This window comes from Ursus arctos, unplaced genomic scaffold (assembly GCF_023065955.2).
Source record: "Ursus arctos isolate Adak ecotype North America unplaced genomic scaffold, UrsArc2.0 scaffold_31, whole genome shotgun sequence".
In the NCBI taxonomy this organism is placed as follows: Eukaryota; Metazoa; Chordata; class Mammalia; order Carnivora; family Ursidae; genus Ursus; species Ursus arctos.
In genome coordinates this window covers 15,775,228-15,919,406 of record NW_026622997.1, presented here as the reverse complement: position 1 = coordinate 15,919,406, position 144,179 = coordinate 15,775,228, and the positions used below count along the sequence as shown (strand labels likewise).

General features: G+C 42.8%; 1 protein-coding gene and 1 long non-coding RNA gene across 3 annotated transcripts; one reads left to right on the top strand and one right to left on the bottom strand.

Moving 5' to 3' along the window:
• Window positions 1-54,235: 54,235 nt before the first annotated feature.
• Window positions 54,236-67,319, bottom strand: LOC130542228 (uncharacterized). Of its 2 annotated transcripts, none has more exons than XR_008956632.1 (3): window positions 67,142-67,319; window positions 65,164-65,207; window positions 54,236-55,357 (listed from the first exon to the last, which is right to left on the bottom strand). It is a non-coding gene; the product is annotated as an uncharacterized LOC130542228 (long non-coding RNA). The 2 variants fall into 2 exon arrangements; XR_008956631.1 differs by lacking the exon at window positions 54,236-55,357 and adding an exon at window positions 59,752-60,075.
• Window positions 67,320-74,121: 6,802 nt separating this feature from the next.
• Window positions 74,122-139,916, top strand: ADTRP (androgen dependent TFPI regulating protein). The gene is made up of 6 exons (XM_044388746.3): window positions 74,122-74,566; window positions 84,121-84,255; window positions 85,811-85,912; window positions 115,740-115,855; window positions 129,117-129,268; window positions 136,924-139,916. Exons 1-6 carry the CDS (start codon window positions 74,327-74,329, stop codon window positions 136,956-136,958), a joined length of 780 nt encoding a protein of 259 aa, XP_044244681.2. The 5' UTR covers window positions 74,122-74,326; the 3' UTR covers window positions 136,959-139,916.
• The last annotated feature ends 4,263 nt before the right edge of the window (window positions 139,917-144,179 follow it).

Genomic DNA, 144,179 nt, shown 5'->3' with positions numbered 1-144,179 from the left:
CACCGGCTGCTGTGAGGACAAATTAGTTCATCCACGGAAAGTTCATACATTCCATGCTTGGAACCATGCCTGGATCTTAGTAAGCACTTGATAAATGCTAGCTCGTATTGTTGTCATTCCTGCTGTCATTAACATGATTGGCCCTAGGACAGAGGACGTGCTCTTACATTTAGAAACTTGATTTAGAAAATTTGAATTGGTTGTCCAAGGTGGAAGGAACATGAAAATCAGGTACAAAAAGAAAGGTGTTGCTTGAAGTCGGGAGAAGGTTGCAAGAGGCAAGAGATCTTGGTCGGTCGGCCGAGCGGGAATTGATCAGTGGTTAGACGCGCTGGGAGAGTCGTAAGGACAAAATCAAACATCTCGCGATATTACCTTGCGATATTCTGTACTCAAGGCAGTGAGCATCTCTGCTGTACTGTAAGGAGACCAGGAGCAGGAGAAAAGGTTTAATTCAGACCCGGGCTGAAGTCTAACCAGGCAGGGGCTCTCGATGCAGGGCACCAGGCTCACATCCCTCCGGTGTCCTTGCAGCTGGCCAGCTCAGGAATCAAGGAACACCACGCTGCAGTTAGATCAAGAATGGGTACAGCGACTTTCCTCCTCAAAGGGGCTTCTCTTACTGGCTCGCTCAGATCCAGTGCTCCGATCTGCCACCGACAACCCCCACTATCCCTTTTCACGACTGACACTGCTGTTTCAGTTCGTGGTGGTAGAGGTACTCAGGAATTAGCAAAGTCTTTTCAACAATAGCACATAATGGCTAAGAGACATTTTTGCTATGCTAAACAATTCATATTATTTTAAATTTACATATAGCTGTAGAGGAACCTGGGTGCTATCAATTATTTATGTTGGCCACTAGATGGATATTAAAAGCTACAATTATGAATAGTTTTTATAAAAACGTTTAATAAATTTAAAAGGTCAATTTAAAATAATTTTTATCTAACAATTTGATGTTGACTCATCATAATTTCTACTTAAATAATTGTATCATACATGTTGGTTTCATAAATCATAGCTTCTATTTTTCTTTTAATTTTGATAGTCAAAAATAATTTAGAAGAAAAATAACTTAAAAATGTATGAAAATAATTTTAATTTTTCAATTGAAGCATTTATTTCAATTTGCTTTTAGATAAAAATGTACTGATAGTTTGCACATATTGCACACAATTACATTTTTAACCCTTTGACTTAGTCCCGGGCATAAAATAAATTATATGAAATTTTTATTATAACAACATTATTAGTGTCTGGTGAAATGAAGGCAAGATAAAGAAAATACACAGAAAATGTGTATAATAATGCATCAAATATGTATGTCTTTATTGTTCATACAACCATTACCAACCTATCTATAGAACACCAAGACATTCATGAAAATCTGAATTTCATTTTCTTTGATATTTCTTTTGATATTTTAGGTAAAAATTTTTAGTCATCCAAAAACGATAGTTTTTCCCATCTTGTTTTACTTTGTCATTATGAATGTATATTTATTAAGGTATAAGGCTAGTACAGTCGATTCTTATTTTTTGGGATAGTTTTGTAAAGTTCACTGAATCATCAAGTGCTGAATTATTGCCCCTGGAGAAACAGAATGTTAGGTTCCTGCCATCCTCTGGTCACAACAGTTTTGTCAACCAAACAACATATAATCTTGTTTTACATGTGTTTCTGTTGAAGGACACCTTATTTAATGTATATTGTTGATTCATTAACATTGAACTATGGCCAACAGCACTATGACTCGTGCCTGAAAGAAGCTCATCTAACACGTTTTTAAGACACATCATAGCTTTCTTGCACTTAGTAGCACTCGACAGCACTTCAGCATTATGCTGAAGCCATTTTGAGCAGTGAAATCACCAACAAAGAGTACAAAAATGTGAAAAACATGGCTCTAAGAAGACCTCGAAAAAGGCACTTGTCCTTTGAGAGCTGAAATAAGATGGTGGAGAATTGCCTTGTTCAGTCTCATCTGGGAACATGCATGTCAGGCAACTCACATCTTTTGCCTCTCTGTGCATGTCCACAAATGGCTGTGAAAGCACCTCAAACATTGATTTGGGGCTACAAATAAATTTTAGGTGGTAGGCAAATGAGCAAATACAAAATGTGCAGATAAAGATGATTGGATGGTGGACACATTTTAGGTAGTAGCTTTCTTTCTTTTTTTTTTTTTTTTTAAAGATTTTATTTATTTATTCAACAGAGACAGCCAGCGAGAGAGGGAACCCAAGCAGGGGGAGTGGGAGAGGAAGAAGCAGGCTCATAGCAGAGGAGCCCGATGTGGGGCTCGATCCCATAACGCCGGGATCACGCCCTGAGCCGAAGACAGACGCTTAACCGCTGTGCCACCCAGGCGCCCCTGGTAGTAGCTTTCTAGCTTGATTTATACTTTTAAGTATTTAGTCATACTGTGTATAAGCTTCTGTTTGTAGTCTTTAGCCCTATTAATGTAAGGAGTGGGACTGAATTCACAGGAAGTTTCTGGGTAAGGGAGTTATAAAGAAAGAGAGGGGGGAAGAAAGTGCTCAGTGTGTCGGCACTGTACCTCCTGAGAAGATCCTGGTAGATCCCTTGATGGGCTACTCTACGTAATAACGAATGGCTAAACATCAAGATTCGGCAACTGGAACACAACATTCGTCGCTGAAGTTACCTATTTTGGTGTACTCGATAAATTTAGATAAATATCATAAAAGAGATAATTCATTTTGGAATAGAACTTTTAAAAAGAGATTAAATGCTAATGAAAATCTGCTGCAACCAATGCTCTAACGGAAAAAGTTTAAGAAGAACTAAAAATTCCCTTTGCTGTTTTTTGACTCCATCATAAATATTAATATTAAATGAATGTGTCTCTTGAAACCCATAAAATAAGAAAGGGTTTTGTACTCCAAGCAGAGTAATATATATTAGTTGTTGCAGGTCAAACAATTGTGAACAGTTTTGTGGCACTGGATGAGAGAAAATAATTCTGGATGCATGGAATGGACACAATAGCTTAAGCAAAGATAACAAGAACCAGGCAACTCTTTAAGAATGGTCTCCAGAGCTGACCCTTGAGAACCCCAATTTCTCAGATGATAGCAGTGAAGAAAGGGAGTTCTAAATCAGCTGGCTGTTTAGAAGCTAGAGAATGTCATCACCATGCTAACCACGGATGAGTGTGGGTGAGAGAGAAAGAGAGAGTAGATGGATAGAGAGACTGATAGATGGTTTGCACAGGTTGATGATGAGACAGACGTTGTTTAAAAAAAAAAAGTCATCTGTAGTCCCATTTGTCTATTTATGCTTTGTTGCTGGGCTTTCAGTTTCATATCCAAGAAATCTGCACATCGAAGGAAATAGTTAACAGAGTGAAAGACAATCTACAAAGTAGGAGAAAATATTTGCAAATCTTCAAATACCTGATAGTTAATATCCAGAACACATATGGAATTCCTGCAACTGAACAACATCAAAAAAATAACCTGATTAAAAATTGGGTCAAGAACTTGAATAGACATTTCTCCAAAGAAGATATTCAAATGATCCTCAAGCATATAAAAAGATGTTCAGCATCACTAATCATTAGAGAAATGCAAATGAAACCGCAATGATGTGCCACCTCACACCCATCAAGAAGATTTTATTTAAAAAAACCAAACAAAATCACAAGGGTGCGAGAGGTTATGGAGATATTAGAATCCTTGTGTACTGTTGGTGGGAATGCAAAATGGTGCAGTCATTGTGGAAAACAGTATGGAAGCTGTTCAAAAAAATGAAACATAGAATTACCATATAACCCAGCAATCTCATTTCTGGGTATATAATAAAGGAATTGAAAGTAGGATCTTGAAGAGAAATTTACACACCCATTTTTATTGCAGCATTATTTACAATATGCAAGAGGTGGAAATGATTTGAGTGTCCATTGATGGATAAATGGATAAGCAAAATGTGATATATACACACAATGGAATACTATTCAGCCTTAAAAAAGAAGGAAATCCTGTCATATACTACAACATGGATGAACCTTGAGGACGTGATGCTAAGTGAAATAATCCAGTTACAGAAAGACAAATACTGTCCTATTCCATTTAAATAAGGTATCTAAAAGAGTCAAATTCGTTGGAGCAGAAAGTAGAATGGTGGTTGCCAGGGTTGGGGAGTAGGGAAAAATGGAGCGTTATTCAATGGAGTGTCCATTTTGCCGGATGAAAAAGTTCTGGAGATCTTCCGTACAACAAGTTGAATATACTTAACACAGTGTACACTTACAAATGGTTATGATGACAAATTTTATTTTATTTGATGTTTACCACAAGTAAAAATAAAATAATTAAAAAGAAAAAGACACAAGTCATCTGTGAAAGACTGGATAGTATTAGTCTGCTTTTCATCCTAGTCTTTATGAAATGAAATTTTTCCACAGAGATCTTGACCCTTAGAAAAATTTTCCTTATGTGAAGGAAGAAATAGATTCACTAAATATAATGAAGAGCCGAGTTGTGATTTACTGGAGATAATCACACATAAACAGGCTAAAAAATCAGTCAGAAGGACTCTTGTAAGGGTGATGTAGTCATGGATGAATGAAATATATCTGGTTTTCAGGGTCAACACCATCATAATCTGTAATGGCTCTGACTTTTCTCTGCTTTTTTTTTTTCCTCCATTTTTTGGTCGTAATACAAATTACTCTAACACTAACTTATTTTTCATAATGACACCAAAGCAATGCTACTTTATTTAAAAGTAATTTAAAATTGCTATCTCAGTCTGCAATGGCTTACTACCAACACAATACTGTGTTCTTCAGAGAAAACCTCTAAGTACTTATTTAGGCCCTGTTCTCTGGAAAACAGTTAAACAATACCAGTAAGTAGAATTCTTGCCTTTACTTAAAATAGTGACATTAAGATAATCTAAAGTAGCTATCATATTTGCCATAAGTTTCATGGAGCTAATTTCAATGTGATAGGAAAATATAATCCTGATGACAGACTCGGGAGAATTTCATTTGACTGGTTATGTGTAGGAATCGAAATGCTCAAGTGGGTCAAGGTTAGTTCTCTTTAGCATTTGCCCTCCTCTGTGGCGGTGTCAGTAATCTATTGCTGCATATCAAATTACCACAAATTTAGTGATTTAGGAATAACATTTATTATCTCAGTTTTGGGGGCAGAAAGTCCTAGTCCATAGCTTAGGTGGGTCCTCTGCTTCAGGTTTCTTAGAAGGCTGCAATCAAGGGGTCATCTGGGACTGCGAGTCAAGGCTTGACTATGGGAAGATTTGCTTTCAAGGTCATTCACATGATTGTTGGAAGGATTCAGCTCCTTGCTGTCTTTTGGCTGGAGGTGTCCTCGGTTCTTGGCATGGGGGTCTCTCCATCAGAACCTCTCAAGTGGGCGCTGGATTCAGCAGAGCAAGCAGGAAGAATCGGAAAGAAAAAGTCAGCGAAACGGAAGTCACGTCACAGTTTTCGTAACCTAATCTCAGAAGTGTATCCCATCGCTCTTGCTGTATTCTGTTCATTGGATGCAAGTCACTAGGTCCAGCCCTTCAAATGGAGGAGATTACACAGAGCAGGAGGACCATTGGGAATCATTTTAAAGACTACCTACCACACCAACTTCTACACAGGTGTGTTTCATTTGATTCTTAAAGGAGAAAAAAGATATTTGTAAGAGGTAGGTGGAGAGGTGGGAATATAATCAAAAGTATATCCATAGAAATGGACTGCAGATAAAATGAATGCTGAGAAAGAAGAGCTTGTACTGTTGGTGGGAATGCAAAATGGTGCTGGAGTTACTGGAATTTTAGCTGCTGAAAAGGTATGCTTCCACAAAGGACCTTCAGGGCCTGGGAAAGAGACACTTTTTTGGGAGGGATATATTCATGGTTTTTAAATATCAGAAGTGATATCATACAGAAGAGGAATTGTATTTCTGTTTTCTGGTTCCAGAAAGTAAAAACAGGACCAATGGGTAGAATTAATGGGGACAAATTTCTGCTCAACATAAGGAAGTACTTTCTGGCCAGTGGAGATGTTGGCTAGTGGAATGGGTATCATAATTGTGGGGTGTCCTACTGTTGTTCAGGGTAGCTCTGGATAGGGATGCATACAGGTGAAATTTGGAACCCTGTTCCTACTGCCAGTCCCTCTGCCTTTCAGCTTCCCTGCCATGGGAGGTACCCACAAAAGAGAAGACAGCCAGATAATACAAAGGATTGATTTGTTAATGGCCAAGCAAGGACCCCATCATGCCCAAGGCAGGGTTTGCTCTGACAAGTAATCTTGGAGCATGAGGCATACATACAATGTTAGCTGTCCCCTGCCTCATCTTCCCCCCAGATAAATGGCTAAGACTGTAGGGCAGGCACAGTGCATTTTCATTAACCAACTCCATGAGGATCAGAGTTGAGAGCACAGATTCTCTGGAGGTCAGAACCTGTGAGTCTATAAATCAAAGAGAGGGAAATATAGATCTGCCTTATTCTTCACCATTGCTGTTTAATATTCTGGTGTGTGGATGCTTAATCAATCCACTATCGACAAAGGTGTCTTTAAAATATTGAAACAAAATAAAATAATATTGGCATATAGAAAAAAATCAAATTACAGAAGCGATCCAAGAAGAAACCCTGGGCCTTTCATAGAATGTGTTTATTGATCTTATCAGGTAATTAGGTAAGAGGTAGTTCAAATGGTATACTTTAAGTAGTGTCCCTCCTAGCCCTTCATCTTCTCCCCTATCCCCTGACTCTAAAGGGAGCTAGATCTCTTTACTGTGGTCAGTATTCCGAACATAAAATTTACCATTTTAACCATGGTAAACATACAGCTCAGTGACATTAAGTGCATTCAGGTTGTTGTAGAATCATCACTGCCATCTGTCTCTAGAACTTTCTCATCATCCCCAACTGAAAGCCTGTACCCATTAAATAATAACTTCCATTGTGCCCTCTCCCTCAGTCCTGGGAACCTCCATTCTGCTCTCTCCCTTTATGAATTTGATTACTCTAGGAACCTCGTATGAGTGGAATCATACTACACTTCTCCCTTTGTGTCTGGCTTACCTCACTTAGCATAGGGTCTCCATTTATCCATGTTGTAGCATGAATGTGTCAGAATTCCATTTATTTTTAAGACTGAGTAAGGTTCCATGATATGTATATCCTCACATCTTGTTTATACATATCTGTCAACGGACGTTTGGATTGTTTCCACCTCTTGGCTATTATGAATAATGCTGGTATTAACCTTTGTGTACAAACACCTGTTCGTGAGGTGCCTGGCTGGCTCAGTCAATGGAGCATGTGACTCTTGATCTCAGGGTCATGAGTTTGAGCCCCATATTGGGCATAGAGATTACTTAAAAAATAAGTTAAAAAAAGTCAAATACGTGTTCAAATTCTTGCTTTTAATTCTTTTAGATATATACCTAGAGGTGGAATTTCTAGATAATATTGTAATTTTATGTTTAATGTTGGAGGAATATACATAGCCACTTACATTATTTTCTTTATGTTTTTAATCATTCTTTATGTAGATAGAACAAAAACAAAAATGTGTACTCCTTTCCCCCTTTCTTATACAAAAGATAGAGTATTGGATTGATCCACTACTAATATTTTCTAAAGATATTTCTGTATCAGTACCCGGCGAACATCCTCATTCTTTTTTCTATATTTCTCTTTTACTGGCTCTATAATATTCCACTGAGTGGTTGTGCTATACTTTATTTAACCAGTGCTTCACCGAGTGACATTGTTTTACTCTTTTTATATAAAAGAAAAGTTGCAATAAAAAAACTGGTAAATATATAGTCATTTACATATGAGATGTATGTGTAGGGTAGATTCCTTGAACTTGATTACTGGATCAAAGAGTAAGTGTATTTTTAATTTTGGTAGATATTACCAAATCACTCCCCTGGGGGATGTGCCAATTTCCATTCCCCATGAGCACAGATTACATTTCTGCCATTTCATGTATTCACCATGGCTTTTGGATTTTTGCTAATCTGCTGGAAAAAACCTGGTAACACAGCACAGTTTTAAATTTCATTTCTCTTATTACTAGTGAGGCTAAGCAACTTTTCATGTTTAAAGGCTACCTGTTTGTGTTTTTCTGTGAACCTTGTTAATATCTTCTGCCCATTTTTCTACTTTTTACCTTCTGTTTTCCTGCTACCATCTAGGAACTCCTTATACACTTGGGGGATGAGCTGTTCCTCTGTGAAATGAGTTAGAAATATTTGTCCCAGTTTGTAATTTGTCCTGTGACTTTGCTTATGATGTTGTGCCCTGAAAAAGGACTGATTTCTGTATAGCCGAAATGATGTATCTTTTGTGTGTGTGTGTGTGTGTGTGTGTGTGTGTGTGTGCGCCTGGATTTTGAGTCATAGTTGGAAAGGGCTTGTTCCAGGGTTATAAAAAGTATTGTCTGTGTTTTCTTTTAGTACTTTAATTGCTACTTTTAATTTTTAATTTTTATTTTTTTAATTTTAATTTTAAAATTTTTTGTTAGTTTTATTTATTTTTTATTTCTTTATTTTTATTATGTTATGTTAGTTACCATACAGTACTTCATTAGTTTTTGATGTAGTGGGTTAGCCTGGTGATGGGTAGTAAGGAGGGCATGTATTGCAATGAGCACTGGGTGTTATACACGAGCAATGAAGCATGGAATACTTTTTATTTTTTTTAAAACAGTTTACTCCTAGGTCTTTTTGGAGTTATCTACAATGCAGTGACAGGTATGTATCCTTCTTTATCTCATTCAGATGGTTACTCAATTGTCCCTGAAACATCTGTTAAAAAGTCTTCCTCTTCTCCCAGGAGCACCTGGCTGGCTCAGCCGGTAAGACATATGACTCTTGATCTCAGGGTCATGGGTTCAAGCCGCATGTTAGAGTGGAGCCTACTCAAAAAACAAAACAAAAACAAAGAAAAGAAAGTCTTCCCTTACCCTGTTCTTTTGAGATACCATCTTGACTGTGTACTAATTTTAGGATATATTTTGAACTATGTATATGTTTCTGTTCTTTTCTTTTTGTCTGTCTGTATTCATGCCACACTACCACACTATTTTAATTTTTAAAGTTTTATAGTGTATTTCAATACTTAGCATGAATAACTGCTCATCTTTATCAAGTTTTCCTGGATAGTTGGTATTTTTATTTAGATCGTGTTATATTTGTGAACTAACATTGGTGGAATTCACATCTTCATGATATTGAGTCTTGGTAAGACATTAAGTCTTTCCATTTATTTGCTTTTACTTTTGTATCCATGAAGAATAATTTGGGAGTTTTCTCATAAACGTTATATATATTTCTCATTAAGTTTCTTCTTGGTAATTTATCTTCTGCAATTTTTGTAAATATTGCATTTTTACATTTTATTATGACTATTGGCTTGTGATACATTCTACTAATTATGGAACTAATTTATTGTTTGCAATCGTTTTTCGGAAGACTCTCCGGTGTTTTATAATTACATAAACATGACATCTACAAAGAGTGACAGTTTTTCTACCACCTTTCCAATCCTTACCTGTAATTTGTTTTATTAAATTGCATTGCTTAATGCCTCCAAATTTTAAGAGTAATAGGGCAATGGGGATCTGTATCAAGTTCTGTAGTTCTGTACTTCTTGAATTTTCTATCTTAGAAAGTAATGATTTCTATTACAAAAAAATGCAGACTTTTGCTAAAATATACTATATTGGTCACCTGCACTATTTCATGACTATCTTTTGATTAGTTATGTAATCTTTTCTTTTCCAAGTTTATAACATTTAAATTCAATTGAGGACTTGCATGCTTTGTTCCTAGATATTTATTCTAAAAGAGTATTTAACTATTATGATTATATAAATGTTATTCATAAAGGAATCCATGAAGGGGTAACGTGATCCTGGGCTACTAATCTTTAATGCTCCAAAGAGAATGTCCAAGTGATATCTATTTGAGGCTTTTCAATTTGTCTCCAGTCTTGTTCATCTCTTCTAAGTCAAACTTCATTGTTCTTCTTTCTTCTGTCTTGTGTTACTATATTTCGAAAATCCCTTTCTTTCTGGAGCAACCCTCAGATAGTATTTTCGTATAGGTTGTTGAGTAGTGTACTTCTTGCATCATTGCAAGTCAGGAAATGCTTTTATTTTACCCTGTGCTTTACTGATTATTTGGCTGGGTATAAAATTCAAGAACCAAAGTCCATTTCTATTAGAATAAAGACTTAGCTCACTAGAGTATACTGTTGCTAATGTAAAGTCTGAAACCAATTTGCTTTTAATCTCTTGGCCTATGGTCAGTTTTCCTCTTGGGAAGTTTTTAGAATTTCCTACTTATTCTTTGGAATTTTGGCATTTCATCAGTTTGGGTCCAGGACTGGTGGTTCTTTTCTTGTCTTTTTTTTCCCCGCCATCTATTTGCTTAACCCTCAGCAGATGTTTTCAATATGAAGACTTCTAACTTTTTTTTTTAACTAGCAACAACTCTGTAAAGTATGATTATTATTTCCAGTTTACAAATAAAGTTTAGAGAGAGAAAACAATCTGTCTCATGTCACTGCCTGGTTTCTCCACTCTCTTATGGTTGTAGTGACTTGAAATACACCTGACGATCTTAATTAAGATTACTCATGTTACAAAGTATAAAACACTTTGATTTTACACTTGGAAAGTTGAATCGTTGCTATCTTGAAATTTTGGTGTTTATGACAGTGGTGATTAACAGATAAGTTCATGTTTGCAAGTTCTGTCTACTATATATATATATATATATATATATATATATATAAAAGAAAGAAAGATTCATGAATATTTACATCCTTATAGGACCCCTTCCTGACTATACCTCAAGCAAATCACTTCTTTTGTGGTGCCCTAAATGTGAGAAGGATGTAAAGGTAGTGGAAATAAGATTTGCTGGAGGAAGCAATTGTAGGATTTAGGATTCATCCTCTAATAAAAGCCCTCTTGTTGGTGGAGAGAAAAGGTAGGCTAAATATATATGTTATATCTATCAAGGAATCATAGTGATTTAAAAAAATGAATTGGAATAATAAACTGATAGAGGCAAGACCATGTGCTCTCAACATGTGACAGAACTTCAAGAATTTATGAGTCACTATGTTTTAAAGCCAGGGAGTTCCCTAAGGTCATGTTGCAAATCAGTGGTAGCATAAATAATAAATATTTTTTTAAAAGATAACAAATTTCTTTCCCATCCTATCAAATTAAGAAATATTTTCTTGCCTCTTTTCTCCATAGGCAATCAGAAAAGTTGCCATGACTAATAAGGAAAGCACCAAATTCCCTTAAACATACTGAACTTTTTAAGCCATAAGTAGTAGCAGCTAAAGTCTCCCATTCCAACTGGTGTTAAGTGGTCTTAATGGGACCACTTTATTGTTTAGACACATAAAGAAGGGAGGCTGTGTAGAGTGGTCCCTCCTTTATCCACGGAGATGCTGGAAACTGCAGATAGTACGGAACCTTATGCATGCTATGTTTTTTTCCTGTACATGCAGACCTATGATGAAGTTTAATTTATCAGTTAGACGCAGTAAGAGATGAGCAACAATAACTCATAATAAAATAGAGCAATTATAACAATATATTGTAACAAAAGTTATACGAATGTGGTCTCTGTCTTTCTGACAAAATATCTTTTTTTAAAAAAGATTTTTTTTAGTTGTTTGTTAGAGAAAGAGAGAGAGAGCACAAGCAGGGGGAGCAGCAGTCAGAGGGAGAAGCAGGCTTCCTGCCCAGCAAGGACCTGATGTGGGACTGGATCCCAGGACCCCTGGGATCATGACCTGAGCCAAAGGCAGACACTTAATGACTGAGTCACCCAGGAGTCCCTCCGACAAAGTATCTTGTATTTGATACTGTACTCACCCTTCTTCTTGTGTCGACATGAGATGATAAAATGCTTCCCTGGTGAGCGGAAGTGAGGCGAATGACATGAACATTGTGATGTAGCCCTCGGCTACTACGGACTTGCTGCCAGTACTCAGCAGGATCACAAGCTTCTGGACCCTCGTTGACCACGGGTAACTGAGACTGCAGAAAGCAAAACCACGGATAAGGGGGACCACTGTACTAGGACAAAAGAATTCCACAGGCCACTCATAGATGTCCTGGTATATTATGAACACATGCAGCCTTGGCACTGTTGGCATTTGGGGCCAGATAAATTTTTGCTGTGAGGGCTGTCCTGGGCATTGTAGGGTGCTTTCCAACAACCCTGGTCTTTACATACTAGAAGACAGTAGTGAGAACCACAAATGTCTTTCAGGCATTGCCAAAAGCCCCCTGGGGTTAGGGGGGTGTCACCCTCCGCCACTGAAGACTACTGCTGTACACTGATCCAGTAGAAAAAGTTTCTAGTATATAACTCTGGAAAATACATAACAGATACATTCTACTTTTCCCACTGGAGTTTTTGAACATTATGTGTTAAAACATAAACATTTCAGGCTCTAGAAAAAAAGGCAAAGAATCTTTATATAAATATAGTGAAGCCTTGGGATCATCAGAAAGTAGTACTGAAATACACAAAAGAAAACTCTGTGTGGGCACAAGAAATAGTTTTCTGAGCAGGTTATTAATCTCAGCCTCGATTTACTAACAGCACAAACACAGCCATTTATCTCTCTGCGCATGCCTTTATGCTACATAATGTCTAAGCATGATTGAAAAAATACATTCTTACTTTGGAAATAGAACAACTATTTGTAAAGATGACTCAGTCAGCAGGATGCTGTAGTTGGCACTCCCTACATTCTATTTTTGCTGAAAGGAGCTGCTGCCGCCTTAAAAAAGAGACATTGAAACTTAGAATACGTTAGACCACTTTTGCTGCACATTTTGCCTGGATAAATTTGCTTAATGGTCATAACTTATGCCCTGACAGATCATCTCGGGCCAAATGCTTGGAAGGTGAATGAAGGAATTAGTCTAACTAGGAGACTGAAATAGAACAATTTCCAGAAAAGCATTTGCATTTTTTTGACTGTTGCCTAACACTATTTCCTACTTCTGTTTACTGTATGGACAGTGGAATGTTGCTTAAGTTGCCTATAAAAGGAGTTTTCTGTTACTTTAACATCGACTGAACTTATCTTTCCTGGAGGTGGTGGTGGTGGAGGGTAGGGGGGTGGGATGAGGATGGCAGGAGTGGGGCAGGGGATGGGAAGGGAGCAGTGATGAAGAGTGTTAAAATATGAAAAATTTCTAGAAAGAAAGGGAATATTTAAGTGAAAATAGCTTAGATATACATATATAAATAAGTGGGTGTATGTGCATATATACACATATACTATATATACATATGTAATACACACATATTATATATTATAATATAATTACATATATATTTGGTATATATATATGTATATGGTTTCTTTAACAACATCTAGTCCTGAAAAACCACCACTACTGGATGGATACTATTTAGTTTGTAGGGTGATGGGATTGTTCTCTTAGTGTTACAATAACACTTCCATAATGCCATCTGCTAAATCTACCAGTCAATCCATTCATCAGTTAGCCAGTTGTCTTCAAGGGCCTAGAGTTCTGCAGTAGGTACAGCTCCTGAGCTTCCGGAAGGACCACCTGTCCAAAACTTTAGTTGGAAGAAAACACATCAACCTAAGAACCATGATTAAATGTTCCTTCTTTGGCCATGTGTGACTATTTAGAGAAAGGATGAACAAGGGATATATATATATATATATATATATTACCCAAGAGAGTGAGCACCTTTTTAATAGCAGGACCAAGAAGATGAGAAGCAATGGAAAGAAGAAAGCCAGACACAAAATGAAAGGAGGGTGTGCCCAACAGAAGAAGTTCAAGGCTTTGATAAAATCCAAAGACCCCATTTTCAGGCATCTGCCCAGCCTAGTCTGTTAGAAAGAGAAAGGGCATTCTTTTCTTTCTCCTGGCTCAGAAAATACAAAATTCAAAAGGAAACTGGAAATGAAGAAGCAGCAAAGGTTACGTTGCTTCTTTCAATAAGAGACATAGGGGCTTTAAATGAGGCCCAGTGAAGGAAAAACGAGAAGTGTTCCTAAAAATAAAGAATGTTTCCTTGAGATGCTCTCTTGCACCAAGGAAAACAAATAGAGGAAATGGGGTGTTAGGTATTGTTCTTTCAAACGCCAGCAGTTTGAGAACCCTTTCCTTCCTGGCAGGGTGGTGTGGGGGTGGGATGGGGGGGGCTTTGCCTTCAGCTTTCAGCCTTGCTCCCTCCCCTCCACCCCCATTCCTCACTGCAGCAGGAAAATAGAAAGAACTGGGTTCTCTGTGCAAACCCCCACTCAAATACATCTGTTTTACATACCTTTAATATTTGGAGTGTGAAATATTGACTATAAATACATGATGGGAAGGATGTAAAATGTTTGTTAAGCCAAAATGGGCTATGCAATGTGGAGTTATTAATATCAGGAATAATAATAATACCACCTGAAGATCTGATAATCAGAAGTTGAAATCTGACTCTATAGTTAGTGGAAAACATTTTTGCAGGAAAGCAAAGGCGTAGCACATTTTCGTGTGCTCGTGTTTTTGGTGATTGTTTTCATTCATGCACTCATTTGCTGTGACCTAAACCCTCCCAAAGCTTAGTGGCGTAAAGCAACAAACATGTATCCATTAACAATTCTGAAACAAGGAATTTGGACTAGGCTTAGCAGAGCAGTTCTGCAGACATTGTCTGAACTCACTCATTCACCTGTGGTCAGTGGGCAGATAATCAGGGGCTGCTTGGTCTAGGATGGCCACACTACATATTTGCCTATTGGTGCTGATTGTCACCTAGCCTGAGAGAAACACACTGGCTCAAGTGTCTCCAACAAGGTAGCCTATGCTCATGGCAGCTTCAGGGTTTCTAGGGTCAGCAATAGAGAAAACTCTGACATCAAAGTCCTGGTCAAGTTTCTGCATTAGTCAAAGGAAGTCATATAGCCAAGCCCAGATTCAAGGCGTTAAGAAATAAACTCTTGATGGGAGATGCTACCAACTTACACTGCAAAGGAGTATGCATAAGGGAATGGAAGAAGTCTTTGGCCATTTTATTTTTTTAATTACCATAGGTGGCTACCAGTATATGTTTTAAATGGCGGTCAGAAGGCACATTAGAAGTTCATTCAAACCAATCTCCTATCAAAAGATTGAATCAACAACATATGGTAAGTGGATTTCCAATCATTGCTGTGATTATTATAAACTCCTTGTTTATAATGAAGTGTGAATGCGTCCATGTACTGGTCTCAGCTCTACGTGTAAGACCAGACACAGACCAAGCAAGATCTTGGTGTAATGTGTAAGATGGCTGCCGTGGCCCTTGGGCCATCTCTTCTATGGGCTGTTCATCCCAGATACTTTTCTGCTGTTTTTCACATGTGGTTACAACACCTTAAATATTCCACTTGCTCAGGGAAACAAAGGCAAACATGAACTATTGGGACTTCATCAAGATTAAAAGCTTCCGCACAGCAAAGGAAAGAGTTCACAAAACCAAAAGACAACCAACAGAATGGGAGAAGATATTTGCAAATGCCACATCAGATAAAGGGTTAGTATCCAAAATCTATAAAGAACTTCTCAAACTCAACACCCAAAGAACAAATAATGCAGTCAAGAAATGGGCAGAAGACACGAACAGACATTTCTCTAAAGAAGACATACATAGCCAATAGTCACATGAAAAAATGCTCAACATCGCTCGGCATCAGGGAAATGCAAATCAAAACCACAATGAACTACCACCTCACACCAGCCAGAATGCCTAAAACTAACAAGTCAGGAAACAACAGATGTTGGCGAGGATGCAGAGAAAGGGGAACCCTCTTACATTGCTGGTGGGAATGCAAGCCAGTACAGCTACTCCGGAAAACAGAATGGAGGTTCCTCAAGAAGTTAAAAATAGAGCTACCCTATGACCCAGAAATTGCACTATTAGATAATTACCCAAAGATATAAATGTAGTGATCCGAAGAGACACCTGTACTCCAATGTTTATAGCAGCAATGTCCAGAATAACCAAACTATGGAAAGAGCCCAGATGTCCATCAACAGATGAATGGCTAAAAAAGAGGTGGTATATATACACAATGGACTATTACTCAGCCACCAAAAAATGAAATCTTGCCATTTACAATGATGTGGATAGAACTAGAGGGTATTATACTAAGCGAAATAAGTCAATCAGAGAAAGACAATTATCATATGATTTCACTCACATGTGGAATTTAAGAAACAAAACAGAGGAACATATAGGAAGAGAGGGAAAAATAAAACAAGATGAAATCAGAGAGGAAAACAAACCATAACAGACTCCTAATCATATGAAACAAACTGAGGGTTGCTGAAGGGGAAAGGAGTAGGGGGATGGGGTAACTGGGTAACAGGCATTAAAGAGGGCACGTAATATAATGAGCACTGGCTGTTATATACAACTGATGAATCACTGAACTCTACCTCTGAAACTAATAATACACTATATGTTAACTAATTGAATTTAAATTAAATTAAGTTAAATTGAAAAAATATTCCACTTGCTCTCCTCCACTTCTATTCAACTTGAACATCTGATGTCAACCTGAGCTAAAAGCAATATTCTAGGTGTGATCTACCAGCATGCTGAAAAGGAGACTATCTTTTCCTTCATTCTATATTCTTTACTTCTTTTAAGGAAGTCTTAGATCAGTCCGTTAATTCAGATTATATGGGCAACCACAAGTTTCCCAAACTGATACACAGAAGGTATTGTGGAAGAAGATACAGATCCTTACATTCTTGTTAAATTTAATTTTACAATATCAATCCCATTTTTTCCTAATGCTGAGTCCTCTTAGAATCCTTATATTTGCTTATAAAATATTTTGACATTACAGAGGTCATCCATGAACTCAGCCAATGTGCCTTCTGGTTCTTCATTCAAGTCTTGGATAAACTATTGAATAGGATGGGGCTGAGGACAAAATTCTAAAGAAGGTCACTAGGAAGCTACTTTCATTTTAACTAACTGGCATCAAGATAACTGGTCTAATGGTACTGCCATCTTGCTTTTATGTGTCTACCTCACTTCAGGAAGGAGCAGTGGACACTGTGTCAAATTCATCACTAAAATCTAGTTACATGTTTCCTTATCTCATTCTCCTCATTCACCAAAGAAGTTAACCTGCCCAACAAGAAGTGAGATTAGTGCAGTTTCTGGTGAAAACCACTTCCTTTTACCAAATCTTCACAAGATACCCCAATTATAATTATTTCTGAAATTGACATTAGTCTAAGCAGTCAATATTAAAAACTACAATACTTATCTCCTCTGATATCCTTGTATTTTTTCTATGCTCCATCCCCAAAGAACCGTGGTGATGGGTTCCAATTACTCTTCCGTAAATTCTTTCTCCATCTCCTGGGACGTTATTCCCCTAGGCCAGTAGACCTGCTTATTGCTCATAAGACAGCTGTATGTGCTCTTTGCTTGGCTCAAATATTGAAACTCTCACACAAATCCATTCCTCCATTCAACATGTACCTATTAAACACCTACTATGCATTAGGCACTGGAACCTTTAGTGGAAGGCCATTTTGAATAAGCATGCTTAGTAATAAAGCCAAAGAATAATTTTTTTATGCCACGCTTTGGACTTTGAAATTCTTCTGTTCACAGTGGAGATCTGATGACTAGTTTCAAATAGGAAAGTGCTATAATTAAATTTGTGGGTTAAATAGATCTCTCTAGAAGGTGATTTGGTATGGTGTAAGCCTACAAGTGAGGAGACCCCTGTAGAAACCTAAGAGGCATGTAGTGAAAAGCTGAATTAAGACACTGGCAGTGGGGTAAAAGTGAGACACATTTAGCAATGGAATTCAGGAATGGGAAGATCTAGGCAATTGATTGAAGGGAATGGGAGTGAGAAACAAGATTCTAAGGTAACTGTCTTTACATAACTGTCCTCAACTAATTGGACAGATAGTTGGACATTTACCAAGAATGGGGATAAGTTATGGATTTTATGTTACTATTTCCAGGGTCACGCATATTTTATTAAATTAGAATTATTCTGGGAATAGCCTAGATAGTCACAATCATTTGCCGTTTCTCTCTTTCTTTTCTTAATACTTGGTGACTATTTGTGATTGCATGATCAGGGGGAAATACCCTACAATATCCTGAAACTGTTGAACTGTTAGCCCCCTTTAATATCTCATGTGATTGATATATCTTAATATGTTTCTTAGACATTTTAAAATTTGTCTTTCACTTGACCATATTTCACCTTCCTCACCATGATTACTAAGAATTCACTTTCTCTTAATGTTTCTATTGTGTTCATTTTGCTGGTAAATTTCCCTAAATCTAAAAAAGATCTGGATTCCCTCCCCCCTTACTTTCTGGGACATGAAGTGATTGACAGTCAGTCTAGAATTTCTCAGATGCTCTGCTTTTTTGCTGAATGAGATTTAGAGCTGATGTTTTGATGCTTAAAATTCATTATCACTTGCTTCTGCTGCTTGTTTTTGTGTCAATTTTATAATTTATTTCAAAAGTGTGGTATCCATTTCCTACATCTGGCCAAACGTCTGTAGTTATAATCCTACCACTTATTCATCTGGGGGAGACATTGGATCAGACTCGTAGAAGTTCATGCCTCAAAGAATTAGAGAGCCCACCTAATGCTCCCTTTACAGATAAGAAAATCTGCATCCAGAGAGGTTATGTAATTTGTGTAAGGTTGCACAACTGGTTATTTAGGGGCAGAGCCAGGGCTAGAACATATGTCTTCTGACGCTTAGCCAAAATTTGTATTATGTTTTTCCCTTGGCAGGAAGTCAGACACTAGTACTCAAAAAAAGAATTTAGGGTATTTTACTTTCAGCACTGCAGGAGCCCAATGACACACTAAGAATCTAACTTAAAAATGTATGATTCTGTGATGCTGTGAATATATCCTTATATAGTAATAGGTAGACCCTTGGGTACTGATGTGGCTTTAGCTACATGCTTCAGTCTAAGGAGTCCACAGCTCTGGCATCCTTGATCCCACAATTTCCTTACTTCTCAGGGGTTGTGCTGATCACTGCAGAGATCTCTGTGAAAACCCAAGGCAGCAGCAAGAGCTGTGTCCACTCCCTGCATCATTAATCATGTATGTTTCCTTTTGCATTGTTTTATCTGGTTCAGTAGTAAATCGAAAAGAAGGTGGCACATAACCAAGCCCAAGTTATTACTCTTGTCCATCTCTAAACCTGAACCGGCCCTTTGTGGTCAGGTCTATTTCAAAGAAATTCCAGAAAGTCCCCTTTAACTGCGGCTCCCTGGAAACAGGGTACCCATGATATCTAGCAAAGATAGATAGATGATAGATAGATGATAGATAGATAGATGATAGATAGATAGATAGATAGATAGATAGATAGATAGATAGATAACTCCAACAGGGAGAAGGGTGTGTTCCTCAGAGGGGTCACATAGAGCCAGTGCCTGGCAAGGTTCTCTGTAGAAGCCACTGAGCCCTGAGTAAAGGGGGGTGACTCATAAGATGAACCACGTGCCATGCTCTGGTAACTGTTCCTGGGGAGAAAAAAAAAACAAAAACATCTGGATGATACCAGCCCACCTGCTTGAAGGAGGTGCTGTCATTGACTCAGAAGTATGAGTCAGCCATGTTAATCAAGATCTTGGCCCCTGAAGGCCAAGAAATAATATGAGGATCCAGCATCAGAATGTGGTACTAGGAATCATACAGATTGCCCTCTGTTGAGTCTCCTTCCCTCTGGGACATTGGAGCGTTCTTGTGTGACTAGGGAACAGTAGACATGTGATCTTCTATAGCGAGCACTTGCCTATGATCCCTATAGAACAGAGAGCAGCCACTGAGTTTCCATTCTCTTAATTTAACTTTCATAGAGCAACTGAAATGAAACAACTTGGCTGTCTAATATGAAAAATTATCTGCACTTGGGGAGGGGAAAATGATGCCTCCATCATTTCTTTCCCCTTCACACCAATTAGTAACCTAGGATGTTCTTGCTCTGAGAGATTGGTATTAGAGGAAGTTATCTGAAAGTGAGAGGAGAAGTTGAAAGCTAGAATTCTCTAATCTTATTTCCTGCTCTGCTGTTGGCTGATTGCTTCATCAGAGGTTCTTTGACAAGGACAGTCATAGATCTGGGGACAGATGCCAGTCGCCTGCCCCATTGATAAAGGGTTGCAATACAATATTATTTCTTCTTGAAGTGAACACATCATTTTTTCATGTTGAAGAGGAGAGATGTTTATATTACTCACCCTTCTATCTCATAAACATTTTAGTTCTTTCAAAAGGCATAATATGACAACATCATACCCATTGCTAATTTATTTCTTCAAGTTTGCTTTCATCTCTAAGAGCTATGGACCAACTAATGTTTACCCATAGGCTGCCCCGGGTTTATACCCATTTAGCCTGAATTTGTGAAAGTATTGTATTCTTTCATTCTTTCTTAATAGAACTAGTCCTGCCAGTCAAATTCTTTGAGGCTGTGAGGACAATGTACCCATAGATCACAAAACAGTGTAACATGAAAATTTATTTAAAACATCCATAGAAATGGGGGGTAGAAGGATAATTTTCCATCGTGTTGTCAATTTGAGTTTTAGTTCTTCTCATCCTGGGCTCTGTGGCATATTTTAGATTCTACCAAGATAATATCTCATGGTTACTAGAAAATGAATTTGAGCTCAAGTTCTTTGTTCACCTTGAGCTTGAACTTTCCGCGCAAAATAATCTGATTATATTATCTCAGTGTCAAATACTTCTATTGGCTACTTGATGCCAACCACCTATTTATAAAGTGGCAGATATCTCTCAAGCCTAGTGACATAGCCAAGACACCTGTTCTCATCCAATTCCAATCAGCTGTGTCCAGAATAAACACAATAACTGATGTTACTCCCCAAGCCAAGCTTCCTGTGCGAGTCAGAACTACCAAGACAAGACAAAGGATTTAGGGCCATTTTTTTTTTCCTTAGGAGGGGGTTGTGTCATTGCAGGCACCTAAAATTTCATGAACTCCCCCATAGTGTATCCACTATCCCTGCACCCCACATGACCACCCCAACAACTCAAATCCAGTGACTATTTGGAATCACCTAAGCCCAGACTCCAGAAGTCATTTATATTACCGCAAAGTCTGCTGTCACTACACACTTTGAAAAGAAGGTCATCAAAGGACTTACCTGTTACGCACCCCTCTGAAGTTCATCAGAGAAAGTTTCAGATGGCCTTGTGATTTCCCAGATGAAAGGGGTGACAGAAGTGCAAATTATTGGCATTAAATAAGAAAGAAGAACATTGGAAGATCAAGTGTAGTTTGGGGGGAAATTAAAACTAAGAACAAAGGAAAGGAAATTAAATCCAGGGCCTGTTCCTTAAAAGGTTGGATTCTGATTTTTGATCTTGACAAAGAAGTTTTCAAGGAAAAGCTGTTTCCAACTCTGTCCATCTTCTAGGCTTTTCTGTCTTCCATCTATTGCATGATTTGGAGGGAAGGAGGGATTCGCTGGTGGTAAAGCGATCATTAGAGTTAATATTTAAAAATAACGACTTGTTTATATAAAATGATGGCAGTCTACAAACCTGTCACAAATATCTAGGTCAGTGCGAACAAAGAGGAGAAAGAAATGACTTGCAGAAGTATAATAAAACCGCACAACAAATTTGTCATGGCTGTTCTGTTACTCTTTTACTATTTATCTCCCTGGTAAAGATACAATGTTTCATTTCAGGTAGAAAATATCAAGTAAGGAGCATTCATAATTGAATTCTTTCAAGAATTAATATGTGGCTCTCCCTCTTTTCCTCTTCTTTTCAGCCTCTCTAGGGAATTCCAGAAGGCCTGTTGTCAGCCAGATTGACAGTTATCCATTAAAGTAGCAATGGTTTAGACTGCAAGATGTGTTTGCAAGATTGTCAATGCCCTCATTAAGAAAAATGAAGACCATTTCCCACACACTTTTGCCTAGAATAAGTAAAAATATTTTCAGAAATTCAACACTGGTCTTAACCAACAGGAGAAAACCGCGGTGGTGAGAGCACAGAGTTGCCAGGCTGGAGATCGCTTTCCCTGCCTCATTTTTTTCTGGACAGTCATAGAGACAAGGTCATCTGCCCTGGGTTTCTCAAAGGCATAAAGAGATTAAATAAGGCAAAAGATGTGATGATTCTCCGGAAAATTCTAATTGATATCCAGTGCAGAAATATACACAACCTGGGGCGCCTGGGTGGCACAGTCATTAAGCGTCTGCCTTCGGCTCAGGGTATGATCCCGGCGTTATGGGATCGAGCCCCACATCAGGCTCCTCCGCTATGAGCCTGCTTCTTCCTCTCCCACTCCCCCTGCTGGTGTTCCCTCTCTCGCTGGCTGTCTCTCTCTCTGTCAAATAAATAAATAAATAAATAAAATCTTAAAAAAAAAAAAGAAATATACACAACCTTAGTGCTTTTGTACCTGTATGATTATAATCCACAAGGAAGAAACCCATTCTGGATGGTGGAACGACAGACAAGCAAGCAACACCAGCCTTAGGCAAAGCGGGAATTACTGAGGCATTAGTTAGGTACCGCTTCCTGTAGGATTACTAGTGAGAACCACCTCCCTCCACTCTGCCCCACCAAACACAAATATGGCACAGCCCTCCACCTGTCTTCCACCCGACTCCCTTGTCCTTATCTCCCCTTAAAGCTCTCTTATCTCAAGACTCTTCAAAGCAATTTGAGATGCTGTGCAAATGATTTCGTATGTCATTATCACCCAGGGCTTTTTGCATTTGAACACGGAACAGCTCTTAAACCATAGGAATGACTTTAGTGGAACAGATCTTGGGTTCATCTTCATTCGTTCATCACTCAGTTCTTCAAGCTTTTGATCACTCATCCAACAAATATTTATGGAGTGTTGACTAAGTGCCAGGCAATGTGCAGAAACTGGAAGTGCAGCTGAAAACAAGAGGAACATGCGCTGGGCCCTCATTCAACTGACTTGGGAATAGACACCCGAATAGAGATGAGGGCTTTGATGGGGCAGCCTGGGGTGCTGTGGGAAGCTTCTAGATCTTGGGACAGGTTTCTTGGGAGACTCCGGAAGCAGTGCGTAGGTTCCGATGCCTACTACTTAGGAGAGTGATGTCATCATCTACAAATATGGCCAGTTCTGTCCAGAAGAAACTAGGTGGGAAAGGAGAAAAAAGTACTGGATTGGAAGTCAGATGCCCTAAATTAAGCCTCAGATCTGCTTAACCAAGTATGTTTTTCTGGAGAGTTCATTCAACTTTTCCGAGCTCCAACTTTTTCCTCTGCAAAACAAAACAAACGAAACAAAACAAAACAAAACAAAAACCCAAGGCAGGAAGGTGAGTTTTGTGGTCCTTATCCGTCTTACACTTTTACATCAAATCATTTTTTGAATATTTAAATTAATCTTTTCAAGTCTAAGTTCCAACAGATAGTTCTCCTTGAATATTTCCAAGCTTAAGTTTCATTGCCCACCCATTTTTTTTTTCAGGGAAACTTTTTCTTGGCCTCTGATCATTGCTGCATGTAAACCTTTCTTGGAAATCATAGAAGGGCCTTGCTCAAGTGAATCATAACCATGTATTCTCCGTTGTCATCCCACAGGCCCTGAGGAATGGGCCGATAACCTATCTGGGGTGCTCAACAAAGCCCAGCCCTCCCCATCAGATGTCTTATCATATCAGGATTGGAATGCCTAGGTCCATTGCACAGGGTAAACTTAATGAACCTCACCGAGTGGGGTAATGGGAAAGATGGAAGGAGATAATAATTCTGAAAGAGATAAGCACACTTCATCACGCAAGCCTTCCCTGTTATGCAGCTTTAAAAGACATAACCCTCCTACAGCCAAATCGAAATGACAACTTCTCATTATAAAAAATCATTATAAAAAATGAAAGGAACTTTAGAAGTCATTTGATCCCATGCCTATACTCCAGAATGAGGATATTGAGGCTCAGATAGGATAAAATATTTTGGCCAAGAATCCACAGCTGGCTGGAAGCAGCCCAAGACCAGAATTCAAATTTTCTGATTCCCAAGCTCTGGGATTCTCTCTTTCCTTCACCTTAGATATCATCCCCAGATTGTACCATTTGTCTGTAAGCTGTTCATACTCCAAAGTGACCCCAGGCTCTCTTATCGCCTGATCTGGTTCCTTGCCTCTGCAGAGGAAAGAGGATTTCCTTATTCATCCTTAAATTTACTACCACGTCTTTAGATCGCTCATCACTCACTTGTGGGTGCCTCCCTTACTGGAGAGCCTCTGCTCCCAGCCTCTGGAAATCCCATTTCCTTCACTCTGCCTTTCTCATGGTCGAGCAGTGTCCCTGATTCAACCAAATGCATCCAAATTCAACACAAAGCAAGAATGCCGAGGAACCAGTCAGGGAAGCTGTTTTCTTACCACACATTGTTATTTTTGTGTTTTTATGAACCTCTTGAGATTTGAATGGCGTCTCTGGGGAACAAATGCTAGAGTCTTCAGTGGAGCCACAGAGGCCAGAGACAGTGCCCTGAGCTGAGTCGATAAAGCCTTTGGTTGAACTGGAGCCTGGGGCAAACTCTTTCACTGTTGCTCTGCATTTAGGAGGGCATGCAGAAGACCTCGGGGGGAGGTGACCGGTCCAGCAGCCCTGAGCTCAAGCACCAGCTTTTGGCTCCAATAGTGAACGGTACAGCCAGAGGAGGGAACGTGAGTGCTGTGCCACTCTCCTTTCTCGTGTGCAAGGCACATAGATTTTAATTCAAATGATTTCTGGAAATTCATCCTTGTTTTCTCCGACAGAGAAGAAATGTGGGAACTTTTTCATTCTCTTAAGAAGCTGAGCAGCAGGGGCGCCTGGGTGGCACAGTCATTAAGCGTCTGCCTTCGGCTCAGGGCGTGATCCCGGCGTTCTGGGATCGAGCCCCGCATCGGGTTCCTCCGCTGGGAGCCTGCTTCTTCCTCTCCCACTCCCCCTGCTTGTGTTCCCTCTCTCGCTGGCTGTCTCTGTCAAATAAATAAATAAAATCTTAAAAAAAAAAAAAAGCTGAGCAGCAAATACTTGGCACACCCATTATAGGGAAAAAGTCAATAAGCGACGAGAACAAGATAAATAGATGATTATCTTGATGTATGTAGACCAATGACTGTTTCAAAACCGTAATCTCTGCACACATATACATACATACACACGTGCTTTCAAGAGCCGCTAACCAATCAGTAGGCTTTTATCAACTGTCTATGTGAACGGCACTGCACGAGCAGTTTCCTTTGACATCTGAATTCCAAAATTAAAGTAAATCGATAAGTAGAAAAATGTGGCCCTATCTAAGCAAGAAGAGAAAGCAAGCCCCAAAGTATCCTATAGATGCTTTGACACAATGTTTGCAAAGGCCAGGTCACCCACCTGTTGGTTATTTTAAGAAGGGGAATTCTGGCAGCAGCTGGGACTCGCCATAAATAACTTGCACGCCCGTGTTCTCACGTTGAGCACTTCTTGTCACATCTTTCCAAGGGACCTTGATTGGGGAGGTGTCTCAGAGGATCATTCTCTCCAGAGCCATGGAAAAATGGCAGCCACCATAACTTGCTTCTCCTTAGCTCTTTCCATTTGCAAGCTGCCAGTTGGCCTCCAGAGCCTTTCCACTGTTGGAGGGTCAGAAGGACAGCAAATGCACAAAAATAATCACTGTCACCCTCTGAGGCCATTTACATCAACTCCACTAAGTAAACCCACTCACATTACAAAATCATCCAATAGCTCCTCATTACCATCAATTTTAACCTCAAAAACCCCAATTGTAGTATTTGAAGGTCTGCCAAAGCTCCCAGCCTCCCCACGATTATACTCTCTGCCAACTACAGCTGCATTGGTTCCTCCCTGATTGCAACTGACTCTTTCCTTGATACACTGGTTGTTCTCCCAGAATGGTGGTGTTTCCATTGCTGAGAAGAGTTCACCATCCACTTTCTCCCCAAAGGTCTCCCTATTGTGCAAAGCCGAAGCAGCTTAACCTGGGATATCCGTCATAAACCCATGTGAGGTGTGTCTACACACACGTGTGCTTTCTATGCCATGGCCATTTGTAAGTAGGCTCACCTGCTCAGTGCTAAGGAAAATTCAAGTCATTCCAAACGGTGACATACACGCATTCACACTCAAGACTAGCATTAACACAAGACCAAAAAGCACTCGTAACCAAGTGCAAGTTTGAATTGCTGCCCTCGTGGGTCTTTGTCAGCTAAAAAGATTCAGAAGGTAGCTTAAATATCTTTTATTTTTGTTGCCTGTTTGTGAGATAATTAATGGATACTGTTATGTTAGTTTCGGGTAAGCAGTGCAATGATTTGATATGTGCATGTATTGCAAAATGATCACCACAATCAGTTTGGTTAGCATCTGTTACCATACAATCATGTGGTTTTTTTCTCATGATGAGAATTTTTGAGATCTACGTTCTTAGCAGTTTCCAAATATACAACATAAGTGTTATGAACTATCGTCTCCGTGCTGTGTATGACATCCCCATGACTTAATTATTTTAGAACTGGAAATGTAGCTTTCGACCACCTTCAATCATTTTGCTCACTTCCTACTGCCTGAAACCACCAATCACGTTTTTTTTTTAATCTGAGTTCATTTTTTTTTTCTTTTTTGGTTTTTAGATTTTACCTATAAGTGAGATTGTATGATATTTGTCTTTCTCTGGCTGACCTATTTCACTTAGCATAATGTCCTCTATTTTATTTATCTCTTGATTGGAGTTGGAAAATTTTTGTTGTTAAAGCCCTCCCCCCCTTTGTTTTAAAGTGTTAATGTCCAAAGTTTTGGGGGCTTTGATTAGCATTGTTTCTTCCAAGAGGGACATTTACAGATAAGAGGACCAAACTGTAGGCAGGTGCCTTGACATATAAGCTCAAACACTATTTATACCTCACTTCTGTGAACAAAGTCTAACCACTATGTCTCAAATCTTCATGAAGAATCTTATCATCTTGGAAGTATCCTAGTACAAGCTGTTGTCCCTAGAAGGTGCTCAATAAATGCTCGTTGAAGTAGTCATGGAGGATTGAGCTCACAAGAAATCAACACAGCTGACTTTAATGGTAACCCTTAACTTATGATTTGATTTCCCAACCAAAACTATAAATCCAGCCTCACCTTTGTTTTCTTCTACAGATTTTAAGAGCTTAACCACTTTGGAGTTTCGGGATCAGCCTTTTCTTAAATTGCTTCTCTTTTACGCTGAATATGCATTTATGGCTTTAATTGATACTAAACATATTCAAGCAATCGTTCTACTTGACATAATAAGAAGAGAGTTATGTTCAGGAAAGTATTTTTCCTACTAACAGGATGCCAGGGAGGATTTTTTTTTAAAGATTTTATTTATTTATGTGATAGAGAGACAGCCAGTGAGAGAGGGAACACAGCAGGGGAGTGGGAGAGGAAGAAGCAGGCTCCCAGCGGAGGAGCCCGATGTCGGACTCGATCCCAGAACGCCGGAATCACGCCCTGAGCCGAGGGCAGGCGCTTAACGACTGCGCCACCCAGGCACCCCATAGGGAGGATTTTCTGATAATTATCTGGTTAACTGAGGGTCAGGGCAATGGATTCACCGTGCCATCGATTTCACATCACAGAAACGCGTGTGCTTGTGAACTGGTGTCCCACTTCCTTTTTTCCTAGGAGTCAACTAATTTCCAAAACTGGTTTTAAGTCATATTATTTAAAAATTATGTTCCTTATTTTTAGGAAAAAATTTTTATGTTGTTTATTTTCCGATTAGTTTACATTAAGTGGATCTACTCCTTGAGCGGAAGATGAACATCCATGAGTCAATAAGAATGATTAGCATCAGTTTAGTTTGAGAATTTATAAAGTAATCAACCAAGAATCCCATGAAAATATGTGCCCTTGAGCACCATGTCCCCTGTTGTTGTTCTTCCATATGTCTCTTTCGGATGTGCACATGCATGTTAATGGGTTCGTATATGCCACTTGCAGAACGGGATGGCTCCCAAGGAGTGCTTGGCTTTGAGCAATTAGGGGAGGTGGAATGTAAAAACCATTTTCAGTTTGGCTGCATCCATGTAACCGTGCTGAGTAGCGGCTAGGTGCTTAATGCAGACGCCCCAGGGACAGAGGAGGTGTTGGGGACTGTGACCACATCCTTCTGTCACCTCCTGCCACATGCAGAATGCTGGGTAAGAGGGGACCCCCGAGACACTTCCCTCTTTGTGTCAGCCTCATCTGACCTTGGAGTAGAGACCCTGTCCTTGTGTCTGCCTGGATGACAGAGATCACCAATGGGACCAGGGCACGGAAAACTCAACTCAAGGCAATAAAAAGTCAGTTCACTGATGTATCCAGACCACCAGCTCACACTCCCACACCACTGATTCTATGGAACTACAAGACAGTGTCTTTCTTGTCCAGGACTGTATCCTTGGCACCCAGGACAATACCTATTGAAGAACAGGCATGCAGGAACCAGAGTTCAACTGGGGGAATTGCATGAGCTATTGGGGTAGGAGGAAGAAACTCCAGTATCTTATTTCCACAACTGCTAAAGTTCACAGCTGTTAGGCCCTTAAGCTCCAAGGTCAGCCATAGCAGGGCAGCTGGTGGAGGTTGCAGTATTCACCCTGGCTTATGCTTAATCTTTGGTCATTCCCTCTAAACCCGCTGCTGAAAGGAGCTCCTTCAGTATCTTCAGTGATACCAATGCAGTTAGAACTGCCCAGAGCTTTCTGCTAAAGCTAGTGTTCCTTTGCTAACGCTGGACCGTACCTTGGCTTGGGTCAATGTCTATGCGTACTGTGATAACATGCCTAAATGTGGGCTCACTTTTTTTTTTTTCATATTAGCAATACTTGGGACTCTCTTGGGAGTTACTATACTTGGGCGTATACTATACTCTTGGGAGTATGACTGATGAACGTAGTTGATTTTCCTCTCTCTTTTTCTACTGCATGTGTGGTGAATAGGAGATATTTGCTCATTCACATCACTCAAGCCAGCCTAAATACTCACTTTTGATAGTATGTGAAGTTATACTGTTAATACAAATCCTGAAAAAAAGTCAAAATGTGTTTTTAATATTATATAAAAGTCTATATGAGGAATTTATATGAGAAATACTATGGAAAGTCTACCTCATGGTGAAATCAGAAACTATTAAACATAGAAATCAGAGGACTATTCGTGATGTGTCTACATACTCAAATAGCCAGTTATCTTTGGCCAATCGACCAGCTCTTCTGTGACTTAGGTTTGTTGCCCGGGTGACTAATCATTCAATCCTCCTTCTGGGGAGTAGACTCCCTCTGCCCAGCTCAGACCTTTGCTCTGAAGAGATGCCATTGTTCTGGTCCCAAAAGGGCTCTAGGAAGACAAGGACACATCTGCCCGTTGATTAGCGGGCCCATGCACAATGCCTGGCCCAAATTGGAAGGAATATTTGTTGAATCGACTAATGAATGCTTGAGGTGTTCAATATACGTGACAAATCTTCCCATAACCTAGACAAGAGTTACAGAGTTCGTTCTTCTCAAACAAACGAGCTTGTTATGGATTCTGTGGGAAGAGAAAAAAAATGTCAGCCCAGCAGAGATTTTTTTCGCCCTTGTACGTAAGAAAGAAAAAAAAAATTGAAGTAGTATAAACAGGCACATATAGACACCAAATGCTACTAAACAAATTTCAATTGTTTTTAATTGAGTTCAATCAAATTATTTCTCCCTTTGAAGAGTGAATGCTTCTTACTCACCTGGCAGTTACTTTCAACACTCGAGAAGAAATGACTGGATTGACAGAAAGAATCTTAGAGAAACGCATATGGAAATTAAATAATTGAACACCGTCATATCAAAATGACTTAAAGCAGCGGAGTGTCTATTCCTTCACGCGCCGGGCTCATTTACTGTTCCCATTGACTGCAGTGTGGCATTCAGCAGATATCAAATAGCTGTATGTCACAGGCTTCGTTTTCCCCCACACTGACCTTGGATTACCCCCTCACCTTTCACTCTACAGCTAATTAAATCCAGCGACAGTTTAGTGAGACATTCTTTGCTGAGATGTTTAGTGAGGGTCTTAAATTCCTTCATATTTGTCCCAACTGCTATGCCTACCTCCCCAAAGTACATCTGCTTCAGTGTCACAATATTTTGTCAGAAACTACAGGACTGCCATGGCAACATCATAAACCCGTCCCTCGCCCAGCTCTTCAAGGAGTTTATAAAAATCCAGCTGTAAAAATTGGCCATAGACCGTATGAGCTGGTTGCTTTATGTGGGGTAGTTAACCTTTCTCCCCCTTTCTTTCTCCACCACTCCCACTCCAAAACCACTCATTTAAAAATATTTGCAAAGTAATTTAACATTTATTTAGCCCTCAAAGGGGAAATGGGAGTTGAGCTCAGGTTGACTTTCCAGACTACTATACCGCTTTCTAAGGTCAAAATTGTCCCTTTTTTTTTTCTTCCTTTTTGCCATCTGGGTGAGCTCAGCTCAAGTCAGGAGTTCGTTTTTCATCTCCCCTCATTTCCCCTTGCTTGGAGGTCTTCACTACCCTGAGTTCCTTTTGAATTGCAGGGGAGCCCCCTATATAGGAAAAATGCACAGGCATCCATGGGTGAGGGGCAGGCATGGTGGGGGCAGGTCCCTCTAAGGGCTAATCTCCATATTACTGGAACCCACTTAAGCGCACTTGAAAGTTATTCCTTTTATTTTTCTCTTCAAAGACAAGTTATATAAGGCTTCTTTCTCTCCATTAATCCTAGTGGTTAGAGGGGTTTTCTTTTTCTTTTCCTTTCACTGGTTTTGGGCACTTGTGCCAAAATCCCATTTATCCTTATCCTAAAGTTGTAGACAAGGTTGGGTGTGGTTAAATCAGTCATAGTGGATGGAGGTGACACGAGGGAGCTCTGATGTCCCCAAGGAAAGGGAGAATTTGAAGTTCTCTTTTTTAAAATTAATTAATTTTATTTATTTTTAGTTTTTTTTTAAGAGTTATTTATTTATATTGAGAGAGAGACAGAGAAAGCGGGTGAGCAGGGGGAGGGGCAGAGGGAAAGAATCTCAAGCAGACTTCCTGCCAAGCCAGGATCCTGATGGGGGGCTCGCTCTCATGACTCCATGGTCATGACCTGAGCCAAAATCAAGAGTTCAAGGCTCAACTGAGGAGCCACCCAGGCGCCCTTCTACTTTTTCTTTTTAAATAAAACTACCCTTGTTAGGCAAAAAGAGAAAAACAAAAACACCCTAGAAATAGCCAACCAATATCTACTGGAACTCTTTTGGGTTACAACCTCTGAGAGAATATAAATATTCAAGTACATATATGTTAATTATATGACATTTCCTAAGTTAGATGCCCTGGTGCAAAATTAGGTTGGAGGTTTAGACACTTTTATCAATGAGGCGAATTCACCTCAGGACAAACATGGACTGCCTGTGGTTCAATAGATTCTGGTTAATGGAGCTTAAATGGCCAGAGTTCCCTATCTTGGTCAAAAGTGGGGTTCGGCTGCCTCAGGGCAAACATGCCTGTGGGCTGTTCTGAGGTCGGCCAGCTAAAGGCAATGTGGCCAAGATGGTCAGAGTCATTTCGAGAGGAGCAAACAGGCAGACCCTGGGGAGATAATGACACTGGTGAGCTTGGGGGTGGGGGGCTTGTCTTTGGGATCTTCCCATCTTCCTTTATTCTTGCCTGTCTCCCTCACTTATTCGCATAACACTCGATACCTAGTACTCAATGCATGTGTTCTTTCTGAATGATTGGACTTTCTCTTTTCATTTCTAATTAGTAATAGTTATGTATTATCTCAGGAATGTAGAATCACATCTAAAATCTAGAGCACTGTAATATCTTGAAACTGTCCACCATAGCCCAACACATGAAATACCCCAGCTCAGACAAAAAAAAAAAAAAAATCCCCCTCTTCCACGCTGGCAGTGTGTGGTAACAGCAGCAGAGCCCTTAATCGTAAAATGACAGAGTCGCAGAATGTTTGCAATGGAGATGGTTATCAGTCAACTTTAAAAAATTATTTTCATGCGCCCTGCAGCTTGGAATTCCCCCCCTTACCCTGTCACCTTGATGTCAAGAGGAGCTATACATGTGGGTCCTCTGTAAAGGGTCACACAAGTTCATCTGAGATTACCCTGGAAATTCCCTCCTATGGGTGTTATGGTACAGTGGAATGAGAGGTGATTTTACACATTAAGTGTGTTTCTATACAACACCCGTTCTGAACAGGAAAAATGAAAAAAGCACTGTGCTTTTCTCAATGCCTGTTACACTCCAGGCAGGGGCAAATGCATGGGGAGACCAGTGCAACAGTACTGGTCTGCAGAAGAAACACCAAGTTTTCTGTGTATTAGTGTGATGGAGCCACGTGGAGAGATGAGCTCACAAAGAAAGTGAGTATAGAGTGAGAAGGGAAGGAGTTGAGGTCAAAGTCTTAAGGAACTCCAACATTTCATCATTAGGGAGTGAAAGATAAGTTTGAAAATGAGACTCTGAGACAAACCAGGGGACAAACCAGGGGTGGATAGGGGATGCAGAAAATCAGAGAAGAGAGGGTTTTTAGAAGGTAAGTATGGCCAATACTCTTGAATCCTCATCTTAGATCAAGTAAAGTAAGCAAAGGAGAAGAGTATTTAACATACAATGAACTGAGTTATATCCCCCCAAATTTGTATGGTGAAGCCCTAATCCTAACCTATGTAACTGTTTTTGGATATGAAACCTTCAAAGAAGTAATTAAGGTTAAGTGGAGGTCTTTGGGATGGGCCCTAATCCAGTATAACGGGTGTCCTAAGAAGAAGCGGAGACAATAAGGATCGACACACACAGAGGAAAGACCATTGAAGACACAGGGAGAAGGCAGCCATCTATGAGCTGAGAGAGAGAGAGGTCTCATGGGAAACCAACCCTGCCAGCACCGTGATCTTGGACATCTAGGCTTCAGAACTGGAAGAAAATAAATTTCTGTTGTTTAAGTCACTTAGTCTGTGGTATTTTGTGATGGCTGACCCAGCAACTAATATAAGCATGTGGGGTCAAAGATAACCTATGATAAAGTTATTTTAGGGAGTGATGACAGTAGAAAACCGGATTGGAATATGTTGAAGAATGAGCACGAAATAAGTCCACAGAGCGACAAGGAACATCACTGTTTCACAAAATTTGAATATGAAAAGAAAGAAAAAGAGTCATATGCTGGGAGAGATGTGGAGTTTCAGGATTAGAAGGATTAAAGTTGAAAATTAACAAATAATGAATGAGATCATCTATGCAAAAGCCACCTTAAAAAGACAAAATATCCCTCAGATTTAACAGCAGAATTCGAATTCGATCATAACATCAATAATAATACAAATGACAACAAATCAATATTATCATTTATTGACCAACTAATATAACCCAAGTTGCAAGCATCTTGCTTTATATATTTTATTTTATCTTTGTAGCACAGTGTCTGGGACTTACTCGGTAGTCAATACCTATTTACTGATTGAATACTGAATATTTATTGAATGAATGACCCTACAAAGTAGACATTATTATTATTCCCAACTTATTTCCAATTTATATATAAGGAAATTAAGACTCACTCATTTAAATAACTTACCCAAGGTTTAAATGCAGACACATTTAAGGAAAGAATGTGTTAACTAAAGGAAAATACCCTAAGCGAAAATAAAACATGAAAAGTTAGGAAGGCAAAACCAAGCGCACTTTTGTGTTGCTGTCCAGGGGAGGGGAGAGGAGGTCAGGGCACTGTTAGCCTCGGAGGGTCCAAGCAGCTCTTGGAAAAATGTATAGGAGGGTTTAGGTGTCTAGTGATTAAGGTCATTCCAACATTCACTCCCATCTGGAATGCGGGGACCAGACTGTGGGCCTTGTAGGTCTCAGTAAGAACCCCCAGGAGGATGGGAAGTTATTGGAAAGTTTGAAGCAGAGGAATTTTATCGCCTCATATATTGGTCTGCTGGGGCTGCCATAAGAAAACATCATAGACTGGGTGACTTAAAAGAAACGTATTTTCTCACAGTTCTGGAAGTCAGAAGTGTAAGATCAGAGTGTTGGTAGCGCTGATTTCTCTTGAGGCTTCTCTCCTTGTCTTGTAGATGGCTGTTTTCTCCCTGTGACTTCTCATGGTGTTCTCTCTGTACATGCCTATGTCCTAACCTCCTCTTCTTATAAGGACTCCAGCTGTATTGGATTAGGGCTCCATTCTAACTTATTTACCTCTTTAAAGATCCTATCTCCGAGTACAGCCACTTTCGGAGGTAGTTGGTGATAGGTCTTCAACGTAGGAATTTGGGGGTACAAATCAGTTCATAACACCTTGCTTAGATTTTTTTAAGGCTTTTATTTATTTGTCTATTTGTTAATTAATTAATTAATTAATTAATTAATTAGTGTGCACATGCATGGGGGCGGGGCACAGGGAGAGGGAAAGACAGAATCTCAAGCAGACTCCACTGAGTGCAGAGCCCAACTCGGGGTTCAATCCCATGACCCTGAGATCATGATCTGAGCCTACATCTTGAGTCAGTTCCTCAACAGACTGAGCCACCCACGTGCCCCACCTTGCTTAGATTTTTAACATGATCACAGGGCTGCTATGATGAGAACAGATTGCCGAACTCTAGGGATGCATGAGTGAACAAAGGGAGAAGAATTAGGAGGCTTTTGCAAAAATTTGGATGGCTCTATCCAAGGTGATAAGATGGTCAAGATGGTAATAAGAGTTTGCACTTGGGAAATATTTTAGAAGTTGAGCCAAAAGAAATTGCCTTTGAATTGAGTGTAGGCTATAATAGAGAAACGCAAGAATAACTACAGGGTTTTTGGGCTGAATAGCTGAAAGAGTGGAGTTGCCATCACCAGAGATGAAGAGATTATGGGGCAAGTATACTGGGGAGGGAGGATTAGGAATTCTGTTTAGGACATGTTAGGATTGAGATGCCTACCAGACATCTAAATATAGACATCTGGTGGGTACTTGAACCTGAGTCTGAAATTTGGGTAGAAGTGTGGGCTGTAGGTATAAATTTTGGGTCATTATGATATAGATGGTATTAAAAAATAAAAGAATGCATGAAATTGCTGAGTGGTGGGTGGGTATAGAGAGAAAAAAAAAATCCAAGGGTTGAACTCTGCAGATAAGGGGGTCAAATGCATAAGGGGTCAAATGCATAAGGAAGAACCAGCAAAGGAGAATAAGAATGAGTAGCCAAGAAGGTAAGAGTAAACCCAGGAAAGTATGATGCTTAGAAACCAGGTGATGATATTTCCAGATCAAAAAGCGTTTGCCAAATGCTAGTTCTGTAAGATGGGGACCATTAGATTCAGCAACATGGAGGTCACTGGTGACCTTAAATATAAATTTACTTAATATGAATCAGTTCTTAAGAACCTAATCAATTCTCAGGCACTGAAAAGTTGAGTTAGTGTATCAAATTGTAGAGGGAACAATCCCAAGAAAAACACGTCCTTCATGGTCTGCCTATGTGTCCAGCTGCCCTCTCTAGGTCATCGGCTGCCTCTTTGCCAATCAAATCACAATGACCTCTTTGTGTCTTAATGATAAGTCTGGAAATGAAGTCAAAATAACTTGGTCTTTAAGTATCTATAGACTTCAAGGTTTTGTTTCTGATGCCATTAAATGCTACCACAATACTTGGGACATTGTAGATAACCAATAATTATCAAATGAATGGATTAAAAATGAATGTTGTTGGATAAGTAGATATCAGGCAAGAAATGGTTTTCTTCCTCTATTCTGTGTTAGTCCGGTTCCTCCAAGAAAGAGACACCAAGATGAGATTAGCCATGAAAGAGATTTATTAGGGGATAGGCCTTTGTGAGAAAGATTGGGAGGGGGTTCATTCGACCTTAAAGAAGACACGTAAGGAAGGCAGGATGGTTGAGTGGAAGTATTTTACTCTGCAGCCCGGTGAAGAAAGTACTGGCAAAGCTGATGGGGAATCCTTAAGCCATGGAAGCCAGTCAGGGGAATCCTTGTCTTCCAGGAAAGAAGACAGTTATTGGCTGGAGGCATGTCCTTGACATCAATGTGGTGGTATTTGTCAGAGTGCAATAGTTGGGGCTCTTGGTCAATCATACCACCTATGGTCAAGATCTGAGAGGAACTTTTAACAGCCACCTTACCTCCCATGTAGTTGTTTATTCAATACTTTATGTAAATGATTGAGTATAAGTAAGAGTACCAAAGGAAATATGGAAAACTATTTTTCTCAGTCTCTAGTCAACTGCCTGAATACCCATAATATTACTTAGTTAAAAAAGCCAACAAATGGCAACAAAGCATAATTCAGACAACTTAAATTGGTAGAAGATGAATCTTCTGTCATAAATTATCATTATCTGATAAAATGATTTCATAGCTTTTAATAGACAAGACAAGAAAAATGAAAAGGACAAAGAACACTGTGTCTGTTCTGCTTTCTATTTATCCTTTTAATTGAATCAGCCCAGATGTCAGCTTGCCTCCTCTTCTTACATTCTCTCTCTCTCCCTCTCCCTCTCTTCCTGTCAAAGTTACTCCTTATATTGCTGCTTAACATCTAGCCCAGAAAGCCAAACAAAAGCATGTGCTCCCAATCTATTTTTCAAAGGAAACCTATCCCTGAACGTACACTTGTGTTTTTGTAAAAATGGGATGCAACGATCATGTACGAAGAACATGCTTTTTGCAAGATGGGTATTGACGAGTCAAAGGTTAATGATTTTTTAATAAAGGAAAAGTCTGAAGGAGAACACCTGGATGACTTTTCCCCACACCGTGAGCTAAGACTTTTGTAATAGAATGTGTTCATTTTCAAAAGAAGTCAACTGAGTCCCGAGATGTTATCTTTACATTTCCTTGTGAATGATCCCAAAGTCAGAAATCTGGGCTTCTGATCGTGCACCACACTTGACCCGTTACATTGAGCTGGCGCTGCTTCTGCAAGCCGAGCACATCAATATCTGAGAATCATGCATTGTGTGTGCATGAGAGGAGAAATAACTGGACTTTTGAAACTGAATATTGATTCTTCAGTGGCCTGTCTATAATAGACATACCATTTCATTTGAACAAAGCAATTTTTTTCAGTATTGCAGAAGAAAATAAAATAATAGCCACAGGACAGATTTTCCTGCCTCCCTGTATATTAGTTACTCAAAAGAGAAGTTCTGTTTTTAATTTCCCAGTGACCATGTTAATCCCTGCTTTTGTCACTCTCCCCGATAATATTTATGTATTTGGGATTTAAAGTTGGGGACAGGTGGGGGGGGAGGATCACAGATCACGGGGAAAATGAATTTCTCTTTTTTTCCAGGGTGAAGGAAGCCAGGAATTCATAACTAATATAGTGTCTATAATATTGTCCTTTTTCTTCTGGGATTGAAGGCAGCTCAACTGGCCCTATCCATGTTGTACTGATACCAGCATCTTCTGCTGTTTCTGAAGACCAAACAAACAAACATCTATAAAACCTCACTCACCTTCATTAAAGCATTCATTTACTGGGAGGCTTAATTATTCCATGTGAAAAAGTTCAGCATTTCAGAGGAAAGAAAAGAGTATTCTCCGGTCTCCGAAAGACCATTCTTATTTTGGAGTCGCAATGTCATGGACTCACAATCCTAGGAAGGTCCCAAAGACGTGTCGCCTACTATTTTGTTCAAAACAGAAATGGGAAAAGCACAGCTTGGGGAAAGCAGTTGGACCTTTCTATTCAGCCTCTGCCGCTTGGGAAAAACTTGCTCTGAATTGTGGTAATGAGATGTAATACAATGTTCTTTAAAAGACTTAGTATGAAACTACCACACAGAGATATATCAATTTTATTTCATATAATAAATTACTATTTGTTAAGTGTGGCCTTTGGTCAGGAGAACTAGTGAATTCTGGTTCCCATCCTTATTTAGTTTGGCCACAGTTACTGGAATCCTATGGATGGAATTAAACTTGGATTTCCCGTACAGATGAAAATCTGTATAATCTTTGGTCTAGTTTACAAAGATCTCAGAAAGACAGACAGATGATGCAAGTTTTGTTCCAGAAAGTTCTTTCCCTGTTTTTTTTTTCTTCTCTACAATGATTTTTACTCCCTTAAAAGTTTTGTGTGTTCATCTGCTTTAAAAAAATATATACCTGTATGTTGATTAAGGAACTTCTTCGCCAACTTTCCAGGCTGCAATAATTATTGTTGTCTGATACTTTACTTAAAGATCTTTTATCCCAGACTTAAATAACCTGAGAGTTTTTTTTTAATTTATTCACATAATAAATTATTTGGGTGTCTGTCTTGGGCAAGGCCCGCGCTGAGTGCTCTGGACAAAGTCTGCAGTTGACATTGATCCAGAGTCTCCCCAGGCAATGGCACATGACCCCAAATCATGCAGGACGGGCCTGCCCTGTGCTTGTTTCAGTTTGGTGCACTTTTATGTTTGTTTCATCGTCATGTTGCTACCAAAGGAGAGAAAGAAAGGATGGCATGGGGGCTGCTTCTGCCATTTTTTTTTTGATCCTTCTTTTATTTATTTCTCTTTTTTAGAAGCAAGAAAATTTTCCCTAGAAAACCTCCAGAGCTTTTCCCTAGTATTTCACTAGCCAAAATTTAGTTCTAAGACCATTGCTAAAACTATTGCTAATAAAAGGATGGGATTGTTATCTTTGGCTTAGACTAACCATTTCAGATGGACTAGATAGATACTGGGGAGTCAACCAGAAAAGTTACAGCGGGCATGTAAACAAATCATAAAGTGCAAGATGAAGAGTGATGAACTATCAAAGAAACATAACTGAAGTGTTTTGGGTGTTAAACCTGGAGAAACTTATTTCCAGCTGGGGATTAAGAAAGAACCGACTTCTGGGGTGCCTGGGTGGCACAGCGGTTAAGTGGCTGCCTTCGGCTCAGGGTGTGATCCCGGCGTTATGGGATCGAGCCCCACATCAGGCTCCTCCGCTATGAGCCTGCTTCTTCCTCTCCCACTCCCCCTGCTTGTGTTCCCTCTCTCGCTGGCTGTCTCTGTCTCTGTCAAATAAATAAATAAAATCTTTAAAAAAAAAAAAAGAAAAAAAAAAAGAAAGAACCGACTTCTGAATTGCAGACTGGAATCAGGCACAGGACGATGAATAAGAACACTTTCATTTGCCAGTCAAGAAATGGCAATGGGAAAGAAGGGGGCATGGACAGAGTTTCACGTTACATTTGGCTGAGATAAAGGTCTCCGAAGGTGTATCGGTTAGCTTTTGCTGTGATAACAAATAGCTCCCATGTCTCAGAGTTTATTGTCACAATTCTTTTTGGACTGCTCATAAATCTGCTGGCTGTCTGCAGCTCTGTTGGGTCCTACACCAAGTGTCTTTTTATTCTAGGGAACCAGGCTAAAGGAGCGCTCTTCAGCGGGGGTATACTCCTCTCGTGGCGCAGAGCAGAAACCCACATCTATGGTGAAGTTTCTAGGCGCCCAGTGGTCTGGTGAGTGTTGACGTATTACTTTTGAGGTAAAAGCAAAGTTGCATCCTCTTGTACCCCCGCCACTAAGACAGAGGCACAAGGGCTGGTGGGATTCTTTCCATTTTAGAGGCAGCCTGTGTCAGTTAAGTCTGCTCTTCTACTTGATCCACCAAGTTTTCTCTCAGCCAGAAGTTTTGCGAGGGGTCGAGAGCAAGAGAAGGATGGGCAACAGGTCCAGGCTACTACGTAAGCTGCTCTACAGCTTGTGGCCTTGACCTGGCAGATCGGAGGGAAATCCCTGGCTTCTCGGCCATGCAGAGGCCTTGGGAGCAGCTGTCGTGATACCAAGGTGGCAACGGGAAATGAGATTGGGAAGACAGATTGGGACTCATGACGAGCCTTAAATGTTATACCAAGAAAAAGGGCAATAGGGAGTCATTTAAGGTTTTGGTAGAGGAGTAGCATGGTCCGGGATTTACTCTGAACCTCATTCAAGTTCTCTGTAGGTAGAAAGCTCACACAGGTGGACCCAACAGAGTCATAACACTTACCCCTTCACTGTGTTCCTTTGTTCCTGGCACTGAAATATATCCTTTCATTAAATCTTTCCACTTAAATCCTTTTAATCTGTTATATATAATCCTTTATATAGTACCCTTGTGAGGGAGCTTTTATCATCCCTATTTTTAAGGTAAGGAAACTGAGCCTCAAAGAGGTTAAGGAATTTGCTCAACTTCCCACAGCTGTGAAGGTATAGGGGCTGGTACCTAAGCAGGTTTCCCCGACTCCAGCATCCAAATACCCACTATGTTAGACTGTTCCTCTCTATGAACGAAGATGAAAAGATAGGAACCCCACAGCCAGAGGGAGGCATGTAACTCTGAGGGGATGAAATCTCCTCTTTGCATTTTTTCATTCCTCCATTCAACAAATAACTAGGGGCTGGAAATCAGGCCATACAGATGAGAATTAAAGGACACTATTTTGACATGCCTTAAACTGTGGATATTATTTATTTATTTATTTTTAGGTAGGCTTCACGTCCAATGTGGAGCCCAACATGGGGCTTGAACTCATGACCCTGAGATGAAGACCGGAGCTGAGATCAAGAGTGGGTTGCTTAACCAACGTAAGCCACCCAGAGGCCCCAAATTGTGGTTTTTTTTTTTAAAGGTATTTAACTTGGGTCCCAGTGAATTAAATCCAATTCTAATTGCTGATTTAATTGTCATCTTCTCCATTACCATCTAAATTCCAAGAGGGGAGAGCTATGTGTGTTTTGTAGCCCTAGTGTCTAGCACATAATAATTGCTCAGTAAAGACTTGAGTAAATGTTCGAGTGACTAAATGATGGCTGAATGAACAAGAACCACGTGGAATTTACTTGTAGCGTTACCAAGCTGGCAAAGGGAAATGAGATTGGAAAGACAGATTGGGACTCACAGAGAGCCTTAAGTAATCAGCTGGTAGGCTTTCTCTTGCTGATGGGACTAGTCGTTTAAGCCCAGAGCACTGTCGCTCCCCCACACACCCTCCAGGTTAAGAGCTAATAGCCTAAGAGCTCTCTTCAAGCCTCAGTCCCACTTCCTGCCCATCCCTTGCCACAACGTAAAGTGTCTAAAACAGACACCGCATTCATCATATTATTCTCCCAAAGACAAACCTCCAAAGATCCTCCATTTGACTCTAAAGTTTATCATTGCATCAAAGTTCCCATTGAGAGTCTGTCTTCAGCCCATCTGTCCAGCTTGCTTTTCATCTCTTTCCATAAATTCCTAGACCCAATCTGCTAGACCCTACACTCCATCCATGCAAGATTATTTGCAATTCCTTAAAAAGTCTAGTTCCTTCTCCATTTCTCCACCAGGACTCCAACTAACCCTTTAAGATACAGTGGCTCAAAATTTGTGTTGACCATCACACCTCTTGCAGAGTTAGTCCCACCTTCTGCTGCGATCAGGGATGCTTGGTTTGTCACACTGCCATAGCTCTTCCCAGGTTGCATTCTGATGATGTACTTCTGTGTCTAGCTCTCCACAGACTGAGAGAGAGCTCAGCGGTGAGGCTTTATTTATCTTTGCATGGGTGGTTCTTAAAGAGGTGGTCAGCAAATCATAGGTGTTCAGAGAGTTGTGATTGGATGAATGAGTCTACCAATGAGTGACTGGGAGGCTTCCACTGAGCCATGAGGCTTTGATCCAGGTTTCTTTGCCTGAGTGCTCATTCTGGTTGCAGACTCTTCCTTGCCTGGTGTCTGCCACAGCAAGCAAAGGAGGAACTTTCCATCAGGGTCAGTGCTGCACAGGTCATGTCTTTTCAGTAAACCATCCTCTGCTGGTGGCAGTATCCTTGGGTGGTGTGTCCATGACCCGAGAAGACCCCAGGAGATTTTCCTCTGGAGGAGACTGAGAGGTTTAAGCTGAGATGCTAGCTTTTGGATCAGCCAGACCCACTTTCAACCTGGTTTTGCTGCTCTGACTAATTGGCTTTGTAGTACAGGCTAATTTATGAAAAAGAGAAACACACAGTTGATGATTTTGTGAAACCATTGCCTTATATGCCTTTTCATCAAGGCATGTTCTCAAAAGGGGGCAGATGTGATGTTGCTTTTTTTTTTTTTTAAACCCACTAATGTCGAGGATATGACCAGGCCCTTTCGTTCCCTTTCAGCTGAGAAATAGTCCCCTCGCCTTTGTGGCAAGTATGAGGATGACAGCAAACTTTGATCTTCCCCGACAAGATAACTCAGACATTTTCCTCAGGGAAAGGCGATTGATCATTTGGCTCTGCTCAAGGATAACATGGAGTGTATAAAAGCACTCACAGGGCTCCATTCTTTATAGTCACCTCCTTTGAACACAGATGAGGACACACAGGATGTTCTTCATTAGACAAGGAGCCCACTTGTGATTTTTATTTCTAAAGGCTCTTAAGTACTGGGAGGCATGACAAGAGGCCATTTCTGCTCTATAATGCACACCAAAAGAGCTCTCCTCAGCCCCCCAAACACCCCCCCATCTAACTACTCCAGTCGACATTCATTTCTCTACTCTCTGTACTCTTAAAAGCTCTTTCTGCCTGCAGCTTATGGCAAAACGTTTACTATAGATTATACTGGGTCACGTGTTCTCCTCTTATGTTTCATATTGTTTCAGGTAGATTTAAAACTTCTGAAGGGCAGGGGACCCCCCAAACACTTCTTTAGAAACCCTTAGAGTGCCTTACACAATGCAGAGTACTCAGGCATGCTCAAAAAATAATGTGATTGATATATTCCCAAGCACATAGTGTAACAAGGACGTGTGAGAGAAAATTAATTATACTATGTCATTTTTTAAGGCAACTTCATAAGTTGCCACCACCCATTTATTACTGAACACCGTGTCTTTCTGTAACCTAGATAATGCTCCATGACCAATGGCGCATACCGTTGCCTGTCAACACGAAGTTGCTCCTGCTTACCCGGGGATGATTTTTAGCAATAGAATTGAAACAGCATCACAGTGTTGAGCCTAATCAGGATACACCTACCTGAGGAATTCTGTGTGCCATTCTGTGGTCATACCTTAAAAATGATATCAGAGAACCGCAGAGACCCATGGGAAGGCATTCCAAGAGTAAAGTGATTATATGCATTATTTTAGGAAAAACAATTGACATACTGGAATTCTTTATTCAGACTCCAGAGAGGATGATAAGAAGTACAATTAAAACTCACAAAATCATGAAGATAAAAATAGAGTGACCACAGAATTACCTGCTAAACCTGTGATTCTACCACCTGAAGACTCTTGGCAAAAAACAAGCTTGGAGAATCCCTTATTTAGTGATCATATGGCTAAAGATGCAAAGAGATCATCGAAGGATTGGAATCAGTTAATGGTGCACAGAGCTGCAGTATATTACTAAGGAAATCAGAAACACTTGGGGTTCTACAAATTAACCATTGCTTCCTGCAAATATCTTACCTGGTGGTCTTTTCAGGCACATAATACGGAGGGGATGAGCATATTGGGCTTCTCTGTTGTCATACATCTCAAATTGTTATTTCCAATCTGAAATTATTTTTCATTTCCCTGATTCCTACAGCATTTTATATGTACCAACAACATAATCTATATATTTTCTGCCTTCTATTATAATTATGTGCATATCATTTATCCTACTAGATTTAGAGGTTCTTAACAACAGGAAAAATGATAAGGAGGAGAAGGAGGAGGAGGAGGAGGAGAGCTAACATTTATTATGCTCTTACTGTGTGCCATTCTTTAGTGGGCAATATTGATTCAGATTCATTTAGTCACATTGTATATTCATCTTTGTATGTCCATTAGACCTAGTAGCACTTGGAATAAAACTATCTGTGAAATCAACAAATGGCAAGCAAGTTCAGTCGTTTATTTTCCCTTTGAGTAAACTGGGAACATAGGCACATTTGAATGAGATCCAAATACGTGACTGTTTTTTCTGTCTCTTTATAATTTTTCAGAAGCCTCTTCTATCAAGCAGGGAGGGTCCACATCTTCTGATGGCATACTTCCCCACCAGTCCCTAGTACACTGGTAACTACCTAATAGGTTCTCAGAAAATCCCCCTTGACAGCACCAACGATGATAAAGCAATGATGATATGCATAAGCAATGATGATAGCTCGGGAACATCACTGTACATTATATACAGTTAGCATGTCACCATTTCAAATTTGCAATGGCATCAACATGCAGTGTCCCATAAAGATCATGAGGTCTAGGAGGTACATACGTAGCTTATATCATTCACATGTTCCAGATGAGCTCTGTAAAGGGCTTGAGAGGCCCCTGTGTGTTTCTACCTAATTTGTCTACATCTCTGAAAGTGGGTGGGCTCAAAAATGCCTGGGCTTGAAACCTTCGAATACCATGAAAATAGTAGAAGAGAAACTGCAAGTGTTATTCTTAAGCTCTAAAAGGTTTAAAAATAAATTGCAAACATCCTCAAGAAACTCCCACTCTTGGGGAAATTATTAACTTGTGAGTAATGTGAAGACATTCTCAATAGATTCCCAGTTACATATCCCAAGGTCTTCATTGTTTACTCTTTAATTACAGTGAGACAGTCTCATACTTCTTGTGGACTCCCAAATGCATGGAATGGCCCAATAAAAATAATTCCTCCTCCTACTCCCCTTTCTGGCATTTTCCAGGGGGTACAGTCTCCTGAGGAAACTTACTCTGGACCAGTGGAGGTCGGGGGGAGAAGGGCCAGGGGATGTGAGAGTAGACAGCCATGGCAACTTTGAGCTCTGTCACTACCCTGAAAAGTTCTGCAGTGGTTTCTCTTTGCTACAGTCTGTGGAATTTGTCCCAAAGAGAAAGTTCAATCCTATGGAGTTTTCTCTTTTTCTAATTAGGGGAATCTTAGATCCTGGCACTCAAGAGTTTGCCTGTTTCTTTTTGGTGGTAGGCAGTAAGTCAAAATGGCTGAATTCCCAAGCTTTCTGGATCTATGTGAAAGTTCTCAGCCTCTACCCAAGCCTTTTTCACTGCCAAGTGGTGTGATAAAACTTGTGAGAACAGGTTTTCCTTGCGAGGTAGCTGATGCATCTGCATCTACTTCTGGCCCAAAACCAAAGTAAAAAAGGACTTGGAGAAACCTTACAGAACATCATAAGGGGCTTAATATGAATTTGCTTTGGGAGTTTAATGACTGTTCCAGGGGATGTGATTTTTGTCCAACCTTTATTCAAGCAGTTTCCCCCTGTCATAGCACTCACACTTAGCTATAACCCAGCTTAACTAGCCAAGACCTAGGTAAGCCACTCTTATTTGGATGAATTATAAGACTTTTCCTGTTCAATATGATTAGCATGTGGCCCAAGAGGTCTTTTTTCAACAATTAAACTTCTATAATAGGGTCTTAGACTTGCAATAAGTGTCACAGATTTCAAAGGCCTTTGACATGACATCACTTTTGATCCTAGGAGAGAATTGCTCCATCTGTCCAATAAATTCATTGATTCTAATATCTCAGTAAAAGCAACATTTTCTGTTTTCCACCCTTTCCCCTTTAATAAGAAATAGAGTCAAAAGCTAAATATGTATCCTTGGCTTTTCTTCAGAAACGAAGAGGCAAATACTGTTATATTCCCTGGGGACTGAGGTCTCACTTAGCGTCTGGTGGTGTCACCATGATCAGTTTTAACTTTCGTTTAGCCCTCCAAGGAAGCAGCCATAGGGACTCGGTTCTCAGTTCTACCATGAAAAACTCATAGCTGTTCAGTACAGGCTTGGCGGAGAGTCCATGCAAACCTCAAGATCACCAACCAACGTAAACTTATAAAATGCTTTACTGGTTATCTCACTGAACTCTTAAAACAATACTTTGGGGCAGATGTTATTACTTCTCATTTTATAGATGAAAAATCAGAATTTTAGTGAGATTAGGGCAACTTGCACAAAGTCAAGTAGAAGGTGGGTTGAACCCATGTCTTTTGACTCATTGGCAATGGAGTAAATTCACCACGTCCTTGCTATTCAAAGCATGTTCCTCGGACGAGCAGCATCAGCATCCCCTGCGAGTTTGCTAGACATGGAGAACCTCAGGCACTCCTCAGACCTACTGCATCTGCATTTTATCCAGATCTCAAGTAATTCGTATGTGCATTAAACCGTGAGAAGTACTGCTCTACAACATACTATTTCCAGCCACAGGGAAGTTCAGTTGAGGCCCCAAATGCAGAGTGACCTAAGGAGTCGGATGTGTCCCTGAGAGGAACATCATGGCAAACTAACTCTAATTTTGTATTGTTTATTTGTAGTTAATGCCCAAATCTAAATCCCTCCAGCTTCTCCAACTCTAGTGAAACAGAATCTCAGCCTCTATGGGGCAGATGGATCTTTGTTCGACACTCTCTCCGAGGGGGAAAAGGATTGTTTTCATGTGAATATTTTGAAGGTCCCTAAATGAAAACACACTCATTGCTTCTGTTAACGTTGGGAGTCCTAGCTAAAAGCTCATGTAGCTTTAATACCATTGGAGGTATTCACAGATAAGCAATATTAATTTTTGCTTGAACAAAAGACCACTTAGTCATAGGGAATAGGGAAAGGTTGAGAAGAAGAGGGTTGTAAAGACCCACAGGAGAGCAGGGAAGCAAGCTGTTTCTGACTTCATCCCCCTGCCCAATAAGCATCCTTTACCAAAGAAGGCTGACTAGGCCACACAGGGCCTGTCTTTAAGATGTCCCTATCTAAATATTTCTGGATTCTTTTCACCTTCCATTCTTCCCAATTTCCCAAAAGAGTGGTTAGGAAACCAAAAGGCATGATTTCAGATATTGGGAATGTCTAGTTATCCCATACCCCTGCCACCACCTGCCCTCCTATGCCAGGAATTTCATTAATCAATGTTTTTGCTCGAGGAATGTTCATTCATATTCTAGAAATCTCAGGGTGGTTGATTAAAAGCCACAGGTCCTACTGCACATACATGATGATTTGGGGACAAGATTTCAATCCCCAAGGTTAACTTGTTTGTTTTGGGCCTTGGGACTCAGAAATACAGACTCTTGGGGCGCCTGGGTGGCACAGCGGTTAAGCGTCTGCCTTTGGCTCAGGGCGTGATCCCGGCGTTCTGGGATCGAGCCCCACATCAGGCTCCTCCGCTATGAGCCTTCTTCTTCCTCTCCCACTCCCCCTGCTTGTGTTCCCTCTCTCGCTGGCTGTCTCTATCTCTGTCAAATAAATAAATAAAATCTTAAAAAAAAAATACAGACTCTTCATGATAAAATGAATCTTCTTTCTACCTCCCATTTTGAGTGTCCTGGGTCCAAGAGAAACCCACCTCATCAGACAGATGTGATTCTTCTCTTTCTGCACGGGCTGCCTACCCCTGGGAGGCAAGACATGATCCAGGCTGCTTAGATAATTCTGTATTGTTAGCAGACAAATCTGTGACAATTTTTAGCATTATCTTTCCCCCACTGTGGCTGTTTCAACTGATCAATTGTACATGAGGTTGAGTCCCATGTATATTATTTCATCTTTTTCTGTTCTAGAACAGATATAGGAGCTCTAACTACAATCTGTTTAGACGCTAGTCCAACTTGGCCTCTAAGAATCCAAATTCAATGTGCCCTACCTCATTGTTCAAAACTTACACCAACCCTTGACTTCTCCATTATAAGTATCCAGGTATTTCAAATCTTCCATGTTAATCTGAAGTTGAACTCTCTCGTGCCTTCTGATTTTCTGTTTTGTTTTTCTGACCTCAGCCTCTACACAGTGATGATCATTTTTTGTTCTAGCAAACCTCTACTCCAAACAGCATCTTTGTATTGGAAAGTTGACCTTCAATTCAACATAAAAGCATTTGTTGAAGTAAATAGTTTACTATGTAATCAATGAGGAATGTTTAGTTGTTTTACAGTAAACTGATATGATTTGGTCTGTGTTTTAGAGCCCTTGCTCTTGAAGCAGTGTGAAGAGCAGAGCAGAAATGATTGAAGAAGCAGGTTTCAACCTCACAATGAAGAACACTTTTCTCCCTACCCAAACTGTGAGATTTACTAGAAATTGCCATGTAAGTAGCAAATATAAAGCATTACATAAATGTCATGTACAAGAACATGGTTTTTTGTTTTTTAACATCAGTTCACACACACACACACAACACACACACACACAATCTGGGCAAAAAAATGGGCTCTTAAAGGATCAATTATGGCTGTCCATTCATGAGTACCACAATACTTAGTGGGCTACAAAGAAAAGTTTTTAAAAATTATTTCCCACAATTTGGGCAGTTCTCCTTTGCATGATGTTGCAGGGGTGCTGAGACAGGCTCAAAATGGCTTCCACCACATGGCTGGGAGTTGGTGCTGGTGGCTGTCTGGGAGCTCAGCTAGGAGCTTCAGTTCTTCTCCATATGAGCCAATCCACATGTCTGCTTGGGCTCCCTACTAGTATGGTGGTTGGATTCTAAGAAGGAGCCTTCCAAAAATTAAAGGCAAAGTTGGGACCTTGCCTTGGAGGTACACAGTGTAATTCTGCAGTATTATATTAGTCAAAAGAAGTCACTGGGCCAACCCAGATGCAAGGGGTGGGGGTGGGTGGAGAAGGAAAGAGGCTCTACCTGTTTAGGACAGAATGGCAAGGTCATAGGTCAAAAGAACTATAGAATGAAAGACATTATCGTGGGCACCTTTGAAAAGGGAGTACACTTGTGTGATGAGCACTGGCCGATGTATGGAAGTGTTGAACCACTATATTATACACCTGAAACTAATATTACACTGTATGTTAAATAAATGGAACTTAAATGTAAAAAAAAATTAAAAAGAAGAAAAGAAAATGTAGTCTATGATGAGGTATTTTAAAATCTTGCCTGGCACTTGAACTATTCAAAATGGCGAGAAAAATATTATAACACTTTAAGAAAATAAAGAATGGGATGCCTATTTTGATAGCCCTCTCGTTACAGAGGTATATTCCTATTCAATGGATTCAATATATTCCTAATCAATGTACAGGGTGGAAAAGGGTTCACTACCTGAATGAAATACGAGCTGGCACAAACGAATGGAGCCTCCCACGTGTATTACCCTACAGCGGTACATTTTGTGCGCTCCTCACTGTTAGCACTAGACTAGGCATGGTGGGCTGCACAGGGAGAAAGGGCCAGTCCTTGCCCTCCAGCACTTGCCCACAGGTCTTCCATACTTAGATGTATGCTTGAAATGAGCATCCCATTCGGATGGAGCACCCAAAAGTCTACCTAGCCCCATACTTCTGAGAGCTCTGGAAGTTTGGCTAAACCTATCAAGAGCTTAATGAGAACAAGTTAAGGAATCATTGCTTGACTTGCTACAATGCCGTAAAAAGAAATGGTTGGTAGAATCTGATCTAGGGTAAGATACAGACCACTCTTCTAGGGGCATGAGTCATAGTAGAATGCTCAAATTAAAACTGGAGGCTCTCTGGGGAGTGCAGGAGGTTTGGAAAGAGAAGGCAAAATCTTGAGCATGTTGTCCAGGCACTTGGTTCCCAACGGCCTGGCCCATTGTTGTCACAGCTTAGAGTAGGATCGGAAGCTTTGTTAGATCACCTTGACCTGGAAGGAGAGAACTTTTTCAAGTACCATGTTGCAATGAACTCTGGCAAGACAAGAACTGGGCCCTCTGTAAAATTATCTGGTAGTTACATCGGAGTAAGAGACAATAACGTGATTTGTCTATGGGCATGAGACAAAACTTATTTGTTTTACGTTATGAATACAAAGTTGGGTCCCACCTTGCCCAGAAGTAGCAAACACGTAGTAGGTATTCAGTCATTGCCGAGTGGATAGTTGCATGATTGGAACAGACAAATTAACTGGATTTCCAGGTCTCCCCATCTGCCCTCAGCTCCCACCTCATACATACACACACACACACACACACACACACACACACACGCCTACTGTTTGAATTGCCTTCAAGGACCCAAGCGACTATAAGCTGTTCCAGATTCGGAGACATTTCAGGCCAAAGTTTAGTACACATTTCCTAAGTCAAAGCTGCACAGGCATTCATTCAATCTACTACTTGGGAACAGTTGCTTTCCATAGCTAGACACTCAGCGGTTTTAAGTAAGAAACAGGGCTCAAGTGGAAAATATTTGTATAGGGAACAAAAGCAAATGATGTTGTGTTTGCCAACGACTTGGAGAACCAGTGGGTAGTAAAAGAGGGAAAACAAAGAAGACTGATATTATAATATGCCTTTCTTTCAAGCACACACACACAAAACCAAAATAAGCCAAGCCCCTTTAAGGGGGAACGTTTCTGGCAGAAATAATTACTCTATACTTATTGCTGTTGGAGTTGTGGCCCAACAGGGGAATAAAAAGTACACGGCAATGAAGTAGAGCTGCCAGGGGGACCAACGGGCATTGAGCAATTTACAAAGGGCTCAGTTTGTTCTACCTGGAGGAAGGAGTGTATATTTTAAAATATCACATTTAATTAACACTTGAAGAGAGGAACCTAACGGCTCCCACAGTGATTCTAGGCAGCTTTTGTATGAAACAGATGAAGGGGAAAAACCCTGATTAGGCACTGGCCTTAATCACAGTTTCCTTGGATTTCCTTTTTCCTCTTTACCATATAATAACATGGCTGAAAATTAGTTCTGACAGCCCATCAGGGTGAGTGGCTCTTTCTTTTCCTGGAGTGGTTAACAAGTACTGTGCGTTGGGCCAACACGCCATACTGCTGAACGGGGTGGGAAGGAGAGAACTGATGAGTTATTCCGATGCGGCCAGCTCTGGACCTCCCTTTAGTTGAATCCGAGGGATCCTGTGGTTACGGGGGTCTGGTATGTGTCTGAGGGCAGTCTGGGAATGTCAGAATTCAGTGCTGCTAATATGGTGGCCCTTCGTCTTCCCTACTGGGCCTCATGTGCCCCCCCCCCACCCCATCAATCTGTCTCCAATGTCTCCCACTCAGAATCACTGCTGTTTCTGATGGTGCGTTGGAAATCTGTACTATAAAGATGGAGTGTTGGTCTCTATTTAAGCTGTGGAGTGATAAAACAGGAATTAACTAAAGACAGAAGAACAAAATCAAATCCTGGCTGACTCACAATGGGACAAGAATTCGTGTGTAAAGGTCAGATGTGAAGTGAGGTCATCCCGGGTGAGCAGGCAGGCTTCCCTCACTAAGGGCTGTCTTTTACTTGGTTGAAGGGAGTTTGCCTCACCAAGTGTTTTGTTTTTCCAGCTTGGAATGCAAAAGGACGATCATTGCTAAAAGAGCTGCAAAGGAATGGAATGGAGGTAAAGAGCTTTGAGATACTCAGATGAAACCTGTGCAAAGGGATACAATGATTGCCCCACCAATTAAAAATAATAGCATCAGCAGAAGTAGCCAAAGGTGTGATATCTGGGCCAAAAGCAGCCCACAGATTCCACGACACCTACCCTGGAGCTGAGCTCGTTTGAAATCAGGAGATGTTTTCTCTGAAACTTCAGTTTCTGACATGTCCCCTTCCTACGGAAGGAGCCAAGGGAACGGGTTCTGGGTTTAATGGGCAACATGACAAGCCAAGACCTGAACTGTGGCATCTCTGACTGAGCCGAGAGTAGCCATGTCCACATCAATGAGCTGGGTTGCTGGGTCATGCCCCGCTGGGTTCTTGGCTGGGCTTCTGGAAGTTCTCCCTTTTAGGTCGTCCTTTGAGGGAGGAGTGGGCTCTCATATTTTCCAGGCCAGTTTTCTTTGGCCTTCTGGAAGGAAGTACCCCTGAAACAAGAGTGAGCCTTTCTTTTCTTTTCTTTTCTTTTCTTTTTTTTAAAGATTTTATTTATTTATTTGACAGAGAGAGAGGCAGTAAGAGAGGGAACACAAGCAGGGGGAGTGGGAGAGGGAGAATCAGGCTTCCCGCTGAGCAGGGAGCCCAATGCGGGGCTCGATCCCAGAACGCTGGGATCATGACCTGAGCTGAAGGCAGACGCTTACTGACTGAGCCACCCAGGCACCCCAAGAGTGAGCCTTTCTTAGCACAAATGTCCTGGCATTTCAGGGCTCTGTTTTGCTGTGTCCCTACAAGAAGGTCAAAGAGAAAAGAAAAAACAAGTCTTCAAATTTGCTTTAAAAAAATGCACCAGCTGTATTTTGGTTGGATGGACACTTGTCCTGTCTTTTTTTTATTGTGTTAAAACACACATAACAGAAAGCTTATATTTTATTCATTTAAAAATGTACAATTCAGTGGCATCAAGTACAATCACAATGTTGTGCAACCACCCCCACTCTCTAGTTCCAGAACTTTTTCCGCACCCTAAAAGGAACTTGTGCCCATTAGCGGTCACTCCCCATTCTTACCTCCTCCACTCCCGGCAACCACTGAGCTGCTTTTGTCTCTATGGATCTGCCTCTTCTGGATATCTCATGGAAAGGGAATCATACAATATGTGGCCTTTTGTGTCTGGCTTCTCTCGCTCTAGTATAACGTTCTCAAGATTCATCGATGTTGTAGCCCATGTCAGGACTTATTCCTTTTATGGATGAACGATATTCCATCGGATGGAGAGACCGTTTTATTTACCCATTCGTCGGTTGATAGACATTTAGGTTATTCCCACCGTTCACATATTGTGAATAGTGTTGCTATCCACATTTGTGTGCTTTGTTCGAACCTGTGTTTTCAGCTCCTTTGGGTACATGTCCCACAGTGGAATTGCTAGGTCATATGACAGTTCTATGTTTTCCTTAGTAAGGGACTGCTAACCCGTTTTCCTTAGAGCCTGTGCCATTTTGCATTCCTACCAGCAATGTATAAAGGTTCCAATTTCTCCACATTTTTGCCAACACTTGTTATTTTTCTGCAGTTTCATTGCCAAAAGTGGCTATGAAGGGCTATCTCACTGTGGTTCTGGTTGCGTTTTCCTAATGACTAAGGATGTGGAGCATTTTTTCATGTGCTTATTGGCCATTTGTATTTCTTCTCTGGGCAATCACTATTCAAGGCCTTTGCTTATTTTTAATTGGCTTGCTTTCGGTTTTGTGTTGCTGAGTTGTTAGAGTTCTTGAAATGTTCGGAATATCAAACTCTTACCAATATGCAATTTGCAAGTATTTTCTCCTATTCTGTGGGTTGTCTATTTGCTCTCTTGACTGTCCTGTTTTTAAACAGGAGATATGACGCAAAGCGTGTGGATGTTTTGGAGAAAGGAGTACCAAACTGGGCAGCAACAGCCTTAACAGTGCTGACCTAGGGGAAGTCTCCTTGCTGTCATTTTTTTCTTTCTCTCCCAGCCTCTAGTAGGTAGCCTTCATCCCAAAGTCTCCCTGAACTAAGTACAGCCACGCGAAGTCATGTAAAGACTCCACCTGCCAGATGTGGTGTCGGGCGCCTTAACGGCATCTGCCTCCATCCTTGTAGCCTGCCAGCAACATGAGAGTTATTAATCCCATTTTACAGATGAGGAAAGCAAGGTGCAGATATGCTCGTGAATGATTGAAGGTCTCCATGGCTCACGAGCAGCAGAGAGAGGATCCAAACCCAGGTCTGCCAGACCTCTTCCTACTCACCCACATGTTTGCTAAATTTTGTCCTGGGATGCTCTAGGGCCTCCATGTGGGTGCCTCTGGGGCTGCCTGGCTAGAGGAAGGGGGATCCGTAGCAGGTTTGGGTCCCTGGGGCCGGCACCCACTCCTAACAGAGCAACTCTGCTTTGATCTTTTTTATAATTTGGGGCTCAGGTGTAGGACTTAAAAAAAAGAAGAAGAAGAAGAAGCTTCCAGTGCTTTAAAAAAGCATTTGAAAACCACTGTTAAATCATGCTGCTTCATGGAAGAAAATCCGAAAGTTCTTATAACTTCTTGTAATATAGAAGTTTGAAGAAAAGTCGGTTGTAAATGGGGAGCTGTTGTGCAGAAGGTATAGGTTTCAGTTTGCTAAGTGAGTAAGTTCTAGAAATTTGCTGAATCATGCAGTGCCTGTAATTAACAACACGGTATTGAGCACTTAAAATTTGTTAAGAGGGTAGATCCCATGATAAGTGTTTTTACCACAAAAAAAACAAAAACTGCCACCAAAAAAGCCTAAGGGACACAAGACAACTTAGGGGGGCGCAGGATAAGTATATTACCTTGATTGAAGTAATGGGGTCACACATACTTGTGTGTGTTCAATCTTATCCCATTGGACACATTAAATACGTGCAGTTTGTTGTATATCCATAGTACCTCAATTAAGCTATTTATTTATTTGAGAGAGAGAGCAAGCAGGAGCAGGGGGGAGAAGAATGAGGGGAGGGGCAGACTCCCCACTGAGCAGGGAGCCCTATGCAGGGCTCCATCCCAGGACCCTGAGATCATGACCTGAGCCGAAGGCAGACGATTAACCGACTGAGCCACCCAGGTGACCCTCAATTAAGCTATTGTTTAAAAGGAAACCAGTTCTTAGCTTCATTGATAGAAACCTGTTGTGTTGTGTTTGCACCCCTCACCCAACACACTCACAGTCACTCCCTCCGTCATGCTATTCCAGCACATTCCACTCCAGGTGGGCGATGTCTGAACTCCCACTCACCGAAAAAAAAAAGATTAAAAGTAGCTTTTGCCAGGGACCACACCCACACGACTTCCTGGCCACCAAGCCTGTCACCATTCATCAGTAAGGTATGCGGCTGGCTCACCTTTGATAGCGTTCTCGCAGCCAAACAGCTTCAGAGACTGTCCAAACCAGAGACAGCTCTCTTGTTCTTTCACTCTTCAGTCAGCAAAATGAGTTACCACCAACCCTCAAGGGAGTCTTTAGCACTTCGTCAGTTGGCGGTACTCAGGAAGAGAGCCGTTGTGCCCCAAACACACAGGTCTGAGGCCAAATCTGAAGCCAACTAGCTTGCAGGTGACTGCCCTCCCAGTCTGACAACTGGCTCGGAGGGAGAGGGAGCTGTGTGGCCCAGGGAGGGGGTCCTGAGGCTGCCCATTCCCACTGAACACTTCCGATCATCTAGAAAGCGCTGGGCGCCTCGGGGGCGCTGCTCTGGGCCTGGAAATCCCCTGTGCGGGGAAGTAGGTCTGGCCCCCGGCTCCGCATTTCCCTTCTTGGGACACTGCAGCAGCCCTGGGTGAATTGCCCCACATTAGAGTCGGCATCGGAGGGTCAAGGCTCCGTGAAGACCCAGACCTGTAGAGGGCGTGAGGGGCCTTGTCGTGGCTGTGGGCACGTGGGTTCGTGAAGCCTCTCAGAACTGCGTGCATCTTGGCTTTCTGAACGTTGACTCTGTGCTGCGTGCCAATAAATTGTTGCCGGGTATCTGCTTAATCATGGCTCTGGTGTGAAATCACATGAAGAGGCTTAATGTTATTTACTCCTCTGGTCAGAGGTGAGGAAAGGGTAAGGGGAAAATTCCCTGCACACCAGAGAAATTGATATCCAAAACTGGAATGCCATTTTATCCTCCACTTGGGGGGTTTCCCCAACTCACACGTTATGCAGGACATCTTGTTTCCTTTGGTTCTCAAAAATTACTCACCTGAGTATTTATTACCAAACGCCTATAGGGTGAATGGTGCTTCCCATTAGGCACTGACCATGATCGTTTGGGCCCAAAGAACCTACACACAGAAACTGTGGAACAGACCGGTGTCAGCAGGATGTGTCTTCCAAAATGACAGACGGACTTCCTCACCTCCAAACCCTCCCCCGATGAGTTGCCCAGGTACCACTCCCCTTCTCTAATCTAGCCAAAACTTTTCTAAACATTAAACCACTGAAATCACTGCCAGGTCAGGCCCATCAATATGGAGCCATGGCTGCCAGAAGGCCCCTGGTAAAGTACACATAGGGTCGCAGACTCAGCTGCAGGGTGACCCCTTTGTGGGCTCCCCAGACCACAAGATCTAAGGAGATACAGATTAGAGCAAGCTCAGGTTTGTCCTGCCACTTGCTGCTTTGGTGCACACACCCATGCTGGGCTGGGCCCGACTCCAATATCCAGGTAAGCGGCAGGGTCTCCAAGCTGCAGCCACGGGAATACACACTGAGTCATCCCTGAAACACCACATGCCCTGAAGTCGAGAAGGTGCCCCCTTTCCTCATTCTTGGCTCCTTTCATAGCCTAGAAGTTCACCTCTCATTTATTGTCTTCTTCACAATCAAGAAGATTTCTTCCTATATCCCGAGAAAGAATAGGATGAAGAACAGTCTGTTACAGCCCGGCCTGTCTTGCTTCCTGTGTCCCAGAGATTTATACGGTGTGGTGTCTAGTTTTTTGTGACAAAAATTTCCAGCTGGGAGTGATAGGATAGAAGGAAAAGGCACCCCCCCACCCCACCCCCACCCCCCCACACTGCAAGCTGACGGAGAAATCATTGTGCGATTTGGTCAAGCGCAACAGCCATCTTTAGACTCTCTATTTACCAGAGATGAGATTAGTTGCTATGCCTTTGGAAAACCATCCTGAAGGGATATGGGAGAGGGGAGCTGAGATTTGGTGGGGACGCATGGTAGCCCTGGAAGGAAAGCGGGTACCGTGAGACGCCAATGCAAACCTTCTAGATCACGGTGTGGTCTTCCTGTTTAGATCTTCCTATTGACCCGAAATAGCAAATCTCAGGAGTCCTGGGTCAGAAAACCCATGGATTTGATGCACAATGATCTCTGGAATATTCTCTTGGGACTGACAAGATTCTGGTGAGCAAGAAATAGGAAATTTATGCTTGAAGATATGTTTTCTATGAAATGCAAAAAACCCCCCGGGGCACCTGGGTGGCTCACTCAGTTAAGCGTCTGCCTTTGGCTCAGGTCATGATCCTAGGGTCCTGGGATCGAGCCCCACACTGGGCTCTCTTTTCGGTGGGGAGCCTGCTTCTCCCTCTCCCTCTGCCCCTCCCTACCACTCATTTTTTTTCTCTCTCTCTCAAATAAATAAATAAAATCTTAAAAAAAAAAAGAAATAAAAAAAAAAACAACCAAGAAACCCTCCTTGCTCTGAAACAACATAGGTTGTAGGCAGCATTTCAAAGTAATCACAGGACACAATTGAACACAATGGCTTAGATATACAAAATATGGTTCGTACAAACATGCTTTTTTTTTTAAACTACATCTTGCCAAATTAATTTCTATAAGCAATGAAGAAAGAAATTGGACTTTTCTGACTTATTGATTTTTCAAGGTCATGCCTCAAGACGAAGAAAATGGTGAAGGTTTAAAAATTGCAATAGGACTTATGAAGAACCTGTATTTGAAATAAGATTTTCTATTTCTATTTCAACAAAACCTATCATTCTTCTAATCAATGAATAGATCTAGGCTCCTACTTTCAGAACAGTGCCTTGTGTTCATGCTGGGATACAGACAGTTCTGGATGTGTTTAGGATTTGAGGAGCTGGCTTGCCCATTTAGGGTCTATTTCCTGGAGTGTAAGAAGATTCTAGAAAGTAGGGGCACCTGGGTGACTCAGTCGGTTAAGCGTCAGACTCTCAGAGTCATGAGATCAAGCCTGGCGAGCCCCACATTGGCTCTGCACTGAGCATGGGGTGTGCTTAAGAGTCTGTCTCTCCCTCTCCTTCTGTCCCTCCTCCCTGCTTACACTCACACTCTCTCTCCAAAAAAAAAAAAAAAAAAAAGGAATAAAATAAAGAGATTTCTAGGAGGTAAATTATCCATCTTCTTTCACCTTCCTAATTATATAACTCACTTGAGCAAATAGCAAAATGTATGGTTGGAGGTCATATGATGCTTGTGTGTGTGTGTTTTTGTCTGTCTGTTTGTTTTTAATGTCCTAATAACAATTTTATCTTGGAACCAAGATTCACACCTGACCTAAGTCTCATTGTTAACCATGAACCAAGACATCCAATTTAAACAATTGTTTTTTTTTTTCCAATGCGGGGAAATGGCGCAGTTGTTAATGAGGCAGGAATTCAAAAATAACTCTTTGGACATAGAAGTGTTTTGCTTCATACATAAAAACCTAGTGTTACGTTTATACACATCTATACCCCCGCCTACCATGCCACGCCCTCCTCTGACAAAGGTCATGCTTCTGAGCAGTGGTCACCCTATAATAAAGTCGAGATGGTTTTACCCAACACTGCAGTTGTCTTGGTGGCCCCTATTCCCAATGCACCTTATTAGACAACACAGATGCATTAATCTCTGTCACCGCAGAAGGTTCTGTTGAATAGCACTGAGCTAAAGGATATTTCCTCAATTACCTAGAACTAACATCTTTTAAAACTGATCGTCACCCGTTGGTCGAGCAAACACGTGATGGGCCCGCCATTGCAGCGAACGCGCACGGTATGCTGGTTCAGCAAAGCCACTGCGAACACTTTTGTTTCCAGAGTTCACATGTCCTGATGCATCAGGCTTCTGGAACTGTGCCCTCACTCTTCCTAGATCCCACGAATTTATAAACAGTGTTGGCATTCAGTGGAAAATGGGGACATGGCATAAGAAACATGGAACCTGACAGCTAGAAAAGATGATTGGACCCCTTTTAAATTGTGTCCAAAGGGCATGAGGTCACATTACTTTTGTTCCCATGTGTAGATTTTCCCCCTGACGCACAGCGCAGCAGAGAGGACAGCTGGATTTAACTGGGTTAGAGCTGAGGGAGGACATGCTGCAGGAAAATTACCTTTTGAATGTGTGGCTTTATGTCAATCACATCCCTACCTCAAACAACATGGGGATGGAGCAATGGGGTTTCTCCTCTTACAAAGGTGGCCAAGAGTCATGGAGAAGGCAGCCCATTGGCAACTACCCTCTTCCTCCAGGGCAAACGCAAGTTAGAAACAGAAACAGAAACAAATTACCTGTTGATTTGATGATTCATTGCTGAAAGATCTAATTGTGAGCACAGGGATTTATTGGTTTTATAAAATGTTAGTGAGCACCTACTGTGGTCTCTACCCTTAGTTCATTCACAGTCTAGTGGGGGAGTTTAATATGTTCACTGATTCTTGAAGTATAATGTAACAAATGATTATTTGTGAAGTCAGTGATGATGATTACGACGATGGTGATGAACGTTTATTGGGAACTGTTCAAGAGGCAAGTGCTTTTCTAGGTGATTCCCATGAAGAAATACAAAATAATACTTTGGGAATATAGATGCTGGAAGGATCCCCAGGTGAAAATATAATGCACTATTTTTCAAAATTTCTGGGAAATGTAGCATATAAACAAAGAAAAACTTTCATAAGTTATTTGGGAAGATAGAATAGTAAGGCAATTTAGATAATGGCTTTTACTTTTTTCAAATAACCTTTTTATTTTGGAATTATGTTACATTTATGGAATAGTTGCAAAGAAAGTATATGGAGCTTCCCAGACGATAGTGGGTTTCTGATTCAGACAGCAATGACTTTAAGTTCCAGTTCTGCTATTTGTCATCGTGTCCTTAGACAAATTATTTAAGCACCCATGTACTTAGATACGGCTTCTTGAATTATAAAATGACACAATAATACTAGCTTTAGAAGTCTGTAGGAAAGGGGGCGCCTGGGTGGCACAGCGGTTAAGCGTCTGCCTTTGGCTCAGGGTGTGATCCCGGCGTTCTGGGATCGAGCCCCACATCAGGCTCCTCCGCTATGAGCCTGCTTCTTCCTCTCCCACTCCCCCTGCTTGTGTTCCCTCTCTCGCTGGCTGTCTCTATCTTTGCCGAATAAATAAATAAAATCTTAAAAAAAAAAGAAGTCTGTAGGAAAGAAAAAATAATAGATGTGTGAAGTGCTTTGTACATGCTTGGGCCATTAATGTGCTTAATAAACATTAGTACTTACTATTATTTTTATGGATGATGTATTTGTTTTAAGAAATTAATGAAAATCAGACATTGCAATAATTTTAAGTGGCCAGTGTCTACAATTATAGTTTTAGCTTTTCAAAGGATAAATTCCATTTTGTTCCTTATTGTTCTCCTCGTCTTAGGCAGTTGAAAGAGTTCTTAGCTCTAACCTCCATCCAGGCTCAGTCCACGCCAGGCCAAATGGACCCACCATCTTCTTGTCCCACACTGTCAGCAAGCTCTTCCCACCTAAAGAAACGTAGGGAAGATGGAATGGATATACCCATTGCCTTAGCAGTTCAGACTGCTTAAAAGGGGGCCAAGAGTCACAGACATCTATTTCTCACAGTTCTGGAGCTGGAAGTCCAATCTCAAGGTGTCAGCAGATCCAGTGTCTGGTGAGAGCTCATTTCCTGGTTTGCAAAAGATGCTCCTCTCATTGTCTATTCACATGACAGAGAGTAGAGAAAGGAAACACTCTCTCCAGTCTCTTCTTAAAAGAGCTCTAATCCCATCATGAGGGCTCTACCCTCATGACCTAATTACCTTTCAAAGGTTTCCGTCTCCAGATACCATCGCCTTGGGGACGGGGGTTTCAATATGTGAATTTTGACATGGAGTCCATGGCACCCATTCAGGATGAGAGGCTGGGACATTCTTTTGCGGTCTGTTCAATGGGAGCTTACTGAGGGGGCTCACAGAGCACCATCCCAGGAACTCTGGGCATGGGTACAGGACTCCCTTTTCTGTGGGGCTGGTGAACGATCCATAACTCAGCTTCCCAGTGTTGCCCTACCGAGCTGGGAATGTAGAAGGGCAGAGAGACTGGAAGGCCAAGCAGTGTCTTCTCTTTTCTTCCCTGTCTGTGAGCTCTGAGGTGCTGACGGCTGTTTCTCTACCTCACAAACAGAGAACTCTCAGGACTCCCTACAGGCCTCTGTGTGGTCCGTTAGGGTCATGCACATTTACCTTCGTCATTAACCAACAGTTTCTCCTACTATCTCACTTCTTTAGAAGAAAATACTTCTATCTAGATAATTTCTGGGCTATGCATTCAAAATCGGTTTTCTCAAGCTTCAAAATTTTGTAAACGGTTGGGCATACTTGAATTGTTTCCGTATTTCTCTCTGCTTCCAGAAGACATTTCTTGTGCAGGGGCCATGCTAATCTTCTCTGCATCATTCTTTTTTTTTTTTTTTTAAGATTTTATTTATTTATTCGACAGAGATAGAGACAGCCAGCGAGAGAGGGAACACAAGCAGGGGGGAATGGGAGAGGAAGAAGCAGGCTCATAGCGGAGGAGCCTGATGTGGGGCTCGATCCCAGAACGCCGGGATCACGCCCTGAGCCGAAGCCAGACGCTTAACCGCTGTGCCACCCAGGCGCCCCTCTCTGCATCATTCTAATTTTAGTATATGTGCTGCCAAAGGGAGCACTAGAAGACATTTCTGATGATCACTTAGCACCCCCTCGATTAAAACAAAGACACCAGCTCAACACTGAGTGTTTGCTTCTCCTCCTACCCTTTCTTGTCCACATGAGCCTGCCCCTCCCCCCCAGCATAATTTCTCTCTCTCTCTCTCTCTGTGTTTCTCTCTCAAAGAGAGAGGTAGTGATAATTCACCAACACTGGACTTCAGGTCAATTTCAGTTGCTCGTTTGAATTCCTAACAAACTTAGCAGTGGCATTGGGAAATCATGGATCATTACAATCTGAGTGGAAATCCCCAGGTCAAGGGTAATAACTTTTCTTCGGTTTAAAAGCTAATGTTGCCCTTAAGACAATTCTGAAATATGTTTGAAAGCTGTTCCCATCAATGTTTTTTGGAAAGAATTTAGGCTTCTTGCAATGGAGTGCCTGTCGATAGCTTAAGCACCTCTACCATGCCATTCACCAAAGATACACAGCAGAAGTTGCTGCTGCAAACATCCTTCCCAGTGGTGAGGACCCTGCGGTCCAGAGGGCCACTCTGATCGGGTGGTGGCTGTGAGGACAGACACTTTCCCAGTACTTTCTGTGATAAGACCTAATGCTTATTGAGACCTGCTACCTTATAGGCTCTATGCTTAGCACGTCACGTATACTATTTCATTCACCCTACATGGCAACACCATGAATTGTGCACTGTTATCCCCACTTTACAGCTGAAGAAACTGAGACACGGAAAGTTTCATTAATTTGCTCACAGGCACCCAGGTGGGAAGAAGTGAAACCAGGATTTGAAGTAGGGCACACTGACCTTGGAAGTCACACTCTTGACCACCGTGTGAAGATATTATGCCTCACTTTGCTTTGATGGCCACACTTCTTTAGAAGCCAACATTGAACTGCAGGCCGGCAGCCTCACCAAAACAACAGAAAGCAATTTGAGAGCCATCAAAATCATCCAGCAGCTTGCAGACATTTCCTCTGTCACCCTCTTTCTCGTAACATCCCCACAATGATATCACTGATGACAGACAACAGAACAACAGCAGTGCTAAGACGAGGGCTGGATTTTTCTGCTTGGCCCTTGACCCCAGGGCTTCTAGGCCCAGTACATTCTCTCCGAGCTCCTGAGCCAGTCTTCACCTTCGAAGTTACAACCAGAATGATAGAGCCAGAGATGTTCACACTAATGCCACTAAAGAGCCAAAAAACGATGTGAAAACTCTTTTCATGTCACGACTATGGTAGGAGAGGATGTCATCAGGCCTTCAGTGAAGTAATCATTGTTTCCCAAAACAGAAGAGAAAAGTTTCCCAGCACTTCAAGTAAATTCATTGGCAAGAAGGCCTCAGGGTTTGAGGACAGCCTTGAAGACAAGTGGCTATGCTTCATTTATCCCCTATTAGGACTTTTCCAAATCCTTCTAACAAGATTTCCTCTGACTCTTGGAAGGTGGTCAGAGAAGGGGAATAGGCAGAATATCGTGGACAAAAGTTCTTATCTCTTTGAAGACAAGAAGACAAGTATACAAAGGGTTGGTGCCCGAGTAGACGGCCAGAAGGAGACATTTCCTCCAATCACCTGCAGCTATACTTCTGCTCCAGGAGCTCACAGTCTATAAAACATTCATATCCCGAGCAGGTCATGTTTCAAAGAAATCTACTTTTGTTGAAGGTAAGAGAGAGAGGCTAATTTTATTCTGTGTTGGCATATGGTTTATTTCGGACGCCAAGACATACTGCGTTCATTTGTAGTAGCCCCAAATGCCACGAACGTTCTGGAGGAGAATGGTGGCGATTGCTTAGTGATCACAGAGGCACCTCCCCCAATCAGAAAATGTGAAACAATTCAAGCTGAATAATTAATATGTAATAATTCAGACTTGCTTGGCATGCAGAAAATGCCAAGGAGGCCATCAGATTTGACCTTAAACTTCAGCCATTTGGTAAACAAGTGTTCTGTGAGGTGTCATTTAATTTTCATACAGTTTGAGGATGGCGTTTCTATTCGGAGGGCACCTGAGTAAATGATTAGCCAAAACAACTCCTTTTGGCCAAATGAGTCAACTCTGCAATAAACAACCTGGCAGCTTTTTCTTTCTTTTCTTTTTTTTTTTTCCAAAGTTAAGGTTTTTTTTTAAAGCATAGTAACCTTTTCCTCACTTTTATGAAACGCTGCCCTATGTTTCCAGGCAGAAAAGCAAAAACTTTCAAAAGGTCATGTGATGTCATCTCAGCAATGTAGAAATAAGAAGAAAACCAACTAACAAGCAAAAAGGATGTATCTGATAACGATCTTTGGCAGCATATCTTAAAGCAGAAAATATAAATATGCATACATATACATGCAGTGCTAAGAGGATTTCACCTTGAAACTTCATAGCTGTAATTCCATAATAAAGACCACTTGTTTGTTTGGGGCTAGATTAGCCGTTGAGCTGGGTTATAAAGAAATCAAATCCTGTTTCATTATAGGTGGCATTGTCAGTATCCTCCCTGAGTACAAGTTTGAGCAGATGTAGTAAGAGGCAAATACAGCCTTTTCCTTGTCCCAGGCCAGAGGAGTTAGGGCACACAAACACAGACTGGGATCCTGAGGTTCTCCCATGAGGCTCTGGGGGAGAATATATCCTCCCCTCCCCACAGGATCATGGCCTGTCCCCCACTGGGGACATTGAATTCTTCTGGCTTCTGTCAAGCAATGCTCCTCAACTGGGGGTGATATACTCCACAAGGGACTTTTGGAAATGTCTGGAGATATTTTTGGTTGTCCTACTGGGAGCTCTAATGGCACCAGATAAACAAAGCACATCAAAGAGGCATTACAAAGTCTCAAGAAATTAAGTAATCATGGGAACCATAGCTTACAAAAGGTAAGCCAGGATCTGAGCGCTAAACCTAAACAGGGCGACTGGTTGATAAAATAAAAGACTTAAATAAGACTTAGGGACTCTTGGGGCACCTGGGTGGCACAGCGGTTAAGCGCCTGCCTTCGGCTCAGGGCGTGATCCCGGCGTTATGGGATCGAGCCCCACGTCAGGCTCCTCCACTATGAGCCTGCTTCTTCCTCTCCCACTCCGCCTGCTTGTGTTCCCTCTCTTGCTGGCTATCTCTGTTAAATAAATAAATAAAATCTTAAAAAAAAAAAAGACTTAGGGACTCTTAACATAGTGATCAAAATGTCTAAGACACAATGAAAATTCCCGGCCACACCAAGAACCAGGAAAAGCACAACTTGAATGAAAAAAGGTAATCAACTGACACCAACACAGAGATGAAACAGATGTTGGAATTATCTGACAAAGATCCTAAGGAGTTATTGTAAAAATGCTTTAATGAACGATTACAAATTCTCCTGAAACAAAAGAAAAATAGAAGATATCGACAAAGAAATAGAAATTATTAAAAAGAACCAACTTGAAATGATAGAGCTGAAAGATACAATAACAGAAACTAAAAAAACAAAACAACACACCTCACTGGTTGGGCTCAATTATGGAATGGATATAACAGAGGATAGAATCGATGAACTTCAGGACGAATTAATGGAATTTATTCAATATGAAAAACAGGAAATAGACTGGAAAAAGTATAAACAAAGCCTCAGGGAACTGTGGGACAATAACAAAATCCCAAAATTCATATCATTGGAGTCCCAGAAGGAGAATGGAAAAAGTTGGAATAAAAGAGTGTTCAAAAAAAAAATAATGGCTGAAAATTTCTCAAGTTTGGTGGGAGACATTTATAAATTGAACAGTCTCCAAAGATGATAAGCCCAAAGACATCCATGCCACAGCACATCATGATTACACTTCTAAAAACTAGAGAACAAGGTCATCAAAGCAACCAGAGAGAAACAACGCATCAACCATAAGGGAACACAAATTCAAATAAAAACAGATTTCTCACCTGAAACCATGAAGTCCAGAGAAAAGTTGTACATTTTTCAAGTGCTGAAAGACAAAAACTGTCAACAGTAAATTCTATATCTTACAAAAGTTTTCAAGAATGAAAGGGGAATAAAGATTCTCAGATGAAGGAAAACTTAAAGAATCTTGCTGCTAGCAGACTTGTCTTTAAAAAAGTAGCTAAAGGAAAAATCAGTTGACCCTTGAAAAACACCAGTTTGAACTTCCTAGACCAACTTAAATGTGGATTTTTTTTTTTTTTTTTTTACTTTGACAGCAAAAGCCACAGAGTGTTTACTTACAACTGCGTACCTGAGTTTCCACAGGATCAGATCAAAAGGTGACTGGTGCAGAGGCCCCACCTGCGGCCCCCTGAGTACTCAGGGAGGCCTACCAAGGCTGTCAGCAGCCCCTGGGGGTCCTAGGTCCATGCAGATCTGCATTTCCCTGTGCGTCAACAGGGTGGTTCAGTCCAGTACTTGGGACTGGCAGGAGGCTAGGCTGAACAAAGGAACAGCCCAGAAGGTAAGGACCACATTGTGTAGGGAGTCTGAGCCCCTGATGCCTCGGCCCTCTATGTTTTATGCACTAGTCTCTGGAAGCTGCTCTGGGGCCGCTGGGAGCTTCAGATCCCTGCTGGGCTGGCCATGGATCCCTTCCCATGTGATGCCGTGGCTCTGCGGCCTCCTGGAACCTCAGGCATCACTGGTAGCCATGGTTGCCAGGGACTACAGGCTGGTGGCATACTTCTGGGTAGACGGGGCAACTGTACTGTACCTCCAGACTTCTCTTGCTGCCTGTGGGCCCAGCAACAGCTGATGCTGCTGAGCTGAGGCCAGCAGGCAGAGGAGCATGGCCATCGTGGGCCAGGCCTACCACCGCTGCTGCCCCTGGGCTGGCCCGGCCTAAATATACATGGCACTTTTTCAATAAATATATGACTAATACTATAAATGCACTTTCTCTTCCTTATGATTTTCTTAAAAACTTTTTTTTTTCTCTATCTTGCTTTATTGGAAGAGCACCGTGGATAATACATATACGTAAAACTTGCTAGTCGACAGTTATGTTGTTGGTAAGGCTTCCCAGTCAATAGTAAGTTATCAGGAGTTAAGATTCTAGAGTATCACGTGGTACATGCAGACTGGGTGGGGACTGGCATTCCTAACCTCAGCATTGTTCAAGGGTCATCTGTAACTCACACTGAGAGAAGACGATAAAAGAAGGAAACTTGAATCATTGGGAAGAATGAAAGACCAATGTAAAGGGCAAAAGTGTGGTACATACAATAGACTAACGCTTCTCACGAGCTTTGTAAATCATATTTAATGAGTAGAACAAAAATTACAACACTATCTGATCTTCAAGACTATGATATTTAGAAGTGGGAAAAGTAAAGGGACTAAAGCGGAAGCAAAGAGTCCGCACTTCATTTGAAATGGTAAAATGTTCATGCGAATAGACTCTAGTAAGTCACATATGTATATTGTCACGCCCCGAGCAATCACTAAGAAAACAATACAAACAGATACACTCAAAACCACTATAATTCAATCAAGATGCAATACTTAAAAAGTACTCAATTAATACATTGGAAAACAAGAAAGGAGGAACAGAGGTACAGGAAATAGAGGAGACAAAGAATAACAAATAATTACATGGTAGACAACTATCTTAAATGTAAATGGTCTAAATATCCCAATTAAAGGGCAAGATTGAAAAAAAATGAGACAGAGATCGGCACAATGAATTTAAAAACAACAAACCCCCACAAACCATCTATGCTATTTACAAGAAATTCACTTTAATTTCAACAAAATAGATAGATTGGCAGAAAAAGATTTAAAAATATGTACTATATAAGCATCAATTTTAAAAAGAAGGAATAGTAATGTTAATATCAGGTGAGGAAGACTTTATCTAAGCAAAGAAACTAGAAGCAAAGAAAGACATCACATAATGATCAAAGGATTACTCACCAGGAAGACATAGCAAACCTAAGGACGTGTGTACCAAACAAGAGTCTCAAATGCATACAGCAAAACCTGATCAAGCTGAAAAGAGAAATACACAAATCCATAATTATTGTTGGGGATGCCAATACCCCCTTTCAGTAAATGATCTAATTATTAGATAGGAAATCAGCAAATCCAAGTGGAGTTCATGTAGCTGACTATATATGACTCATACGTATTTCTATAGTGACTGCCAAAACAAGACAACCAGAGCTTAACTGCTGATCTTCTTATGGTGACTTTCCCAGGGGAGCAGAAATTCACATGAGAATTTAAAAAGATTGAAACTAAAATGTGCCGATTGGTCAGCACTGAATATGTTTCTCAATTGTGCCGATTGATTCAGGACATAAGAATCTGTTGGAAATATCGGAGTTCTCTTATGAAAAACTTAAGCATGTCTGATTAACATGATATTTGCAAAAAACGTGACATCTGACATGGAGGCTGAAAAGGGTATTTCTAGGAAGACAGTTTTTCTTTAATAACATCATCAGACCTCACATAATCAAGTGACACACAAACTAATTCAAGCAAGAGAAATTCACCTGAAAATTCTAGAACTTGGGGACAAAACAAAACAATTCAAGAAACAGTGAGAGCTCACTGGTCTGATTACGAGCCTTGTATTCTAGTCACTGCTCCCCCATTAATAGCCCTGTGATTTGGAGTAAGTCCCTTAACCTCTCTGAGCTTCAATTTTCCCCTCTGAAAGATGAAAAGGCTGAATTAATTGACCTCAAACGGTTCTTTCCTGCTCTGAACTTTTACAACAATGTGTCAATTTCGTGCTGGTAAACAGGAAGAGTTCTTTGGCCTCTTGACTGAAAATGGATCTTCAAAAAACTGCCAAAGGAGAACTTTGCTCCTCTGAGTGAATCTGAGAAGAGCAGCACAGAACACTGCATTCCACTGTGAAAACCAACCCCCAGAGCCAAGAGTAAGTCAAGTTTGAATGAGGTTTCCCAGCTCAATGGCAAAGTGGTAGGCCAGGAATGTTCTCATAGACCAACAAAGATAGAGTCCTCTGCCTTTCAGAGTTGGCTTGGTCTGGTGGCTGGAAACCCACACATGTTCTCCCCAAAGAGACTTAAGAAGGGGCCTTCAATGCACGTTCTAGTTTTTAAAAAGTAGGGTAGTCACAGTGACCTCTGAGAAAAGCAAATGTTCTGAGGTGTGGCATAAACAACCCAATGGGTGAAACGGTTCATTCTAGTTCATAGCTGCATGTACAGCAAATGGACAGTCTCCTAGGGAGGCAAAATCCACTGAAAATAAGAGCCTATTTTCCCTGCACCTTGGCTCCAATTGGACATCCCACGCACATTGAATTATTTCCAGAATCACTTACCTTTCACTGGGGAGCGGTCCTTTAGAAGTCAGTGAGGCGATACTGAGTCAGAGGCAGCAGGGCTTTTAGGGAAATACAAATAGCTCTGGGTGAAGAGGATGGGAATAATCAGGAAACCCAAGGGTTAGAGACCTCCTAGGTCACTATGGAGAATACCACAATATCAGAATGGATCCTTGCAAACAGATTTTTACCAGAATCTAGAATTTCCCTACAACCATGAATAGATCTGAGGTCCCAGAGGTGGTATCAGAGTCCCCTGGAGGAGCTCAGTGTCCAGTTGGCTACACCAGTTAGGGTTTCAGCAGGAAAAGGTAGCCCACTCGGAGGGGAATTTAATGACGGGACTCTTCACTGAAACATGGGCAAAAGTTAAGGGAGCCTATAAGGTGTGTGGAGGTATACTGGCTTTAAAGATTTTATTTATTTATTTTTGAGGGGGAGAGAGAGAGAGAGAGCGAGAACAAGCAGGGGGGAGGGGCAGAGGGAGAAGCAGACTCACCACTGAGCAGCGAGCCCAATGCGGGGCTCCATCCTGCCTAAACTCAAGAAGGTGAAGTCTACCTACCTTACCCGTAACCTCAAGAATTCTGAGCTCAGCTATCCTGATTTCCTTCACACCACTGTGCTGCCTGTAGCCAACACCATGGAGCGTCTTCCAACACCTGTGCTCTAGTTGGCTCCATGGTATGGGTGGGAGTTGGTGTGTATCTCTGGGCTTGGGGCTTCTCTCCAGTGCCTTCAGAAGCCAGCCTTGGTCAATTGCTCCCGTAGCTCCATAGATGTCCTGGCTTTAGGAAGCAAGACAATCACCACTCTAGGTACCCCAAGTCCCATTTCATACTTGAGGTAACTAATGTCCCAATGAGGCTGATGTCTGACCAGCCCAAGGTCACACAGTAGACTCGAGTCCAGATTGAGCCTCTGCTTTTTGTACCTCCTCATTTTGTGACTGGCCTAGGAATGAGTTATAATCTCTCCTAGACAAAACCGTTGTCCATTCTGGTGACCATGGCTATTTTGTTTAGTGAGATCATGTTAATCCTTATCTTCTCCCACGTGGCATCTGGAGTTTCTGATGATTCACTCAATGCATTTATCTTGAAGTCAATCTTCTGTATATTTAGAATGTCAGAAAATGTGCAAGATAATTTAGGTTCCATTAGTAGGTTACGCATACCTCTATTATAGTACTTATCACATCATGCTATAATTTTTTTGTTTAGATTTCTGTCTCTGCCACTTGACTGTGAGTTCCTCCAGGGCCTGAGCTATATCTTACTCATCTTAGTGTTCCAGCTCCTCCCAAGAAATCAGCAGCTGAACACTTTGAACATAGTAAGTTTTTCATGAGTGAGCTGGCTTTATAGTAAAGCTCAGTAGACAAGTATGCCTGATATATAGATATTTGTCTATTCAACAGACATTTATTAAGTTTTTACTATGTGTCCAGCACTATGTTAAGCTCTAAGAATCCAAAAACACCATCTCTGAAACTAGGGAGGTAACAGTTCATAAAAGAGATTCATTTCTAATTGTTATGGACTAAATATTTTGTTTCTCCAAAATGTATATGTTGAAATCTTAACGCTTAAAGTGATGGTATTAGGAGGTGCGGTCCTAAGGAGGTGATTGGACCACAAGGGTGGAGCCCTCATGAATGGAATTATTGCCCTTACATGGGAGTCCCCAGAGGGATCCCTCATCCCTTCCCACAGGTGAAGATGTAGCAAGAAGATGACTGTCAATGAACTGGGAAGAAGCACTCAGACTCTGAGTCTGCTGGAACCTTGATCTTAGACTTCCCAGACTCCAGAACTGTAAGCAATAAGTTTTTGTCATTTATAAGCTACCTAGTCTATGGTATTTTTGTCATAGCACCCTGAATGGACTAAGATGGTAATAATCATCATGCAATTTGCAGAGATGCACAGGGAATTAAGGAAGACTAGGGGGGGGATATGTAACATGGCTTGGTTGAGGAGATGTTCAAGGAAGAGTTCCTAGAGAACTGCTGAGCTGCACTTTAGAGGATGGTTATGAGACATCTAGTCAAAGACATGTTGAGAGGAGGCCATCAAGGAGAGGAGGTGATAGGAGCAGAGCACTAGCATGTGACCTAGCCAAGTGCAGTTGGAGGAAATCAAATATGAAACCACAGATGAGGCTGGAGAGAGTACCAAAGCCAGAAGGGACAGTTTATAAAAAGTCATGAAACTTGGATGTTCTCCTGTAGGTGATACTGATGCAGTAAAGGGATTTAAACCAGGGAGGAATACACTAGATTGGCTTTTTGGTTAGACTCACTTCCTGACCTAGGGAAGAATGGAGTTGGGGCTAAGACTAGAATCTGGAAAACCCATTAGAAAATAGTACCAACTGGGAAGAGATTGGGAAGACTTAAACTAGGGCAGTTGTAGACAGAATGGAAAAAGGAGGAATGACATGTGTTTGATTTGGGAGATGAAGTTGGAAGGACTTGGGCAGTGAGGGAGACAGAGGAAGACAAAGAAGACTCCCAGGACAATGGGGCCATCCCCCCAAGACAGAGGATAGAGACAAAAGGTCAGGTTTGGGGCGAACTAGTGAGTTCATTTTCGACATCTTGAGTTTGAGGTGCATCTGACTCATTCAGGAAATATGCAACAAGCAGTCAAAACATGTTTGAAGCTTTGTGGGGATGGGGGAGGGCTTGGAATACAGATATAAAATTTGCAGTTATAGACTGGAAAGTCGTGGCAGAAACCAAGATAGTGGGCAGCATCTCTTGGGTGAGTATGTAGGGAGATGGACAGAGGGCTGAAGCAGCTCCCTGGGAAACGCGACCCCATAAGGAACTGGAAGAGAAAGAGGAGCTCACAAAAACGATTGAGAAGGACAGTCGAAGCTTGTTGGGAGTGTTGAGAGGACAGCTCTGCTCCCAGGTGGCTTCCTAGGGCCAGCTTCCCTGACCTCAGATCATCCCAAGTCTCACGCTGTTTTCCTCCACAGAAGCTACCATAATTATAATTAACACCTGATTGTATTATTATTTAATGTCCATCTCTCTTACTAAAATACAAATTCCATCAGGGCAGGGATTGGATCTCTCTTATTCCCCAGGGAATCCACAGAGCCTTGTAAGTACCTGGCAATTAGCAGTTGCTGAATCAGTAAGTATTTGTGAAATTAAAGATTGGTGTTCTACACTCCCAGAAGGGAAAGTTTCAAAGAACGTTACTTTGAATAGTCATCTGTTCCATTCAAAATGTGAAATATGCTTATTTTATATTTTTAGTATTTCCCATGAAAAAAGTGTGCATTTCTGGCAGGTTTTTATTAAATTAGGGAACAATTCTCTTCTCCTCCTGGATATGACATGAGGCCTCCAGATACTTGGAGAGCGGAGAAAAGCAGGCTAACAGCAGATTTAGTATGTATTAGTGAGTAATATTGTGTAGCTAAGTGGTAACCCTGTCTTTATTCCCCAAAGCTCCACCTGGTCTCAGAGCAGGAAACAGATGGTCAAAGTGCTTCATGGAAACTTATCTGGTTATTCAACCACAGATACAAATTATGATGTGAACACGGTCACAAGGTAGAATTTCCTTTAGACAACATTTTTGTGGAAATTCTTAAAAGAAAATATATTACATTAAAAAAATTACATATTTTCTACATACAAATCCTGATAGATGATAGATAGATAGATAGATAGATAGATAGATAGATAGATAGATAGATGTTATCATTGATTAAAATGCTAACAGTTGGATTCCAATATCAAACATTGAATAACGTACAGATACATATAAATAACTGTATCAATATATATATTTTTTTGGGGGGAAGGTCAGAAGGAGAGGGAGAGAAAGAATCTTAAGCAGGCTTCACACCAAGCACATAGCCTGATATGGGGCTTGATCACACGTCCCTGACATGATAACCTATACCAAAATCAAGAGTCGGATGCTTTACCTACGGGGCTACCCAGGAGCCCCAACTGTATCAATATTTATGAAAGGCTTCATCTATGAGCATTGAGGTTAATGCAAGAAAAAAAAATCCAGATGTTAAAAGGCCGGTTTCCAGGTTGGATGTACATGTTCCAGAGATTTGGGTCTTCGTCTTCCTCTCTTTTCTCACTTTTGCCTCAAATCCTTACCCATCTGCAGACTTATGCTTGAGATTTTTGTATAAAGAGATAAAACCCCTAAATCTATAATGACAATGTACCATGAAAACACCCCAGGAGACATAGCACAATAACTTATATGTGCACCAAGTTTCAAAACAGATCTGATCCCTTCCTGAGGGAATTTTCCCATGGGAGAGAGAGGAATAAAAGAGGTTCAGCAGGGGGTGGAGAAACATCGCAAAGGCAGTCGAGGGTATGCAATGCAAACGTTGCTTCTTTGTGGTCAGGCACACTGGGTAGAGTGCAGACAGCAGCTCTGCATCTTGCTACTTTTGGGCATCCTTTCAGCAGCCCCAGGTTCCTCAGAGTGAGGTTCGTAACAGTGCTTCCTTCATACTGGTGTTTAGAGTGTTAAACGAGCTCGTATGTGTAAAGCACTCAGAGCGAGGCCTGTCACATAATAAACACGGTGAAAGCTTGAGCTGCTCTACTTGCATTTTCAACCTAGGCCATGAAATTGTGCACAGAGTTTTATGTCATCATTTGTGAGATCATCCTTTCCCTGGTGAACACCTTCAATGAAGACCCTCTATTGCTGGCTCAGGTTTGCTCTCCCCACCCCCGCCACCATATACTGTTCTTGATGACTCTTAGGAGGTGGATTTGGCTGTGTTTTGTCCTCCATGTGTAGCCTGTAGTTCTTTCTCTCAGTACTTGTTAGCCCTGATTGAATCATTGAACAGCACCAGCTCCAGACTTACATAACAGCATTGGGAGCTTTTCCCTTGGGGATTTGTTCAGAACCCTCTGAGTCAGTTGCCCAGGGAAACAAGCTGGTGATGTCACAAGGTATCACACTTCTAGCGCTCTCTCAGGTGCCTTCTGCTGAGAGGGGCCCGGTTCTGCAAACTCTGCCCAGCTTAAGCACATTCTCTTCCCCTCTAAGGCAATGCAGAGACCCTCACTCTCTCCCAGAAATGTCTAAACTCAGGTATGTTGAGGTCACGGCTACAAACCTCTTCCCATGCTTCCTTGGCCACAGACTTCTTGCTATGCTTCTTTCTTCTCAGAGCACAGAAACATCCATGTAAATGATCTGGGGCAGCCCTGGGTAACCTTTGGTTCTCTAGGGTATAGATACAACACTAAAAAAAAAAATTAAAATTAAAAAAAAGCCTTGGGGCTGCTCCTTGGGGGAGCAGTTTGTTGCAGATTTCGTAGGGCCCTAGAGACCTCAGGAGCAAGATTATAATATCCTTTCCCTTTCTACTGACCTCCCCTGTGCCATAAATATGCCCATAATCTCTCCTGTGTCGTCTATCAACCTGATCCTGTCTCTGATTCCAACTTCCTTGTTCCAGATAAAAAGGAAAGAACAGAGGATATGGCCCTGACAATATTGATTAGAGTTTACTGGTGTTTCATAATAAGGTCCCTTAACCGCCACCCAGCCAAATAGTGCAAAGTGCAGATCTTGCCTTCCGCCAGCTCCTCTTCAAAGCCTAAGCCTTGAAACTTAGGCAAATCTGGGGATTACTTATCATTATCTAAATGAAATCATCTGAAAACCAGCAATAATCCTGTCTCCCAAGTTTATCAGGGAAGGAGCCTATGAGAGGAGCAAAATTCAGTCTTGTTAGAGCTCCCAATCCCAGAGGGGTGTGTTTTACAGCTCTGGGGCATGCCTTATGACTTCGGCTGTGACCCACAGAAGGACACCAGAGGAAAGCTACCTGAGTCATTCACAGCTCCCTGGTCAGAGCTAGCCATGACGAAGACTTGTACCTGCGTATACCACTTCCTTGTTTTGATCTGGTATATTTTTCTCAATTATTACATCTCACAACAAGGAGGAGACCAGCGGAAATCCAAAATCTTTCTCAATGGCGGACAGTGGAAGTACTTGACATTCCTAAATCTGGTAAGTCCATATGACCATACCAGGAAGCAAGCTATTTGTCTATAGTACCAGTGTTTTTACACATATCACCTTTGAGTTTTATTAAATATAAAGTTCCATTCTTTGTCTTCCTTCTTCATTGTCTGTGAGTTTTGGCTTTCTTTTTGACTTGACAATTTGCTCTGAGAAACCCAATTCAGTAGTTATTGGTAGCTATATTTTGTGCTAATTGTTAAACACTCTTTTGAAAAGAATCATATCTTGGAGTTCTTCTCAGATGAGCTCAAATGGAAAGACTAAATTAATGGTTTCACCATGGGACTGACTACAAACACAAGCGGGATTTTGAACTTTGCTTGGGGAAATCTGTGAGGGAAGGCAGAGTGGCGTATGTTGCGTGGGAAGCACAATTTCCAATGGGGGAATGATGCCATTTTCCAGCACAGACTAACAGATTTATCTAAGAAAAGCAAACACATTTTGCCTTGTTCAGATCCCACTTCAATTTTTTATAGGCTCAGGCTCCATCTTAAAGGATGAATCACTCGACCAAATGGCAAATACACATTTTCAACAATTTACCAACCAATCCTATGACTCGATTCCTTCTTGTCTCTCTAGCCCAGCTGACCACATTCTGATGAATGAAATGTGAATGAATGGGAGAAAAATCGGTTTTTAAAAAATGTTTTGGGAGCATGTAAAAATATTAAAGTTAAAAGCTAAAAATAGTACATCCTTTGGGGATGTTCATTAATGTTTGAGATTTTTTAACTAAAATGTAGGGTGCCATAAAAACCTCTGATTTCAGAAACTGAGCAAAATATTCCAATCCTTGGGAATCACAATCCTAAACAGAGGTTATGCGTGGTCGGAAAAAGTGACACTCTGAAGTGTTAAGGAGAGGAAATTCAGAAGGTTCAAATCCAAGGGCCTGGAGGTTCTGCTTCCTCCTCTCTGGCCACTTGCTGGCTTTTGATTTTGGCTTGAAAGATTCGTCCTGGCAGCTCTCATGTACTTGAAATTATCAAGGTGACTCCTTCTTTCAATCATAGAATTTTATGAAGCAAACACACAAATGAAAACCACTAAGAAATGCTTTTGTGGAGCTAGGATACTACAGTGAAAACCTCAGCTTTGAGTATGTATTGGCTTTATATTAAAAATAGTCAACTAAAAGACATGGGGGTCTGTAGCTAGGATTGATGGTGAGATCTAATCCAAATTCCAGTATGGATATCCCACCTCACAGTAAGCATGGCTGAGAACAGACTTCTCACCTACTCCCACGAACCAGCTCCCTGACTTCTTCATTTTTAGTTCTATGCCCCAGAACCCTCATTTTTCCAAGAATGAAAAAAGCCACTTATCTTGTCAAAGACACTATTCTTTCCTGGTATTTCACTTCCTTGACGAATCAGCCACCAAATCTTACATTTTACCTTTCCTTGGGTTCATTCCCTTCTTCCCCAATCTTACTCTCTCTCTAATTACAGGCTCTTATTAATTTGTACCTGGGTGATGAGATTATCTCTTCATTGCCCTCTTCTTAGCAATCCGTCCATCTACCTCTCAGATTCCAGATTCATCTTCCCAAAGCACTGGTTTGAGTTTGGTTTTGTTATAAACATCATGAGCCCGCTTGCACAGGGTGGTTCTGCTACTCAAGAAATCACAGGGGCTCCCTCCTACTTTATGGAACCAATTGCAAACTCCTGACTTAAGAACTCACCTGCCTACCCAGCCTTCAGGTCCCCCTCTCCCCAGAAAAGCTGGTCTTTTCTCCAGGAAGGCCTGTGTCTTCTCCAGCATTGGCCCCTAGGCTTCTTGCCATCACCATTCTGCCTGCGTTCATTCACACCATCTTTGGATGAAAGACTTACCTGCCTTTCTACCACTTCGGCGCTTTCATAGACCACCCAGAACCCCATGCTTTCCTTAGAATCTCTGCTGATCAACGTCAACTCACATTTGTTTTTCCTTTCCCTGAGTTTTTACAGCATTTCTCAGTCTCTGCTTATTTATGTATAGTATTATTTTCTTATTTCCACCCACATGTGAGTCTTAACATTCCAATCAAACTGTAAATGGCTCTAAAACGGGAGTTCTGTCTCCTAACATTCTATGATTCTACACTGTATCTGTTATAGGGCCTGGCACAGAGTGCCCCCAGAAGAAAAGTCAAGAGACTTGGTACGTTGACTACACTTGATCTTCAGTGTTTTCTGCCTTCCTGAGCAATATTATCTCTTCTGACATCTTTTGGCTCTTGAAATGAGCAGAGAGGGGCTTGCTTACCTGTGGCTGTCTCCCGTCCGGGCTCGGTGAGGTGTCATCTTGAAAGTATGACTTAATGCAAACTTTTCTAATTGGTGAAGGTGGGTTGACTGGGTTTCAGAGGACCAATTTAAAGATAGATTCCAAATATGTTACTCAAGGTGAGATCCTGGGTCTTAACATTTCTCACTCTTGAGGCCTCACGGGCTGATTTATTACTTGTGTTTCCTAATGATTAATTGGTGCTAACAAATGACTAATTAATGATTAGCTAATGGTTGTGTTTATAAGGGCACAGAAGTCTCATAATTTGCTGTAATACTCTTAAGTGTATTTTATGCAAGCTTGTTGAAGTCGGTACCCTTTCCTGCTTTCCAGGAGATTTACCCCCCTCCCTTTAAACAGCTTTAATTTTTACTTGGCTGAATATCAGTTATGCCTCATTTCAAGAGCACAGTCCACCTTAGTGCAGGTCAACATTTGGAGCAACCCCATTTTCTTCTTGAAGCATCCCACAGCATTCAAAGGGAACACAGGATTGGTGGCAGGGTGTGGTGTGGGAGGGGTGCCACGGAGAGTTGGTTACAGTGACCAATTCCTGCCCAAGGAGAGTAAAGAAAAGAGAGGGGAGATGTGAGTTTTTGCCTAACGAGGGAGTACACTTACCCCAGGGAAGAGGTGGCCAATTCTCTGTTGGGAGAGAGAGGCTGTATAGCCGCATCGTTCTAAGCATGAGTTCGACTGTCTTGAGTCTCTGGGATGGCACCTCGACTCTACCACTTCCAGGGTCTGTGATCCTGGGCTAGGTATTTCTTTGTGTTTTGCATTTCCAAATCCGCCAAATAGAAATAAAAGGAGTGTCTCATCAGAGAATGACCATGAGGGATGCTTGACTTAACACGCAGGCAGCTCTCAGAATGCTGTACATGCTGGACGATGAAGAGAGAAGATAGGAGAGTGGTGATGAGCTTCTAGTCATCTCATCTTTGAGTGGAGGTCATGCAGAAGGCAAGGCGATTTAGTGGGACATGGGTCACCTCACAGCGCCATGGTTGGTGGGTTGTGGATCTAGGTATGGGTGACCCACTGGCCTCACTGCAGGGTGCATGCTTCAGCTTCCCGGCCAGAGGATGGCCACTGTGGACCCACCTTTAGCTGTACAGGTACAGCTTCAGGCACTGGGGCTGTCCCGGGAGTAGAGTTGGCAGGCTCCAGCAGAGAGCAGTGAGTCGTGCTGAATAGGGAGGCCCCTGGAGCTGGGTGTGGAGACCTGGCAGTGCTGTAGACATCCTCAGGGTGCTCGTGTCAGCTCAGGCTTCTAGTGCCTGGGACTTCCACAAATGTTGTAACCCCTCCTCTCTATCCACTCCGTTTCCATCCAGGGACTGCCCCTGACCTTAAGCTGGGAGGTGGGGGATAGAGGGGACTTTTAGCTACAATTTAACCTGCTGGCTTTATACAGTGTGCTGGTTTTTCCTCTTTTTAAAAATAAAATTCCTCCTGAGACATCATGCCACATAACTGGGATCTCCAGGGGAGATTCTGGGTGGCCCCCACCCCCCTTACCCAACAGAGACATGACCTTTCCCTCCATTTATCATGAAGCTGCCCAAGCCTCCCGCAGCTCTGACCTCATTCTCCTCAAGCTGTCACCCTGACAACAGCAACTTCATCACATGGGTCCTCCAAGATCGCAAAGCAGGGCCATGGGAAGAGAAATCCTTGAGGACCTTCCATCAGTCCAAACACCAAAGCAGCTCACAAACAATGAGAAGACGGGGATCCATTTATGTTACAGGACCCACTTGGGGCCAACTTTTAATTTCCATCATCAGGCTAATACATTCATCTGTGGAACTCAACGAAGTCAGAAATACACTTAACTCTCTATTCACAAAAATGCTTAAGGTCACTGTTTTCAGCTCTCAGATAGCTGAAAGGAAGACAAGCGATGGTAGGAAATTGTCACCACCAGCACCCAAAATAAAATAGCTGTAACTTAACTGGGCAACCATGACGTTCTGGTAGGTTCTTTACACACCATATAGAGATCAGTGATTGAAGACCCAGCTTCTGGAGTCAGGCTGCCTGGGAGGGAATGCTGGCTCTGCTGTTCCCTTGCTGTGTGATCTTGAGTGAGTTATCTAACATCCCTCAGCCTCAGTATCCTCATATTGAGTGGATCCCATCGTGTGGCCCCCAGATCCCTCCATGTTCCCAGCATCACAGTACTCATTCCCCAGCTCCCAGGAGGAGTGTTGGTGGCTGATGACTCCCAGCTGAGGTCCTGCCCCAGAAAGCCTTTAGCAGAAGGGAATTGCCTAGACACGGCTCAGGGCCCTCCCTGGGGTTGCTGCATCCAATGACTAGTTGATTTGGGGTAGAAAGGCCAGGCTCTAGGACAACTCTGAAGTGCCAGCTCAGCTCCAGAAGCCTTTGGGGACCAGCTGACTCCATGCAAGTGCCTTGCCTTTCATCTTTTCCTACTGCTCTGTCCTGTTCCCCCCACCCCCTTCCCTCCCTCTCACAGTTGTTCTGAGAGCACTCCTCAATGAACACTCTGCAGGCAGATCTAAGAATCTGGTTCTGTTTCCCAAGGAACCTGACCTATATGATGTAAAATAGTAAACATATAGAAAGGGTTCCTCCTCCTCTTTCTCCTCTCTTCTTCCCAATAAAGACACCCGAGCACAGAGCCTTCCCTAGGCTTTACTATGTCTAATACAGTTTCTGAGTTTCTGGCACCTTAACAGGCACTCTGTGAATGTTGGTTGCACAAATAAATGACCAGCACATGGGTCTACCTGGTCCGAGGCACTTTCTAGGGAACCCCACCCCACCTGTAAGGGAGCCTACCCACAGCCGACCCATCCTGCCGTTACTCTGAAGCCAGTGGTCAGCAGCTATGGAAACCTGGCTGAGCATTCTTAGAATTCTTCTTTCAACCTGTCCTTCAGTGTTCTCTTGGTTTCTTCTCTTTTTTTTTTCCACTCCTCTTCATGCCAGCTTATGTTCTTCATATCATTTCTTCTCTGTTTTTTATCTCAGTTTTTTCCTTAAGCTAAATGCTCATGAATGATGCTTGAAACGGTCTATTACATATGCAGTGCAGATCTGTTTTAGCAAAAGCTTCCTCTACCTGCCCCCAAACACCACTACCTCCATTACCACCGTTCTAGAAAATACTCACCACAATTAGTCTCCATGTGTTCTTTTATTCTGGAATAGTTTCCCACTGCAAGTCTTGCATCATTTTGAAGGCAAGACCTAAGAAAGTCCCAGCCTGTTCAAGTCAGGCACAGAGCTGGGCTGGGCATTGGATGACTTGACTCATCCAATAAGATACGTAATGTCTTGTTCAGGAAACTTGTGGAATCTCCCTCTCTGGAATTATTTTTTAAATAGAAGAAATTCTCATTTCCTGAGATAGTTGAAGAAGGTTCTGGCTTAAAGGCAAAGAAATTAACTTGATGACTTAGAAAGGCGAAGTTTCCATCATTTCAAGATTTTTGTGAATCTTGTGAAGCCACGTGAATGTAAAAACAAAATTTCCTTAAGCTGTGGTTTCGTAAATTGCACTACTTATAAAAAATGGAATTCAGCCTTCCCAGGTGGTAAATTTGTTAGCGAGCAGCAAAAACGGAAGCCAGCTCACAAACTTAGACCAGCAACATTTCAGAAAAAGGCACGAGGAACAAACTTAGAAAAGAATTGATAGAAGAGATAAACCACAGAGTTGTAGCTCTGAAATAAACCCTGATCGAGGTATCATCGGGTCTGCTTCCCTGGGCAGCCCAAATAGTTGAGAAATGTAAATGACAGCCATTTTGTTGTGAGATTCTTCAAAGGAGGCCAGTTGTTGCCATCTTGTTTTATTGCTACTGTGTTGGTCTGCTCGGACTGCCATAGCAAAGTACCACAGCCTGGGTGGCTTAAACAACAGAAATTTATTTTCTCATGGTTCCAGAGGCTAATGGTCCAAGATCAAGGCATCAGCGGGTCAGTTTCTCCTGAGGCCCCTCCTTAGCCTGCAGATGCCACATTTTTCTCCCTGTGTCGTCACATGGTCCTGCCTCATGCTGCATGTGGTCTGTGTCCTAGTCTCCTGTTCTCAGAAAGACACCAGTTATATTGGATTAGGACCCACCCTTACTGACCTCGTTTTCACTTATTTACTTCTTTAAGGGCCCTATCTCTAAATACAACCACAGAGGGTTATAACTTCAACATAAGAATTTTGGGGTGGGGGGCACAATTCAATCCCTGATAGTTGCCCTTTTCTCCCTTGACTGTTCTTTCTGCACTCGTTTTAAAATATTTCATTGTATTGTCTTTGGGGAATGATCAGACCCTTGTCGCATTGGGTGAGCTGATACCAACCTGTCCTGGAGGCCTTTCAAGAAGCTTCCCCATTGAATGAGCTCATGGCACCCCCCTCTCCTTGCCCTCCAGCTCTGATGTGTGGCTCCTCTCTGCCCTAGTTCTGGCTTATTTATTTCTCTTGGCAACACCCTGGCGCCTCCCTCCTGAGTTCCTTTGTGAGGGCTCCACAAATATCCCTTGTTGATACAGATGATGGCATGTCAATGCAGATTGAGATCAGTGGGGACAAGGCTGATCCACACACACAGTTGGCATATACGTATGAGTGGGGGTGGGGAGTGGGGGGCGGGGTGGGGGACGTGGAGAGGTAATTGGCAAGTTTGTGGTGTGGAGAAAAGTTTTATTGATGAAGGAGAAGCCAGGGAGGCTCTGAGTCATGTGTTCTTTTCTCCCAATCCAATTTCCACATTTTTGACTGGGAAGAGCCAGAGAAAGTTAGGACGAGTTTGACTCATGGTGACTCCAGGAAGCTCTTGCTAAGGAAAGCGGTCACATGGACTTCACATGCTGGGTGGAGGCTGTCTCTCCCCAAAGAGGGAAAACCTGGCAGACTCTCAGTGCTCAGTATGTGATTAATTGCTCCGTTGATAGAAGAGCGCGGGCCTCCTCGCTGGGGCCCAGGCTCCATGCTGCCTCCCTAACTGAAGCCGCTGCCTGCTGTGTCCTGAACAGCTGGAAGTGAAACCAAGGGTGAGGTGAGAGCTGTTCGGGGGGTGGGGGTGGGAAGACTGGAAGAGGAGGCGACTTCCTCTAACATCCATGTGCAAAAGACTGCTCCAAATTCTACAGACCAAGGGCTCAATGTCAAAAGTAGATGACGAGTATTGGAGTGACCACCTCTTCGTGACATTTTAAACTGTTTCCCACCCCTCTCCGGAGCCACTCTTCTGGCTCAAAACTTCCTCCTCCCTTTAGGGACCGTGGGACTCTTGGTTTTCTACCATCTGATCATTCTTTGCTACTTTGCTGCCCCTTACTCCTCGTGCTCCACGGTTGAGGGCATTGCCCCCGCATCACTTTCCACTTTGCTCTCTCTCTCTCCAAGCTCATCCCACCGGAGGGTTTGCTCCCTGGATCTCCACTGTCCCACCTGTCTTGGGAAGGCCAGATCCAAAGGTCCAAATGGAAGTTCCTCTAGGCAAGTGGTTCTCAACCTTAGCTGTCCCAGTTAGAATCACTTGGGAGAATTTTTAGAAATCCTGAAGTCCAGGCCATACCTCTTAGGAAATTAGAATCTCTGGGGGGATAGGTTGAAAATCAGGCATCAGTATTTTTCACAGTCATTTTTAAATCTCCCACCTGGAGACAGTTGTCTTTCTTCTGACCTCCCATAGTGCTTTACCTAAACTGTTCGTAGGACAGTTTTTTGTTTTTTTTTTTTTTTAAGTCTGATTCAAGAATTAGACTCTGGGTTTTGAATCTGCATTTACCCACCATGAGACTTGAGGCAAGTTTGTTCATGTCTCTATGTCTCAGTTTCCTTATCTGTAATACGGGTTGGGAGAGAGCATAATAATAGGACTTATCTCATCAGGTGGTTATGAGAAATTAGAAACCTAGATCAGAGCCTGGCACATAACGAGAGATCAATGGGAGTCCATTATTATAGCTTTGAGTAGTAAGTAGGAATTTTCAGTGATAAATTTATGTCTAATCCAGTGAGCATTTCCAGAACTTTAGTAAGGATCACCTGGAGAGTTAGTTAACAAGTTCCTAGACCCCACTCCCAGAGATTCTGATTCCATAGTCCGGGGTGGGGCGGAGGGCCTGCATTTCTCACAAGCTTTTGGGTGACACCAGTGTTGCTGGTCTGAGGACCCAGCTGGCGTATTGCTGGCCTAATTCACCTCTGGATCCTCCCTCACCCACCCCTTCAGGCTAAAGAGTGGGAGGAGGCCAGCTCTGCTAGAACTTCTTTTTCCTAGAGTTCAGACCTCAGACGTCATTCCCCAACAGCCAACCTGATCCATCCTGAGAGCAATGCCCTAGGTTCCACACCTTGCCTGACACATACTCTCGGAGTGGCGTCCTGATTGCCCCTTTGGTACCAACCTAGAGCTTTCATGGAATAGGATGGGATCTAATGCAAGCACGATCAAAACCAACCCCAACTCTGTATTGTGACCCACGAGACCCTCAATCAGAAGCCACATGTTTGTGCAAAACAGTAAGAAAGGGCAAAGTTTGCCCTTAGCTGGTCTTATTTCCCTGAAACGCGCCTTACTTCTCTTTGACCTCACCTCCAGGACCTCATGGTATTTAGTGAGGCACCAGAGGCCCCGGTCTGCTCTATCCCTGTGGATTTAAATCACTTCCTTAGCCAGATTTTCTTTGTGAGGCCTTCAGGTACCCCCTTTCAATCAGAGAAGGACATCAGCTTCTCCCTCAGGTAACCAAGACGCCATTTTGTGCCTCTCCCTCAGGAGAGCACAGAGCTCCTTTGTGGTGCTCTTGACCCTGATTCCGGCTTCTTTAATGAGATTGTAGCACTGGGCATTTAACATATTTTTTTTTTCTTCCTGGGAAGAGGCCAGAATATGTCCACCATTGTGTCTGGCTCTTTGCTCTCGTGCTATTAATTTGGTTTGCCCACCTCCATGCAGCTAAGGTATCTCTCATTACATTCTCCTTTTAAGCTGACTCTTTATTTTGTTTCCATTTTAGCTCGAGTCCATTACACTAAATACTGTACACATTATTATCCCCTAAACGACTTTACTCAATCAGTTTTAGTGAGCAAGGTCAGGGCCCACTGAGCTGGAAGACCAGCCCTTGAATTGGCTCTCAACCAACACAGCCAACAGCCCCCTCCTTCTCGAATCAACATTGCTCCCAGAGGGATGGAGCTCTACGTCAGTGAAGAATGTATTAATTAAAGCAAATGAAAATGCCCTCATTTGTTGTAATGAATTCAGCTCTTGCAGGCCATTTTCTACGGGGTCGCCTGCCTGGAAGATGTGCTAAAAAGAATTAAGGGGGAAAAAGACATTAAGTTCATGACCACCTTCAGAGACCTGCTTTTTACCACGCTGGCTTTTCCGATCTCCACAGTAAGTCACAAAGATGTGTTAGTAATATAATACACATGTCCATTTGGATGAACAACACTTCTCCTGGGCAGCAAGGCTGTTTAGGTGCCCATTATTATGGACCAGAGCAAGTGCATTTGCATGAATGTCTTATTTGAGGATTGCATCGTGTTGCCCAGTGTCATCATGAAAGAAGGCTCATTACTGACCAGAATTATCACCGCCTTCTTATCTTTGCTAATGTTTGATTCAAGATCCTTGTGGATGTCTAATGGGGAAGTTGGAAGGATCTTTCTTAATCAAGCTACAACTAAGCTAGCCTCGGCTCCACCGGAGTCCTGGGAATGCAGGGTGCTGGGGAGACAGATGACTTATTTTCCCTTTTATACATCTTGTTTCACTTGCTACAATGAACATATGTTACTTCTGCAAGTGGAAACCATAAAAAAAGAGGGGGGAGAGGGGTATGAGAACTTCAGAATTGGCTCTTGGAAAAGACAATTGGGGGGAGAGCGAGACAGTCTGTCCAAAATATCTAGTGTGGGGTGCACAGTGAGTGCCTCATTCATTTTGTTGAATGAATGGACACTGGAAAGAAGCCCGACATATGCCAGCGACAGTGAGCGTATTTGCTGATACTGCCCACGTTTCGATGACATTGCTTCTGTTTTCATTCATTGGTTAGAATGGAAACAAACTGAGATCAAGCCTGCCGGCTGCCCAGCAGGGCCTATGCTTAGAAATGACTGCCTCCCTCTGCCTGTCATTGTCCTGCATCCTATAGTGTTGAGACTTCAGACTTAGATGCAAAATGAAACTGCTCAAACACTGATGAGTTCTCAGGTAACACAGCAAGTCCTGGCATTCCAGTTTTGCTTCGCAGGATAATTCCTCCTCCACCCCCATAAATCTAAAGGCCAGGTTTTTAGTAGCAATGGAGTTTATTCATTTTTTTTAAGGCTTAGAAATGGAGCCTTTGGAATTCAAGAAGATAAGAGGATTGAAAAATTAATGGTTATTTTCTCCCCATCTCTACACTGACTTTGTAACACAGAGGACAGACTCTTTGACAAGACAGCCAAGGGGCATGAGAGGTTGAGGATCGTTCCAAAGCTCTGAGCAAGGGGGAGATACAATCCTCATTAACTAGCTTGGGAATTATCCTGGGCATTTGTCACTTCTGCCCTCTCCCAGTCTCCCTCGTCCCCTTGCCATGCCTACTTGGGGGTGGAACCACCCCATGTGCTTGATCTCAGTACCCCCAGGGAAAGCTTAGACTAGAGAGGTCATTGGTTCCAATAAAATGACTTAATGGTCTGTGAATCCTGTTTATCTATATCCACCCTGTGTGCCACGAGGACAAATAATTGATCCCCAATTCTCTGGAATCCCCAGAGAGTGGACATAGCAATTCAACAGTCAGGAAGTTTGTCTTCGTTTTACATTTCTATTAGGTGTCTGTAGGATATCTTTAAAACGGGTATCTATTTTTATTTCGTCATGTTTTCTTGGTTGACTTAGAAAGCTCTGATGGAAAACAAACTTAATGATGCTATTTTTGTATTTTATTTTCCAGTTTGTATTTTTGTCGTTCTGGATCCTTTTTCTCTACGATCGAGAGCTTGTTTACCCTAAGGCCCTAGACGGTATCTTTCCAGTATGGTTGAATCATGCAATGGTGAGTAAAGGGCAAATTCAGTGACTAGGGAAAGGCGTCAGCCTCTGTATTGGGAACTCCAAAGTGCCTTGTTTATGTTTCCAAACTTCTCAGTCCCCATCATCCTATTCACTCCTTTTCCATCCCATCACTGTTTATTTAAAGAGCACTGTGAGGGGGAGCCTGGGTGGCTCACTCAGTTGAGTGTCCGGCTCTTGATTTCTGCTCAGGTCATGATCTAAGGGTTGTGAGATCGAGCCCTGTGTTAGGCTCCACGCTCAGCAGGTAGCCTGCTTGAGATTCTCCCTCTTCCTCTCTCTCTTCCCCTCCCCACGCTCATGCTCAGGCTGCCTCTAAATAAATAAAATCTTAAAAAAAAAATAGCACAATGAGGATACAAAATGAACAAAAACAGCTACTGTAATTGGAGTCACAGTGAGCAGAGGGGATGTCCAGGCAGCACTCTTTGCAAGTTGCCTCTGAAGTCATTGAGAAGACACCCAACCATAAGGACGGGCAACTTCCGGGCAGCTGCAGTCCTGCAACAGAGGTGACTTCAGTGAATGCATGTAATGAAATTCTGATCTAGGAACAAGGTCAAGCCACCTTTAAAAAAAAAATCCACCCAACACCCAAAGAACATCCCCCAGCTCATCAGCAGCTCTTTAGCGAACACTTGATTAGGACCATTTATTGCAAATGAACTTATTCTTTACCTGTCTCTGTGGAGGTATCCCCATTTTTTTTTTCACACATTTATTTTTGAGGGGCTAAATAGCAAACAGAACCTGTTCTGAGAGATTCAGGCCACTGGATCTGAATGCCAGGAACAGTGAGCTGGACAAGCAGTGCCGGTACACGGATGGCTCCATCTTGGGTGAAAGAGGAGGTCTGAGTCATTGGCACTGCATGTATGCAGGAAACATTCAGAGTCCTAGTTCAGCTTCTCAACATTTACAAATGCATTTCTACATTAGTCAGGCATTCAGAAGGAGGTCTCAGGTTCTGCAAAGCAAATGGCATTAAAAACAACAACAACAACAGGGGACACCACAAGGGAGAACATGAAGGCTCTTCAAGTTCACAGACTTTCTTCCACTCCTAACCCTTCCAATTGCCTTAAAACTCACATAATTATCAATTTGGAAAAGCAACTCTGTTAACTCTGCCTCTTCATGTGCCCTGCCCCCAGAAAAATGTACTTTCACTTTAGATACGTACTTAGTGAGTTTGTGATTATTAATTGACAAAGATACACAAGTTCTGATCTAAATCAGAGTTCAGGGGCGCCTGGGTGGCTCAGTGGTTAAGCATCTGCCTTCGGCTCAGGGCGTGATCCTTGCGTTCTGGGATCGAGCCCCACATCAGGCTCCTCTGCTGAGAGCCTGCTTCTTCCTCTCCCACTCCCCCTGCTTGTGTTCCCTCTCTCGCTGGCTGTCTCTATCTCTGTCAAGTGAATAAATAAAATCTTTTAAAAAAAAATCAGAGTTCAGGACCGAAAACTAGATATTAAATAAGTCCCACCTCTCACGGACCCCTCCCACCACATTCTTTTGGTCAGACCACCTCCTCACCTTCCCAAATTCCCATTAACATTAATCTGAGACACATAGGTAGGGAATATTCCTGTTTTTTAATGGCACTATATACTGTTCTTCAAACATGAGCTCATTTAATTTACACAACTTTCCTTAGATGACAACCATACCCTGATTTTTATAAATTAGAAAAAAATAAAAGGCTCAGGTTAAGCAATTTGCCTGGGGCTACCAAGCTCATAAATGGATTTAAATCAAAAACTAACTCACTCTTTGTTGTTTTTTGTTACAGTAAGTGCAACATTTGTGGTTTGATCTGGTTTCATAATTCACCAGGCAATCAAAAAGGATGTCACTCTGCTCGATTAACATAGCAAAGTGAGAATTCTCACTTAAAAAAAAAAAAAAAAAAGAAATCCATAACCCCCATCTGTATGGTAATAAGCCAAAACTCGACTTAAGAAAATGAAGTGATTCGGGACAAATGACTGAGCTAGATGTTATCAAAATGAAACAGCAGAGTGTAGGAAGTGTCTTTTATTTGGAGCCAAACACATATATCGAACACCTTTTTCACGGCTTTGTGAGCTGACGTAGAAGTTTTCCTACAACCATTATAAGCTTCCTACCTCTTTGGGGTTCCATTTTCCACATAGACGTGAAGTTGGATTTCTTCCAAACAGGCCCAGCACTTGTGGCCTTGCTAAACAGCCATATGGACTTTTGGTAATTTGGGAGGCAGATAATTAGATAATGTACATCATATCCGTGAACTAATTAGCAAGGCAGATATCATACAATGGGGGTCTTAAAATTATTTTGTGCCTTCCCAGTCTGGGGGTTTCTGTTGACCTGCTTTTTGTCCTAGGGTTCATCCAGTAAATCCCTTAGAGAGAAAGGGCCAGAGTGCACAGAGGAGTGACACTGGTGACAAAGAGAGGAGAAGAGGAAGCAATCTGCCTTGGGTCAGACACAGACTCTTCTGTTTTCTCTTCATTTAATTGGAGAAACTCCCAACGGAACCATTATGGAAAAATGTTGGCATCAGCAAAACCAGCATTAGGTCTAATGTGGTCATCTCCAAACTTCCATGCTTCTTTTTGTTCTGCTCCAAACCGAGGATCTTCAAGACTGTGTCTCATGTGTCTTTCCCAGATCGTGTCCCTTACTCTGGACATTTTCTGTCCTTACTATTGAATCCCCTTTGTCTGTTGCCTTGAGGAATGCTCTCAGATACCAGTACAAACGAATATGGAAATAGCTATTACTGGGTCAGTTTGTCAACTCCTTCTACATGCCAACAGTGTCCTTCCACGACAATCCAAAGGAGTGAGCACCTGGAAACCACTATTGTGACAACCACAGTGATGGTGGGTGGTCAGCCTGGACACTTTGTACTAGTTGCCTCCATATGCAGCTGGCCCTGCTGTAAAGGGAATCACCCTGTTTTCTTTTCCACAATATCAGAATTATTGCTGTACATAGCCAGTGTCATGCCTTCCTGAAAGATTCTACCATTTCACAACAATATTTAATGTTTGCTATTCTAGCCTTAGCTTTGGAATATTTTTCCTGTTGCCATTTGTGATGCTGCCCTGGGTTTAATGAGTAGTATTTGTCAAATTAAGAAATAACACTCTCCCCTTTGACACAGTGTGGTTCTAAAACCTTCGCGATTCATCAAGTCTTTGGACTTCTCCCAGCCCGATCCTTCTAGCTCATTGGAGACTCATCACTGAAGCAGCGCCGTTCAAAGTTGACTGTCATCTCTAATGGACATTTTGCTACCCTTGCTTTTCATTCAAAACAAATAGTAACATCAGTGAGATATTTGCATTCACCATTGACAGGCTGCCATTGGCTGGTGCTCTAAGAAATCCTATGAGAGCCAGGCTGCCTTATTTAAAGTAGATCGACCTGCCTCTTTCATTGCTAAGCAGTTCTCCAGTCTTCATGAAAGAAGGGGAAGAACAGCAACGTGTTCCTCCAGGTTTCGCCAGGAAAACATTAACTCCCCAGGTCTTATCTAAATGACTACTAAAGATAGAACCAGAGCAGACAGATTTAAAGAGCAGAAAGAGGACTCAGTAACTGAGGAAACCATCAGATCCTAACCTGAAGGGAGCTAGGGAACTTATCTCTCTGGAAACCAACCTAAATTGTTCAGGTTGCCCCCAGGGAGAGTGGAAATAGATCAGAGAACCACCTCAGAGCCCCTCTACATTTGCAAATAATACACAGTTATTGAGAACGTGTGTGCAAGCGTTTTGTAAAGTATCAAGGACGACCTAGGTATGTTATCATCATATAAAACTCTCAATGCATGGTCACAGAATTTTAAAACTGATAAAGTGTTCATTGATATTAATGGAGGTTTCAAAACAACCTGCTCTTAAGAGACAGGTCTTACTTTGGCTCTTTACATTGGAGCAAGAGCCAGATACAGTCTTAGTTATTCCATGCATTGTCATTTATTCATTTGAAAAAATAATTAGGTGCCAACTGTGCGTGTAGCACCATGGTCAATATTTGACAAAGCTTTTGATTTCTAGAACCCTTCAATCTGGTTGAGCCTAGTATATACACACAAAAGTGAAATAATAAGATAACAGTCAATACTAATAGAAGACATTGTCATACGAGGTGTCACATCGCAGTATGTGATTATTGCCAAATGAATGACGTGAACAGGAGGAGGGCTTCTGTGTCCCCTGTGTCCTGGCCTGGCTGTGCTGACATGTGGGTCATGACTAAACAACCTAGAAGGCCTTTGAGCCCTCTTTGGAGGGTGTGTTGCGGAGTCAAAATGTCAAGACAGGGCAACTCGACGACTTCCAGTTACTTACTCACCCTTAGCATGTAAGATGTTGTCTCTCCCTAATTTCAGACCCGACCTCAGATTTTTCTTTCCCACCCATAATATCAGTATGAATGAATATGGAAATAACCGTTACTGTGATAAGCCTGCTATGACATAGTTGGGCTGCTAAGTAGAGGTAGGTGAACTCTGGTGAGTAAAGAAGGTCATCTGTGGGCACGTCAGTACGAAAGGGCCACCCTTTGTCCTCACCAATTATCACCCCGCCCCCCATGCTTTCCTGATTCCTCACCCCACCACCCCTCTGAGCAGAGGAGATCCACAATCTAAATATCTATGGGTAGCTTAGTGTTTTTCAACCTTTGGGAATAGATCTTTGTGTGAATCAGGAAAGCTATGAAACTATAGATTCCATTTATGGGACTCAGGTTAAGATCTTCTGATGTAACTGGGCATATACTTGAAAAGAGGACCCCCCCCAGATGATTTTAATGCTCAGTTCAAATCTAAAAGACAAAATCAAGAATTATTCATTTTTTAAAAAACCATTATGATATACATAGAGCTGTTCTCATCTCTATGGGGAGATACGAGAAACCTCTATGGAGTGATAACAGAAATGATCAACTCTCCTTGGGGTCAACCTGAACAATTAGGTTGGTTTCCTAACTTCAGGAAGCTTAAACTATAGATATTTTACATCTAATCTTTTACACATATGTATATACATCTATATCTATATATAGCTATCTACATATAGATATGATATGTATATCATACACATGTATATATTCCCATTTAGTCTTTTAACTTATTAAAAGCAGAAGCTGTGTTATGCGGCATCTTTGTGGCAGTAAAAAAAATACAAAAACAACCCCCTCCTTAGTTATTATTCCCCAGAAAGTCCACGTCTGGAAAAAAAAAGAGGGACCTGGTTAAGGTTCCCATGGGAGACTCCACCTCCCATCTACCTGTTTCCCCAGGACATAAGACGCCAGCCAATGTATGTCCTGCTGATGGAGCGCCCTAGCCCATGTCACTCACAGGATGGTAAGTGAGAGCCGTCGGAGGATACTTGAAGCAGAGTCCAAAGTTAACAGAAACCATGCAGCTCTTGTACAGTGAGTGAGCTGGAAATAAACTCTCCTCAAAAAATACCTTTGCAAACCATACCTTGATTGACGCCATTTTAAGCAAATGTTATCTCACTATAGGGAGCCTGCATTATATCATATGTCTATATTTTTATATATTATATAACCATGTAATTATATATATATATATATAAAATAATAAGCCAGACATTTAACTTTAACATGAGGCAGTGCTAATAAGCATTTATAGAGTGCCTTCCATGTACCAGGCCCTCTTCTAGGCACTAAGGATGCAAAAACAAATAATCTAAAGAAATCTGTCCTTGTGGAGAATATATACAGCCTAGTGGGGAAGACAAGCAATCAGTGAATAAAGAATAAATGATGTCAGGCACGTTAGTGAAAGTACTAACAAACTAAAAATAAAGCAGGGTGAGGGGGGAGAGCACGGTGTGTGTATGTGTGGGTGTGTGTGTGTGTGGGTGTGTGTGGAACTAGTAGGTCTATAGGGTGTAGGGCAATCAGAGTGGTCAGGGGATGTCTCTATGGTAAACTGGTGTTTTCAGAGAAATTTGGATAAAATGAGGGATGCAGGAAATTTTGTTCTGCTTGGACATGTTTGAGATGCCTATCAGACAACAAAACTGAGGCGCAGAATAGGCAAGTTGTACCTCTGAGCATAGGGGAGATTTCCAGACTGGTGCCATGAACTTGGTTGTCTTCATCATAATGATTCTTTCTCAAGTTAAATAAGATCACCTCAGGAGTAAGTAAGGTTGGAGAAGATACCCCAGGACAAAGCCTTAGAACCTTCCATTTCCTGTGCCTGGGAGGGAAAGCCGGAGCATTTTAGAGGAGAGTGCGAAGGAGGTGCCCATGAGTTAGGAGGAAACCCAGTGCCCTTTGGCCTCCCAGAAATCAAGTATACAAAAGTTTCAAGAAAGAGGAAGTATTGCATATCAAAAGCTTCTGAGAGGCCAGTTATGATGACATTGTAAGATGACTTGAGTTAGAATTTTCCATTGGCTTCAGCAATATTGAACTCTCCGGTGACTTGCACAAGAGCGGTTTGATGGGTTGGTGGTAAGGGGAGATAGAGCCTTCGTCATGCTGTATGCGTTAGCTTCCTGTTGCTGCTTAACAAAGTAACCCATACCTGATGGCTTAAAACAACATAGATTTATTATCGTGTAGTTCTGGAGGTCAGAAGTTCAAAATGGGTCTTCTGGAATAAGGTCAAGACATCAGTAGAGTTGCATTCTTTCTGGAGACCCCAGAGGAGAATCGGTGTCCTTACATTTTTCTACCTACAGTCTGATCACATTCCTTGATTCAGACCTCTTCCACCTTCTTCAAATCTGTTGTATCATTACATTCTGAAATCTTCTCTGGCAATTTTCTACTCTAGGCGAGTTCATGTCAGAAAGAAAATATGACCGCCAACAATGACCAGAAAATGGTGTCGAGAAAGAACTCATCCTGTGACTCGGGGGAGGGCAGAGACACACCAGTGAAGGCCATGAATGGCTGGTTCGGTGGTGTACCACAGAAAAGATCCTCTTTCAGAGCCTTGTTCCCAGGGTCCTGAGCAAGTCATTGGCCACACCCCGATATTTCCTTGGATGTATTTTTAGGTTTAATCACTACAGTGTTATTTATGGGTTGTCCTCTTGTTTTAAACCATTTCTAGCTACCCCATTATTCATTCTATTCGGTCCCTAATCTAAGGTAGGTTAGGCTCTCCCAGGGCATTCACCTGGGAAACACTGAGAAGCTGAATGAATGCTTTAGGCTCAGCAATGAAATCTGAAGCTAAGCCAGGATTAGAGAGCAGAGTTAACTGAGGAAGGACAATAAAGCCAACTTGCCCCTCAGGAAGTCTTAAAGTAAATAGAGGAGATTGTGATAATGAACTGGCAAAGGATTACCAGTCTACTCGTGGTTTTATGTAACTAGACCCAAGCGATCACCGGGCCTGCTTGCGTCATCTCTTGGATGGAACCAGAATGGCCAAAGGTTATCTTTTATTTATTTTTTAAAAATCCTGATTCAGAGAACTTCCAATGTGTGCTGAAGAGTGGTGGCTTGCTTTCACAATTCCATTATCCTATGGTTCTCTATCAACAGGCTGCTTTCTAAATAAAAGAATACCCCTTAGAAAATATATCCCATTTTCAATTTTTTAAATGATCAAAACCATATACATATCTTCTAAGAAGTTATTAGGAATTTGAATAATTAAAATCATTCTGTGTCCTTGAGGACGTGCTGGTGGGTCTCCCCTCCTGCGTGATGTAATTCATCTTCACTTCCATGGCGACCATGTACAATACAACCAACCAGAAGAATGGCTTTATGTTGAAGAATAACCAGATGGAGAAACTCATAATAGAAGATCCTAAACCCCTCTGAAATACCAAGAGAAAAAAAGCCTAAGTGGGTAGGAAAAACTAACATCCCATGATCTCAGAACAGAAGTGAAAATGCCCAAGAGCAGCCCAGGTAGGAGAGACTTTTCTGTCAGATTCCAAGGAACATCCCCTGCCTGATGAGAGAGTCAACACAGAAAAGCCCCCTCTGCTTCTGGCTATTTTGAAAGCCTACTGGCAGCCATTCCAAGACAGCTTTGGAGCCCAGTCCTAGCTTGGAGCCGGGAGCCGCCCATGGGCTTTCCACCAGCTCCCACCCCCTTTCCTGGTCTCTGCAGAGCAGTCCCTTGTGCCTAACTGGAAATTCGAGTTTGTCTGAGTCCACCTTTCTCTCACCTCCAGGTCCTTGCATTACTGGGCAGTGGAATATTTCTGCAGGGCATTGTCTAGTCTCCTGGATGTTGACTCCCCTTACCCGCAAGCCACACGTCCATCACACAGATTCCTAGCTCTCAGACACTTTCTGTCGGCTTTACATTCTCAGCTCTGCCCTGCATCGCCCCCTCTAGATCCCATGGGAACATCGGTGTATGGAGGTGTTTGCTTCGGCAACTAATTCCTAAATTTCGCCTAATTCTTAAATTCTGACTCCACCACCCTACTGGTAGCCTTACTTACTTACCAGCTGTATCGTTTCTCACCTTCATGTGCTCACGAGATTCATCCATTTTCCCTAACCTTTTGCCCAAGAGCAAACTGAGGAGGACTGAGGACATGGGAGCAAGGAAGAGCTTTCTTCAGGGAGCTCGTGTGTGCTGAGTCGTGTGAGATTAGGTGCCTGACCATCTGTGGGAGTGGGAATAAAATTTTGCTCAAAGTGGGATCCTGCAGTGATTTTCACTTTATGCTCAGTGACTCTACATGACCATGGAGTGTATCCTTGCAGACTGTTTGTTTTGTTTTTTATTTTTACTTTTTAAAATTTTTTAAAAAGATTTTATTTATTTATTTGACAAAGAGAGACAGCGAGAGAGGGAACACAAGCAGGGGGAATGGGAAAGGAAGAAGCAGGCTCCCAGCAGAGCAGGGAGCCCGATGCAGGGCTCGATCTCAGGACTGTGGGATCACGCCCTAAGCCAAAGGCAGACGCTTAACAACTGAGCCACCCAGGCGCCCCTGTTTTGTTTTGTAGATCAAATCTTTGTTGCCCTACCCCCTGTGCTTTTGAGGGAGGGATGAATGAAGGAGTCTGAAGAGAAGCAAAACATTTTTGCTGGGTGCCCTGTTCATGTCTGTTGTGTGCTGGGAGTGGATGATGTAGGATACAGACAGAACCCCTGCTTTCACAGAGTGTTTAGTCTGGTGAAGGGACAGATGTTAAACAGTCTCCCAAATTCATGTTTACCCAAAATGTATACCCAAAATAATGTAATCTCCCAAACTTTAAGTATTCTAGAGAAAGACCAATAGGAGTGCCTAATATGGATTTGTGGGTCAGAAAAAGGCCTCTCTGTGGATGAGTAGCTGCTAGCAGGTAGGGAGCGGGGCAAAGGGGACTTCAGGCAGAGGTTAGCGCACAAGTGAAGCCCCTGGGGTGGGAAGGAGGTCGATGCACTGGAGGAAAGGAGAGCAAGGGAGACATGCCAACTAGGCGGGAGAGCAGCTGGTAGGGTTGTGGGAGCTTGCAGCCCCGTGGAGGCCAGGCTGAGGACTGTGTATCCTGTTTTTCCTGCCACGGGAAGACTGCAGAGTTTTTCCTGGGGTGTGACATGACGCTCTTTGTATCAGGAGAGGCCCACTCTGTCTGCCATCTACAGAACATTGTGCAGGTGGCGAGACCAATTAGGACATCATTGCAGGCATCCAGGTGGGAGTCCTGGAACTTGGGCCAGGGACGTAGGTGTGGAGATGGGCAGAAATGGAGGGACTGCAGGAGTATTTTGGAGGTAGAATTTACAAGTTTGCTGATAGGTTAAAGGATAAGGCAAAAGAAAAAGTCCAAGTTCACTCCCCTGATATTTAACACGAGAAACTGGGTGAATCTGCGAAGATGGGGAAGACATTTTTCAGGGAGGAAGGAGCCCAGGGTGGGGGGGAGAAAATCCCAAGCAGACTCTCCGTTGAGTACAGAACCTGAACAGGAGCTCAATCCCACAACCCTGAGATCATGACCTTAGCCGAAATCGAGAGTTGGACGTTTCACTGCCTGAGCCACTCAGGCGCCCCTGGCTAGAGCTTATTTTTAGGGAGACAACTTTGTGTAGTTGTGATATGCGTCATGTGCCCCGCACTGTGTGAGGCACATGGTTAAAAGTTTAGCAAATGTGGGCTTTCTTCCCCTTTTCTGTGGCTGTGGGCTTTGAGGATTCTGCTTAGCACCCAGCAGACCTAATGGCCCTTCTCAACTTGAATGGCGGGTCTGTGTATAATTGGGCACACGCACATACGTATGCTCAGTTCTAGAGCCTGCCATCAAGCAACCTTGGTGGCTGCATTTTCAGTCCTGACAAGTAAAGTCTAAAATTACTGGACGTTTTATTACTCAATTTCCCTACATCGTGGTGTCCCAGCACTGATCCTCACACTGGGAGACCCTCCAAGTCTCCGAAAGGTCTCTGGTCCTACAATCATGAGCCATTACTTATCTTCATGGGCCCTTCTTCATGAGTATTCTTGAGGAACGGCATTTAAAAAATTGCTTTTGGTCATCGTTATTGTGATTGTTGTGATTTCTTTCTAAATAAAAACCAAGGAACAGATGAGACGTGATTCTACACCTGTGTAAATAGATTGGCTGGCACTGATGCCAGTTTGAGGCCGAGTTCACAGTTGCACGAATGTTCTGTTCTTACCTTTGGCTTTCTAGATCTGGCCCTGCGTGGTACACTGACTTGACGCTGTTGGGCCAGTAAGGTTAAGACTCAATCCAAGGTCACCAATGTGGATGTCTGAAGGGGCTGGGTGGGCAAGGAAACTGTGGGAAGCAAGCAGATAGAAGAAACCTCACAGAGATTCTAGACTTCACTAGATTCCACTTTAATTTTCTCATCTTTGAAAACAGAGCAGTTCTTTAAGCACGGGGACAGTGAGAAAGGAGAAAAATCCTCTCAGTTCTGTGGAAACAGTAGGGAGTCATCTTCCATGGTCTAAAGGGGTAGATGTCATTAGGAAAAAAACACAAAAAACAAAAAACAACCCAAGTTGGAAATCTGCATTTTAGAAAATGTGAAACGTCCATATTTAGAAGTACTGGCTCCCAGTTTTTAGGACACTGCTCCGGCAGACAATACATGTGCCGACCAGATGGAGTTCGTGCACTGGCTGCCTTTTACAACCTCTGACTTGTGGGGTCAGCTCTGTGACTAGCTGAGTGCACTTTCCTTTTAATCAGATTGTTTTTCTTACTTATCATGAACGCCTTTCTCACTTATCATGATGGAGAAGATCAGGAAACACAGCAGGTTCTAATTCCACTGATTTAGACCCACATAAGACTGCCTTCGTGAAATCTGGGAGTGAGGGCTGGGCAGGTGGGCCGAGCCCTGTGATTGTGTAAGACACACACTTGTGTGGGGAGCTAGGTTATCACAATGTGGGTAGAACTTGGACTTCTGAAAGCTTTCGTTCATGCTTCTGTGACATTTTTTCACATATTCCCATCGTGAAAGTATATCTTTTTTGCCACTTATCTAAGAGTTTATGTACCCTATGGACACTCTACTTTTTGTATGATTGGAGAGAGATGGTGTCTTCTCTCAATTGTGGCTTTTTGTACATTTGGACCTGCCTTTCTTGTTGTGAACATACTTACCGTCCTTGGACAGCTAAAGAAACAAAATGCCCTGGATGCCATTAAAAAGACCCTCCCTTAACACAAAAATGTATGGGCATGTTGGCCAGTACCCCATGTCTCCACTCGGAGAATTAGCTGTCTCATTATGAATGTTTAAAAACAGAAAGAAAACCTAATGTTAGTCAGTGGCAAGAGGGCATGGCCATTGCTTGAAAATGCTGTTTTTTGCTATTGTCTGAGGACATCTGACTCGAACAGACAATACTACAGTGATAGTTGCTTTTTCCACCCATTTCATGCTTGACAATAAATATTCTTTTATTCATTTTTATTCAATATGCATTTATAGCAATGATTGGCAGAGACACTAAAATACTTAACCTATCAAATAGTATTTAATAAAAGCCTTTTGTCTCCCATCAGCCCAGGGAGGTTAGTATAAAGCTTATATGTGGGAACATTTTAATTAATATGCATACTTTTACTGACATATTTTAAAATACTTCGCTAACCTAATAATGTCACAGTTAGTAGCATTAAAATATCATGATGATCACAGAAATTGTAAGCCTGACACAAAAAGTGCTTAAGAAATATTTGTCGAATGATATTTGACAACTGGAATATGAGTTGCATTTCCAGGGAGAATGGGACTTAATGTTCGTGGGGATTTTTTGAGGTGGTGACTTCTGGAGCATGGCACAGATAATCTGAGACATCTTCAAGGCAGGTCGTCAGGAAATGGACCATCTGGTGAAGCATTTACTATCTTCACATCTGTTAAGTTGCTTCTTGGGCTGATAAGTTGAAAGGGATAAATTATTAGGAAATAGGGTGCTGGAGCTTGGTCAGGTGTTAGAGTGAATGGAAGCAAAATTTCTTTGCTCTGTGGCTAAGCTGCAAAAATGATTGATCTCTGATGTTTTCTGCAAGTTAATTTTTGATTTCATGAAAAGAATTGCCTTTCAGTACCAGAAAACCTCGATTTTGGCCCCATTTCTGCCTCTGTCTTACTATGTGCTTCTGGGAAAGTTAATAAACCTCTCTGGGTATTGGGTTCCTTAAAATAAGTGTGTTTCCAGGGGGTGCCTGGGTGGCACAGTTGGTTGAGCATCTGACTCTTGGTTTTGGCTCAGGTCATGACCTCAGGTTGCGAGATCGAGCCCCGCTTCCGGCTCTGCACACAGCGCAGAATCTGCTTGAGGCTTTTTCTCTCTCTCCCTCTGCCCCTTCCCCCTGTGCTCGCATGCACTCGCTCTCTCACTCTCTCTCTCAAATAAATAAATAAATAAATCTTTTTCTGTTTTGTTTTAAAAAAAGACTGTTCTGTCCTGTCTCATCCCTTTCTCTGATTCTCCTTAAAAAAAAAAAAAAAAAAAAGGTGTTCTTCCTGTTCTTCTCAGTGATGTTATTAGGAACAAAGAAAACAACATATGTGCAACATGGAGCTTTCAGTGATACATAAGGACTTGTGCCAAATTGTTATGTGCTTGGAATCACCATTACTCCTTCTCCATCCTCCTCTTAGTAGCAATGGATAAGCCCAGAACCACACACGGCTCCCAGAATCCCTTTCTCCATATGGTTCCCGGTGAGAGTCAGCCAATAATGGGCACTCTCCTGAGTGGTGCAAGAGAAGAAGCTATTATTCTCTAGTGGCAGCCGGAAAGAGCTGTGTGGGGAAACAGACGCGAGGTCAGCTGTGGCTGCCAGACAAGCACCTTGGAATCACACACTTTACACTACACGCAGCTGGCATCAATGGTGGCAGCTCCCAGAGACTTTTGAGAGTCGCCACAGCCTGTTGGCCAGCTCCCTTAAATCACCCCTCTCAGAAGTTTCCCTGACTCTTACTGTCCCACCCTTTCCAACGGTTGCCTATGCCTCTAAGACCATCCTCCTTGCAATCCCTCAATGAGCTCTGTGTTCCTGCTGGGATCCTGACTGATACATGCCCATAAAACCCCCTTCCTTCCGAATCATGCCCACACCCTTCATGTTAGAGAGTTATCCATCCAAAGGAAACAAGGTCTTTTTTTTATAATAATTTTTTATTATGTTATATTAGTCACCATACGGTACATCCCCAGTTTTTGATGCAATTTTCCATGATTCATTACTTGCGTATAACACCCAGTGCACCATGCAATACGTGCTCTCCTTACTACCCATCACTGGCCTATCCCAATCCCCCACCCCTCTCCCCTCTGAAGCCCTCAGTTTGTAAACAGAAGGAGGAATGAACCATGAGAGACTATGAACTCTGGGAAACAAACTGAGAAACAAGGTCTTGAGTGACTTTTGTTTCTGGCTGCAGAATGGAACTATAGCCCGAAACAAACATTACAAGACACCCAAAACCCTGAATAAAATATTTTTTAAAAGATTTTTAAATGTCTGACTTACTGACAAGAAAGTCATGGAAAGTCCCGAAAGCTAAAAAAAAAAAAAAAAAAAAAAAAAACAACTAAAGAGGGGCTAACAAAGAGAGGGAGGTACAATATTTGAAGGAAGGAGGCCATATTTGAAGAAAGAATCACTGATTATTTCCTAGAATTTTTGAAAAATTAACCCTCAGATTCAAGAAATACCAAAAATGGCCACACAGGACGAAGGACAGACATCTAGCCACTTGTGTGACACTGCAGACACCTTACACATGAAGAAGATGCTAGAAGCAGCCAGATTAACAAGATGGATATCCCAAATAGCTACTGTTAGACTGATAGCTGGTTTCTCATTAGCAACAAAGAAGCTGGGAGACAGTGAAGTAACAGCTTCAAGCCTTGAAGAAAAAAACCTGCCAGCCTATTTACTCCCTGAAAGTATCTTCTGAAACAGAGGCAAAATAAAGACATTTTCAGATGCGCAGAAACAGACGTTATCACCGACAGACCCTCAGTAATGAGAAAGGCTAAAGGGGATGCTTCAGGAAGAAGGAAAATTATCTCAGAAGGGGGGTTGGAGATACCAAAAGCAAATGGCAAGCAATTTGTTCAACTTATGGTGATTTAAAAAAAGAATGAGTTAAAATGCTGGATGAAAATAGAATGTAAATTGGGAGAAGGACGGTTGGAATGAAGGCATTCGTAGGCTGCCTTGGATTGGGGGAAAGGGGGGAGGGGGCTAGAGATAATGACTTCTATTATATGCTACCAAGTTAAATGAGCACGTTATAATGTCTAAAATAGCCCTACAGAAATGGAGTGTATGACTTCTGCATCCGTAGGAGAAGAAAAGCTGAAGAGGAAAAATAAAATACTACACTGATGAGAACTTGAGTCCGTGGTCAGGGGCTGTTCCGAAGCATAGAAAAAATCACAAGCACAGGACTCCATGTGGACTGGGTTCAAGGCCACGAATATAGGCGTGCTTTATGGCAGACAGGACTTTGTGCACGATTAAGTTTCCTCTCCCCCTGCAAGCATTTCTACTGTTCTCGAAGGCACAAATCTCTAATTATGCAACTAACCCCTAATTGAACTATTCCAGTTAATAATGTAGTCAGACATGGGGAAAAGAGTGGCAACATGGGTAGGTCAGGTTACATTTGAGTGGAAAATGCAAAGTTTCTAAAGTGGTCCTTCGAAAAGGGATAGGCATAAGCAAAGAAAGAGAATGAACAATTCAGCAATCCATTTTGTTTTGCCCTTTATCAGGGACGAGAGCCCTGTTCCCCAAGGCTTATTCCGCAGGCTGCTCTTTAATAATACTAAATTGTGATTATAGATGAATTTGGTGGAGTGTTCTCCTTTCTAATCCTGGCAGGTGTCCCTGGAGGGGAGGCCCTTAGACGTTTCTGGCAATTAAGGAAAGGCTCTTGATCATAAAGTGATCTCTCGAGGTGACCAAATTGCCTGCCTTCTATGCTGGGCAATGTGACAATTAAGCACAAGTGTGTGTTTCTTTATCTTCTGGTGCATGCTGTTTAGTTTATATATAAGTGATGTTCGGGGTCAGGTTTTTATGTTCTCAGGATTGCTTGATTTGCTTTCCCGTTAACATCAACATGGGAGTTCTGCAGAGACCTACAGAACCACCTGGGCCACCTCACCAGGGCTGGGGTGAAATGCAAGCCCTGTTTGCAAACTGGGATATGCCCCACTGAGAGATTTAACCAGAAACCGAACTCCCAGCTCTCCTCCGAGCCTCCGCTCGCTGTGAATGCCCCAAGATGAAGACTTTGCCAACGTACATGCTGCCTCTTCGCCACCCCACCCCCTAATTTCTTAATCCATTCTATTCCTGTAAGTCAGAGTCTTCTCGCTATTTTTCCATCTTGTCCCCTTAGCTTAGGGCCTTGCTAAAGCAAGATGGCAGCCTGCTGTTCAGCCACTTTTCTGACACCTGTTCTCTGGCTTCATGTCTTCCAAACCGACCACTCCAGGAGAAGATGAAAGGAAGGACATCCCTTCTCTCTACCACCCAAGGCAAAGACAAACCACAAGCTCTAACTTCACTTTCCTAAGCCGTGCCCTGATTCTTACCAGGCTTTTGAGGGGGAGGTGGTGGTGGGGTTGGCTAACTAGGAGTTTTCTTCTGCGCAGACAAGCCACATGAAAAAGAAGCAGAGAAGCCTCTCTGAATGGAACAGACCCGTAACAAGTATCATCTAGGCTTACTCTGCTTGTTCGTCTTATTCTGGTCACCAATTATCTCCACATGGCCAAACCCAGGGCTCCTGCTTTTGCCCCCAACTCACTCACTTCTCAGCAACGTTTGGCATAGTAGACTTCTTCCTCCTTGAAACTCTACCTTTTGGCTTGGTTGAGTAGCTTTCTTCCTACCTGGGTCTCTGCTGTGTCTTCTACCTGCCCTCCTAATGATGGTGTGCTTCCATGCTTGCCCCGGGCCGTCCTCTCTGCCAGGACACTCTCCCCAGGAACACATCCATCCCCGTCCAGGTGCCCAGTCTGCAGCCCAGCCCTCCTTTGAGTTCCTGACTTGCATCTCTAACTGCCTACCTTACTTGGCTGTTACGAACATATCTGTAGGTGTGTCCCAGACACCTCTGGGTCAACATGTCCTGAAGTGGACATGTTATACTCACTGCCAAATCTAGCCTGGGCTCCTCTCTCTCATAAAACGGAGCTGCCACCTTCCCAATTGCTCAAGACAGAAACCAGCATTGACCTTGCCACCTCCCTCCTTCCCACCACCCTCATATCCAATCCGTTAGCTAATCGTGTCCATTCTTCCTCTAAAATGTTTAGTGAATCTGTTCATTTTCTAGCTCCACTTTCAACACCCTAGTGTCCACAGTCTCTTCTCATTTAAAGCATTCACCACCTCCAAACTGGTCTTCCTGCTTCCATGATCAACCTTCTCCATATAACAGCAACATAAATCGAAACCGAGTGTTCCGTCCTGATACTCTTCAGTAATTTTTTGTTACACTTAGAATGATACCCAAACTCCCTCCTGTGGCCTCCATGTCGGATGAACCTGGCCTCTGCTCTGAGCCTGCCACCCTTGTGGAGCTCTTTCCTACACCAGGACCTTTGCATATGCTCTGTTCCCTTTACCAGAAGTGTTCTCCTTTGACTCTTTCATGGCTCACTCTTATCATTGAGGGCCCAGTTTAGAAATGACCTCTTCAGGATGGCCTTCCCTGTCTACCCTACTTAAAGTATGCTCCCCACTTTCTTCTGGTACAGATCCCTGTTTGTTTCCTTCATAACATATAACATGATTGGTATTTATGTGGTTTTTTTACTTGTTTATGGAAAATCTTGCTGACTAGACTATAAGATCTACAAAGGCAGGGAACACATATGCTTACCTTTTTTTTAATGTAGAGAAGGGGAAGGGCATAGGGAGAGGGAGAGAGAATCTCACGACCCTCAGATCATGACCTGAGCTGAAATCAAGAGTCAGACGCTTAACTAACTGAGCCACCCAGGCACCCCTGTTTACCACTTAATCCTAGCATGAGATAGGCCCTTCATAAAGATTGTTGCATGGAAGAATGAATGAACTCTTCACCTCTTACTCTGGTAGCTTTTCCGTGCCCTTGACTGGCTCCAGAGTTCCTCCTCAGGGGCAGAGTGGGGTGTGCTGGGGCGAAGGGGGCATTGGAGGCAGAGAGGAAGCTTTAGGAAGTCTGCCTTTAGAGTCTGTGGCTGACACTAAATGCTTTCAAACTGTGAGGTGTTCTTTTGTTCAGATAGTTATAAATGAGGAAAATTCTAGAAGGATTACTGATGCCTTGAAATACCTATGCACATTTTGGTTGTTCTGACACATAATATACTACTGACTGACTTAGGTTCAAAGAGATGCACAGAGTCATGGTAATTATGTATCTTTTATTAAAGGAAAGATACTGTTTTTTCTGACTGGGACTGTGGCTCAAAGGTGGATGTTCTCTGGCAGAGATGTGTTCAGGTTTTTTAGGCTTACACCTTCCTCTGTTACCACCATCATCGGATGTTAATAGGTAACTGAGTATTCAAGAAGCCAAAGAGAGTTCAAAAAAGCCATTGAATCAGGGAAGAAGATTGGGAGAGGCTGAAACTAAGAAGAATGAAGACATGACCACGTTGGAGTTAACCAGATGAAAGGAAGGTGGTCGAAGGAAAAACAAGGAGAATCTATTGAAAAAACAGCCTCTTTCCATCTCTGTGAAAATGTGTGAAAGGCCAATTCCCCAGCCTCTTCTGACCATTTTTTTTTTTAATGTTCAGTTAGCCACTGCAGAGTATATCATTGGTTTCTGATGCGGTGTTCAGTGATTCATTAGTTCCGTATAACACCCACTGCTCATCACAACACATGCCCTCCTTAATACCTATCATCCAGTTACCCCCCACCCCCCTCCCCTCTGAAACCCCTAGTCTGTTTCCTGGAGTCCATAGTCTCTCATGGTTCATCTCCCTGACTGATTTCTCCCCCTTCAGATTTCCCTCTCTTCCCCTATGGTCCTCCGTGCTACTGCTTATGTTCCACATATGAATGAAACCATATGGTAATTGTCTTTCTCTGCTTGACTTACTTCAATTAGTATAATTCCCTCCAGTTCCCTCCATGCAAATGGTGGGTATTCATCCTTTCCGATGGGTGAATAATATCCCATTGTGTGTATGTACCACCACATCTTCTTTATCCATTCATCTGTTGAAGGGCATCTTGGCTCCTTCCACAGTTTGGTTATTGTGGACATTGCTGCTATGAACATTGGGGTGCATATGCCCCTTCTTTTCACTACATTTGTATCTTTGGGGTAAATACCCAGTAGTGCAGTTGTTGGGTCATAGGGTAGCTCTATTTTTAACATCTTGAGGAATCTTCATACTGTTTTCCAGAGTGGCCGTACCAGCTTGCATTCCCACCAACATGTATTAAGAGGGTTCCCCTTTCTCCACATCCTCGCCAACATTTGTTGTTTCCTGTTTTTTAAATTTTTGCCATTCTAATTGGTGTAAGGTGGTATCTCATGGTGGTTTTGATTTGTATTTCCCTGGTGGCTAGTGATATTGAGCATTTTTTCATGTATCTGTTAGCCATTTGATGTCTTCTTTGGAGAATTGTCTGTTCATGTCTTCCGCCCATTTTTTTACTGGGTTATTTGCTTTTTGAGTGTTGAGTTTGAGAAGTTCTTTATGTATCTGGGATATCAGCCCTTTATCTGTAATGTTATTTGCAAATATCTTCTCCCATTCTGTGGATTGCCTCTTTGTTCTGTAGACTGTTTCCTTTGCTGTGCTGAAGCTTTTTATCTTGATGAAGTCCCAAAAGTTCATTTTTCTTTTGTTTCCCTTGCCTTTGGAGACGTGTCATGAAAGAAGTTGCTGTGGCTGATGTCGAGGAGCTTACTGCCTATGTTCTCCTCTAGGATTTTGATGGATTCCTGTCTCACATCGAGGTCTTTCATCCATTCGGAGTTTATCTTTGTGTATGGTCTGAGAGAGTGGTCAGGTTTCATTCTTTTGTATATAGCTGTCCAATTTTCCCAGCACCACTTATTGAAGAGACTGTCTTTTTTTCCATTGGATATTTTTTCCTGATTTGTCAAAGATTAGTTGACCATAGAGTTGAGGGTCCATTTCTGGAGTCTCTATTCTGTTCCATTGATATCTGTGCCCGTAATACCATGCTGTCTTGGTGATCACAGCTTTGTAATATAGCTTGAAGTCAGGCAATGTGATATCCCCAGCTTTTTTTTTTTTTCTTTTTCATCATTCCCTTGGCGATTTGGGGTATTTTCTGGGTCAATACAAATTTTAGGATTGTTTGTTCCCGCTCTTTGAAAAATGCCAGTAGTATTTTAATAGGGATGGCATTGAAAGTGTAAATCACTCTGGGTGGGATAGACATTTTAACAATGTTTATTCTTCCAATCCATGAGCATGGAATGTTTTTCCATCTTTTTGGTCTTCCTCGATTTATTTCATAAGTGTTCTGTAGTTTCTAGAGTATAAATCCTTTACCTCTTTGGTTAGGTTTATTCCTAGGTATCACCATAAGATACCTAGGAATAAATCCTCAGCCTCTTTATTGCTGGGCTTGCTTGGTTGATAATAGATCCAACCATGAGTTTCTACTGAAGAGCAAATAGGCTACTAATGGGGTATATTAGCATATGTATGTGAAGAGTGAACCCACAAATTTAGAACTTCAATAGAAATAGAATGAGTTATTTGGTGGCTGCCATGGAACCTAACATTTGAACATCTCAACAGTAATCAAGAGTCTTCTTATGTTGAGGGCAGAATTAAAAAAAAAAAAGCCTCATAAAGGCAGGGGAGAGTTTAGCATTTCACTTCCCTTAATAGGAACAGATTTTACCAGTGAAAATTCAGATTTAAAGGCTAAACAAAACAAAACAAAAACCTTTGTGGGTTTTTTTTCTGAGTGTGGAAACCAAAAAGTGCAGGATTATTTCAGAGGGTTATTCCAGAGAGTTCTCCTAGTATGAACTAGTTAGGAATAAAAGCTTGTGTGTTTTGGGCATCTGTCTCAAAACACATCTAGGAACTCATAAAAGCCACATTTTACTATTCAGTGGTGAGAAGGAATTTTGTGACCTTTTGAGGAAATTTTGTTTTGTTTTTCCTAAGAAAACCACGATAAGGAAGTGAAGCAAATTTCTTGGCAGTGGGAGGATTATCTCAATGCCCCAGGCTTGCGTTCCCAGGGGTGTAAGGGGCTCTGAGCAAGCATATTGTCATCAAGTTGTCCTGCATGTAGGTTCCCAAATTTCGCACTTAGAAAGTTGTTATAATTTCTACCCACCCTTGGGGTTTGTGGAACAAATGGCAGTGGCAGCCACAGAGACATCTCCATGCTAGCCCTTCCCCAGTGCCCAGGGGCTCCAAGGTCCAAGTCTAAGATTACCATGAATAAAAGGCTGAAACCCAAAGGTACAGGGAACTGGACAAGGAACATGGGCGTCAACCTGGAAGGAAGAACAAGCAATTTGGGAACACAAGAAACAAGCTCCTGGGTGCTCATTGCAGCCTCCTTGTTTCTGAAACCAGGGATTGGGGCTTATGCCTTAATACCGTCTCAATACTTAACACATTCAACCATATTTATCAAAATTTTTTCTTTCTTTCTTTACCTTACCTCCAGACCTTCTTTGTTGTTTTTTTTTTTTAAGATTTTATTTGTTTATTTGAGAGAGAGAGAGCACAAGCAGGGGGAAGAGCAGGCAGAGGAAGAGGGAGAAGCAGGCTCCCCACTGAGTGGGGAACCCAATGTGGGGTTTTATCCCAGGACCTTGGGATCATGACCTAAGCTGAAGGCAGACGCTTAACCGACTGTGCCACCCAGGCGTCCCACCTCCAGACTTTCTGACTGCTCCTTGTCAACTACCTCTGCAAGATGCCCTTCCTTTGCTAATTACTGAAATCAGGTATTCTCAACTGGGATTAATTTTGCTCACCAGGGACACTTGGCAATATCTGGAGACAGTTTTGATTGTCACAAGGGGGGAGTCTGTGCTCCTGGCATCTAGGGAATAGAAGCCAAGGATGCTGCTAACCGTCCTACAATGCCCCTCCTGGCCACCGCCGCCTCCATGGCTGAGATCCCCTGCAGTGAGCCCATGCGTGCCTCCTCGCCCACCTACAGATTACCCCTAAACCAACCAACTACTTGTGTTCAGGAAAGTCACCAGCCAGCAACTGCTGCTCTTGCAGAACAGCTGGTGAGTCCCTTTAGGAATACCCTGATGGGTCAGCAAGGGAGAGCCAGAGTCAGGAAGGAGAAATTGTGGAAACTCGTCCATCATGGGATCAGTCATGTGGGGAGTTTGGAACTCTGCCCTGGTGCTTGTGCTCGCAGGGTGCTTTCCTGCATTGCTGTTATCTCCCAGGGAGACCAGCTGCCTACACATTGCGTCCTTTATTTCCATCGTGATATGATATCTGAGGGGAGGCAATGGTGCCCTGAGACACCGTGGCTCTTAAAGCAAGAGCAGATTCTGGTGCCTCTGAAACTTTCTCTTTCTTGAAAAGAACAGTCTCCTCCCTCCAACTTGGAGCAGCTTTCTAGAGAGCTGCCCATCTGTCTATGTCTTAAAAACAAGTCTCCATGTGTGCTATCTGGAGCCAGGCACAGAAGCAGGGAGGAAGGGTGGATTACACACTGATACAGAGGAGGAGATACAAAGAAAATAGCGAACAAAACCTGGGGGGTTTCCACTTGGCCCGATCTCCAAACGAAGGGCCACAGCTGGCAGATCCCAAGATGAACCAAGCACAGCCTCTGCTGGTTACATGTTTTGACTTCCTGCGGGCCCCCAGGCTCCTGGATGGTGACACACCTTAATTGACTCTGCAGTTCAGTTGTCATGACGTTGACATCCTGAGCCTGTTCCCAGTAGTCACACTTGCTCACAGGTTTTCCTGTGACCCACAACACCCACTTTCAGCATTTGGGGTGCCATCGATAACTGGGGCAAAAGATAAGGGTAATCAGCCTGAAGAGGGATTGACGTGACCATGAGATCACTGACAGAGCCTGGCATGTGGCTGCCGATGTCAGTTGAATGTGGCCTCAGCAGCTGTCTTCTCATACCAGGAAGCCAGACTGTCTCCCCAGGTCAGATGGAAGACTGCCCCTTCCTCTTCTGCCCCACTCCATCGTTTCACTGATTCATTCATTAATGCCAGAAATAGTAAGTGACCAGAGTAGGTCGAGTGCTGTGTTGGGCAACTGGAGATGAAATGGGGATAGCCCTAGACCTCCAGCTGGTTCCATCCCATTCGGCCAGTATCAGGTGAATGCAATCATGTGAGGTCCAGCTGGGCCAGGGAAGGGCCATGCTCCCTGGAGGTAGGGATATCTACACTGAGCCCTGTAAGGCGTGGGGGGAAGGTGGAGGAGGCTGAAGGAGGGGAGGGGCAAGTGTGTGATATATCAGTGGTGAGGGAGGGACCTGTGGGTGGAGAAGGAGTAATTAGGGGGTGAAGGTGGGGTGAAGGCTGCAGGTAGGAGCAGTAGAGCATAGAAATAAAATGGGCAAGGTGACCCCATCATCAGGGGCTCTGCAGGGTGTATTCAGGACTTAATTCTACTGTGTAATACATAAATTCAAATTCAGAAAATTGATTAAATGCATTTATGAAGCAGAGGAGGAGTCCTGAAAAAGTAGGAGGGAGAGATTTGCCCTCAGAGTTTCTAATCTAATGAGAGTAGGAGAAAAAAACTGACCACGTAAAAATTAAACTGACAGCGTAAAAAATAAAACTGAATGTAACTAAGCACTAGAGAGTCAAGTGTGGCCCCAAAGAGCTGTGGGAAGGACAGGAGCGTGAGCATCTCGTGCAAAGGCAGCCTGTGACGTGGGCCTGGTGTGGACGTGACGTGGGCCCCAGAGGTTGCAGGAGGGGCTGGGCACTCAGCTCCCAGAAGCGGGATGGTTTCTCTGGTGAGGCTCCTTATTTGCAGGAAGAGGCTGTCAACGTTACCACTGACTAGATTCCTCCAAGCCCTTAGATCTCTGTGTCATCAACAGTGTAAAATACCTCCACTCCAGGCTCTAAACAGAGACGAAAATACTGGCTGTTGTTTGACTCATAATGGGAACAAAAACAAGCAGAAACACCCAACAGGGGGAAAATGGTATTTCTGGGGTCCATCTATTAGTCTGATCATCGGAAGCCTACATAATTATACAATATTATCTCCTTACTGGCAGAATCCCCTTCTAGAGATTGTGTTTTATTATTTTGCCTTCAGATTTTATCAGTTTTGGAAACTAGATCTCTGAACTGTTCTGCTTCAGGGACACCACCTACTAGTGGAAAATACTAGTGGAAAAACTTGATTTCCCCAAAACACAGACCAAAAAAAAGGACTGTTCATTCCATCTCTCTCTTTTTACTTTGGCTGTCCAGAAACCTCTTGCTAAGTTTGCATCTCAGTAACAGCAGCCCAGCAAACCTCTGGTTGGCATATTTGCATTTCAGTGTTTTCCTGGGTCCTGATTTTCTTTTATATCTTCTCATGTTAACGTGTGTGCTTTTGGTTGTGAGGCATCTTAAAGGTGTGTGGGGCTAGTTGGGAGAGAAGAATTAAAGATCTCAGTAAATGGAAAAAGGAGACATTCTAGGGAAGGAAACAGAATGAAAGACCAGGACGAGAGCCTATTGAAACACTGCAGAAAATCAGAGGGAGAGATGAGATTAGGGAAGGAGGGTAGACAGTGGACTGAGGCAACAGGGAGCCACCAAAAGTTTTTGAGCAGGAGTAGCAACGTGAAACATGTTTTCAGAAGGTTGGTCTAGGGGCGCCTGTGTGGTGCAGTCATTAAGCATCTGCCTTCGGCTCAGGGTGTGATCCCACCGTTCTGGGATCGAGTCCCACATCAGGCTCCTCTGCTGGGAGCCTGCTTCTTCCTCTCCCACTCCCCCTGCTTGTGTTCCCTCTCTCGCTGGCTGTCTCTCTGTCAAATAAATAAATAAAATCTTAAAAAAAAAAAAAAAAAAGAAGGTTGGTCTAATTGCGATGTTGAGTATGTACCAAGATAGGAAAAAGCTGAGGAGGTGATGCTGGGGAATAAAAGCCTGGGCCGTTGTGGGAAGAATTAGAAGAGAAAAGTGAATCCGGTTTGGTTATAAGACATGAAGGAATGAGTTGTAGATTATAGCAGGTGTCTAGGGCATTGCTATGGCCAAAGAGAATTAAACAAGGGGAAGGGATTTGGGTGCTTTGGAGAGGTATGAAGAGAGAGGAGGAGAACAGCAAGAGGCAAATATATTCCTGGATTGTAGTGTCCTAAGATCGCAGCTCGCTCTTCTGGCTTACCCTTAACTGGATTGAATCTAAACAGCCACTTCTTCACCAGGCTAGTTGTTCTCAAAGCCAACTAGCTTCCCACTGGAAAAATGCTGCTTTGAGATCTTGGCCAAAATACTTATTAACCCAAAGGACAACAGTGTAGTAAGAAATCACTTAGAAACGCCCTTTAGAAGATCCAGAAAGTTATCATTTAACCACCTGTTCAATTCATGTACGAGTTCATAAGTAACACCCTGCTTTTCTTTCTCAGCCCAATGGAGCATTTACTTCTCTTTCCAGGTCAGGAAAGACTATTCACATTTCTCCCAAACTTTTTTAATGAAAATTTTCAAACCAAGTGCAGTTGAAAGAAGTTTACAGTGGTCTTCTGTGTTACCTGCCACTTAGAATCTACTCTTCATAGTTAACTGAATTTGCTTTATCTCAAATCTGTGCATCTACCAATCCATCAGCTCATCTTATTTCTGATGTATCTCAGAGTAAATTGCAAACAGTACTACTCTTCTATGGTAAATAAGACTATTGGTTTTTAACTTATGTTTTCTGAATTTTTCTAAGCTGTGCCAGCCTGCCTAGGTAGACCGTAAAGATCAAAGGGAAGCCTGTAGCTCTTTCTGTGGGTGGTTTATCTTCCCAAACCCCCTCCCCAGGCATTTAAACATTGGCTCTTTAATTATAGTGGTGCCTAGCCTATGCACTAGAGTTTCAAGGAAGTGGAAAAGGGAATTTTTACAAATCCAATCAGAGTGTCCTCCAAACTCTAGTATTGGAGGCCGAAAAGACTCCTACAGGTAGTATAGGTGGAAAAATTTATAGAAAAAGAAAAAAGACATATAAACAATACAACCCATGTCTACATTTCTGAATTTCTGCGTATCAGATGGACTGAAAGCAAAATTGTAACTGTAACGACATAGGGGTTCATGGAGAATACAGATGGTTTCTGCTTTTGGATACAAAATATTCCCAGGAAGATGTTCACTATTGTCCCAACCTGTGGGTTTTAGAGGCAGAAACTACGGTGGTGAGGAATAAGGTACAAGTTTTTAGCTGGCAAATGAATGGTAGTTAATGAAATCAGACATGGCCTTATTGGGATTTACAAAACAATTATTACCGTGTGTTTCTACCACATGTAGATTTTGAGCTTAAGGAACATGATCCAGCAGTGAATTAACAAGCTGAGTATAACAGCATTCTATTAAGGTTGTTTTGCCTCCCTTTTCATGTCTGTTGTATTTATATTTATGTTTTAATTGATGTTTTGGCCATGTGTTTGCCCCTGAAGAGATTTTGTAAAGGCTTTCATGTTTTCATACATAAAAAATGTTATATTCCATGTATAGTAAGTAAAAAATACCCTAATGTCTTCAGAAATGAGAACTTGCTGGTGTAATAAGAGGCAAAGTTTGAGACCGAACAGAAAGTGGGCGATATTAGGTAAGCTTAGAGACAGTATCTCAAGGAGAAAGTCTCTCCATGACCAGTCCAAGAGACTTGTTTCTCTTGGTCAACTCAACTCAACACAAGGGCTAGTCTGACAAGGAAAGGAAATCGAGGAAAGGGGCAGAGATCATATTTTTAAATGTTATTATCTAATTTTTAAAGTGTAGAGGTTTCCTGAATTTCTTTCACTGGAGGAAATTAAGTGCTCTTGGCCCCCCGAGGATCTTAGAGATAAGAATGTGACCATCCTAGGCTTATGGACTTAGTCTTTGGAGCTGTGTGACAGTGATGAAAAACTCTTGGCTCCATGGGTTATCTCAGGGATTAAGGCTTGCCTCTTTCACAAGATGCAAATGCATCCTGTGGTACGTTTAGCCTCAAACTAGGGAAGCTGTTTATAACAGCTACGTGCCTACTGGTATGAGGTGAGTACAAGTAAGTGCTCATTATGTTTTCTGTCACCACTCACGTGACATTGTAAGAATGCTCTGCGGGCTGGTGAATGTCAGTACTTATGCACAAGGCTATCTTGCAACCAGGGAATCTACAGAGCATGACTGTACTGATACTTAAATCACGACTTCATTCTTGGAGTTCCATCTCCAAGATGCCCAGATGGAAGTAGGCATTACACCAAGGACAGGAGGAGAAGGCATGATTTAGTAGGAAAGGGTGGGAAAAGAGCAACACTGTCCTTTTAACCGACGTATCTGGAATGAGATACTTAAAGAAAAATCTCCCCAAATGATGGCTAATTGACAAGGAAAGATAATTTGATTCCATCGTCTCCATTCACACATACTATTGTTTCAGCCCGTGATGTTTTGTTTACTCTGGAAGGAAATATTTTACCCCCTCTGAGATAATTAATTTTTGTCAGCTTCACTGTTTATAAGGGAAACTGAGAAACTGTTAATTGAAATACAGAATGAGTCACTGTTTTCAGTAATTTTTGGCAGCATTCTAATTTGTGTCAATCCCAGCCTAATTATTAGATTTTTTGGAAGCAGAAAGCATATTTGATTTTTCTCTTACTGATTTTTTTCTTCCTTTTTTTTAAAAAAAAATATGTGCTGCCTGACAAAGGTTATACCATTGATATGAACACGAGGTAAAATACCAGCGCACTTGAAATACCAAGAGGTTTAATGTGTTACGCTTGGCTCTTTGCACTAGCCCACTGTTTAGAAAGTTCACAGACTGTGGTCTTCCTCCTACCCCCCAGTCCCGACGAAACAACGCTGTTCTTTTAAAGACCTTTTAGTTGGTATTAAGCCACAGTATATGGCCCGTCACTAATGACATCACTGAAGTAAACTTTCCAGAAGTCATCAGGGAGAATTCATTTGGAAATCCAATTGAATGTCCCTTGCAAAGGGCAGGCTTCTAGAAGAGGTGACCAGTCATGCATTCCTGAGTTATTTGTTGTAAAAGCATTAATCACCCTGAACTCATTTGCTTCTAATGTGAGCGCACTACATTATTCCACAGGAATTCTGTTACCAATGATCATTAATGTAGAGATCTGAAGCTGCTGACTATGGGCAGGGTTAATAAAATCTGTCAGATCAATGGCCAGGATAATGGGACTGTTAATGCTTCCTAATACAAGTTGGATCTTCCTGGGTGTGGCAGAGTGAAGGCAGGCAGAGAGGCAGGTGGCTGTGCTGGGCAGACGGCCCCATCACTCGCCTCCCGAGGTGGCCTCTGGGTGAAAAGAGCATTGATGTCCATCACCGGGCGTTGCCAGGGCTCTGAGGCAGCACGGCTGGGAGTGTGGGCAGCAGCTGTGGACTGGGGAGGGAGCCACGGGGCGGCCACGGGGCAGCTATGTGACCATGCTCCAGCTGCTTGCCTGCCTGCCTGCAAGCACCTGGTGCTGTGGACATCCTAGAACCTTGCTTCACCCCACTCCACACCGGGCCACCGATGAGATGAAGGATGACAGCCACAGTGATCCTCGTGACAATCACAGCTAATGCTCACTGGAAGCTCTCAGGGGCCAAGGACTAAGCCCTTTCCATACTCTAATCTCAATCCTCAGAGCTGTACTTTCCATGACATGTGGACTATTGCCTATTTGATAACAGAGGAGGTTGAAGTTCAAACAGATTCAGTAACGGATCCAAGGTCAGATTTGAAAGCATGTGCCCTTAATCACTATGCTCCTGTATTAGAGGGAGAGACATAGAAACTATAGCCTAAAATCAGACCAAAGAAGGTGCAGGATGTGTCAATTGGCCTACATGTCTTGCCACTTGGACAGGCAACCCGTCAGTATGTTTAGGACCAATCTTGGACAAAGTCAGTAAAAGCCATGATTCGTCTGTAATGCTGCTCCTCTGAGCTTTGCAATTAAAATGTGGGTACCTGGGGCCTGTAAGAGGCCTCTTTGCTTTGTGCCACCCACTTGCAGCCCTGTTGGGGCCGCAGGAGGCCCTCTCTGTCCAATAATGCTCTATTATTAAGATTTGTTCTTTCTCATTCCACCCCTGCCCCATAAAAACTTGCCACATTTCTTGTTATCTGAGGGTCTTGATCTCCTGACTATCCCCTAGCTAGTTCAGGTCGAGTGGGAAGATGTGGTCCCCTGGGGCTGCCTCTGAGCACAACACTGACATGACTGACAGCAAAGGCCATCCAGGGCCAGCACCCAGGGCCCCAGCAACATAGCTGGGCATGGGAGCACGGTGACACAGGCTCTGTGACATTTCTAAGCCCCAGCAACTACGGTAACTGAGGTGCTGACACAGCTGTCTTGGGGCACAGGCATGGGAACAGGATGGAGTTCAGAGGTGGAGGCTAGAGATGCAAGAGGCTGCCAAGAACTGGGGAAATGAGGGGCCGGGATGAAAGAGCAATGGTGGTTGCAAATGTAAAAACTATAAAATACTAGCACTATTAGATGTTCTCAGTAAGCAGTGTTCTCTGCTCACCCACCCCCGAATCTTCCAAATACACATCATAAGTGCTAGACTACATGGCACAGGATAGAGATGCAGTCGGACTGAGTGAGAGAAATTAGCAAGAGGAAAATGCAGGGACAGCTCCGTGGAAGATCGTGTTGGCTGTGAAGAACGTGAACGATTCGAATACAGGGAGAGAAGACAGTCCCCACAGAGCGTTGAGGCATGAACAAAAGTGTGAGGGTGGGAGCGAGCACACTGAGTACAAAGGGGAATGAAGGAAACAGTCTTGTTCTAGGGGAGGAGTGTGTGTGTAAGTGTGGGCGTGTAAGCATGGGTGTGCAAGTGTGTGTGCATGTGGAAGGAGGAAGAGGAGAACAATTAGCAGGAGCAGAGAGGAGGGTAGCACATTACCAAGAGCCTGGTAGCCAGACAAAGGACTTTGGGCCAACATGGCAGGCAATAGGGAGCCACTGCAGGCCCTGGGGCAACTAAGGAGCATGATCTGAGACAAGTCATGGGAAGTTTCATCTGGTAGTTGCATAAGAAGGTAGACTGGAGAGGAAAGAGAGAATTAGGGGCATGGCAGGCAGCTGGGGCAGCCTGACATTATGATTATCATTTTCTCTCCTCCAGCACACATCCATAATGCCCTTCACCCTGGCTGAAGTCATCATCAGGCCGTACTGCTATCCACGGAAGAAGAAAGGTCTCACCTTGTTGGCTCTCGCTAGCCTTGCGTACATCAGCAGGTAAGGATTGCAGAGAGAACATCTACTTAGACTTTTTCCTTCAGAACTATGAGGGATACTCCTGAAGAAGCATGCTGCTTTGTAGGAGTGCTTCTATCTTGGGTTAACAGGGATTTAACCATCACTAACTGTCCATGTAGGAAAGATTCCTATTGTTTGATGTTAATGCCACGGAAGCATCACGTGCACCAAAGTACACAAGTGTGCATGCACAAGCAGCAAGCCAGGCCTTCCTCTCTCCCTCTCACGAGGGAGTCATCATTGCAAAGCTACGCTTGCTACTTTCCCCAAGAAAATATTGATCATTGGCTCCATTGGCAATTAAAATGATTGGATGTTTATAGCAGCAATGTCCACAATAGCCAAACTACGGAAAGAGCCCAGAGGTCCGTCTACAGATGAATGGATAAAGATGTGGTATGGATATACATTGGAATACTACTCAGCCATCAAAAAGAATGAAATCTTGCCATTTGCAACAATGTGGATGGAACTAGAGGGTGTTATGCTAAGCAAAATAAGTCAATCAGAGAAAGACAATTATTATATAATCTCACTCATATGTGGAATGTAAGAAAAAAAAACAGGATCATGGAGGAAGGGAGGGAAATACAGAATAAGACAAAACCAGAGAAGGAGAAAAACATAAGAGACTCTTAATCATAGAAAACATACTGAGGGTTGCTGGAGGGGAGCCGGTGGGCGGGATGGGGTAACTGGGTGACGGGCATTAAGCAGGGCACGTGACGTAATAAGCACTGGGTGTTATATGCAATGGATGAATCACTGACCTCTACCTCTGAAACTAATAATACACTACATATCAATTAATTGAATTTAAATTAAAAAAATAAAATGGGAAAAAACTTAAAAAGAAGAAAAAATAAAACGTTTGGATGGCCGAATGATCTGAACATCCAAATATATTCCATCTAGAAAGGCATTTGATGAGCATGCTAGGTTTGACCCAGTCCTGCTGCCTGTATTTTTATGGGCTCATTTGCGTCAACATCTGGCACTGGAGCTCCTACAGGGCATTTGGGCAATTGCCCAGGGGCTTGCAGAACAGCCTCGTTGGAGACATGAGAGGTAATTCAAGTAGCTGGCCTAGATTTCGTCATTCAACCACCTGGTGACACCAATAGTCAGAAGTGCTGCTTAGTGGTTGTAACCAGGGGAAAAGGCTTGGCCTTCCACCCAATGATTGGAAACCCCCCTTCCATTCTGTCACCTTCTAATCCACTGCCATGCTTTTGCTCTACTGATAGGGGCATGCCAAGCATAATAGCTAAAGATGGAAGCTTTAATCATGATGTTCCTTCTCCAGTCTAGACTTACATCACCTGTTCCCATCTGACTATGTGGGTCACCCCCAATCCCTCCCTATGCGGGGGAAGTTAAACTCAGTATAGGGCTCTGCTAGAGATGGAAGCCACGGTGCTTGTTCCATTGGCTTTTGCCATCCTTTGTTTCAGAACCTGTAAGCTTTGTGCCAAGAACTCTGTTGATGGTTCCTCCCTTGCCTTTTCTCCCCCTTCTGCAATATATGCACCTCCCACTCTTCTGCACCTCTCCTTTCCCAAGTGTCCCAAATCTTTCTCGCCTCTCCTCTCTGGAAGAAAGTACTTGCTCCATAAACCTACCCCAAGACTCCAGTGATCTAGGCTGTTCCCCAATCTGGGGCCTTTGCATTTTAACAAAGGATACTTTTAGAGCGTAGGCAACAGTTGGGAACCTACCAGCAGTTGATGCCTGGAGCACAGTGTTGAGAAGGATTCTGAGACCCTACCACAAAAGAGTTTTGTCACCCTTGAGCAGTATCTACCAAGAGCGTAAGAATGGAGAATGGCAGGATATGCGCCACATATTTGCCATATCTGGCTTAACACGAAGGAATAAATCCCTAAAGATAGACTATCTGGAAACTGGGGTTAGGTAACAGTATGTATACATCAAGATATTTTTTGTTGCTGTTATGTGAGGAGCGGAAGCAGGGTGGTATCTGGCTGATTATGTAGATGGATTTCCATACTTTTGTCTGTTGTGTGGACTTCCATCTGATTTGGTCTTCCTTGCTGAGTGTAACTTTTCTTTTTTTTTTTTTTTAAGATTTTATTTATTTATTCGACAGAGATAGAGACAGCCAGCGAGAGAGGGAACACAAGCAGGGGGAGTGGGAGAGGAATAAGCAGGCTCATAGCGGAAGAGCCTGATGTGGGGCTCGATCCCATAACGCCGGGATCACGCCCTGAGCCGAAGGCAGACGCTTAACCGCTGTGCCACCCAGGCGCCCCAACTTTTGGAGTTATTATATAAGGCAGCATTTTTTGGTCTGTTAACTTTTTCTTTTTCTTTTCTTTTTTTTAGATTTCATTTATTTATTTTTGCAAGAGAGAAATGGAGAGAGACAGAGAGAGAGAGTGCACGCACGAGTGGGGGGAGGGTCAGAGGTAGAAGCAGACTCCCCGCTGAGCAGGGAGCCTGATGGGGACTTGATCCCAGGACCCTGAGATCGTGACCTGAGCCAAAGGCAGATGCTTAACCAACTGAACCACCCAGGCGACCAATGGGGTAAAAGACCACCAAAAGCCACTGGTATTTTGGGGAGAAATTGTGGTAGTCGTAAAGATGATAAGCAGTGGTCAATAGGGCTTAGCTTGTCGGTGCCTGGACACGTGATCGGACCATGCAGTGAACTGGGGGTTAGACAGAGGAGGAGCAATGAGGTGGGGGTCCCGTACGAATGCATCCTGGGTCCATTCAATTTTCATCAGCTCCAGGCACTGTGCTAAGCGACTGAGGATACAGTGATGGGCAAGGCACCACACCGCCTTTAGGGACTGTCTGAGAGAGAAGAAAGTGCCCAGATAAAGGGACGACAGAGTGAGGGGGAAGTGCAGGGTGCTATGGGTACCCAGGAGGGATGCTGCAAGTTAGCTTCCGGAGGGAACTGATGTCTAAGCTGAGACGCAAAGAATGATTCGGAGTAAGTCAAAAGAGAGCTGGAAAAGACCTTTAGGCAGAGGCAAGAGCATCGACAAAGGGCTAGAGTTGCTGAGCATAGGGCTGAACCGGAGGACAGGGAAAAGCTGGATCAATCGACCACAGCAGTGAGTCGGGACTTTGAACCTGAGGGCTTGTCTGTGGGAAAGTTTTAAGTGGAGGAGAGAAATGATGTGGCTTGTGTGAGAAAGATGATTGGAGTCTGGGTGAAGTGTGGCAAGTAAAAAAGAACAAGACTGAGACGCCAGTTAGTGGCATTTGTGGTAACTCGGGAGGATTGACATTAGCCAACTGATGACAGTATCAACCAATCCGCAAATGAAAGAGAGAGGGTGAGTGGTGGAGGTGAGATGAAGGTCACCCAGCCTTGGAGACGTCGAGCCTCCGCTGTTAAGTGACACGCCCATGGTCACAGGGCTGGGGAAAATCAGCGCTGGGACTTACACTCAGGGCTCCTATTTCCAAACGCAGGTCACTCCCCGCGGTATCCACAAGGCTAGGTATTTGCTCAGTTCCCCGTTTGTGCAAAACACACTCTGTGAAATGCGGGGGGCGGGGGGGATGCAAAAAAGCGTAACGTCATTTCTATGGTTGAAAAACTTCCCTGATATCCTGATTCCCAGCTCTGTGCTTGGATTGGAGCAAGGGGAGGGAGGGGACGGAGACCTGTCACCAGCTGGAACGGGACTGGTGGGCCCCGGCGGGGAGCTGAAGTGGTTTGGGATTTGGACCTCCTTATTCTGGACGAAGTCCTAAGTCAGCATTCGGCGCCTTGGGCTCCGTTTCTGCTAGAACGAAGCAATGACGCCTGTATGCCGCCCCACGGACCCAGGCTGCCCTACCTGTGCCCATCCTCGCCGGCGGTGGGAGCCCGCACTCCGCGGCCCGCGGCCTCTACCCTTCCGCGAGGCTGGGGGGCCCGGGGGCCCTCACAGCCACAGATGGCCGGCGACGGAGCTCCACAAAGCGTGCACGTCCGTGGGGCTGTTTCCGGGGAGTGGCCGCGGGCCAGCTGTTACACACGCCAGTCTGCATGGTCAAATAGGGAACCAGCCGTAGCAGGAATGAGGTAAAGAACATGGGCCGAGGCCAGAGCGAGCGTGAGAAACAACCATGAGTCAGAAAAACGGCGGTAACTCTGAGCTGGAGAAGCACTGACCGGCCGAAACCACGTGACAACGACCTAAAAATAGCCACCAAGACTGTGGGGACTGCCTCCATGTGGCACTTGATTTTTGTCATTTTTCAGATTGCCAGATTGGAGGGCTGGCTCGTAAGTGGGAAAACAAAGCTTTGTGAGTTAGTAATAACTGCAAATCTTTCATTTCCTTTGGGAAGCATGACTCACCTATAAATACTGCAGCTTGCTCCGCGCTCCCGTCTCTCTCACCCCTAAACACCTCACCTCGCTCTCTCTGAGCTTCTTGGTGAGGAGCAGGAAAACAGAAACGTTCCTACAGCCGGCTCTGATTCACTGTCTTGTTGAACAAATATTTGCCTTAACACAGGGCTAGTCTTGCTGGGAAAAGCCAAGTGCTGTCAGGCCAAGCGCCAGCCTATGGGGGGGTTGTACTTACCAAGGGGGCATGAGCCCTGTGTTATAAGAACACAAGATGGGGAGGGATGACATTTAGCAAATACAAGGAGGCCCAGGAACACAGAGGAGGCAGCGGTTACATCTGACAGGGTGGTGTGGGAAGGGCTTCAGGAAGGTGCGTGTTGGATCCAGGCCTGGAAGGACTAGGGGGCTGCAGCGGCAGAAGTGAGAGAAAGTGAACCGCAGAGCACGGTCCCAAGGCCAAGAGAGCACAGACCACGGCAGAGCAATGATCGGCACCTCGCTGCCGCCGAACCTGCTGGTGATCCAGGCTAATAGGACATGGTCCAAGAACTGCCCACCCCCAGAGGCTTACTGACAGCAGGCTAGAGGTTAGACCCAGTGTAGACAATGTGAGGTTTGGTGGTTGCTTTTTGTTTCTACAGAAGGAGGGAAAGTGAGAGCTAGTAGTAACATGGCCGGAGAATTATGTTGGCAAAAGGTTGTCTTGACAATGGTGCTTAAAATGGATTGGAGCAGCAAGACGTGGGAAGCAAAATAGAGTAAAATAACAAATAAAAGTTAGCTGGAATATTCTTACCATGGAGTTTAATCCCCATGACCTATTCTTGGTCCATGGTTATGTCATAGCTCCAGGGTCAGCCCTGCCTGGGTGCTCAGAGTATCCCTTCCCCAGCTGCAGGTGGCCCAGGCCTCCAGGACCCTCTTCTCTAAGAGTTCTAATACACGCACGAGTGCTCACACCTGCCGATGTTTTCCACCTAAGCAGACTGAAAGGATACCTAGACCCCTGTGCCCAATGTCTCTGCCTGGCTCCACTTTTAGTGCAGCTTGCCCCGTTGCTGAGCCACTCTGCTGTTGCCCACTAGTGCCCTGCGTCAGTAGAACGATGCTACCAGCCACAACAGCCCCAGCTGGCCTGCTAGTGCCCCACTACCCTGCGCTCGGTAGAGCAGAAGTCCGAAGGTGCCATAGGTGTCTCTATTAGTGGGTAAGGCATTGCATGCCGAGGACAAGCATCACGCAGATATGCAGCTATCATCCAGCAGTGGGGGAGATATTTGTAAAGTCGCTCCTCAACTGCATTCCTATGAAGCATGAGAGATCATTCCTTTCTTCTGTACTGTGCTCACTTGGGCAGGCTCCCACATCAAAGCAGCCTGGACCCTCTGGTGTAGCAATCCTCTAAATCTGTGCATCCATTTACATACACACTTACATGTGTACTATGCATATAGATATCTTACCTCCAGAATACATTAAAAACTGCCAGAGGAATGCATGGAGCTGAGTTCCCAGATCATCTCCTACTTCCACTCATGCATTATGGTGAATTCCTGCCGAGAGCCCCTGCTGCCCCTTCCTGGGTATAAATACAACCTTCATCTAGGGTTGTCTGGACGCACCAGAGTTGCACAACCTCGAATCTTGAGATCAGAATCCCAGCCCCATTTTCCACAGAAGTACTCCTTAGCCCCTAGGTTCATTAATATATGAAATACATATAAAAATGCCACACAACCCCCCTCCCCTTATTATCAGCATTTGGAGCCTGGGCCAGCCAAGATGCAGACTGGAAGCACAAAGCAGGGGAGAGGATGTGGCCATCTGCCCTCCTCATACCTCCTGTGCAAACCTTAGCTCCTGTTGCAGAAATTAGAAACAATACCAACCTGAAGAATGATACCTCGGTACCAGCAGGATGGAGGGCAGCCCTGAGACACAGTGTGGAAAGAGCAGAACAAGTTTTGTGGATTAACTGGCATGTCGTGGGCAAATAAAAAAATCAAAGACAATTCTATGAATTTTTGGCTGTTGGACTGGGAAGATGGTGGTTGCACTAAGAGAAGCAAAAAAATAGTTCGGGGGTATAAGTAAGAGACTCCATTTAGAATCCCGTATCTGGGTCCCATTCTGGTTTAATTGGTTTAGGATATGTCCTGAGCATTGGGATTTTTAAAGCCCCCATGGCAATTCTAATCTTCAGCCAAGGTTGAGAACCACTTGCCTAGAGAAACTTCCGTTTGGACATTCAGACCTGGGCTTCCCAAAAGAGGTGATTACAGTGGAGATCCAGGGAGTGAACCCTCCTGGTGGGATGAGGTTGCTGAGGAGAGAGAGAGAGGGAAGGGGGGACAGAGAGGGAGGGAAGAAAGTAGGAGTGGGAGGTAGGGAGGGAGGGGGGAGACGGGGAGAGAGGGAGAGAGAGAGAAGCAGAAAGTGAATGCTGGGTCAATGCCCTCATCTAAGGGGCACGAGGGGCAAGGGGGCAGCAAAGTAGCAAAAATTGATCAGGTGGTAGAAACCCGGAAAAGTCCAGGAGTCATCTTTGTAGCTTAAAGTTGGTGGCTCATGTGTGACTGGGAGCTGTTGGCAGGGGTGAGTGCAAAGCCTAAGAGGGCAGGTGAGCAGAGGGGTGACATGGCCCTGCATAGCAAAGGCAGCAATAGGCTCAGTCCCTACCTTAAGGAATCACCAGGTCCCAGCCATTGTCAAGGACATTTTCACTGTAGGAAGTCTGCTAACTTGTTGAATTTACTGACAAAATGTGAATCCAGGTTGTGCTTGCCTTCTAGCCTCGGACGCAACTATGACCATCTCACGCACTTCTGTAGGAAGTCGGCATGAAAATATGGGGCCAGGGGGTCCTTTAATTCTATTATTCTGCTGGGCTAGGGAGATACAGCTTGAGTGTTAGCACTTTAAGAATTATATGCAGAAAGCTCACCAAACCCCTTGTTCCCTACTGGTCCCTAACAATGGAAAGACGTCCATTGTTGCTGTACTGATAAGACACAGAAAATACAAATTTTATGGTAACCATTGGATGCTACAAGATTTAGGAGGAGAAAACTATAAAATGTTAATTTTTGGCTGCCCATCTGTGAGTGCCCAGCCTGACTCACATAGATTTACATGGCAGAAGGTTCTAGAAGGACATATAAAATTGCTCTCTCAATTGAGGGACAGAATTATTGGCCTCTTCAAAGTGTTAACGAAGTGAGCAATAGGTTAACTAGATTTTGGAAGGCCATGGGTCCATCTCCCGGGTTTCAGAGGCTGTGGTGTTCTTGGGGGATCGGGCAGCCGAGAGCTGTCTAAGCAGCTGCAGTGAACAGCAATTAAAGAGAACCATAGGTGCCACTAGAACGAACCGCTCCAAGGAGCCATTCATTTAAAGATCTAAAGATTAGTTGACCATAGAGTTGAAGGTCCATTTCTGGGTTTTCTATTCCATTCTGTTGGTCTATGTGTCTGCTTTTGTGCCAATACCATGCTGTCTTGATGATCACAGCTTTGTAATAGAGGTTGAAGTCAGACAACGTGATGCCCCCAGCTTTGTTTTTCTTTTTCATCATTCCTTTGGTAATGCAGGGTTTCTTCTGGGTCCATACAAATTTTAGGATTGTTTGATTCAGCTCCTTGAAAAATGCCAATGGTATTTTATGGTTTCACTCATATGTGGAACGTAAGCAATAGCACAGAGGACCATAGGGGAAGGGAAGGAAATCTGAAGGGGGAGAAATCAGAGAGGGAGATGAACCACGAGAAACTATGGACCACGGGAAACAAACTGAGGGTTTCAGAGGGGGGCGGGGTGGGCAGAGGGGGTAACAGGGTGATGGGTATTGAGGACAGCACGTGTGGTGATGAGCGCTGGGTGTTATACATAACTAATGAATCATGGAACACTACGTCAAAAACTAATGATGTATACTGTACAGTGGCTAACGGAACATAATAAAAAATTTTAAATAAATGAAATTTAAAAAAATAAAGATCTAAAGAACTTGCCATCTTCCTGGCACTTGGGAAACAGATGTGCATTATAGATACAATCCCTGTCCCATTCTTGGCTACTGAGAAAGACAGTCCAATAATCCACAAGGGTAAGTTCATGGTAAAGGAAGTACGTGGCATAAGAACCTAACTGAATGAGCGTTACAGGGTCTTTGCAAAATCTTTTCTAGAGAAACTGACTTTAAAGCTGAGACCTGAAGCATGTGTGTGGTTCAGCCAGACACAAAGCAAGGAGAAGTGTGTCTTGGGAGGTGAAAATGTCAGAGGTGTTCCAAGCAGAGACAACAGCATGACTGAAGGCCCAGAGCTGCGGAGCTTGGTTCATTGAAAAAACAGAAAAGGGTCCAATATGGATGAGCTGTAGATCTGAAGGTGGACGGGGGCAGAGCATGGCCAGGCGGGCTGGGTAGAGGAGCTTGGGTATTTTCCTAAGGTACTGGTGGGGATCCCCTGGAGGCAGGGGAGTGCCAGGAGCAGATTTCTCTTTTCGAAAGATTACCGTATTACTAGTAGCCTATGGTATGGAAGTGGATTGAAGGATGCAAGAAAGCCCAGCAAGTAGACAGTTATAGAAACCCTTGCAGATGAAGAAGCCTGGAGTGGAGTGCGGTGTACGAACATTTAGATGTGGATTCATGGCATCCTACGTGGGGCTGGGGAAGAGCGGACATTGACTAAGAACACAGTGACGGATTCCATTTTGGCCTTCGTCTTCCATTCCCTCCCTCCCTTTCTCCCTCCCTTCTTCCCTCCCCTCCTCGAAATCTGCTTCCTTCTTCTTTTTCTCTCTCCCTCTCCCCCAACTCCTTTCAACATATATTCCGGCAAGCCATAAAGAAGTGATCTCAGGGATGTCTGGGTCAAGCATCTGCCTTTGGCTCAGGTCATGATCTTGGGGTGCTGGGATGGGGTCCTGCATCAGGCTCCTTGCTTAGTGGGGAGTCTGCTTCTCTCTCTCTCCCTCTGCCTCTCCCCCCTGCTCATGCTCTCTCTCTCTCAAATTAAATAAATAAATAAATAAATCTTTAAAAAAATAAAAAGAAGTGATCCCACCTGAGTATGAGCGTCCCCTCATCCAGGCATCTCGCTCGCTGCCCCTCATTAAATAATTGCCCTCTTGCCTGATACCATTATTTGTTTCCATTACTTTTCCGCTGACAGTTAACACACCTTTAACTTTCTTTGCACTTTCTCTGTGAAACTATAGACTTCATTAACTTACCTCAGGAACTTTCCTTTGTGGAACCTTATGCTGAAGGAAACAAAAATGAAGTAAATAAAGAGAAACTTTCCAGGCCTCTAGGGGAATGTTCTTATTTGCCGACTATCTTATATAAATGGGCATGGAAACTGGGAAGCCCTAATTTCTAGTGTATAAAGTAAACAAAGTGAACTAATTAAAACAATCCATTTGGAGTGCATTCAGATCTCCGTGTTGACCCCAAACTCCTAGTCCCAGCTCCTTGGGGATTTACTTTCTGTCCCTCATACCTTTCCTGGCCTGTCATGAGAAGCGGCCATGCAGGAGACAAGTGCTATGCTCTCCTTCCGAGGTACGTGCCCTTGAGATGCACATCTCACAGAATTCCAATGTTCGTCATAATGGTAAGGTAGGGGAGCAAAAGTTCCACCCAAAATGTGTCTCTTTGGCGTGAGGACTATTTTAGGCTCATTATTTTTAAGAAACAGAAGACTCAAGAAGAAACTTTGACCTTCCCCCAATTGCCAGAAAGAATTTAGACAGGGAGTCTGCTCCAGGAATGGATGTATCACCATAGAGAAGCACAGTGTAATATGAACTAGGTGAGGCAGACAGGGAGGAACCTAGCAAAGTCTGTTTAAAGAAGTAATTTTATTTATTTATTTATTTAGATGTGTGTGGGGTGGGGAGGGGCAAAGGGAGAGGGAGAGAGAGAAAGAATCTCAAGCAGGCTCCAGGCTTAACATGAAACCCAATTCAGGGCTCGATCTCACAACCCTGAGATCATGACCTGAGCCAAAATCAAGAGTCAGATGCTTAATTGACTGAGCCACCCAGGGGCCTGCAAAATCTGTACATGTGAAACAGTAAATCCCCATTCCCTCCTTCCCACAAGCCCTGACAGCCACCATTCTACTTTGTCTCTATGAATTTGATGACTCTAGGTACCTCGTACAGGTGGACTCATAGAATAGTTTGTTCTTTGTGACTGGCTAATTTCATTTAACATAATATCCTTAAGGTTCATTCATGTTGTAACATGTGTCAGAATTTCCTGCCCTTGTAAGGCTTAATAATTTTCCATTGTATATCTATACCACATTTTATGTATCCTTTCATCCATGGATGGACACTTGGGTGTTTCCATGGTTTAGCTATGGAGAATAATGCTGCTATGAACAGAGGTATACGAATATCTCTTTGAGTTCCTGCTTTCAATTCTTTTGGGAATATATAGAGAAGTAGAATTTCTAGATCATATGGTAATTCTATGTTTAATTTTTTGAGTAACTGCCACACTGTTTTCCATAGCAGTTAAACTGTTTTATGTACTTACCAACCGTGCATAAGGATTCCAATTTCTCCACAAGCCCTCCAACACTTGATATTTTCTTGATAGTAGCCATCCTAATGGATGTGAAGTGGTATCTCATTGTAGTTTTGATTTGCATTTCCCTAATAATAAATTATATTGAGTATCTTTTCATGTGTTTGTTGGCCATTTGTATCTCTTCTTTGGAAAGATGTCTCTTGAGTCTGTTATACATTTTTAATTGGGTTGTCTGGGTTTTTTTCTTGCTGTTGTCGAGTTGGAGGAGTTCTTTGTCTATTATGGGTATTAACCCTCTATCAGGTATATGATTTGAAAATGTTTTTTCCCAGCCCATAGGTTTCCTTTTCAATTTATTGACCGTGTCCTTTGATATACAGACATGGCTTCTTAAACTTCATACTGTAGGTGCCTCTCTTGCTCACGCCAGTCCTGACCTCGTATTAGTCCTTGTCACTTCCACAAGCATCAGACAAATCTGAAGTATTTGAAACAACTGAGACTACACTTGGATTTCTGAAAGTTTAATTAAGCTCAAAATTTTATTCTTCCCTCTGAACTCTCTTGATTACTTGAGGTATCCAAATTTGAATGGTGTTTCTGAAACATGACCTAGCCTATCCTAATTGTTACAAGAGACAACGAGCCTCAAAGAAAGTTGCTAGGTGAAATAAGTCAAGCAGAGAAAGAAATCATATGATTTCTCTCATCTATGGAACATAAGAACTAGAATGATCAGTAGGGGAAGAAAGGGATAAAGAAAGGGGGGGTAATCAGAAGGGGGAATGAAACATGAGAGACTATGGACTATGAGAAACAAACTGAGGGCTACAGAGGGGAGGGGGGTGGGAGAATGGGATAGGCCGGTGATGGGTAGTAAGGAGGGCACATATTGCATGGTGCACTGGGTGTTATACACAACTAATGAATCATCGAGCCTTACATCGAAAACCGGGGATGTACTGTATGGTGACTAACATAATATAATAAAAAATCATTATTAAAAAAAAAAAAAAAAAGAAAGTTGCTAGGACCCCTCTGTGCCATCTCTAAGAAGAGAGTAGCTTATTAAATGATCACAATGGGCCAGGCACTATTTTATTTGCGATGTGTTAACTCCCTTAATCTTGACGATAGCTTTATAATATGTATGCTGTTTACACCCCCCACTTCTCACATGAAGGCAGGGGACAGAAGGGCTGAATAAATTGCTAAAGGTAAGACAGCTAATAGGTGGCAGAACTAGGATTTGGATCACAGAAGGCTGGTTCCAGATTCTGTCCTCTTAACCAATTATAAACTGTAGTTGATACATCATCTTCCCCATATTTAATTTTAAAAGTTATTTCAGATTTTGGCATCTTCCAGTGCATTTGGTTTCCAGCATACAGCATTTGCAGGCTTTGCTTAGACATTGTGGCTCCTCTCCTAGCATTTCTTTTCCTTCCCTTGGCTTCCAGAAATGACTTCTATTCTATCCTCACATGAGCAAGATCTGAGCCTCCTGTAAATCCATCTTTTCCTACCGAACACTCTATCCATGGCTATATTCACGAACTGAAATCACGGCTGACAGTTAAACCCCTCCTACCTCTTAAAGGCATATTGTAATAGAGCAATAATGCTCAATCTCTGTCCCTTCTACCCCATCAGACTCAGAGGGCTAACGAAAAGCTACACCTGACTCTTAGGTACAGAAAAGCAAACCCCAGGGGGCGCCTGGGTGGCACAGCGGTTAAGCGTCTGCCTTCGGCTCAGGGCGTGATCCCGGCGTTCTGGCTCAGGGCGTGATCCCGGCGTTCTGGGATCGAGCCCCACATCAGGCTCCTCCACTATGAGCCTGCTTCTTCCTCTCCCACTTCCCCTGCTTGTGTTCCCTCTCTCGCTGGCTGTCTCTATCTCTGTCGAATAAATAAATTAAAAATCTTTAAAAAAAAAAAAACGAAAAGAAAAGCAAACCCCACTCATCTGGCTGAGAGCCAGTGAATGATGCCATCTTAGCAAGTTCAATGTCTCAGCAGGTCAGACCTCTCAGGGAAAGGAATAATTCACGTCCTCACATACTCTCTTTGGCTGATGATGTGTTTGATGTTCTCCCATATTCTTTCACCAACATTGAATTTTAATGGATTAGGTAAAATAGCCAGGCCCAGCTTATGAAAGAGGGTGTCTCTTTGAATCAAGTCTATTTATCCAGAAAAAAATCACTTCTGTAGGTTTGTGGAACACCTCAGCTGTTGACAAATGATCCCCATGGCTTCTTTTCATCTGCCTGGGCTCCAGAACCCCATTGATCTTGAGGATAAAATGGCTCCACCACCAACCCGCCCCCGCTGTCCTAATTATTGTGACTTGTCATTTTCTGCAGGGTCCTATGGATCTACTCTGAGACGGGTACGTGGGTATATCCTGTGTTTGCCAAACTCAGCCCGGTGGGTCTAACAGCCTTCTTCTCTCTCAGCTACATCTTTTGTGCCGGCATCTATCTACTTGGAGAGAAGGTCAACTACTGGAAATGGGGTCAGTTTATTTCTCTTTTACCTACAGAGACATACCTTCCTTACACTTTCTCTACTCCTCCTAGAAACAGAAGGAGAAACTAGTCCAAAAGCAGAAGGCAGTGATGCTTAATGCCTTTGTGCAAAGGATTCAGACAGGTCCTACCAAAGTAGGCAAAGGGAAAGCCTGGGGGAAGTTCGAATTTTCTCAAAGGACCCCATCAAATGATATCCCCTCCTCCCCCAAACAATACCTCATTTACCTTCAAGACTAAAACTAATCTTGTTTAGAGAGCTCAGGAGCCAGAGAGCAGGGTGTCACCATCCCCAGCGTGAAAAAAACGAACTCAGGGTCTTCCTCCCGTAAGTGAGGGACTGAGGGATACAAGCTATTACGTGTCAAGGTATCTTTTTTTGAAGGACAGGGGTCCAGATGACCCTCTTCGTTCTTCCAACCTCAACAGTGCCTTCCCAGATGATTTCCCATTCTTCTGCCATTAGGTTGCTTCTCAACCCTTAGTAAAACATTTACCAGATAAAATCACATCCTATACTTGAGATGGGAATTCTGATTTAAACAGGGTCTTGGGCAAAGTGAATATGTCAGCAAGCTAAGCTTTCTAATTATAGGTAGTTGTAACCACGTTGCTTCTTAAAAACAACAACGACAACAACAAAAAACACAAAAAAACCTTAACTCAGCTGGTTTTAAAATGGAAGATTTTATTCTCCTTCTTGCTTCTCCCACCACCCCACTCCCAGAATATTATCTTGTTGGAAAAGTAGCCATCAAAAAGTCAGGTTGCAAGATAATCATGATTTTTCCCTCCCCTAAGGGAAGTGCAAGAAGCATACCCTGATTTTGTATATAAGGAAGCAAGAGTCACAGACAGTCCCCACATCACACTCCCACATGCCATTCTGTTCTATCAAAATAGAAATGGCACAAATGGCATCTTGCACCCAATCTATGAACTGGTGTGAAAACATAAGCCCGTGTATGCAACAAAACGAAACAAAACAAAACAAAACAAAAAAACCACCACCACCAACAACAACAACAAAAACCACAACAGTTTCATAAGAGTGTATATTTCTGGGAGGAAAATGAGACCCTGGAGAAATAAGCATGCCACTTGGCTTTTTCACATGTTTGCTACTCTTGGAGAATGTAACTGGTTGGAAATCTCAAAGGCACTATCCTTGAAAGCAAACACTTAAAACACGGAATACTAAAATTTACTCCCAAAATCAGGATTCCAAATCACAGGAAATTATCCAGAGGAGAGAAAAAAAAATGTGTTGACATTTCAGATGTGTTGACATCTAATTCTAACTAGTATGGCTCCTTGAAGTTCTTGGTAAGGATTTTTGATGCCTTTCCCAAATCTATACCAAAAAAAAAAAAAAAAGGAAGAAAGAAGGAAGAAACCAATCCATTTGAAATTTGCAGAGAAAAACATGATTACTCAGAGCTTACAGAACAGTAACTATTTTAAACAATTGTATTGAATTAAACAATCTTGAATAAGTTGTTACTCTACAGTGACTATGTTGAATTAAAAAAATTTTCACCAAATTTAAGATTATTTCCAATACAAAGCTCTTTTAAATAAGCTTCATTGGTTAAGAGCTACATCCAGGTTTTCACTACAATTAGGTCCCCACGAGCAAATAGGCTAGCATCAACATGTAGACCCACACACGTGCACATGTGAACATTCCTGTGAGTGACAGACACATAGGTGGCCGTGCGTCCCTCTCCTCTGCCTAGATTTTAACTCCTGAAAGAATAGACTGGGTTAAAAGTCCTAAATAGCATCAGAATAGGATCATAAGTGGGTTAAGTTGTAAATGGATCGTAATTACAAATGGTCTAGTAAGAATTATAAGAGACATTAGATCACTTAACATCTCAGTTGCAGTAACCACTTAAAATTGCCTAAAACTAAACAGAGCTATCTATGTGAGCACATTTTCCTGTGTCTTATTCTGCTTAAAACACTTTCAGCCTTCCCCAGTTTACAGATAAAGTCCAAACTCTTGGAATGACACAGGAGGGGCTCTGTGAACCAGTCCCCGTCATGGCTTTTGCTCTCTGTTGTCTAAATGTGTGCCCCAGCAGAACCACCAAATTACTTGTTTTCTTTATACGTTGTTGTTGTCCCTCCCCTCTGTGGGCTTCAGTCTCTCACATCCCCCAGTCTTTGTCTGTCTCACACCCACTTAATCATATCAACTCACCTCTTCCAGGAAGCCTTCTATGGTCTGCACAGAGATTTGTTTTTACACAAGACCCTGAGTTCTTAAGGGTTAAGAGTGTGCCTTATCCATCTTTGACTCTCCCATTTCCAGTAGCTTACCAGTGGATCAATCAATGCAGACAGAGGGTATCTAAGGGCTCTTCTCTCTAGGCACTAATGGGACTTGGTGCACAGGGCTTCTGAAGACAATCATCAAGGAGTGACTATAATGGTTAAAGATGAAAGTATTGGGCAGAGAGTTTAAGGAGCATATATGGTGATGCTATGGTATACTAGTTGGAGAGCTGTTGAAAAAGAGATGCTTGTTAGGACAGGTAGTGAAAAATAGGGGGAAGGACACTGGAATAGAAATTTTAAAAAACAGGGTATGTCTCTCACCCGGCCACAAACCAACCGTGTAAGCTGTGTCAATATACTTCAACTTCTCGGTGATGGGATGACCTCTAAGTTGGGTGACCATCCATGCTAGTTGGCCTAGGACAGCCCTGGTGAATGCCTGCCATGCGAGCGTGCATGTAGTTTAGCATTGTCGAGGCGCGGACAATCAATCGTGTGCTTCTATCTCTGAGTTCCTCTGCAAACCTGTTCTGAATCTATGGAGACATGTAAGCAGCCACCTCTTCTGTCCAAATCCAGGAGTAACCCTACTTTGTCACCTCTTTACACACCTGAACTTTCTTGGATGACAGCACAATTCTAAGGAGTGCTTTGGTGATGCTGTGGGAGGCAGTGATTAGGAGAAAAATTCTGTGCCAGGCTGCCTGGGTTCCAACCTTGGTCCTACTATTGGTAGACCAATGACACTGAGCAAGGCACTTACTATCTTTGTGTTCCAGTTTTCCTTGTGCATCATGGAGGTAACACTAACAACCCCCTCCTGACATCCTGGAGATAAATGACTTGAGAAGTATCAAGTGACCAAAACAGGGCCTGGCACATAGGATTCATTGCTATTAATCTCATTCTCCCTTCTCAAAAATCAGTAACCTTTCCTATGTGGGTATCCCATCCTCTCCTTCGATTGTATGCATCACCTACCAGTTTCCCCAGCTGAAGGCAATGAAAAGCAGCAGTCACATAACTGAGTGCAAATTGACAGAGGGGGAGCAGTTTGAGAAAAATTAGGAGGTCAGGCTAATTGAGGCTAGAGTTAATTGGAATCTCTGCTTCTGAAATCCTGAGACACTATGTGGTCTGGTTAGGAATTACCAGCTAAGTACCAAGTGGTCAAGAAATATCAGTCAAGACCCATCTAATATGCAAGTATCTCTCTAGTAATAGCCCTTAACCTTTACTCCACATTGTAGAATCACTGGGGGAGCTTTAAAAATACTAATTCTCAGGTCTACCCCAGACCAACTGAATCCCTATCTGTGGAGATGGGGACTTGGCATTGATATTTTTAAAAGCTGTCCAGTTATTTTAATTTGTAGTTAGTGTCAAGAGCCATGATCTCAGGATCTCAGAGTAGTGCTTCCCAAACTTGTCTGTGCTTCCAAATCTTGTTAAAATGAGGCTCTTGTTAAAATGTAGGTTCTCATTCAGTAGAGCTAAGGTACGGTGTGGGGTTCCTCCCTTCTAATGCGTACACCCAAAGATTCTGATGCTACTGGTCTCTGGCAGGGATGGTCACGCTCACTGAATGTCTACAGACTTTCTACCTCCTTGTGTGTCCTGTCAGAGAGGAGAGAGAAGGGCAGTAATAAGAGATGATGCCAATAATCAAATGTGAACTTGGACAATGGGTGACATCCTTCAGGAGTACGCAGATGCATGGATCTGGCCCTGTATACCAGGGAGACAAAGCTGTCAGGCCCTCCGGAAGGTCCTGCTGGTCCTCAAGAAGATGCTGTGGTTCTCGAGAGTTTCCAGAGTGCCACCATGCCTAACTTGTCACTATCTTCCCCCCCCTTCCCTGTGCTAGCTTTTATGTGTCATAGGACAGAGGGCTGGACAAGCACAGGGTCACTTACTGGGACCAGATACTCACCAGGAAAGATTCAATTTCTATTTTGGGGGCATAGTTAGATGGAACATAGATTTCCAACAATAGCAGAATCAGGCAAGGGGAAGCAGTGTCTGGAAGATCATTGGAAGCTTGGTCCACCATGTCTAAGCACCTAGGGATGCCCCAGACACATTCTTTCCACCCTGATTGGGAGAAAGGGGCTGTCAAGGGGTTCCAGGATAGGCTTCCTTGTCTGTCTGCCACTTGAGTACTGAGTGTTCTTTCTTTCTTCCTTTCTTCCTTTCTTTCTGTTGCTTTCTTTTTTTCTTCTTTCTCTCTTTTCCTTGACAAGACACAAGAATGCTGACATCAAGACACGAGTTCCTCAGGAAGAGAAACACAACCCACAGGATATATCAGGCACAAAAAGGAGCGTAGTGCCAGGCCCACATGGCAGGGCCTCTTCTAGATAGATGTGGCTGGAGAGGCAATCAGCTTATCTCTGACCCATGACCCCTCTGCTAACATTCCTGAGGGACATGTGCAGGGATTCAGGCTATCCTTTGTCAGGGCCTGAGACCATAAATCCTTTCCCTCCTAAGGAGAGTTCATAAGCTGAAAATTCAAGTCTAACCATGTGACTTGTGTCTATGACTTGGACAGAAGGACATTAAAACCTTCCTTTAATACTATTTTCTGTTGACCAGATTTTTTTAAAGGGAAATTTTATTGTTGAAAGCTGCTTAGAGGCCATCTAGTCTATCTCTTTGGTTTTATCCATGAAGAAATTTAAGGGTTTTTTTTTCTGCCTTGCATATTGTCTCTGATCATTTCATAACAAAAGACTCTTACCAGGAGATGACCCCATGTGTATTTCTAAAGCATGGTCCCACAGGAGCAGCATTTGGTCAATAACAGAAATATATCTCCTTTTTGCCTTTCTTGTCCTAATTTCATCTCCCTCAGATCACAGACCACGTTGGATTATTGCTTCTCCTTCTTTCACTGCCTCTTTTCCTACAAGAATTTCTCCAGCCAGAACCTCAGCTCCATCTCCTTCCTGCTACGTCTGCACTGAAACTTTTACTCATTCATGTTCAAACCTCATTCTTCTAACACCTCCTATCTCCCCAACCATCTGCCTTCTCCCCCTTTTCCAAGCCAACCCATGGAAACTAGGAAAATGTTCTTCAAATTTTCAGTTCAAAGTCTAGCAGCAGTAGCTTTCGTGATTGTAGAGACATAGGTGTAAATCTTTGTGAATATAATGTTTTTACTTACTCTGTTTTCTCACTATTGGAATAATAAGAAATGTAATTACATATGGTATCCATAGTGATGCTGATTAAAAGAATGGTTCTTTTTTTTTTTTTTTTTTTTTTGCCATGACAGCAGAAAACATTTGGATCTTAAACAAGACAAACATTAAATGTTTCGCCTAAAATATCTCTATTCCTCGGTACTAACAGAGGATAAAGGAAGGACTAAAATGAATCAGGGGTGGACTTAGCTCCCGAACTGCTAACTAAAAGGCATTCCAGTGGGAAAAAAATGCCCTTCCATGAAGGAAAGAAGGATAACAAACAACATTATTTCCCAGTCAGAATATAAAATCCATGTTATGAACTTTGTTTGAGTAAGATTATTACTAAATCAACAGCTCCCTAATCTCCAGCCATGTATTGTGGAGTCAGAGTCAGAGATAAATTCTGAGGACTCAGAGAAGCCTAGAGACCACTCAGCTCCAGGAGACTTCAGGACTAAGGACCCACCTCCCGCTGTTAGAAACAAAAGGAAAACCATTACTCCTGTGACATTCACACCACGTAAGTCACTACAGAAGAAATGACTGTTGGAAGTCCACTCAGAGACACATTTTGGGACGATGCCTTCTCTAATGTACGGCAATGTCTTAGTGCTCTATCTAGCTGCATAGTGTTGGAGGTGGCAGACTCTGATCCTGGGGAAGGAGGGGAAGGCTGTCCTCCCACAAAGGAACTTTCTGCCATTACTTCCACTCCTGGGCTGATTGTCTCTAAGCCTTCAGTATCTGTTGTATTTCTTCAATGGAGAAGGACTCTTCAATCCTGGACACCTGGGGTTGAAGGAGTGTGGTTATGATTACAGTTATATTTGAGGGCCTGGGGTTGGTAAGAAGGTTTTAGGAGCCTTCAGAGGGACTGCAGGGGCAACTAAGTTGAGAAGTTTACATTGCCCAAGATCTTGAACATGAAGGAATTAATGTGTCATTTAGCTGGCAAAGAATTATTACGGGCAAAGAGAAGGTTCTGGATTTGTACTTAGAGACCTACCGTACAGAAGACCTGATGGGGGAGGAGAGAATCCACATCAAAAATGAAAAATAAGTAAGAGCCTAAATGAAAACGACATGAAGCTCGAAAAGCTGGATAGCTTAGTAAGGCTTCCCTGGAGTGACCGAGGGTATCTGGATTGATGAGTAGAAGAAGAAGAAGAGAGAGCACTGTCCTTAAAAATGTTGAGAGACATGAATATAGGATGGCCCCAAGGGCTGTGTGATTAGTAGTCGGCTGTCCTAGAAAATCAGTGTGAGAGGGAGACTTTAAGACATCAGTCACTACAGCCTCAGAGAGGGAAATTCAAGCAAAATAAAATTAGTAGTAGACATTTGAGGGCATAACTGATGGACGGGGGCAGGATTTGAAGGGTGAAGCATGAAAGTAGAAGCATGAGGTGGCTGTGGCACCGAGTCAGAGCTAACAGGGCTCTGGAATGGTCAAGGAGAGGCTGATTTGAGAAAAGTTTTCAAAGTAGGATTGATAACATTTACAACAAGTGGGAAGGATAATGCGCTAATGCAGTGTTAGAAGTTTCAGAGTTTATGCAAAGATTTATGATCAATAAATACAGAGGTACCAACTTGTTGGCTGAATGGAAGTCATTCTAGAAATCTAGGGCTACAATTTCAGCAGAAGAAAACCCTTCGAATGAGCTTACTAAAATCTAATCAATATGCCAGTACTCCCGCATTCAGGCTGTTAAGTTGATTTGGGGAGAGGTCATGGAATGAACCCTAATTAGGTGAATCTCCACTCCTCTATTTCTTCCTAATTTGATGTCTCTTTGTTTCCATTTGCACAACCTCAAGAGTTTTTTGATGGATTGCATGCAGCCCATAAACACTCGGCCAAAAGCAACCTTAATCCGTGGCTCACATCTGACCTGCAGAACCCCCTGAAGGCAAACAGCACTATTGGTCAACAGGCTAGCTATGAGCCAAGCACCAAGCAGGGACAACAGAGCTGCTTCTTGTCCTTTCTGTAGAGGTGCTAGGTTTTCAGAAGTCAGCAAAGTACATCCTCTTGCCTTGGGCTAAGTGCCCTTGACTTTCCACTCTCCCAAGTCAAGCTGAATGTCTACCTGCACAAGAATACCCATTAGAGAAATGCTGAAGTCTGATGTCTCTCTCCGTTCTTCATCATACAGGTGACACGATGCAGCCAAGGAAAAAGAGGAAGTGATCACAGGCTGTTTTCCAAGAACAAAGAAGGAAGAAAACATGAGAGTTTTCTTTTCTTTTCTTTTCTTTTCTTTTCTTTTTTTTCTTTTCTTTTCTTTTTTCTTTTCTTTTCTGGTTGGGGAGGTGGTGGAGGCACATAGGAAGGTAGAAAGGGTAGGGAATGATATTTAAATTTAATAAGAGGGTTTATGAAGGTAGCTTAATGTGGGGACTCTTCGTTTTTTTACAAGGTTTACTGGATGTGCCAAAAACAACAACTGCTGTCTCAGAATCTGTTACCTTCATCTGGCCTCTGTGGTCAAAATCTGGCCAAAAGCCAAGGAAATTCGCATAAACTTGGCTTTAGAGAATGTTTAGAGAGAGAAAGGGATTTGGGATCCCTGAAACTCTTCATGTTACAGAGAAGGGTGTTAAGGACCTAGCTGAAAAGTAATCTGCATGAGGGCCAAAGAACTAGGATCACAGCCAAGATAATAGCATTTGTCCCCCAGATCTTCTAACTCCCAGTCCTGTGCCATTTTTAATGACCCCAACTTTCCTAAAAACAAGTATTTTCATCAACTAGCTATTTTCATGGACTGCTCATCCATTTTGTTTTCCTCAGTCTAGATAGAGGTGTAGGGAGATAGGTGCTACCGAAGTCATCTGTCCACCTGATAGAAGAAAAATTAATTGGGGCAATGAGAAAGTAAGTTATAAAAAATATGGGGAAATCTACCCCTCTTGTGAGCAAGCATTCAGGGCATGTCCAAATATGGGACTTCACGACATCATCATCAAAATCTTTTCCATTCGAATATTGCTTAATTCATCAAACAAATGTACATCTTACTTGAGTAAGTGACGGGAAGTGACATGGTGGCTATGAGGATCCCCGAGAATGCTTTGGCACAGAGCACTTTGCTGAGTTAGCTTATGATTTAACAAAGCTGATGGCTAGGTGATTCACAAGCACATTCACAAACCTTGCTTTGATCTTCCTAGTGAGTTTTTCTGGGTCTTTTTTACAGACATATTTTGTAAAAAACACAGATGATAAGGGTCTACTGGTGGGTAAGCATGGAGTCTGGCGGTGCGTCACCAGATCCATGTGGGCTGGGTGTGGGCAGCAGAGTAAATTGTTCTTGGGTTTCCCAACCTAGCACCATACAGGAGAAATTTGGTAACAATGGGTAAACTTTGGTAAATACTATTCCTAGAACCACATCAAACCTTGATGTCTCTATGACTGGCCACTGTGCTCTGTGCCATATGCATTCCAAGACCAGAAAACCTCAGAAATAGAAAACTGGTCTTGAGGAGTTAAAGAAGAGGGCAGACTGCCACAGCAGGGCAAGCAGCCCCGGGAAGCCTAGGATAGGCACCAAGAAACCTGCCGTCTTCCTAATTTGAGCCGCTAGTCTTTTGGGATTGAACTGGGAACACTATACCTGCTGCTGCTTGAGTGTTCAGAGCACCTGGTCTCAGCAGGAGCCCAGAAGCAGTTGTCACAGTGGAAATTCCCCAAATGCAAAGTCCACAGGGGATCACCCAAATTTTCCACACCCCAAAGATGACTGGGGCTGCATACTTAGCAGAGTGATAGTAAGCTGTTGGCTGGGATGAGCCTGCAGCATTCTATTTGTGGCTTCACTGTCCCTGGAATCAAATTAAATTTCTGTATGACTGACCATCATGCAGGATCCATTCCAATGCCAGAAATACCCGAGAACCGCCTCCCATTGAGCAAATACACCAGCAGGTCGGTGGCTCCCAGGTTCTTCTGGAACTTAAGAAAGGAGAAGCAACAAAACACCAGCAGCAAACATGAAATACACTAAATAAACATTCATTAAGAGGTCTATAGGATTTGCTGCCTCCAGAAGGCTAGGTCCTTAATAGAAGACAACACCAACCACATGGGGAGAGAATCAGCAATAATATTTGTGTAGGGTCATGTAATTGACCAACTGCACTCACCCTCATGATCTCGTTTTATCCTCATGAGAATCTTATGAGTAGAAAATGCATCACGTCCTCATTTTCCAAATGAAGAAACTGAGTTTCTGTTATTGGTGTGCGGGTAAATGTTTAAAAACCAACTCTCTGGAAAAAGGAAAATTGTAAGGCCCTGATTTATAGTGTTTGCCCATTCCATGGTGGGAACACTCCACCACAACCTTTTTCAAGCTACCAACAGGCCACTGAATGCAGAGCTGGGAAGACATATGCATAACCACTTGGCCCTCGAAAGGACCACAGGAGCTGGCTCTGGTATGCCACTAGCTTTGGAGGAGGACAATGACTGGCCCAAGGTCACACACGTGGTTTTTTCCTGAGCCCATCTTCCTATCTCTTGATTATAGAGCAGAGCAGTAACTGGCCATCTGAAAGCTTTTACTTAACAAGGCAAAACTGTGTGTGTATCTGCAAGGCTGGACAAAAGGTGGTGGTCCAGGGACCCCAGCTTGGTGGAAACTCTCATCCACAGAGGTAGAGAGAGGAGCACCTCCAGTGCCTTGTGGACTGGTCCATACGTTCTAGATTTGCTATCTCATATGAAACACCAATTTTCAATGTGGGGTGAAGACTTACCCTGTTTGCCTAAATAATCCATTAGCCCCATCCTCTCCTCAAATGGGTCATACATTTCTCAAGCTATTTTCAGCTCCTCTGCACCTACTCGCTTGCAATACTTGTCATAACAGGAAGTTAGTTGCATATACTGTAATCCCCAAACACGTGGCATCTGCATGTGGGAGTGGGAGGGGGCCGAGGGAGGAGTGGGGAGGCCTGGCTTCCCAGAAGGCCACCTGGCCGAGCCCTGAACCCATCCCAAGTCTGGGCCTCTCCCTCCCAAGTGTCAGAAATCAGAATCTATACCCAGACGTTGTTTTCCTCTCTCATGCAGTTGGTGGCTCTTTTTCTTTTCTTTTTTCTTTCTTTCTTTTTTTTTTTTAATAAAGCACTTGAGTAGGCAGCAAAGCCAGTCAGAACTGTTTATTTATAGCTGTGGATTTTCAATGCTGTATAAATTAGAAATCATTGCTGAATGAGGCCCGCGCCCACTCACACACGCAGGGCTGCTATCCGCGGTCCTTTCACACAGTTTGACTGTACACAGTCTAAAATGGGAGAAAATGACATGCTCCGAGTCAAATGACGAAGTCACAGCTAAACTGCAAAGCAGAAAACCAGCAATTATTTTTCCTCAGCACAATATGGGGAGTACGACAGGTGCAATTATCCAATATTATTTAACAGCACCGGTTTGTGGTGTAGGGAGAAAATAAAGGTTTCCGTGTCTCAGAGAGAAAAAAAAAGAGAGAGAAAGAACCTGCCTCCCAGCTCCTGTTTCTGTGGGTTAAGCTGTGTTATGTAAATTGAAACTGGCCAGGATTCCAGAAAGGGAAGGGAGAAGCACCTGGCTCCCTCACCCTTCCTCCCCAGAAGCTTGCAGCCTGTGTCATCACTTCTGAGAAACAGCCCCTCACCTTGGGGACCCTGACCATCCTCTGAGGCACCGGTTCCAGGTAACACTGTAGGCAAGGCCAGGTTTGCAGAGTTCCTGCCCCTTAGACTAGGGGAACCCTCTCCTGCGCTGGCCCGCCCTCCCTCCCTCCCTCGGCTGAACGAAGATAAGGTAAAAGAGCAGGTGACCCATAGGGAATAATTTTCATGCCCTTAATCAAGTACCCCTTGTTTTGGCCTCCAGCATGCTTTTATTCCTATTTCTAGGCCTTTCCTTAAACTTCTCTCCCTCCCTGAAAAGACCTCTGCTCGTCCAGAGACTGTCATACAAACAAGTTGTTCTTCGTGGCTTCAGACTTTACTGGACACCACTTCCCAGTCTCCTACAAAGCTCCCTCTAGCTCTCTGAGGCACAAGGCTCATTCCCTTCTCTACACCCCAGAGCAGGCCATACCTGTCCCACCCAGCATTGCATCTCTCTCCTTCATCCAGCCTCTTGGCTTTTTTTTTTTTTAAGATTTTATTTATTTATTTGACAGAGATAGAGACAGCCAGCGAGAGAAGGAACACAAGCAGGGGGAGTGGGAGAGGAAGAAGCAGGCTCATAGTGGAGGAGCCTGATGTGGGGCTCGATCCCATAACGCTGGTATCATGCCCTAAGCCGAAGGCAGACGCTTAACCGCTGTGCCACCCAGGCGCCCCCAGCCTCTTGGCTTCTGTTCCCATAGCAGTTGGGATGTTGAAAAGAACATGAGCTTCAGAACCACAGCAGATCTGAATTCAAATCCTGACTCCATCCCTCACTACGTGTACAGAACCTGGGGGAAAGAGTTTATTTTTCTGACGTTTGGTTCTTTAAAGTCACATGATAATACCTACCATGAGTAAATAAGATTATTTAAAGTCATGGTGGCATCCAAGATTCGCCATCCCACCCCACTTGACTGCAAGCTCATTGAGACCAGGGGCTACGTTGAGTTGTCTGTACCCCCAACAAGGCCTAGATCTACACCGTGACTGAGTACTGGAAATATGTACAGAGAATTGACTCGGGGGTTACTTACAGCTTCTTAATTCTATAGGCTTCTTCAGCAATGATCTTCCCCCTGTCCCAGAAGCTGAGATTGTCAACATGAGAGCCATCATTTCACTGAAGATACTCTCTTCGTGTTAAATCCCAGAATCCTATTACCAGTGCCAATCAGATTATAGTTTCATGGCACCTAGCACTGGAAAGCACATTGACAGAATGAACATAGTGCAAATAAATTTTGATAAAGAGGAAAAGCAGATGAGGAACGGCCTAGAGAATAAAGATTGCATGCAGGTGGGGCTCCAGATTGGACAGCTGGATAGCCCTGATTACCCCAAGGAGTGCCTGTCGGGTACTGATACAAATCAGGGAGACTGATCCCCAAAAGAAAAGTGGGGGCAGTAGGAGCACTGAAGACAAATTCTTTTCTACATCAGAATTTATTTTCTTTTAGGTGCCTGCTCCGTCCTTTCTTCCAAATGATAGCTCTTATCATTAAGGCTTGGTCTAGTTTGACTCTTACTTTGTCTTAAATGAGACTTTTTCAGCCACTCCCATAGTATGACTCTTTGAGATCATGCAAAGGGTCTCTGCTCTTACTGCCGCTCCTGATATCTTACTAATGTACAAAAAAATCCCTCACCATGAGTAAAGTATTCCACTGGACATGGAGAAACCCATTTAACTCATAAATGAGAGAGGTAGCTTGTCGACTTACACTCATTCCTATTCAATGATCAATGAAGGATATTTGATGACTTGAAAGCAAGTGTCAATATGGAAAAAGGTACACTTAGCAGAGTGAAAATGAGAATATTGGAAAAAAAGCAATAGGTTCTCAAAGGGTCAGCTGCAGACTCTAAGAACAAACCTTGCCTCGTTCACAATGTTTGTACCATGTGGGTGGCCAGGAGATGACTGGGTACGCTTCCTGGCTCTCCATCCCACTCTGAGGGAGCTAATCTATGGTCAGCACACCCCCAAAGAGAGCTAGACAGTGATCTTGGCCACTGATGGGTCAACAAAATTCTGCATGCCTTTGGAGGAGTGGAAAGAGGAGGCACAGCTGTGACATGCCACTCTCAATGTCTCCGATCTTGATTGTCTGGCTGGCACTACAGGAATTTCAATTTGCTTTAGAGCTGGGGAGAGAAGCTACTGTTGGATTGTCACCATTCTTAAAAAGAGAGGAGGCAGAGCAAAGAAAAAAAATTGGATTTCACTGGCTCTTGAAGAGCTTCAGCTGGATTGAACTTCCCCAAGATCCCTTCTTTTTTTTTTCTTTTTTTTTTTTAAGATTTTATTTGACAGAGAGAGAGCACAACTAGGGGGGATGGCAGAGGGAGAGGGAGAAGCAGACTTCCCAATGAGCAAGGAGCCCAATGCGGGGCTCCATCCCAGGACCCTGGGATTATGACCTGAGCTGAAGTCAGTCATTCAACCGACTGAACCACCCAGGCGCCCCACCAAGATTCCTTCTTACCCACACGTCTTATCAATCAGTGCCAGAGCTCCTGAAGTGTTGAGGAGGAATGGACATTCACTCAAGGTACACTGAGCTGCTCTGAGGGCAAGCAGCATGACCTACTGCCGTTGTATCCCACACACAGAGCAGAATGCCTGATACACAGTAGACTTTAAGTGCATATTTGACACTCAGACTTAGGTAATATGTTCAGTGCCTCCTGGTGGCATGGGAATGTAAACCTAGAGCTAGCCAACACAAATGCCCCAGTAGCTTCCACTCCACCAAAGGTTTTCCTGATACCTCAGAAATACGTTTTACATCATGACTCTATAGAAACACACACACACTTTTAATATGTGTGATAGACCACTTTATCTTCTATCCTATTATTTTCCATTCTATTACCTGAAATATATTGTGACCATTACATTGATTTCTTAATCCAACAATAAGATTGCAACCTATAGGTTGAAAAGCATAGCCCTCCACCGTCCTGTAGGACTCATTCATTCACTCATTGAGCGAGTGCCTACCATGTGTATGGTCTGGGCCATATGCATGCGTGGCCTGAGGGCAGAGACCCTGGTGGTCACCGCTTGGGCCATTTGCATTCAGGTGAGGAGTTTGCAGCCTTTCCTCCTGCAGCATCTGTGGAAATGTAGAAACAAGACTTGCTTCTGCTCACTGTGTTAGCAGCTGCTCCGCTAGACTCAGCCCCTCTGAGATACAGACAGGAAGAAGAGAAAAAACATTTCCACTACAAGAGCTTACAAAACCTTCCGCTGAAGGCTTAAGGCTGACCTGAGCTGATACATTTGGTGACACTGTAGGGATTTGTTTTCACTCAACACTTAATTTTATTAAGATTCAAATAATGAAGTCAGATGAAGTTGAGTTAAGAAAACAAATACCGTGTGAGTTTTACTTTGGCAGGAATCTGGTATTCAATTCTGAAAACTCTCAATCTAAGATGTTGTGTTTTATTCCACTGGAAAATTTTCCTAAGTATATTCTAAAATGCACTCACATTGTCATTTTATACACATGCGTTATCTCAACTTTGCCAATTTGTAAAGTCACGTGATTAAGTAAAATTCTTTTTATTTAAAATAGATTGCATTGGTACTGTCTGTATTTTCCTCTGCTAGACACGCGGCCATTTCGACCTTCTGGTGCCCTCACGTATCACCAAGCAAAAGGGAAGACGCCAAGAGATAGGTCTGCAGCCAATTCAGTCATTTCTCCCTGCTCAGCAGTGGGGATTTCTGGGT

Coding starts and splice junctions, on each gene's coding strand:
- ADTRP (XM_044388746.3), top strand. CDS start 74,327: ATGCCTTATGACTTCGGCTGTGACCCACAGAAGGACACCAGAGGAAAG. Junction 74,567..84,120: donor ACTTGACATTCCTAAATCTG/GTAAGTCCATAT, acceptor TAATGAATTCAG/CTCTTGCAGGCCATTTTCTA. Junction 84,256..85,810: donor TGGCTTTTCCGATCTCCACA/GTAAGTCACAAA, acceptor TTTATTTTCCAG/TTTGTATTTTTGTCGTTCTG.